Source organism: Corvus moneduloides, chromosome 3, assembly GCF_009650955.1.
Source record: "Corvus moneduloides isolate bCorMon1 chromosome 3, bCorMon1.pri, whole genome shotgun sequence".
Classification (NCBI taxonomy): domain Eukaryota; kingdom Metazoa; phylum Chordata; class Aves; order Passeriformes; family Corvidae; genus Corvus; species Corvus moneduloides.
The window spans coordinates 60,074,218-60,203,434 of record NC_045478.1 but is presented as its reverse complement, the minus strand read 5'-3'; the positions used below and the strand labels follow the sequence as shown (position 1 = coordinate 60,203,434).

General features: G+C 42.4%; 4 protein-coding genes across 6 annotated transcripts; 3 read left to right on the top strand and 1 right to left on the bottom strand.

Moving 5' to 3' along the window:
- Nucleotides 1-19,246: 19,246 nt before the first annotated feature.
- Nucleotides 19,247-22,366, top strand: MAS1 (MAS1 proto-oncogene, G protein-coupled receptor). Its single transcript, XM_032104302.1, has 2 exons — nt 19,247-19,433; nt 21,172-22,366. Exon 2 carries the CDS (start codon nt 21,209-21,211, stop codon nt 22,196-22,198), a length of 990 nt encoding a protein of 329 aa, XP_031960193.1. The 5' UTR covers nt 19,247-19,433; nt 21,172-21,208; the 3' UTR covers nt 22,199-22,366.
- A 12,448-nt stretch (nt 22,367-34,814) lies between these two features.
- IGF2R (insulin like growth factor 2 receptor) lies at nt 34,815-92,526 on the top strand. Of its 3 annotated transcripts, none has more exons than XM_032101805.1 (49): nt 34,815-34,954; nt 42,820-42,953; nt 48,222-48,346; nt 50,022-50,120; nt 50,520-50,649; nt 51,651-51,771; nt 53,764-53,881; nt 54,556-54,582; nt 55,387-55,549; nt 55,705-55,885; nt 56,620-56,723; nt 57,114-57,278; nt 57,965-58,105; nt 58,455-58,601; nt 59,495-59,626; nt 60,023-60,170; nt 61,574-61,751; nt 62,328-62,443; nt 62,840-63,002; nt 63,636-63,815; nt 64,833-64,934; nt 65,778-65,879; nt 66,550-66,724; nt 68,022-68,189; nt 68,742-68,885; nt 70,152-70,330; nt 70,701-70,788; nt 72,244-72,468; nt 72,830-72,960; nt 73,644-73,741; nt 74,549-74,685; nt 75,293-75,483; nt 76,028-76,154; nt 76,525-76,647; nt 77,655-77,917; nt 79,537-79,749; nt 80,683-80,832; nt 81,862-82,023; nt 82,528-82,729; nt 83,137-83,283; nt 83,415-83,649; nt 84,580-84,716; nt 85,715-85,829; nt 87,200-87,346; nt 87,813-87,997; nt 88,376-88,562; nt 89,589-89,753; nt 90,368-90,437; nt 90,844-92,526. In XM_032101805.1, exons 1-49 carry the CDS (start codon nt 34,851-34,853, stop codon nt 91,243-91,245), a joined length of 7,446 nt encoding a protein of 2,481 aa, XP_031957696.1. In that variant the 5' UTR covers nt 34,815-34,850; the 3' UTR covers nt 91,246-92,526. The 3 variants fall into 3 exon arrangements, with proteins under 3 accessions (XP_031957696.1, XP_031957699.1, XP_031957698.1); XM_032101808.1 differs by having other exon boundaries at nt 90,530-90,844; XM_032101807.1 differs by lacking the exon at nt 54,556-54,582.
- Nucleotides 92,527-94,821: 2,295 nt separating this feature from the next.
- Nucleotides 94,822-104,091, top strand: LOC116440727 (solute carrier family 22 member 2-like). The gene is made up of 11 exons (XM_032101811.1): nt 94,822-95,390; nt 96,718-96,821; nt 97,429-97,583; nt 99,692-99,860; nt 100,787-100,901; nt 101,009-101,115; nt 101,232-101,446; nt 101,702-101,810; nt 102,188-102,300; nt 103,348-103,447; nt 103,942-104,091. The coding sequence occupies exons 1-11, from the start codon at nt 94,980-94,982 to the stop codon at nt 104,006-104,008; spliced, it is 1,665 nt and encodes a 554-aa protein (XP_031957702.1). The 5' UTR covers nt 94,822-94,979; the 3' UTR covers nt 104,009-104,091.
- Nucleotides 104,092-106,632: 2,541 nt separating this feature from the next.
- On the bottom strand, nt 106,633-119,638 carry LOC116440729 (solute carrier family 22 member 2-like). The gene is given in 11 exon segments (XM_032101813.1): nt 106,633-107,663; nt 108,626-108,725; nt 109,692-109,804; nt 110,476-110,584; nt 111,999-112,213; nt 112,385-112,491; nt 112,944-113,058; nt 113,903-114,071; nt 114,864-115,018; nt 117,685-117,788; nt 119,228-119,638. Coding segments are annotated over 11 exon segments (1,665 nt in total). The 3' UTR covers nt 106,633-107,596.
- Nucleotides 119,639-129,217: the final 9,579 nt, after the last annotated feature.

Genomic DNA, 129,217 nt, shown 5'->3' with positions numbered 1-129,217 from the left:
TCTGTCACAGTGTTCCTTCAGGAACCAGTGTGCTCCTTGTTTATTCTGTAATGTTAATTTGTCTTTTAGCATCATTAGACACCCCCCCTGTGTCAAGGAGAGCGCAGGCTATTTGTGTTGTGTAGGTTTAGGAAGATTTTCACTGGGTGGTAGATACAGTAGCAGCATGTGTTTTCCCATAAAAACACTCTTCTTGGCTTGTGATCTGGGAAATGTAATACCCTTGTTCTCTGGGGTCTGGATTCAGCTAGCTATTTAAATGTGGGGAGACAAAGCCTCACTTGCATCTAGTCTTTACAGTCTGGGGATCATGAAGATACAGATGCTGTATGAGAAGCCCAGCAGTTTTTAAGGGACCATGCACTTTGAAGGAACAAAGGAATGGTTCTGTCTTTAAATTCTGTTCCCTTCCTCCCATTTTTTTTTCTCAGAGTGGCACACAAATAGTGAATCAGTTCCCTGCAGTGCTGTTCTCCCTCTTGGCTCACCCTCTAGAGAAGCACACTTCCCCATGAACAAAAGTAGAGACCCTCTCACCCTTTTTTGGAGAAAAAGCCTATGGGTCTGACCATGTTTTCCGTTTGAAAGAGACAGACACACCTCGTGGCAACGTGGTGCAGTGAATCAAGAGCTCTGGCTTTCCTGCTTTACAGCTGGGAGAAATAAGTAACAATTGCTGTAGAGCTACTAGATATTCCTAGTATAAATCAGTTAAGTTTACATGCAGAGTAAAAACATGAAGAAACCGGAGTGAGTTGAGTATGTTCTGATCTTCCAAGGAAAGACTTCACAGAAACAAGTTGCCTGTCTCTAATAATCAAGGGTCACTCGCTGCTCAGAGCCTCTTAAAGAGCTCATTGAGATGTAGTGGCAGTCAATTCTAATGAAATGTGTTTGCTGAGGGCTAGTCAAACAAATCAGAGGAGAAACATTTGGCTATGGGAACAGAACTGCAAGTTTTTCTGAGCAGCTGTTGATCACGACACAATTTTCCTGAACATGTCAATCTGGCCATTCTGACCTCAGCCGTTGCTTTGGCTCCAGACTAGGGAATTCTTACTAACTGAAGTTGGAAGTATCCAAAGTATTTCAGGTTATGCCTGTTCCTGCCTGTCTCCTGCAAGGAGTAGGAGATAATTTAGATTCTTGTGAGGCCAACTCATGATGGTGCAACCTGACTTCTAACTCTGGCCCTGAAGAGGTGCATGTCAGAGCTTCTGAGTTGTTCTGAGGGCTGGCAGCTCAGAAAATCAAACCTGTCTCCCTTAAACAGTGGTAAAACCCCAGCAGAGTCTGGAGCAGCAGTTGCAGCACACCTGCCTCTTGGCACTGTGAGAAAGTTGTGCTTTAGGTGCAAGGCTTGAAAGGGTAATTCCTACCCTCAACAAAAAAAATGTTAAAATTCAAGTTGTGAAGGTGTACGCTAAAAATATAGCCCTGCAGATGGAACACTGCAGATCAGAGTATATTTAGTTACAAGAACAATTTGATTTTTGATAGATTGACTTTTTCTCATGTGTTCAAGATTAAATATGTGGGTTTTTACATAACATCTCTACTCCAATGAGAAGGCATGGAAAAGGCAGAACTATCTCTCAATACTCCTCTGTTCTTGCTGCTGCTTATGGCTTCAGTGGTGATATGCCAGATTCCCACTGGCACTGGAGGACAGGAGAGCAGGATTTACGTCTCTGAAAAGACATTTCTTTCATATAGAAGAAAATTTTATATAGTTCTATGTTTTCAAATGGTGTGAATCAACAATTCTTCTTGACAATATGCTTTCATTCAAAAGACATCATAGCAGAAAACCTTGGAACAGCGAGGTTGCAGATGTCTTGCTTGATGAATGAAGTGCAACAGCCTGGTGCCAAGTGCCAGCGCTGCTCAGCCCCTTGGTAGGAGGTTCCCTCATGAGCCAGAGCAGCTTCGGCTGTGTTGCAGCACCACAGTTGGGTCAAAACTTTGTGTGCTGATGAAGCGACTGACAATGTTTCCATATGCCTTAGACATGGGAAAACCCTGCTGTGCAACTGCTCTGTTAACACATTTTTGTGGTGTTCTTTTATATGCAGCAGCAAATCTGACTTTTATTTTCTGGTTTTATCTCCCTTTTTCCCATGGCTTTTCCCAACAGCCCCTCTCCACTGGTTGCTGTAGTCTCCAGCACTGGAGAACCCTCCCAGGAAGGCTAAGTGAAGGGGCAGTGCATGAAATGTTGTGCGTGTATTTCAACAACCCTTATGCTCAAGGAAAAGGGGGTGATTGTACCCACAAAGGACCTTTGGAAGGGGAATGTTGCATCAGCCCAGTTGCCCTCTGAAAGACATCTCTGTAAAGGCCATACAGACCAGCGATGTTGGGGAGAGCCCAAATCTCTGATCCCTTGGTTTGCTGGAGGTGTGGCATGGCTGACACTCTGTCCTGCAGAGCTGTCACCACACATCCCTGGGAGCTCTGGTGGAGAGCGACCCACACAAGTATGTGTCAGTGCTGTGTTACAAAAGCTGTGGCTGAGCAGTGGGGAGGGAAGCAGGACCTGTGCCCCCAGAGACAGGTGGAGCTCATGGCACAGAAGATGGCCAAGGATTGCTGTGGTGCACAGACTGGAAGGAGAACGTATGCAGGCAGATGTGATGGAAAGATTTCTTTTCCAGAGGCTCCCGAGGAGCCATGAGTTTGTTGCAAGGCAGGAGGCCGTGAAAAGTGGAGAGGAGTTGTAGTTGTCACGATGGATGGGGGAGGAGGGAGAGTTGCCCAATGTCTCATCTCATGCTTTCTCTTTCTGCAGAAACTACCTTGTTCAAGCTTGTGGTTTTAACTGGTTTTAACAAAAACAGTGCTTAAGTATTATGGGAGTGCCTTTGGGCTTTTCTTCTGGGAAGGAGCTTGGCACAGTCCCAGCTCTGAAAGGTACCTGGGCTGGGGTTGCTCCCATTTAAGCACAGACACAATATGCAGAAACACTCCCACCTGACATTCAGACCCCTGCCCCGCAGCTTGGGCAGAGGAATGAGACCCATAGCCTCAGAGAAGGTGGATTCAAATCTCATCAGTGTCCTAACAAGCAGGTGAGTAGTTGAATCCTCTTGGAATTTCTCCTCAGCCAGATGAGCACATAAACGGACAGATGTTTCACCAAAGGAAAGCTGAAGATGGGGCCCCTGCAGTGCTTCCTCCCCGTGTAGGACAGCCAAGGACCCCCTCCAGACACAGAAGTGATTGACACTCATTCTCCTATTTCTGGAGATGGGTGTGTTAATCCATCGACCTTCCACAGCCAAGCTTTAAAAGACAATGGCAACAGCAAGTGTGTTGGCAAAGAGCCTCATGTCAGTGCTGTAGGTTAGGCTGGCTTTTAAAATACCTGTGGGATGGAAATCGGTGAAAGGTAATAGTTACTATGCAGGAGAAACACATGGTGCCCTGGCAGAAACACATCCAGTTAAAAAGGAAAATAAAAAAGAGTGCTATTTAAAACTTAAAGACAGCTTATTAAACATCACCCAGGCACACACAAATTGAGAAAGTCTTAAAGTACTTCTACGTTTGGACCTGGTCCACCCACTAACAGTCCTGAAGTTTACCTGGGTTTATAAGCAGTGGAGGAGTAATCTGCAATCCTCATTTTTAATTTTGAAGTAATACAAACTATTTTACTTGCCCTGTAAAACTTGGCACTAGTGTTTGGACAGATCTGTCACATGTTCTGACCTTGCTTGAAAAGGCGCTGCTAGAAATTCATGCTTTGCCTCCAGCTTCTGGTTAACAAAGGTTCAGCTGTCTTAATTTCTTGCCGTTTAGCAAGATGCTTGCTTGCAAGTGCAGCCAGCCTAACCAAAACAGGCAGTCATTCACTCACTCTCTGGAACTTATCTGTCCTGTGCATGAAACATGTACAACTGACTTTGCCATTCCTACATAAATGTGAGGATTTGCAAACCCACAGGCTCTCACAGCTGCCTGCAGTGCTCAAAATTTGCCCCCTCCCCTGGGATGCAGGACAGAAGCAGCTTGATGTAATTGTTCCACAGGGCCACTGGGTCATGGGAAGCAATGCCACAGGAGACATGCTGGGCTCCTGGGCCTCCCTTGGGGTCCTACAGCCTCCAGAAGCTGGGCAGTCTCCAGGGGATGGACTGGGTTTGGCTGCTCAGTGAGGGGTGTCTGGGGGCTCTCTGCAGCCAGAGGCACCCCTGTGAGGGAGGATGCTCTTGCTCCATGGCTTGCATTGATGAATGTCCTAAATTTACCATAACTTAACACAAGCATAGTGCATGGTGATGGGGGAACAGAACTGCAAACAGAGCTCTTCCCAATTCCACAGGCACCTGTCACCATCTTTAGACTCCCAAGTACTTCTATAGTCTGGCTGGCACCTCTGTTTTCACACCTGCTCCCTGCTGAGCTTATCCTCCTTTACCTGCCTGCTTCCACAGGTGTCACTGCTGGAGGCAGCACCTGGAGGAACAAATAGCGCCTGTCAGTGGCTGCTGGCTCGTGGTGGGCTTACAGCGAGCAGGAGGCAGGGCTGTGGCTTCACAAAGCCCTGCCCCATCCCCTTGCTGCAGGCAGTTCCCAATGAAGATGTGCTTGCCTGTCAGCCATTTCTACAAGTATTTATGCTAGAGCAGTGGCCACGAGCTCCTGGCACACATGCCAGGATTAGCAGCGTCACTGCTGGCGGGGCAAGAGGACCCTGACCCTGAGACTGGCTCAGCTGGCCAGAGCGTGGTGCTGATAACACCCAGGCTGTGGGCTCAATCCCTGTACGGGACATTTACTTGAGAGTGGGACTCGATGATCCTTGTGGGTCCCTTCCAACTCAGGATATTCTGTGAACCTGTGAGCCTGTGAACCTGTGAGCCCGTGAACCTTGGTCCCACCCTTTCTTCCCAGTTGTTGGCCCCCACCACATCCCAGGAGCAGCAAGCACAGGAGAGAGATGGGCTTTGCTCCTCAGCAAGGAAGAGGGACTGGGAGAAAAAGTTGGATTTGGAGAGACTGGGCAGGAATAGGTGATTAGGAACTGGAGGTGATGTGAAAGGGTTTGCTGATGATGATCTGCAGGGGGAAAGCAGTCTTTAGACAGGAGATTTTGGCACTTCAGCTGCACATGAGTTTCTCCTGGCTGAAGGTTACCACTTCTCTCAGGGTTTTGCACATTCACCCTGTAATCTGCCACATTGACCACAAATCCCACCAGACACAGGCAAGAGGGCTGGAGCAGTGGATGTGTGGACCTGGCAACCTACAGTAAGGGTCAGTGTTTCTTTCCTGCTACTCTCCTCCTGCAACTCTGAAGTTTAGGAATGAATGCAGCTTCCTCTGTAAGTATGGATTTCCCCAACACCAGCAATTTTTCTGGTGTGGGGATGGTGCTGGCTCTGTGTTCACAGGTCTTATTGTCAGGGAGGTGTCCCAGGAAGCTGAATACAGCCATGGTTGCCCTACTCTGCACCCAGCTTGCCACAGGCACAGGAACCAGCCCAGACTGGTGCCAGTGCCCTCTGTGCTGCAGCTGGCTCCTCTGCCCCTTTAATCTGCTCAGCTGGCTTGTTCAGCTGGGGCACAGACTGGGAGGAAGTTTTCCTTGAATCACTCTGGCAGGGACCCTATGTGATTTTAGTTTTCTAGCCAGGGGCAGGGTGCCTACCTGGTAGAGTGGATTGAGCATTCCTTCCTTCACTCCTTATTCCTGCAATACCCAAGCATCAGCTTCCTGTTCTGTAGCCACTTGCACTCCATTTTTTGAGATATGAAATGCTGTATCTCATTAAAGTTTTGACGATTTAGTGGGTTTTGGTGTTTTTCCAAGAAATCAAATGGAGTTTTCACCACAAAAACTGGGACAATTTTTGAAAACAAAAAAAAGTAAAGTTTACCTTTTTTTCCCTCAAAAACTGCTTTGCCTTGCCAATGGCTAAATGTTTTGGTTCTGTCACACTGCAAATCCAACACCAGCACCTGCCACTGATTTCACCTCCCCCTCAAATCCACTTGTGCTGAAGACTGTGACTCTTAGGTGATCTCATGTAGCAATTTGCTGTCTTTTCTAGTCTTCAAAAATCTGAAAAACTCATCCACCTGCAGAATGTGTAACTAAACTTGTGGGTTTCCAACCCATCCCTGGCTCTGTTTCTGCTCTCACCTTGCCCCCCATGTCCCATCCATTAAGGCTTTCTGGAGGGCTCTCTGAATGGTTTCTCCAAGTCTCATCTTTTCATCCTCTGACACAGAATGAGACCAGGGGGTTTGCACTGCTGGTGGTGATGTTGAGTGAAGCAGAAATGTACACGAGCCTGAGTGGCAGCCATGCAAGAAGCCTGCATTTCGCAGTGTTTGTGAGTCTGACAGCACAGCAAAGATGAGGAATGCCATGGCACTGACCACCATGAAAAGGTCAAGCCTCATTTGGAGGCCTCTTTTAGACAGTGATGAACAAGGTCAAACTGGAGAGAACTATGAGTGGGTTAAAAATTAGGTAATTAACGACTGAAGTGAAGATACTTATTGCATTGTTGCTCCCAGAGCCCGTAGCAAGCAGTCTGAGAGATCTTCATTTCTTGAAATCCTCCATCCCACTGAAACCAAAGCAATGAAAGATGCTTCTCCTCTTTTGATAAAGACCCAGGAAATATAATCATGTTGGCAAATCACCTGAATTACAATGTGCTTCATCAGCTACTAAGTACTTAACATGGAAACCAATCTGATAAAATCTTAACTACCATCAAAGAAAAAAATCAACATCTGGATAAAGTTTTGTTTATGTAACTGAACAGTTTGTAATTTTTTCAGAGAACACAAAGTCAGTGATCTGTGTCTGTGTTAAAATGGCAATTAATGCACTCTGTTAATAGATAAAGAATGTAAAGATAACTCACAGTATCATTCGATCTTGTGCCTTTTGCTATCTAGTGTAGTTTGCTCATATTTACATAGACTTGGAAAAGGGCAAAGTACCAAGCATCTTTTACCCTATTTATGGTAATAGCAGCTGATAATGTTCAAAGTTTGGGGAGAATAGGTCCTACATTTTCCACAAGTCATTAACTTTGTTGTAATTTGCCTCCAAGGACCCAGCTGGGGTGCAGCACTGATCCCTCCAGCTCCACTGTGTTGATTTCAATCAGTCCTCTATATCCATCAGAAGAGGGGAGAGCTTGGTTTTGTCCTAGGCTGGTGCTCCCTGAGGCTGTGTCTCAAGGCAAGAAGACACAGCCTCAATGCCTCTGTCGTGAGGAAGGGCTGAGTACTCGGCTCTGCTACTGTGACCTTGCCCAGTGTGTCCCGGGTTATCTCCTGTCAACAAAGGCGAAGCACCACTTTATCAGTCTGCTTTTAGAGAGCTAACAGGGAACGTGCAAGGGCATTTTTAGAGTATATAAATAAGAATAAAACCCTGCCATTGCTCTTTATAATGAGACTATTAAAAAATGAAGTTTCTGATGAAATCTTCATTTTTGTGCATTTGATCTCTGAGTTTTGAATGAGATGGCAGAAACCCCTTAGGCTGTTTAAATACTTATTTGTGTATTCTATTAATTAAAAAAGACTCAGGAAAAAAAAATGACTGCTAGGTGGCATTTATTTAAAACAATAAGCCAACCAGTATTATAATGCAAATTATTTCTCTTCTCTCATAAGCAAAGTAGCTCAGAGGCATTTGCTAAGACTCTTGCTTTATGCTTGTGGCGCCCATTCCCTTGTCATTCTTGCTGGGGCTGAATGTGAGCCCTGTGGCAGCCTCACGTGTTGTTTTATTTCCTGTGATGGAGGAACTGTGGGCACAAGGGTGTACTCTTGCTATTACAGTTGTCTAAGGCTGCTCTGGTCTCTAGGGAGAGAGGAGGAAGGAGGTGGAGGAGACAGGAGATGGCCACCTTCTTTCTCAGACAACTGTTGCCTGCAAGACCTGAAAAGCGAAGCAAATGAGATTCTGAAGGCATCTGGTCGTGCAGGAATGGAAAGTCACAGACATACTCATGAACTAGATTAAAGCCAAATAAGCAGACTTTATTAGTACCACTCCTGCACACAAAGCACTTGAATCCAGAATTCCCAAAGGCAGAACAGATGCAAAGGAGAATATACTGACTTTTTTTTTTTTTTGCACTACACCAAAGTAAGATCATTAATGTGCTAGGGAGGGAATGCAGGACTAGAAGGGAGCTCTTACTTTGCAAAGCTGAATTTCTTGTTATTGCAATTTAAAAAATCCCTTCTTTAAGCTGATCATATTCTTTCCTGAAAGTATTCAGGATTTTCTGCCTGTTCTCCTTCCACGCTGTCCAGAAGCCATGGTCCTCTGGTACCAGATCAGTTTCCAGCCCGGATGTACTGTCATGCTAGAGGTGATACAACCTTGTCAGCCAGGCCAAGGCACTCTGACACTTTCAGATAATGTCCAACAGAAGTAATCATATAATTTCCTAACTGGAGGGGGAAAGTGTGCTTCACAGGCAGTTTCCTCAGTTTTTCAGAACAAAAAGTGTAAGCCAACATTCAAGCATCAGGCTGGGTCCTGTTCCCAGTAAAGCCAAGGGGTGAGCTTTGCTGAAGGTTTCAGAGGGAGCTGCTGTGGTAATTAAAATGTTTAAGATATGTGTTAGACATAATTATCTTAAATAATGTCAGCACACTACTTTTTGCAGATAATAGGTAGTTGTGCATGTGAAGAACTGCACACATTCAGTGGCAGCCACCGTGTTTGTGGTGAGGGGACTCCCAGCTAATCCACCTCATTATGTTTTTGCCAAGCATGTTAGTGGTGTTCCAAGTCTGTGGATGAGCCATGAGGGAGGAAAGTGGAAGACAAAGCTGACGCAGGTCACCACATGCACTCGAACAAGCTCTGGGGTTGATGTTGTAACGGGAGGGACAGCATAACACCTCCAAAAAGGTAACATTTCTTCAAAGCTCAGTGTATCTAAAGGGTTAAGGTGACAGGGAAGGTTTTCTTTTCTGCCTAAATTAGGAAGAGGAAGAAAATTCTGAGGTTCCCTGATTTGTGTGTATGTCTGTGTCCTGGAAGACCTCTACCAAATAAAGACTTTACATAAACAATTGGACAAAAATAGATTATCTCCCTGAGGTAGACAGAGGGGATGAAGGCAGCCCCCTGGAGCCAGTGGGTGAGTTTGAAATGAGCATGTAGACAGAGAAGAACTTTTATTGCTGGTGGTGTGACAGGAGAAGGGTCTGAAGCAGGTTATGATCAGACTAGTGGCTTGCTGGGTAGAAATGCAAAGAGGATTTGGCAGGGAGATACTGAAGATGCCTGCACTCTCCACACTGTCATGTTGGTTTTACTCATGCTTTGACAGCTCTGCACTGAAGTAAAGGAAAAAGTACCATGCCTCTTTGCCTTAGAGTTTTTGTCCTTTGCATCATTCTTCTTTTCATTTTCCCAGTCTCTCAAGTCTTGTCTGGCACTTCAGGTGTTCAGAAGAAGAAAGTGAACATCTCAAGGGAGAGCTGCAGAACTGATGAGAGAAAGGACAGAAAAAAGAAAAAAAAAAGAGCATAAAGAAGGAAGGGGTAAATAGAAACATCCAAAGCTGTGGACATGGGAGTAATATGGTGGACAAAGGAGGCAGAAGAGTCATTTCAGCACTGCTTATTTTGTTCCTTTTGCTTGGTCCAATTCAACACAGGGCTGAAAGTTTGCAGCCAGTGCAACGGCAGAAATACTATTTAAAGGTCTGTTTGTTTTCAAATCAGCTGTCAAACAGACTATTTAGCAGCCCAGGCCTTTGCCTAGCCCCAGGAGGGGGCTATCTCAGAGGACATCTCTGACTTCTGCAGCCATCAGATTGTGCAGCTAACCAAGAGCAGAAAAGACTAGGGCAGAAGGCCAAAAAGGAAATGCTTCCCCTCCTTTCCCCAGAAGTGTTTCCAAATCCTCATCTGAGCTTGGCTTCTGCATATGAGAAAAAAATGACCCTAGAAGGGAGGGGCCACCTGTGCCTATTCCAAAAGAATTTTGACTCTCATGCAATACTTTCTATGGAAAGAAAGGCTTTGAAGTGCACAAACACATAATTTGCCTCGTGGTGCTACAACAGCCACGACCGAGAGCGATACAAGGGGGTGATGTGCCTGTGATATAATGGTGTATTTGAGATGTGTGAGGAACAAGTGAGAATGTGAGTATTGCCAGTTACAGATCGTGCCAGTTACTGCAGTGGGGAAGTGCTTTTGGCTGTGAATTAGGGCAGAGACTGTATCTCCTCTTGCATTAACATAAAGCCTGTTCTTGGAAGCCAGAAGGCATAATTAGGCTTAATCAATCACATGTTTCCCCACCAGGGAAGTCTGTTTCACCACTGACACAAGGAGATGAATGCTTGAAAAGCCTGGCCTTGTTTTGCCTGGCACAATGTTCTTTCAGGAATCACGTACCTACAGTTTAATTATCATCACGAGAAAGATTTACATTTGCAATAATGGAACAGGCAGTACCACCCCTCAGCTGTTTCTTCCCAGCTGATGAAAATGTGAAGACTGAAGAATTTAAGCCTTGATTGAATAAAGTGCCTGAACACAAGCTAGAATTTAGGTGGCATTTAGGCCACGTTCTCATGCCATCCTGACTTGACCTTGCCTTTCAGGAGAGTCTGTGGTTTATATACCATACAAAGCCTTTGTATTCAGAGCCTGCACCCTGATCCCATCCTGAGGTGCACATGGAAGCTTTCTTAAGTAGCTGAGAGGATGCAAGAAACCCCTGTAAAACTAGTTAGCTGGGATCAGGAGCACTTTATAGCCCAGGGCTCATTCCCCGGTTTTGGGCTCACATATTCTGTACTGTATTTTAACTCTGCCAAAACAGAATTAGTAGATGCCCACTGAGACTATCACAGGTGACAGGAACAAAAACCCCTACATGTTTACAGATTCTGGCCAGCATCTACTCATATTGCCTCCTGTGTCCCAGCAGAGTCATCACACCGACAGCCGTGGTGCAAGAGACACGGACTCCAGTGACTCATCTGCCACGTGAGGGATGAGCCCCACTGCCATGCCATCCTGACACGGTGCTGCATGTGGCTTTGCTTCAGGACTGTCACTGGAGTTACCTTCCAGCTCTGAATGCTGGCGCTCCATCTCTGTGCAGTGTCAAAAGACAGCTCTGATTTTGGTCTTCAGCCATCACAATGTCTCCAAAACTCTCCAGTGAAAAAAAGAGATACAGTTCATCAGGTTATTTTACTCTTAATCTCTTAATCTACTTTTTTTGCTCTGACTCATATGGCTTCTACACCAACTGTATTCTAGTCTCTCGCTGATTGTTCCTTCCCCCATCCCTGTCCCTCAAAAAAATACCCCAGCATCAGAAACCAAGCCTTTCTTCACCTGGGAGAATACTAAGTTTAATTTTGGCAAGATATGTGTATAAATATTATGCATATTGTATACTATACAGTCATCTGGGTGATTGGTACACTCGGCCTGATGAGGAGGAGCTGTATAGCTCTGTGACTGACACCTCTCTATCTCCTTCCATCAATCTATAGTTGGAGGAGGACTAGGAAACAGCTTTCGTGAGAATATGTCTCAGATTAGAGTCTGATTTCTTTGTACCACAGCAGAACAATCCACATAACAACGTAGTGGCAGAAAACTTATTAAGTGTATTTAAGTGTGCCCTGAGTCATGCTTGTAAACTCTGCTCCTCAATCTCACTGAAAATGTATATTCGTCATTGGGAATGTGGGTGCATGTAAACCACAACAAGGTATTAAAAGATTAAGCCAGGATCAGAGAGAGAGAAAAAAAATAAGATAATGAGAAACAGGATAGATGACACAGAGCTGCCAACCTTCAGTCTTTTCCATGTAGGTGCCTTGTGAGCAGTGAAAGCACTTCGTTGCCAGGGCTACATCCTATGGGTTTTACTGGGACTGTGTTGGCCTGGGGGCTGGTGGTAACCTGAGCATTTCTACTCTGCACAGCCGGCTCAGGCCCGCTCCATGCCACCATGGGTGCACGACTGCAGACACGACTGCCCACCTGGGACATGCCTTGGAGCCCTCCCTGCCTCTGGCTCCACTGTGATCAACAACACGTGTTGATGGCCAAGAGCCACACCAAAGATGCTGTTGTGTTGCTCATAGGGCAAGGAAAAGTATGTGTCCTTGTCATCAAAAGATAAAGGCAAAGTATGACGAGGAATAAAAAATGTAGTCCTGGGAAATGTGTTCAGCAGGAAATAGAGGCAGCAGTAGTCCCTGGAACACCTGAATTCTAAGGAAAATATTTTATATTAACTAAAGACTGAGACTTCAATTGACTCTGAGCATATTTTAGTTGTTGGGAGTCCCTTTTAAGGGGAGGGAAAAAGAAGTGATGTCTTTACCACCTCCAACTCAGAGGAAGAAGGAAACAAGTTTTGATGCAGGAAGAAGTGGAATTCCTAAAAAATGCAGAACGTCAGGTTCTTTATCTCCAGCTGCAATTTGGTTGGTTGTTGTCCACTACACAACTTATTTAGTGTTACCTCAACTCTGCAAGGCAAATACTTTGTTACCAAATCAAACTGTGAATAGAAGAGAACAAATCAGTACTGCTTCTGAGAGTAAACTGATGACACAGCCACTATAGATGTTTATGCTGGAACTTTGGCAAGATGCACCACTACATCACTGTAGGAGCTAAAAATCCTGAACCTGGAGTCCTCAAAAGCAGCCTTTGTTCACGTGCAGGGCCTGAATTATTTACCTGGTTAAATGACACGGATTTCCGTGTGATGACTACCACAGTTTAACATCTTGTCCCATTTCTGTCGAAGGTATAAAGGAGAAAGTTGAAAAAGGTGGAAATATATAAATAAAAAGCCAAGATCCCTTGTTTTTACTGTAATAGAATCAAACTAATTTCTTATTGTGTTTGTGAGGTTGAAGTAGTAGGTAAATTCCTTGTATTTTTAGTATTTACATTACTATATTAGATAAGTGTCTCACAGATTTGAAGTTGGCCTCCCAGTGCTCCCATGCTACTCCCATTTTGCAGAGGAGGAATTTTGATGATGTTGAGGCAGTCTGAAACAGAGTAAACTCAGGCCTCATGATTTCTACCCTCAGAGTCATTGTTCTGTACTCTTGCTACACTTTAACAATTTCCTTTTTCAGAAAATATCATGGCCTTTTTTACATTTTAGGACTCTAGATCCACTCCATATATAAATGTTTGATAGAAGAGACAGTTCAGTGGTTTCACTCAGTGACCTTCTGACTTCATGCAGTAAACCTACTGCATGAGCTTGTTTTGCACTTGTGTTCAAGCTGGGACACCTTGAAAGATAAAAATTATCTCTGAGTCTATGTTTTGTCTTTGGAAAGAGATGGGTATTAGAAGCAATTAAAAATAATAGAAGAACTTTTCTCAAAGGAAACAGTTCAGCTACTTAAGAGTCTTCATTTTAAAAATTCTGCGTTTGGGAAAAATCCTAAAGCAGGAGGAAATACTTCCCTTCTGCAATGATGTTTTGATGCACTGTGCTCTGGTTCATCTCTATCAGTCATGCTCCCAGCTGGACGCCAAGAGAAAAGAGGACTGTAATACCAAGTCATATTCCATGGTGCACTGTGAGAGGTTCAGTTCAAAAAGGAGAAATGAGACACGAGAAAACTGGGCTACAGTTTCCCTGCAGAACCACAATGTGATACACACACTGAAATTTTGATTTTTAAAATACTGAATTAATTCATGACCTTTCGACCATTTTTACTGCTCTGATGGAAATTCCTTCTTTAAACCCTGGCGTCACACAGTAATACACACCTCATTCAGACATGTCATTATAAAGCTCTTGTTGTTTACTGCTTATTATCTAACTACAATCATACACAGTAGTTACATTTTCAGCATGTCATTAGATGGCTTGTAAAGATGTTGCCCTAAGGAGTCACAGACCTGTCCTGGCTGAGTCTAAAGAGTGTCCAAAAAGGGCTGTTAACAATTCCCGTGTCATCTATATCTATTTTTTTTTTTAGCTACTGGTGCCTCTGTACAGCAATTATCATCCTTTTAAATAATTTAAATAATAATAATTGAAAAATTATTCCACTGCAAGGAATCTTCAGCAGTGTAGCTGTTTCTCTTGTGCAGAGGACAGGGAGACAGGTGAACCACCAGACTTCAGGTGAAAAATCCTGAGTGTTCAGTAAGCCCAACTAAAGAGATTCAGGTTTCACAGTAACGTGCATCAAGCATCTTACTTAACCACCTATTCCTGCAGTTCAGAGGGCAAATAAAGAATAATGGCTAATTTCTGTGATAGGTTGGAAATGCATGCAAATGATGAATATCTGATACAGAATAAAAGTAAACGGGGTAAAAGAAAGAAGACAGATTAGTACAATCAAGAGTAAAGATTATTTCAGGGCAATCTTTCTGATTAGGGCAGGCACTTGACAGACATAACAGTCTGACAAGCAACTCTGTTTCAAGAAGGATTTGGATAACTGTTGATGGGAACATCAGAAACAGTGCAGGTTGAGAGAGAGAGCAGCATGGTATCAGACCCTTCTTTCAGTAACTATCAGTAATAAAAAATGTCTTACTCTGTATGTATTACTGGATAATTGCCATTCAGAGCTTTTCTTCCAACATTTTATCATGGGGAACTCTGACTCATCTCTATCATGCCTCAGTCACATTTTCTAATGTGTAACTTCTGCTTTGCACAACTAAAGCTAGAGTGGTTTAAACCGCCTATTCTAATCATGTACGCCAAGTTATTACTGCCATTCTTACCCTATTGTCTCCCCAGTGGTTTCCCGTATTGTTTTACATACATGAAAAGAAAATGTAGAAAGAAAAGACTGTTTCCTGTATTGTCTTACACTACATAGCAGTGGTGGCCCTAACACCTGGTTGCTGTTGGGGCTGCCAGCAGACAGGTGCAGTGTATTTTCTCTTTTGATGCGTGATGATGCTGGGCTTGGTGCAAGCATTTGTGCCATCAGTGAGCCGACTGAGAAGGAAATAAGACTCAGAATGATTTTAGCAAGGGTAGATTTCCACTGGGGACAGACCCCACTGTCTTCAAGGTAAGAACAGCCACCTGCTACGCATGTTGTGACTGATGGTAGGTCTGCAGACAGCTGAGGAGCCTGAAAGCTCCTGGATACAGGGGATAAAGATGGGCATTAGGAAACCTTGTTATTTTATATTAGTTTTCCCAAGCTCACAGCAACACTAAGAGCTCCTTGCTTGCTGATACTCACTCTGATTTGGGAAACTCCCTGCAATTTACTCTGGCTGCTTCCTCACCAGCTGTGACACGACACGGAGGTATGAGCTCAGATCCAGAACACCACGTGTGCTGAGCCCAGGTGGGCAAACACGGCCAGCTGGTATTGTGTGAATATGTCTGTACAGCTTCTGTAGCCAAACTGGCCGATTCCCCCTCTGGCTGTGGGGAGTGGAGCCAGCTGTGACCCCCTGCAGCCCGGCAGACACGCGGGTGAGCAGCACACGCCTCGCCCCGGGGCTTCCGAGCTGGAGCTCTGCTCCGGCTGCTGCTGGCATCACGCCAGAGTGCTGAGCTCTGGCTTGCCACCCAGAGCCGTGCAGGTCAGAAAAAAGAAGGTGCGGCTCAAGTCAGAGCAGGAACATCTCCAAATCTTCCCCTGCTCACGCGACAGTCAGTCCATGAAGTTAACACGTAAACAAGTCCTCTAACCTTCCACCAGCCTGGGCAACACCACCAGAGTAATGGACCAGACTCCTTGCCTTGCTTCCAGAGATCTGCACACCAGCTTGGGGCTCACCTGCCCCTACCTTTCTGTCCGCTATTAATTACGCTTCTCTCATCAGCATTTTCAGAGCAGAACCAAAAATCCATGAATCATTCAAAAACATCTCTGACAAAGAACAGAAAATTAATCTGAAAACAGCCATACCAAACTATTTTAGGGGTCTGTATTGTCCCAACACCAACTATAAACTGCCCCATCTCTCACTGCCTGCCTTATTCTTTCCTCAGATAAAGTTCTTCCCTGTTTCCCATAGTACACTTGGCTTTCAGGCCCTAAATCCAGTTTCATCAGCAAAATGTGGTGGGTCTTAACCACCCACAAAATAATACAATTAATTCACCTCTACCAACTTTAGTTGTCAAAATTTCTCAGTAGGATTGCAGGATTAAGCAGTAATCCTTGATTTAGAGCCTGCTATTCCATACTGTTCTCATGAAAACACAATCCCATGATTGCCATTAATAGGATTTTACAACTGGCCTCACAACTGAGCAGCCACCAAGGAGTCTTTAGCCTTACACCAATTCTGGACTTAGTCGTCTCTGTCTGATGTCTTCTAGAATTTTAACTCCTACCATAACCTTACTTTTAGCTATGAACAGATGAGCCCTGTTGGTTTCAAAACTTGCTGGTGACATGTATTTTCACCTTGCTTTGCAGAAGCCAACAATAAATTCAGCTCTCACGCCTGTTGCCTATAAAACACAATCCATCAGTTACCACCCTTCCGGGAACTGACATATGCTGCGATCATGGCTGGTATGAGTAGGGTAAAAGATGTCCAACAAGTTCTGTGGTGGGTTTTGGGTTAGGGTAACCTTAACTCTTAAGTTTACCCTATGCCTAACTCCTACTTTAATGACACTCATATCACCTACTGAGGGATAGCATCCGTAAGTCATCATGGCTCTTCCACTCTCTGTGAGACTTAAGGGGTCTTAAGACCCTTAGGATCCATACATTTTGTAGAGTCATAGAATGGTTTGTGTTGGAAGGGACCTTAAAGATCATCCAGTTCCAACCTCCCTGCCATGGGCAGGGACACCTTCCACTAGATAAGATTTCTCAGAGCCCCAACCAACTTGGCCTGGTACACTTCCAGGCATGGCGCATCCACAGCGTCTCTGGGAAACTCATTCCACTGCCTCATCACCCCCACAATAAAGAATTTTTTCCTAGTATCTGATCTAAACCTACTCTCTTTCAGTTCAAAGCCATTTCCCTTTGTCCTATTGCTACATGCCCTTGTAAGAAGTCCCTCTCCAGCTTGTTCTCAGTGTGTCCCCATAGTATTCTCTTTGCTCTCCACAGTACTCTAAAGCCTCCTGTTTAGTCTTTGCCCCTCTTACAACCCCTGTTTTTCAGTGTGCCCTTTAGCTCTCTGTTAGTGGTTTGCATGCAGATGTCCAATCCACACTCTGAAACTTAAGCCCAACTCCAAACCTTTGTTAGAGCTGAGTAATCAAGGAATGAATTACAGCTGGAAAGTGGTGATGACTGAGTGACCATCAGGAAAAATTGCACTTCCTGAAAGTGCTACCAAAGCTCATCCCTGAGGGGTTTTTGTTATGGCTCATGTAAGTATATAGTGGGAGATCTGACTCCTGGGTACACAGAAGCTTTTTTATATCCTGGCACCTGTACCAACCACATAAACCCCTCTAATCTGGTTTACAAATCCTAGGTTGTTGGGTGGTGTTTAATGAATGAATTGCAAGTTCTTTACAGGTTGCCTTCTGCTTCCAGGAATTGGAGATAGAAGAACATGAAATTATTCAAAGACTCAAAGAAAAATGATAAAAGGTAACGCTACTAGCTTCCTACATACAGGATATTTGCAGGTGTTATTCCTTTCAGTTTACCTGTACTGCAAAGCTGCTCTGTCCCACCAAGTTAGTGTCAAAATTTCAGGATAAATTATCATTCATGTGACATCTTGCTGTATATTCCATTTAGATCAAAATTAAAAGAGTTTCCATATTGCCCATCATGTCTTTACTGTTAGTACTAATTTCTAGTCCCAAGGTCTATTCAAGTTCCACGTTTTGCTATTGTAGCCCCCTTGCTCATATCTGAATAGTTAAACTGATTCAGAAGCAGCTGCTCCAACTCTTGGCAGCATCTGATATAAACACTACTGTTCAACCTTCCTCTTACTCCCAAAACCACCAAGGACAAGGTGTATTTGTGACCTATTCCCCTCAAGACCAGGTTTCACTCTGGTGCCCTGGCCGTGTAGATGGTGAGTGATGGTGCTACAGGGATCAGTCATGAAGGAGGTGCTGTGTGCATGAGGGAGGTCTCACAAACCAACTGCCTCTTGGGGACAGGGAAGCCAGGGCATCCCTGATTTTGGATTGCAGTGGGCTGCAAATACAAGTTCCTGGTCAATCCTGACATATTAACAGATTCCTACAATGATTCTTCTCATTACTTGTATGCATATTTCCTTTTTGGGGAAAGGAACAGGTTTTTTCCTTTTTCAGAAGTAGCTTGAAATTTTTGGTCCCATTGGTGTTGAACGTAAGGTAGATTACAACTTAAGACAACAAAAAAACATTTAGAAGTTGTTTTATTTCACTCTGTTTCTTTCCTAACTTTATTCTGACCCTCCCTTTGGGGTCATTTATTTCTCACATTAGTTAGTTGCTCTTCTCGTTTGGGGATTTGGTAGTTTTAGTGAAACATTTAAAGGAGAAGACCAAGCAAACTCTCTCCTTATTTGGCTAAGAATGTTTGTTCTGCTAATATTTGAATATAAAAACAACCTAATACTTGGGGCAAAAGCAGGGGGCATCCTCAGGGGACTTTTCAAGTTCTTGGTCTTGTTTGAACTTTTCAGGGGAGACTGTTTAAATCTCATGAAAAGATTTCTGGGTTTGGGTTTTTGTTTTTTTGTAGATTAATCTCAAGATACAGATTTTACCTAGAGGAATGGATGTATGAGACTAACACAATGATGGGCTATTTTCTTTGCTCTGTGGTTTCTTTCCTTCTTTCCTTTTTTCTTTATTTTTCTTCCCTTCTCTTTCTTTTTTCCTTCATCTCCTATCTTTTTTCTATTTCTTTCCTTCTTTTTCATTCTCCCTCTGTCCTTCTCACTTTCTTGTTTTCTCATATAAAGAAATATAAAACAAATTTGCAAATCAACTTTTATTTTTTTAGATGGCATGTGGTGGCACAGTTCTAAATTGGGATTTTTTCTTTGGATCTTAACATCCCCAAATAGATTTTCTACTCCCTTCATGTTTGTTTGTTTAAACTAGGTCTCTTGGTATTGTAGCAGCTCAGGACAACTTTCCATATACTGCCATTCAGTTCCCACAAGAGTTAAATCCCAGGCTTTCAGCTAGATGAGTTGCCAGTTACTGAGTGATGCCATTTGAAGCTCAGCCTCAGATGATGAGCCTGGAACCCTTTATTTGGCATGCCTCAGACTTTTGGAGCAATGGGAGGACTGCACACTTCTTTTTGAGTCATGGTCAGAGTCACTATTTGCTCCCCCTTTTACCAAACGCATATGGTTGGAGAAGGTAACCTTCAGCTTCTTCAAGGAAGTTCTTCAACAGCTTCAAGGAAATCTGAACAAACCATGGATGTATCTGGAAGGAGAGGATTCTTTCCATCCTCATCTCTGAATGCTGTCATGTGGGAATGACCTTAGTAAGTCGAGAACTTTTTCCTCCTTGTTTTACTCTCCAGAGAGAAAACTCCTTTTCTACGGTGATACAAACTTGCTTGAGTATTTTCATACTCCAAGTCTTTTTTTTCACACTTGAGTATTTTCATTCTCCTTTTCCTTTCCTATTTGTTTTAACTCTTGAAGTAGTTTCTCCTCTCCTTTTTTCTGTGAAACTTTACTATGCTTCCAGCAGCACACTGTTTGCGCACCTTCCCTCTGCAGTTTTTGCAGAACACTGCTTGGGAGGCTCGCCACTCATTCTGGTCACTGCATTCACTTGTTGCACTCACTCTCAATTCTCTACCACATCTCCAGCTATGTTGTTTGTTGCCTTCAACTGTCTCAGGTGGTGGCATGGTCAGCATACAGGTGGCATCATCATTAACATTTTTGCACAGGTTTAAATGCCAGCAAACCCTGAGGCTTCCCAGGTTGTTTACAGAATGCTCATTCTTAAGACTGTGATTTCCTGTCTTAAGGAGCTGTTTTGAAACCAGGAAATGCAAGGCTTATGAGAGAACAACCGTGACGGGGGTGAATGGCTCTCTTCAAATAATCATTGCAAAAGTTGCCCCAGTAAAACTTCTTTACCTTGCATTCGATGTTCTTAACTACTTGAGGGTATGGGTAAATTCTCATTATGGCATGTTAATGAACAAGGTAGGTTATATGGATGAACCAAGTCAGCTAGGTAAGCTTATTGTCAACAATTAGTTCCTACAAACATCAGTAAATCCAAAAGTGTCCTGAATGTGACTGTGTATCATCACAGGGCAGCTGGGAAGTTAACAGGGAATGGGGTATGAAATATTTGTATGAAAATCAGCTGAAGCCAATGCTACTAACTGTCTGTTATGAGATAAAAGGAGACATACAAAAGGAGAATTTACCCCATAACTCAGCAAAACAACAGTTAAAACCATTAAAACAATGACAGGGAACCTAAACAGCTTCTGATGATGATGATGATGATGAAGATGAACATGATGTGATGAACAACATCTCCCTGTGATGGGTTAGATTTGTAATGTTTGCAAGATACCTACCATCGTGCTATGTGTAAACATGGTTAAATTATGTTATGCTGTGATAAATGACACCTAAAGCAGGTAAGAAATTGTTTCCTCAAAACAGTGGCATTTTGCCTTCCCTCCACCTCTGTACTTGGAGGGAATACAATGCTGAGAAACTACATATTATTTTTACTTACATAATTAAATCCCTTTCTGGAAAACTGATGTTGGTATCATTTTTTTTTTAAACCAAAAAACCTATGAGACAAATTCACTTGAAATGCATATGTTTAACTTAAAATTAATGCCATTAGCTTCAATAGGAACTGAAGAGTCCTGTCTGGGAACAATCCAGGGCTCTAACAAAAACCACCAGTGCCATTTGTCATGACTACATCATGAAACTGCAATGATTGTCCAAGAGCTCTTTAAGAGCATCTCTTTAGCTGTGGTGTAGCACTCACAGGCTGAGCCCCTTAGAGAAGGTGGCTCAGGATTTCTGCTAGCATGATGGACTTAGTGATCTTTAACATTGCCAAGAGTAGCTCCCAATGGGTTTTAGCTAGCATCAGTATATCAAAGCTGGTGTTCCTTTTGCAAACGCCTTCATGTATGATCAGAAATTGAGGGTCCACAAAACAGAAGGAAAAAGGGGGAGGGGAAGGAGCACACAATGCTCACAGTATATTTTTATACATATTTGCAGAAGGAAGAGCTGTGCTATCCAAACTTGAGCTTTCCCCATGGATGAGTCAAACATAACGTTTCATCCCAGCGAAGGCACAGAGAACATCTCAATGCACAGAAACATTTCTACACAGGAAAGGGTCTGGGAGATATTGACCCCACTTTGGGTAATTATGATCATCTCCTTCCTGGGTTTTTGTGAAAATGGAATTGTCCTCTGGTGCCTCTGCTTCCAGATCAAAAGAAACCCATTCACTGCGTACATCACACACTTGTCCATTGCTGATATCTCCTTACTGCTTTGTACATTTATTCTGTCAATTGAGTACATCGCTGGTTTTGGATTCGCATATGGTTTTTACTATTATGTAACCACCACACTATCAATTGTCTTCCTTCTTGGCTATAATACTGGTCTCTATCTCCTGACAGCCATCAGTATTGAGAGGTGTCTGTCTATTGTTTACCCCATCTGGTACCGATGCCACCGGTCACAGCACCAATCGGCAATTGTGTGTGCAATTCTGTGGACTCTGTCTTTTTTCATGACAGTAGCCGAATATTTAACATGCAAAGATGATTCAACCAAGGAACAATTCAACGATGGCAACCATTGCCAAGCACTGCTCATCTTCACATGGATCCTGACTTTCATGATCTTCATTCCTCTAATGATTCTATCCAGCCTGATCCTGGTTATCAGGATTCACCGTAACTCCCTGAGACCTCATTCGTCAAAGCTCTACATCATCATTGTGGCCACAGTCATTGTTTTCCTCATCTTTGCCATGCCTATGAGGCTGTTGTATCTTCTGAATTACCACCACTGGTCATCTTTGCTCAGCCAGCAGAACCACGTCACCATTGTTCTCTCCACCGTTAACAGTAGCATCAACCCCCTGGTTTACTTCTTTGTAGGAAGCAGCAAGAAGAAGAGGTTCAAGGAGAGCCTCAAAGTGGTCCTTAGCAGAGCACTCACTGATGGGTTGCGGCCAAGAAGCCAGGAAGTTGGCATGAGTTTGGATATAGCCGAAACAATTTTCTAAAGCTTAGGGGGGAAACTCTAGGGGCAAATAATTGGACTAAAAACATTTAATAAACCACTGCAAAACTAAAGTATTTTTCTTCCACAGAATGTAAAAAGCAGTGGTGAAATGGTATTGTTATCTTTGGTGGGTGAGCAGTGGAAAAATATGGACTAGAATAAAGATAACTTTTATTTGGGTTTTTTTTTTATTTTTATTTGTATTTTCTTAATTATTCAAACACATGCTACATCCTGATGTGACTATGCCAATCAAAGATACCACAGTGGAAAAGAGCTAGGCCAACAGAGAATATAAAAAAAGAACACAGAAATATTTTATAAATAGTGTGACATTTATAAAAGCACCGAGCACCCATAAATGCTATTGAAGTCATCAGGGCCTGTGTGCATTCACATTTTTAAAAGTCAAACCCACTAAACGCAGGATTCACGTTACATACTGGGATTCAGTTTCAACTGTTTCCAGCTTGTTTAAGTGCTCAAAAGAGCTGGTCCCTGGGGGAAACAGAGGAAGAAATCCACGTATGAGAGTAAGTCCCCACGCATAGCCAAGCACATAGGGCCTAACTTTGATCTAGCAAGACATTTAAGTATATATTAAATGGCCTAATTCATCTGTCATTAAGGGGCTACTTCAGAGTTTGTTTTCAAAGTATATGTTGCATAATTTCCACTGACATCAACTCGTCTCTGGGTCCTTGGATAATTCAGTACTTGACACATAGGAGTATCTGGCAACACAGGGGTGGTGTCAACTCACAGAGGGCTTTTGCCCTAATTATGAAGGGTGGGGCTGGCTTATCCCCAAAATGTCAGCATTCCTGTAGGTTTAGATATTCAAGGAGTCTATGAGAAAGTCAGTCCCAACATTTGCTGTCCCAGCCACTTAATATTTATCTCTTCTCTGGAGAATACATTCCCTGTGTGACCTCTCTGTTTTATAACAACCAGTTTTGGAAAAACAGAAAAAAGAAAGGTGCCTCACACAATGAATGACTGGAGCTACACACCAGCCACACTGTTCCAGCTGCCTGCCTCCCTCTGTTGTATGCCAGGGTACTGGGCCTGGTATTTTGTGCAGTTTAATTCCCAGGGCCACTGGCCCAACTATAGCCAATCTGCAGAGGACAACAGCAAAGAGAGGATGGGGCCAGATGAGCTTTATCACACCCAGCATGGGAGATCTCGGCAGTCAGAGCACTGTGGCACTTGCAAAGAGACAGACATTTGCTTCTGGCCCCCATGGAGCTCCTAATTCAGCAGGAACTGAGACCTCCCCTCACAAGCAAAAGCAGCATCTTCAGCTTCCCGCCAAGTTTCCATTGGAACACTTAATAGCTAACTGGGGAAAGAAAAATACAACCCACCCCTCCTTTGTTGAAAGACTGCCAGTCCTGGAATAAGGAAGATTGTAGGTTTAGACAGAGGACTGGATGGGAATTCATGTAGAGCAGAGATCTCAGAAGGATAAATATTCTTTTTACGCATGTGCCCCTTTCTCCTTACATTGAAGTGTTGCAATGCGTCTTGTAGAAAAGACTTGGGAGAAAGAAGAGGTTACCCTTATGTCTTCCTGAGTCCCTCACTCCATCAAAACCTTTATCTATGACAGCCCCTCCACTCGTTCCAGTTTTTGTCTTTGAAACTCTAGTCCCAGGCTTGTCACCTCTACTGGTTCGGGTGGTAGATGAGTGGAGTCTGCTTCTCTCTCAGCGCAGAGATCTACTGTGCTGCTGGAATGACACATCAGCTGAGCAGTGCCCCATTGCTGATGGGGAGGGCAGGATAGGGCAAGCAGGTCTATGGACACCTTGTGAGGGAGGGCCAGAGGGAAAGCGTGAGTATGATGTCCACATACATGTGTCATGTGTGTGCATGCAGCTGCTGGGGACTGGGGGACTGTGGGGAAATTTGTCAACACTGATAAATGCCATAAACTTCAATAGTAGAGTAGATCTAGCCCCCACCAAAAAAACCCCAGAGTTTCCTTTAAAGCCATTCCCTACCCTTACCTCCAGACCCTTTACAATAACTACACAGAGAACCAGAGAGAGGGGCAACTTTGCAGGAAGTATCTTCAAAACATGCTTCTGCTGTAACCCCACATGTAACCCAGTTCTCTCAGAGTGATTCAGGTGAGGCAAGGCATATGATTTACAGTGCTTAAACATATCCAGATTATTATGACAGGCTTGGGTTAAGGATCACTACGCATGCAGCCAGGGCAGTAGATCTGAAGAAGCAATAATATGCAGCAGGGCAATCTGGGTGCTTGTGAGCTGAATAGGTGCTCTAGGACTTTTAGCTTCTTGCCCCTTTCCACCTTGCCATGCCTCCAAATGTTTCAGATTTTGGACAACTGTCCATAGATCAGTTCACAGAGCAAAGAAGATTAACACTCAGCATGAGATGAACATCCAGAAGGACAAATGAGAATGAACATCTAACAGTTGAAAAATTATTAGTGTTTCCCAGTCAATAGACAAAAATAACTTAGGGATGTTCTTTCTTCTTTATCATAGCACCTGGTGACTGTTCTCTGTGCATACAGGCTGCATTACAAGGGAAACGAATAAGCACAGGATTCCATGATTAAAAAAAAAAAAACACAGGGAAAATGTGACAATTTGTTGCACAACAAGGATGTGATTCTCCACCAGCTTGCATTTTTAAAAATTATTGGCAACTGTGGGAGATATTGAAATACCATTGTGCAGATCAGATGGTGTAAGCACTCTGTAGTGGTGTAGAACAGGAAAGATCATCTAGTGGGTCAAGTACTAGCCATGGAGCTTAGAGATGTGGGTTCTGTTTTAATGCAGTATTAGCATCTAATTTTTCTGTGCCACTCTTTCCTGCCTATAAAATGAGGGTTATAATATTTTGCTTCCAGTGTTGTACTTTCACATTTGCACTACAGACACTTCAGAACAGCAATTATCTCTTGGTTATCTCTTGTAATGTCTGGGGTAATAAGGACTTAATTTTTCTGTGCAGTCAGGATAAGGAATTATTCAGGAAAGTAATGCCCAGTATAGAGCTTACTTTGTTAAAGCTCTTTTACCAGGCTTCTGATCAACTTGATACTAATGAATGTTGTAGGATGTAAAAATATGACTAGAAATACAGGGAGGGAAGTCACTCCCCTAGGCACAGAAGAGTTTTTGCTCTTGTAGCTACTGACTGGGTGGAGAGGATGATGTGGGGCAGGCTGCTGTGCAGTTTCAGGCCCAAAATGATGCAACGAGTTTATGCAGCAGCTTTCCTCTATAACTCACAGACTTTCTGAACGATCCTTGTGACAACAAGGGCAGAGAGGTGAGGAAGAAGATATTGCCCAGTTAAATTCTAGCCTGGAGTATAACATGGGAAATCCTCTAAAGGAAGCTGAAATGCTTCTCAGTTGTACTGTTCCCTGTACACAACAAACTTCCCTTTCCTAGTGTGAGAAGAATCCACGAGTCCACAGCATTCCCTGGTAAAATGCCTCAGGTCATTTCATGGGGTGAGTATAGGTAAGAGGGACAGTTCATTTGCAGGGTCCTCCAAAAAACCCTAGACAGATTGTCTGGCTCCTTATGCACCTCAGAAAGACTCCTTCTCAAGCCCTCCCACTGTGCCAGTCTCAGGGAGAGCATGATCCACACACTGGGTTTTATGAGCAGACATTGCAGTGATGATACTGGCCAGCAGAAGATACTCTCAGACGGTACGAGGTCAAGGGAAAGCAGAAAATCAGTGTGAGCTTGTTTGTAGCTCACACCATAATATGCTGCCTGCCATTTGTGTACCTGCTGCTTCTCTTCCCAACCCCATGCAGAAATAATTCATCAAAATCCACTACACACGGTTTCTAGCTACCCATCCAAGAGGAAAGCCAGTTTGCTTTCTATTTGGTTGCCCAGGCACTTGTGTGATGTCCACATGGAATTGTTTTCTTTTCCAGTTGACTCACACAAGCCTGAAAGATGAAGCACCAGGATCCACATTCAAACGAAAGTATTGTAGGTGCAAAACTTTGAATTCAAAGAAGAGGTACTGAGATAGCCTGCATGACTCTAATACTTCTCCCTTGCATATAACCATTCCATTTTTAATTATATGATTGCAACCTATTTTTTTCTCCAAACTGGACTCTTGCCTCATTAGATACACAAGACTGGACCTGCTGCTGGTTTAGTTAAGTATTTCTAGAGTCCTTGCTTCAGTTGTTTCAGAAATACAAAGGGTAGGAAAGGGGAGGGAGTGGCTGCCACTGTATCCATCTGGCCCCAAATCCTGTCTCCAGCAGTGTTCAGAAGCAGATGCCTACAGAGGAGAAGGAACAGAGCAACCACGTATCACGCTTCTTTCTCATCCTCTCCAAGCCTTCAACAGTTATGAGCTCAGAAAGACTTTGGTCTAGAAGTCTTTATACTTGGTAACTTTCAATGGATTTCTCTTCAACAAAAATGTCTGACCTCCATGGAAGCCACATGGGTTTTTTTACGTCCTCAACACTTTCACAGTAGTATTTCATGGTTACCATGAATGATTGTCTTCAGGAACAGAAGAACGAAATTCTTACTTGGATTGCATCATTCTAACACCACTAAGCAAGATGCAGCACAAAGCAACTAATTTTTTTCTCTCAGAGCTGGGCAAAAAGTATCTCTAGAATTGGAGTAACTTCTAACTATTTATTTCTTCTGTTAAGAATTTACTTTATAAAACACATGAGTCTTGAAAATTGGACATTATAGCAAATAAACAGCAATTTTAATGATAAAAGTTAACAGACTTTTGAGGTAACAAATAAATTAAAATATATTTATAGAATCAGTATTTTTAGGTATAGTCTACAAAGAGATGTAAAACTTTTAACAGCTAAGTGCAGGAGAGGGAGTGAACACTTTGGTGTCACTGTTCTATCTTAGAACAAAAACCCCATTTGCTTAAATGCATTAGGGGAGGGTGTTTTACATTTTATGTTGTCTTTGGTCTATCTGGATTTATTTTTTAACTCAAAGGGTGACATGTTTCAGATACAACTTTTTTATATTATTTATAGGAAAAAAGTTCTCTTTGTTACAAGTGAAGTATTTCAGATGAACGCATATGCTAAGCTCAATGATAATACTACAGTTACATACTTCAGCAAAATGTACTTATTTTGTGAAAATAAATATATACAACCAGTACTTTTTGTTTTGGCTAATTTTGATTATTTTTCTTTCCCTGGGCTTGGCCTGGAATGGACCTGCCCTTAGCCAAGGGACAGGCTGAGCCTGTCAGACCAGTGTCTGAACAGTAAACAACATCTCTATTGCTAACCTTGGCCTGGCTGAAGTCCTCTGTAAATATAGCTCTGCTTACTAACTATATTCTCTATATTATCACCTCTCTTTTGGTTCATTTATCTGTTAGCATATATAGCATTTCAGTACAACACTGGCCTCTGTTTCTTAGCAGCATTCAGTGTGGAGACACTTTTCTCTGTACTTTTCTCTGTCCAGATTTGATGCCACCTCCCAAAGCATCATTCAGCCACTGCATGTGCCATCCTGTGGGTTCTCCATTGTTTATTCCCTGTGGCAGAAGACTTCAAGCCTACAGCACAGCTACTTTAACTCCTTGGGCAGACAGAGTGAAATATATGCCATGCATGTCTCAGCTTTCTATCCATCTGAGTTTCCTACTGTGTACTCCACTCCCCTTCAGTTTCATAATTCACATGAGGCCTGTAAAATTTTGCAGAGATTTGATGCCTCCTACCCTGTCTATTCAGAGTCACTCCAGCCATCATGTTCTTCTCTTGGCCATGCTCATGACACCATGTCCCTCCTGTAGTACTAACAAAATGCTGCCAAAAGGACTGAACAAGCTTTCAGCATCACTGCCCATCATCAAACAGCATCAGTCTCCTCATTATCGCTTTGTGTGGAGCAGCAAGAAAGAAAAGACACAGAAAATCCCTCCAAGTAGTTTTATTGAGTGCTTCAAAGACAAATTACTGCTAGCTCATGAGAAAGCTCCAACACCTGTTTCAGAGAGCAGGCTCTGAGGCTTGAGCACACATTAAACATTGAGAAGGTAGAAGTTAAGACAAATAATATACAGAGAATACTATTTTCTCTCTTGTGTGGGGCAAACCTTCTATCCTATTTTGGATGAGAACATACATGGTATTTCCTAATATTACTTTATTTCAGCTGCTAAGGCAATAACTGTCTGATAATATCAATATTTATTACTAGCAATTTTTCCACCAAGGTATTTATTCACTTCAGTAAGGGTGAACTGTAAGATTTCCTTCCCCATTATAATAACAGCTATCATATCTTTAAATGTCACATCAATACATGAAAAAATGCCAGAAAACTCTTCAAGACAGTTGTCATTCCATGTCTACCTGACGCATGTTTCTTAGCACATTCACTATCATATTTATACATGTTCTGTTCATTTTACTCTGGCTCTGACTGAAAAAAGGCAAGGAAAATCTGGATTACTGCACTGATTCAGATGGCAATATTACAGATCCAAAACTGTGCAGTATGGAGATCTCCTTCTGGTCCTGTGATCCACGTGTGCAACCTGTTTTTATGATCTAATGTGAATCTCTAATTGAACCATTTATTCAATACTGTAATGGCTTACCTGGGCCTTCATGTATACACTGATACTTATTTTTCTCTACCCTATCTCCTTCAGCAACTTGTGAATATAAAACATCCAGGGCAATGTGGTATCTATTATGAAAAAAACGATTGTTACTTTTCTTCTAAGTAAATTAATATGTAACCTTCTTTCTCCTACTTCAGATATCTTAAAATATTTTACAGACAAATGCAATGGAAATAAAATGCATGTCTAGAAGAAGTTTAATACTGGCCTAAACATATTTATGAAGGAGGCTATAAAAACAAATATATATGCATGGACAGAATATATAATCAGAATACATCAATAAATTCTAGCAAGGCAGGGTGATAGAAGAACCACCTGAATAAAGTATACTACATATTTTAGTTCTCCACAAATAGCGCATTATACAAGAAATTTCTTGTTCAGTTCTTTTCCCTTGAGAGGACTATGAAGAAAAAAAATGTAGGTTGAGCCTTAATGCTTTAAGCAAAACCAATTTGGTAATTTCTCTGCTGTGTATGAAGCTTGTTAATTTTTAAGTGTGATCCTGAAAATAGCATTGTGATTTTAGTGCCCTTCAGCTACATGGGAAAGAAATCCCATTACAAAGAAGCAGGAAAAATACAGCAAACCAGAAATTTATCAGCTACCTTGTAACAATCAAGAAGGAACAGATGACAACTTATTTCCTTACATAATACTACTGAATTAGGTGAAATAACTACTGAATTAGAAAAAGAAATGTTGCTCATTGTCTTAGAATAAAAATACAACATGATAGAGCAGTAAGACTTCCAGATGATTCATTTATTCACTTCCGCACGAGATACCTGCAGGTTTTTGCCATGGTGATAAAGTGGTCTTTACATATCTTGTACCAGCTTGCACTTCTTCCAGCCAAGGATCCACAGTTGTTTTCAGCTACTCTAGGCTAGTGCTGTGGTTTAGACCCAGCTGGAAACTAAGCCCCATGAGCCACTTGCTCACTCCCCTCCAGTGGGATGTAGGAGAGAACTGGACGGGTAAAAGTGAGAAAACCTGTGGGTTGAGATAAAGACAATTTAATACAGAAAGCAAAAGCCACGCCACAAGCAAAGCAAACAAGGCATACATTCACTGCTGCCCATAGGCAGGCAGGTGTTCAGCCATCCCCAGGAAAGCTGGGCTTCATCATGTTTAACAGTGACTTGGGAAGACAAACATTGTCACTCCAAACGTCCCCCCCTTCCTCCTTCTTCCCCCAGCCCTATATGCTGAGCATGATGCTGTATGGTGTGGGATGCCCCTGTTGTCAGTTGGGGGTGGCTGTCCTGGCTGTGCCCCCTCCCAACACCTTTTGCACCCCCAGCCCTCTCGCTGGTGCGGTGGGGTGAGAGGCAGAAAAGACCTTGATGCTGTGTAAGCCCTGCTCAGCAATAACCAAAACATCTCTAGATTATCAACACTAATCTTCTAAGCCACAGCATGAAACAGTGCCCTTTTCAGTGCAAACACCAAGTATGAGTACAGCACATAAGGACTTTCTCAACAAGACAAAGATTTCACATAACGTCAAAGTGTTCAGACAAAGCTGATGTTCTTTTACAGTATCATTGAACAGTATCAGCTAGATTAGGAAATGTCATTAATTATCTCTCTAACTGCACTGGGAAGCCTAAACCTAAGTCTGCAAAACAAGGTCATCAGGGACAATTTTCCTCAACAGGCTTATTTTAAATTGTTATAAAGCAGGATAACTCCTCACAACAAACCAGAAGGTAACTCTTATCAACAGCTTGCCTTTAAAAATGCTAAGGACAGTAGACATAGAACAGAAAGAAGTAGAAAGCTTTGGAGAAAGGGTGAAAGACTGAACAGGCAGCAAAAAGAATAAAGTAATTCAGAAGTAATGGCAAGGGGCGTAATCTTAGGAAGACTTAACTATAGTATGGCAAGCAAGAGAACAGGAAAGAAAAAGTAACTACCCAGTGAGTGGCACATCTGTATTTTGGGAAAACTGCGCAGCTCCACGGAAGAGCCTTATGAAGTTTTCATGAAGCATAAAAGCAATTACTTTAACATACTGTAGCTTACAGATAGATAGAAATAAACTGTCCAGACCTCACTGGAGAAGGAACTTCCCACAATCAAATTTAAAACAGCTCTGGATGCTGAAAACTTTTTTGTTCCTATTATTGAAAAAAATAGAGATCACATATGAGTGTTAAAGGGAACTGAGACAGTGACAGTAAAAGTGTGCTGCCTCTCAGCCAGCCTGAACTGCACAGCTGATAGTGACCACATGAAGCAAGACTGTGAGTCAGAAGAACAAGAAATGATGCAACATTTGACACCTGGCAAGATGAAAAGAAGAATCCTAGAGGACTTATGTATCCATCACTTATTCATGACACTGTGCCTACTGAAAACCATCCATAACATGGATATTGCAGCATTACTTTCAGGTGTACTGGGATTTACTCCACATAACTAGCAGCCATCGTGCTGAGCTTCTCCTGAGGGAAAGGAAAAGGTAAGATTAAGACATTTACATAATTTCAGAATATTTTAACACTGTGCCATGGTACATGGTTAGCTGAGATGCCAGTATTATTAAGCATGGGAGGTAAATATTTACGTTATTATTTATAAATTATATTCAGAATGGCATATTTCTATGGCCTATTGGCAAAACATAGTTTAGGATACAAAAATGACTGACACATAGCTCCTGCCCATTTCTATGCATGTAGCTAGTTTTAAACATGGGAGAAATTCCATGAATCTTGAGAGAACTGCTGCATCCACCAGATTATAAAAGCTAAGGAAAATATGTAGTAAATGGAAGTAGTCACGATTGAAATATGCAAATTTTTACTTCATATTTTTATTTTAAAGGTATTTGCACTTACACTGTGTATTTCAGTATTTCTGCAGCATCCTTGCTGTGTTGCAACATTGGTTCTTTGTTAGGTTGATGCTTATGTACTAGCACAGCAGATGGAAGGAGAATTTCTGGTCTGTTTCTTTTCCTTTCTAACTGGGATTTTTCCCCAGGTATTTCAATTTCTTTCCTTCTTGCTAGGTAGCTGTTCACTTATACAAACTTTTCTCTGTATGCAAAGAAACTTATACAAACTTTTCTCTGTATGCTCTGAAGTCTTGTGCAAATACAGAGGCCTACGCACACACAGCAGTACAGAGTGAAGAATGCCACTCTAAACTTCTTCATTCTTTTGTCAGTAAACAACTTTGAGTTAGCTCTTACCAGGTAACTGAAATTAACTGTTTCTACACTGCCAGGCCCTGACACTGCAATATTTATATGTATTCTTAAAGTTACCAAGGTGAGCTGTCACATCGTCTTCAGTGGAGTCACTCATCCACTTAAATCTACACAAAGAAAATTTCAGGGATAAAGCCCTACTTGCAGAAACCCGGGCAGCTAATAAGATCAGCAACTACAGCCTGTCTGCCTGCTCTGCTGTCTGCAGTGAATTTCCTGGCTGATAAATTTTTAATTCAAGTTGGTAAGCAGAGACATGATTTCCACCGAGTCTTTTCTATTTGCACTGCTCTGTGTAGAGTGAGTGATACCAGTCCTGCCGGCAGAGCAGCAAAGTTTAAGAAACATAACCACAGAAATAACAGACTTGGTATTCTTTTTGTCAACTGCTTTTGTCTTTTTGAGCCTTTGAATTGGTGTAATCAAGGCTGTCTTTAAACTATACATACTAGAGTCTTAAAAGCAGACAACAGGGATTCTTGGGTAATCAGATTTGGAGCTTTCAGGAATCCACTGAAGGTTAAAACAAAAGAGCAAGAATTGACAATAATCCATTATATTGTAGTAGAAAACTGTAGAGGACAATAGCATTTACTCAGTCCCTTTCATTATTTCTTTTTCTTAGTTCCTCTCCCCCATCTGAAGCTGCTGGTGGTGTTTGTGCAGATATGCAGTGAGCCAAGTAAGTCAGGTGACAGGTACAGCTGCAAAAAACACAGCTTGCACAAAACAATCAGAATAGCATGTTAACTTTCAGCCAAAGCAGCATCTTTAGCCAGCTGACTGCCCTGCTGCAGAACTAATGCTACCATAAAGGTGGGTCATATCTGAGGAAAAAAGAGAGGAAAAGGAGATCACAGCAGTCTGGAATCAGGCTGAACTGCCAGAGAGGCAAATCTTCAGTGCTGTCTTAGTCTCATGGATGCCAGGGAATGGGGCAAGAAAAACTATTTCAGTTGTAGGCCTTTTTTGCTTTTTTGTGCAAATGGCTTTTGGAAAGCATTCATAATTAGAGAACAGGATTTCTTCACACAAGACAGCTGTCTGTTTAATGAGTGTAATTTTTAGTTTTCTTTCATTCTCTCATCCTTATGCCTCTTACCACTCTCAAAGATACTTTTCTTCTTAACTGCCCTTTCACAAAAATTTACTGCTAATTAATTATCTCTTTTAAATCTTAATGTTGCAGTTATAATTGGCTAAGTCCTGGAAATAACTATGCAAGCTCCAGGCTGGATCGCTTTTCTCTGTAGTCCAGGAGGCAGTGGAGGTAGGACAGTGTGTGCTCCACTTCCTCCTGACAAAGCTGCTGCCTTGTGCAAGCCTCCTCTCCTGCCCTCTGTTTGAAATGGGGATAATTTCTACACCACACCAGCTTCCCTGCTGCAGTAATAACTCTTACAGCCAGAACCAACCACATCACTGTCTTTGCCTCCTCAGTCTTCATCCCTAACGGGTTTAGTTTCCTGATTTCACTGCACATTTCGAATAACTTTTTTAAAGCCCCATTTAACTTTTTCCAAACAGCATTTCTTTGACCCAACCACCACACCACAGAATCACAGAATGGGTCAGGTCAGAAGGGACCACAGTGGGTCATCTGGTCCAACCTCCCTGCTCCAACAGGGTTGTCCCAGAACATACGGCACAGGATTGTGTCCAGATCATTCCTGAGTGTCTCCAGTGAGGGAGGCTCCACAGCCTTTCTGGACAACGTGTTCCAGTGTGTGGTCACCCGCACGGTAAAGAAGTTCTTCCTCATGTTCAGGTGATGCCATGATGATTTTTTTTGCCTTTTCTTTTATACCCGTTATACCTTTTTACAACTTCTGTATTCTTTAGTGCTTTTTGCCTACATTCTTGGGCTTGTTTGTCAAGCTAGGAGACTAAACATTCTAGAAGCTTCATAGTTAGGGATCAGTGTGCCCCAGACCCCAAGGTCCTCTCCAGAACACATTCTGTAAATTAAGATAGAACCATCCAGGGGAAAGTTCCTTGGAGAGGGGGGGGGCCCTCACTCAAGCCCCTCATTGGGGAATTTTTGATAGATACGCTAATTAGTAAAACCTATAATGTTATACCAGATCTTTTGGGGGTGTGCATTGCGGGGTGCATTTCGATACATTTGACCTGGACGTGTGCACCTAAGGATCCTTAAAATAAATACCAAGGTAACATCCCTTTTCCTTCTTCTAATCGCGTCTGACTCTTGATTTTAGGACCAGGAAAAGGCATCACAGGTGGAACTTCCTGTGCATCAGTTTCTACCCATTGCCTCCTGTCCTATTGCTGGGCATCACCAGAAGAGCCTGGAAACATCCTCTCGGCACTCGCCCTTAAGATACTTAAAGACACCGATGAGGTCTCTTCTCGTGGCTGACCAGGCCCAGCTCCCTCAACCTGTCCTTGCTAAGAGTTGCTCCGGCCCCTTAATCTTTGTTGCCCTCCGCAGGACACGCTCCGGGACACTCCAACCCACTGGCACTGCGTCCCAGGGGCCGAGCCGCCGCGCACCTCAGCCGGCCGGGCAGCAGCCACAGGCGCAGCCCGGGGACCGCGGGTGTCCCGTGCGCGGGCGGCGGTGCCGCGGTGTCACCGCAGGGGCTGCGGGGGAGGCGGCGCGGCCCGGCCGGGGGGGCGGCGCGGCCCCTCAGCGCCCGGCCCGCACATGGCGGCGGTCACATGACCGGGGCGGGGGCGCGCGACGGTCACATGACGCGCCGCCGGCGCCGCCTGACGTCCCGGGGCAGCTCTGCCCATGGCGCCCATGGCCTCGCTGCTCCTCGGCGCCCTCCTGGCGCTGCTCTTGGCGTCCGGGCCGGCCGCCGAGGCACTCCCCGGCTCCTACCAGGACTTGTGCAGGTGGACGGCCGCTGGGACGCGATGGGACGGCTGGAGAAGGGCTGTAATTGGGGGGGGGGGGGAGGGCGCGGGGAGGGCGGGGGGGTCGGGATGTCTCTTGGTGCCCGTGCCGCTCCTGCCCTCCGCGGGAGCGCAGCACCGGGACTCCGCAGCGCGGGCCTGGTCGCCCCGGCTATTGGTCGCCCCTTCCGGGAAGGGTCAGGCCGGGGATCTCCGGGGGAAGCGGTGGCCGTGTCCCCGGGCGTGAGGCCGAGGCTGGTCCATGGCGAACGCGCAGTAGGACTGGGAGCCTGAGGGGCGGCTGCGGGGCCGGTCCCCTCCGGGACCTCTCTGCGTGGATCTCTGCAAATACAGGAAATCTGCGGGTGAGAGGATGAGTAGACTTGCTCTGTGTAAGTCGCCTGTGGTCAGGACTGCGCCTGTGTTCAGTGTAGTCTGAAAAACACGAAGTGGTGTTGGTTTGGAAGGGATGTCACTTGAGAGTTGGCTTCTTGCTGAGGACATCACCATGTGCCATTCAGTTACTTACAGGCGAGGTAGGAAAGCTTTCAGAAACTGCCATGTCGAGGTGTCATCATTATTCATGTCTTGACATTTTTCTGCTCTAACTTCAGCCGTGAATTTAGTCTAGCACCAATATCTTGCTGGTCTTAATTTCTCAATTATTTAGCCGGACTATGCAGGGTACATACAACAACACATTATTTCATTCAGTGTCACTGTGAAGGCACCAATGTAGCAGACTGAATGTAACACTAAGGGCAGAGGTTGGATCTCTGGAGGGAATGGGCTGTCCACCTGGCAGAGTCTGGGATATGATATTGTTAAATGTTGAAAAAGCGGGAAAAAAAAGTAGATTGGCTTGCAAGAATAACCCATGAGGGTGGCAAAAATTGGTTTTGTGGTTTTGTCAGATGACCACCCTAATTGCAGAATTGAGACAGAAATGAGAAACTATCATGTAGCTTCTGGAGGGAATTTAGCTACCCTGATGAGTGATTTTTGTTGTTGGTTTGGTTTTTTGTTTGGTTTGGTTTGGTTGGTTTTTTTTTTAAACCCACCCTAAATTATTTGATTGTCAAGCAGTTCCTACTCTGAGAGTAGTGTTAAGTCCTGTCAATGTCTGTCTTTGCTTTGTTGTGGGTCTGTGACAAGTGGAATATTTGAGAGTGCTATGGAGGGACATGCAGTCTCATTTTGGAGGCAAATTACTTAAGCTAGTTTCATTTTGTTACTGGCAAGTGAAAATAATTTGCACATAATTTGCACAATCAGCAGGTTTCCTTTTAAGATGAACTGCTTCAAAAACATGCATTTGCTGTTGTGCCATGGCAGGGTAAAAACTGCTTGGAAGGACTTATGTCCAGTAATCTCTAATGGGTAAAAGAAGAAACAAGAACTTGTTGTCTGTTAGGTGGGAAGTCCCCAAGGAGTTCAGTGGTGAAGTGTTTTCTTGGGTATAGTTGCCAAAAAACTATACCAAGTGAGGAATGATGCAGGTAATGCAAACACGCTACTGGTGGAATTTTCAGCCAAAAGTTATGATGCCAGTGTGCAGGAGAAGTCCCTGACCGACCTATTTTTGTACTGGCTTAAGACAAGGTTTTTATTTGTTTTACAGCCGTTAAGAAAACAGTGTCCTGGGTTTTGTGTGCTGTGATAGGGCTGGTGAAACTGCAGCAGCTCCTGTGTGTGGTGTGTGAATGTCAAAAGGTGGGCAAAGAAGGAAACTGCTGGGGATTAGAAGAGGCACTGGCTTTCCTTTAAGTAAGAATAGGAAAGTTGTTTTGCCAGAAGGAGGAAAGGTGTCAAAACTGCTTTGCGCAAGAACTGTGGCATGAGGCTACTTAAACTCGAGTTGGAGGTTTTCATTGTTTTGTGTAGCCTTACTGCTGGTATGCTTGGATGGTCTGGGGAAGGAAGAAAAGCTTTCATTCTCTGAAACTTTGTCTAATGACATGGCTTCAGTCTCTGATTTTGTTATGCTTTGTTCTTGTTTGCTCCGACAGCTGACTGTGCTGTCATGTGACTTGCAGTTGGAATTCTTTTTTTATCTTCTGTGTAGAGGTTTCTCCTGGATTGGTGCAATATGAGCACCTGGGAAAGAACACAGGGAACTGGTTGGATATAAGAAGTTACTAGCCAGTTTGGTCTCTCTCTGAATTTTTCTTCTTCCCCTTATATCTTTTGTGTTACAATGCAGGAAAAATTCTGGAATTAGAGTTAATTTTGTGACCTGTTATTCAAGTCCATCTACTTCAAATCTTGAGAGTTTGGGTTCACTTTCCACATAACACTGCAAAAGTTGCTATGTAACTTTCCTTTATTTCTTAAAAAAAAAAAAAAAAAAAGCAGAATATGTTTCGAGTGTGATGGTAGAGCAGCAGACAGAAACTGCCTCCTCTGTGGGCTGTGCCTGAAAATCTGTACTAGATGAGAGGTGATGTAATGACAGGTGATGTTTTTGCCCCCTTGCAAGGATAGGAACTGGTGCATAACTTCAATGATTTTTAGACTTGTGGATGTAAGGGAATCTCAAGCTGCTGTACAACACAGGATTGCTATTACGCAGACTTCAAATTTTGGGGTTGTAAGTCAATTCTGTTTTATGTTAAATGCATAGTTTTTAATAACACAACTCCTACAGCTGACTGTACCTACACTTCTGTTCATTCAAACACTGTCTTTTCAGCCCTTGTTGTGAAACCACAACTGTCCTCATCTGTGCTGCTTGAAACCGTGGAGTTAGCGTTCAGCTTGGCCTTGGTAAAGAAGCACATGCTGAGTACAGAGAGGTGACCTTTAGGTGCACTCATTCCGCTCTATTAAGCGCTTTGACATATTTAAGTGGGAGATGTCATAAATAAGATATTACTGGACCTATATACCGATGTGAATGGTTGTGTCATGTCCCTGGGAAGCTGCCATTGTAATGTCTGAATGTGATTTCTCAGCACATGAGCTGCCTTCTGTAGCTCTTGTGTACTTAAACTTCAAATTGCTACCCCTTTTCTTAAACACTCTGTAAAATGGTGTAGTAGGTGTGGTTTAGAGTGCAGCATGAAAGACCAAATGTCTTCTGGATGCAAAAAGCTGAAGAGCTTGTGGTGTAGCTGTAAGTCTGTCATGCATGATGCACACGCAAGAAAACTTGCCTGAAGACAAACAGTGTGCGTGGTAGTTGGAAAAGGGAACGGGTGAGCTAGGGCAGAATTAAGCATGGGTAGGGATGCATTAAAAAGCTCTTGAGGCATAGTGACAGCTGTACTTTGTGCCATTCAAGCTTGCATTTTCTGTAAGGAGAGCTTGCTTTGACATAGAGATTTCTTTACCATACATATTTATGTGAAAATGGTAGTCACATCTAATAGTGATTTCTGTGGCAAGTGAGCTGCAAGCGTCAAATTTGCAGTGGCCATCCTGGAAATTGTTCCTGAGCTTGTCTGCCTGAGATTGTGGTGGTTGAAACTGCTCATAAAGAGCTTTGGATACTCGTTTAATCTCTGCAATGTTCTGACAGCTGAGAAGCATCTGGGCACAAAATTGTGTGGATGCATAATCACATGTGGATCTGCTTTCCAACTCTGTGGTTGTAGGTTGCCTTGTCTCTCTGCCAGGTCATCTGTGTAACACCCCCTCAGCAGAATGAGCTATTTCAGTGCATTCCCCAGAGAGAAAATGCATGATTCTTTGCATCTATGCTTTACAGCTGTTTGGAGCAGGGTGTACTGTTCTTGCCAGCAGTCATTCCTCGGGTAACAGTTTGAGAACCAAAAAGCTTGAACTATTGTTAGGAGAATGGTGGCAGTAGTCTCTCTGGTGCTCTGCTGATTTGAAGTGGTTCACTAGTGCTCAGACCTCAAAGTGGCTCTGGCATTGGGATGCACATGATATGACAAGTGTTAGCCTTCTGAACCTTGCTTGACTTCAGTGCCTCAGCTTCTGATTACAAAGTAAACTAGGCTTGCTTTCCCCTTTCTTATGTTATTTTTTTCATATTCTTCTTTGATTAGTTAAAAAAAAAAAAAAGCAGAGCTCTCATTTGATGTTGCAGCTTGCTGAAAAGTAGATTAATTTACTTTTTTATGCGATTGCTTCAGTGTCTCAAAAACAAAGCTAGGTAACTGGAAAGGCTGACCTGCAGGCAAGGTTATTCTCAACAGCTCGTTTGGACCTTGCTTGCGCAACTGCTTTTGACAGTGGCCTGAGCTGGCACTGCCTCCTTCTGTGCCTCCCACTGCTGGTGCATGGCCATAGGGGGAGCTGGCCAGGCTCAGTCCCCCCTCCACACACATGCACATGCACCTGTTGTTTTTGCTGAGTTAATTTTGAGAGAGGACAGTCCCTGGGCCCAGCTTGTGTCAGGTGCTTGGGCCAGCAACGCTGGCAGGAGACAGGAGCGCCTGCCCAGGGCAGGGGGTGGGGGGTGGTTGACGTGAGTGTATGTTTCATCCCTCTAATTGTGGGATAGCTCACAGTTGGGTTTATCAGAAAACAAGTGTCATGTTGTGGTTTCAGCAAAAATAACTGTTTGACAGTTTTAAACAGGGCAGACATTTTGTTTGAGCCCCAACCTTGAATTGCTCCAGAAACGGCTGTTTGAATGGTTTAATCTGTGAGGTATCATTTTACTGAGCTCCCTTTATCAGAGACTGCATCACACCCCACCCTGTGATCATGGCTGTTGCTTTTAAAAGCTGTTGGTATAACAGCTCCCTAAACTAGCTCAACTGCATTGAACCAGGATAGCTTAAGCCCTTCAAACAAGATAACTTCGTCTGGCCCTGGCAAGGAGGTAATTACATCAGGCTTCACCACTGGTGGAGGTGAATGCTGAGCTAGCTGGAGGAAGCCAGTCCATGTGACTCACATGGTCAGGATGGGCAATGTGATTGCCAAGAGATTGTTTCCCTTATGGATTGTAGTGGAGAGGTCAGCTTGTATCTTATTGAAAAGTAGAGCACATGCAACTTGAAACTGTTCCCAGGTACTGATTTAGTGCCAGGAATCTTACTTGTGTGAGAAATAATTCTTGCTTTTACTGCGAAAGTATTTTTCATCTCTCTGAGAACAGCTGCTTAGGCTACATCCAGGGTGCTGTTACTCGCAATGAATAAATCCCACCTTGCTCTTCCCACAGATAAAAAAAAAAAATAGAAGTCTCTGTAACATCCATGAAAGTAATACTACTCTGGAACTGCACTAGATTTCCACTTCTATGGGCCCCTGAAGTTGTGGTTTGGAACATGATTGAACATTGGATTTCATACTCCTTTTGTGCGGACTGTTTTGAAGAATTCCTCAACCTTCCCTGTCCAGGGGCCTGTGACAGGGCAGAGGGAAGGATCTGGCTTCAGTGGCTGCTTTGCTTCTGTTCTGTAAACTGCTTGTCTTGTTTCTGTTTTGCCTGTGGGTGAACTGACTTGAAGATGCTGATTTCCTCTGTTTCATAACATGTTAACATGGACTGGGGAAGCAAAACCTTAATCTCTGAATGATAATTCAGTTGTGTGAAGGATTTAAATTCTTGTTCCATTCACAAACAGATTTTAACTTGCAAGTTCCCTATAAAAACCAACAACACACTGAAGAACACCCCAGCTTGATTAAAAGCTTTGTGCCTTAATATTATATGTTACCTTTTTGTCATCTTCAGAGACCAGTCAAAAAAAAGAGTACCGGAGCCCTTGAGAAATTTTCAGTTCTCAATTTGAGAAATGCTAACTTTCTGAGGCTTCATTGTGAAGAAATTGGGTTTGGATTGAAATGCATTTTCTCCTGGATGTAAAACCAGCTTTGGTTTTAATCTCTTGATGTTTTCAGAGCCCTTGAAGATAGTCAGGTTCTTCTAACTTCTTTTTTTGTGTGTTGAAAAGCTTTATTCCACTGCTGAACTTTGGTTATTCTGTAGTGTAGCTAAATTCTCATCATCCTTCTGCATCGATACTGCCTTTATCCACTTCAGAAATGCAACAGACTAGCTGAGAGAGCTCATCAGTATGATTGTAAAAGGTCAGGTCTGCCTGCTTATGAGGAAAGAATAGTGGCAGGTATTTGTCTAGGATTGAGACACGGTCCTTGAATACATAATTTTATTGGTGTTTTGGGTATGACTCAATACCTGGCAAGTTATTTTTGACCCTTATATTAGGATATAAAGCCTCAAATATAATAATACACTAATATATAAAGATTTTCTTTGTTTTTTCAGTTCACAGAGAATTCTCTTGTATTTGTCCCTAACTTGTTCCAGCCATTAGCAATCTGAAATGAACATGGCTGCTGTAGTACAGGGAATCCAAGAGCCCCGTAGTCAGTAACTAAAATGGAAAAGTATGTGATATCTTACTGCTGGCTCTTTGATTAGATCTGGGATGCACTGGGTGTGAGAGGAGTTCTCAGAAGATTTAAAATTTAAAATAAAGTAGCTGAACTGTTGTTGCCCCTTTCTCATCCAAAAACTGGACTTCAGAGCTGAACAGGAATGGTTTCTCCTCCTGGGGAATCTGGAGTATGATAATGCTGAGTGGTGCAACACATATGACCTAGAGATTAAGGCAAACAAACCTGATGCGTGAAGCTTCTTATCAACTGAGATTTGTACATTAAGACAAATGCTTCTGTGGGTCAGATAGGTGCACTAAATTTTGTGTGAGTTGTAAATAACAGGAATGCCTAATAAGTCACTGTGCTGACCTCAGTTTTCTGATGTGATGATGAGTCTTTATTAATCCTACTGAAGTTTCCACTTGGGATAGAAGGGAAGCTGTGGAATCTGTTATCGTGCAAAAATCAAGTGTCCAGAGGATGCAGGCTGCTGCCAGTGCCAGAAGAGGGGTAGCTGAGCCAAGGTGACTGCAGATGTTTATTGAGCTGTGCTTTTTTAACAGAGCTTGGCCAGAGCACCCTGATAGTAAGCCAGGCTGTCTAAAGAGTTCCTGGCTCTAAACTAAGTGACCTGGGCCTGCCTCAAAACTGAGCAGTACTGTGTCATGTGACTGACCACATTTTGCTGCAGTCCTAGTGCCTGCTGTGAGGGGAAGGAATTCTTGCTCTGCCTCTGAACTGTGCTGCATTTGATATTTTTCTGCTGTTACTTGGATTTATTCCCAGTTATATTTAACCTGAGCTTCATGTTCCTTTCCCAGTTTTTAGACAGCTGGCTTTCTGATATGTCTGTAGCTAGGTACTGTGGTCTTTCACTGAGTGTCTTGTGGATAGCTTTGCTTGGTTTGCAGCTTTTTACATCATCCTTTAGGAACTGTTCTATTGAGATACTGAGATACTGAGGTGTACATATATATATATATAAAATACCTTAAGGTGCAGCTAGGCCCTAATATGTACTGTTAGCATCTTTTGGTCTGAATACTGTAAGACTCTCAACCCCAGTTTTGACCCTGAAGCTGGGTGGCTCCACTGCAGGATGAGACTGGCTGCTCTATTCCACTTAGACTTAGCACTTCTGCCACTGTTGTTGGGCAGAATACTAAGGTGCAGTAGTGTCCAGCCTGCCAAAGACATCTGAGAAATGTATCAGGTTGTCAAGGATAATATATCACAGGTAATGATCCTTAGTCAGAGTGGCCTTCACAGAGGTTTGATGGGGAAGAATGGATGATTGGATGTTCAAGAAAGGGGGAAAAATGGATTTGATATTACATTCCACAAGTGGTTAAATCTGTTTTGCTCTTAGTCCCAACAAAATAGAAATTATTTCTGGTATTTACAAATATAGAACAGAATGGGAATTTAAGTTAGTGGTGCTCTTAGCCTTCAACTTGGCTATTTCAGGGACTTGTATCTAGGTGATATGCAATTCAGACAACTTGAATACCAATTGACAGGCATTTTTGTCTTTTCAGTTACACTTGGGAAGCAATTGATGCAGACAAAGAGGTGCTTTATAAAATAAATTTCTGTTCTGGTGTTGAAGAGTGTGGAAGGACAAGTGCAGTCTGTGCATATGACATCAAAAAGAAGACCTATCTTTCTGTAGGTAAGTAAACAAGTGTATTGTAGGTAGTTTAGAGCAATGTTAGTGGGTGGTCTTATAACTATTAGAAACTTTGATGTGTTAGCAAAGATTACTTTTTTTTCCCCTTCTTGGAACAGTGTAAAACTTTGTTTTGTTGCAGATTTACTGGGGAGATTTGGTGAAACATGATCTGATTGTAGATAATCGCTTTATGGGACTGTGAAATCTTATGGTCTAGTTAACTGTAATCTAGTGTGAAAGTATGCAAGGCTATCTCAAGTAGCATAAGTGCATCTACCTGTGGCAGGATATGGACTGTGTACAACTTTGTAAATACTAACACAGGATAGAGCTTAAGTTACAGCTCTAAAGTATACTCAGCCTGGCCTGATGTAATATCTGGTCTTTGTTCAGAGGCAGGTTACTCTCTGTAATGCAATCTTGGGAGTACTGCTAAGTGTCCTGGGTGTCGTCTTCAAGTTGTTCCACACAGAAAGGAAGTTAATTACATGCAGTTCCCTGGTTTTGGTTACACTAGTCAAATCTGGTCACGACTTCGGTAGTTCACAGCTGTTCTTGGTATTTTGAGGAGAGGTGGACTTGTGCATACTGATCTAAATACGAAACTGGCATATTCCTATACACATGCACTTGATTTCATCAGTCAGAAGCACCTTGTGTTCTGAACAGTATTTTTTCATGAGTTCATGTTACATATTTTCATGGATGTTTGTTGCTTTGAAGGTTGCTTTTGTGTTTTGGCTAACAATAATATATGAGTACTGTTCAAGAGGCGGCTGATTGTTGACTGTTACTTCTCATAGAATAAAGCAGTAGCTTTCTGAAGAGCAATATATCTTCAGACTGCTTCATAGTATCTGCAGATCTGAAGTCTGATTTAGCATGTTTGCCAGTCTTGTCAGCCATTAGCAGATAGCTCTTACAAGAAGCTGTGAGTCTTCATTGAATTGCTTGAGCTTGAGCTGCTGGAATATGGTGAGGACGAAGGTGTTTCTCATCTGTCAAATGTCATTTGTCAATGTCAAATACCAATGTACAGCAGCTGGTCAGCTTCTATTCTCCCCACACCTCTCTATTAACAGTAGAGATACTTTGGTTGCAGTCTGTGATTAATTGGTGCTTTTCAAACAAACTGTTAATGTTGGGACCCAGGCTTACAGAATCACTGAGTGCATGAATAAAGGTATATTCAGGCTCCAGAGTTTTCTGGGATGACTGGTTAGATTGCATTTATATTGAAACTGCAACTGCATGTAGTGTAGCATCTGCTCTGAGGAGCGTGGCATCTTAGAGCACTGGATGCTGTTATTCTTGTTGTATGTTTTAGGAATGAAACACATTTTTATCTCCTGCTGATGGGGGTCTCAGCTCATATGCCATTGAGGCTTCAGTTGCCTGTGGATTAGAAAAGAAAGCAGCATCTAAGCTTCTGTTTTAACATGCTGCTTTGGGTGAGACTGGAATGTGGCAGGTGGAGTGAGATGGAGGAAGTCTGTTCTTGCCAGGGAAGTGTGAGAACTAGAGGCTTGTGTAGGTTTTGTTCCACACTTCTTGTGGAAAGAGGAAGGGAGAACAGAGCTGGGTGATGACTGAGCAGTATCAAATATTCCTCTGTATGCAAACCTTGAGTTCCTGAGTGCCTCAGTGGTACTGAGTGGAAGAGGATTTAGCAGCAGATGTACTGTGGTCTTGCTGAGGCAGTTTGAAGTGACTTTCAAAGGCTAAGCCACAAATCTTGTTCAAGTAGGATAGGTTTTTAACTACCCTGCAATAAAGTGAGAAATCAAGGCAGTGCATTTAACATCGTCATTGAATTTTGCTTTGTTCTATTGGTCAGATTGTCCAGGGTTTGTTCTTGCTCATGCCTCTAGATGCCTTGGAGCTTCATTACCATCACACTGAGTTTAGATCATGCTAATGGGTTTTCAAGCTTGTTTGTTAAAAAATAAAAAAAATCACTCCTAGTGAGAAGAGAGGAATCTCTTTGATCCAGGTCTAGGCAGGTATAGATTCCCAGTTACCTAAACCAGCTAAACCACATACTTGTCTTCAAGCAATCCAGATGACATGAGGTTACATGTATGCCAAAGATGAGGGCAGCTGAAGGACCTTTATATGGGGGAAGAAGGGCAATTTGTCAGCTGATAAATTTTGTTGAGTTGTAAGCTTTCTTCAAATATGGGCTTAATCAGTGCTCTTCATTCTTTCAGAAAAAAAAAATCAGTGTAAACAATTTATTTGTTTTTTAAATACCAGCTGTGCGGGGATGGCAGCTGTAGGACTGTTCGTTGCTCCCAGCTTTAAGAGGTGTTAAGGCCATATGCTCCATGGCAGTAATCAGTCTGTATCCCAGGGAAGCCTTGTGGCTAATGTTAACTGTGTGTCAGTGTGATGTACCAGGGTTTTCTCCTCTGCACTTCTATTAATCCTAGAAGTTTTCAAGGGTAGGCAAATATTTAGTTCATGAACATCAGTGAGGATGGAAATAACATGGTAGTTATTTAATTTTTTAACTTACCATGACACCTAGTGACTCATGTGCCATGTAGTTGGACTACTCCTAGAAAATGGAGATATTACTTTAAGTGTTTGTTAACCTGATGGTGAAATGTGCACTTTGTCCAGCTGCAGTAGGATGAGTGGACATGAAATGATAGCTGCCACCTAAATGCCCCTTTCTTCTGGACAACTGATTGGATGTCTTCCATGATTGCTTTTTTCCTGATAAGTAGCTAAACAGATGGAGTCAATGAGCAGGAGGTGTTGTGGACAGTGCCTTTAATACTGATTTAGCACACCTGTGCTATATGAAGTATTTGCTGCTAAATTTTGTGAACAGTACTAGCTGATTAGTAGTGTGTTGCTTTGTGGAGGGAACACATCTCTGAAGTCATGAAGAAACATGAGTGATTGTTGTAGAGAGAGCTTGATGTTGCAGTAAAAGTGGTTGCAGCTCTGGAAGGAAGCTGATCATGTAAGGGGTTGATATCCCTTGCTCTGTGAGCAAGGGTGTGATGAGGCATGTGCCACTGAAGAGACTTGTTAAAACGTTTAGCAAGTTCCCAAACTAATCGTAAGCATGCAAGGGGGAAGAGAGCGTGCCTGTTGGCCTGTAGTAAACAAGATATGCTGGCTGAACTTGTTTTTTCTTGAATATTGCATTAACTGAGAAAATTGCAATCAGTTCACAAGTGCCTTTAAAGCCATGTACTGTGTTTTTAGCACTGAGAGAAACTAGTGCTTACAGAGTGCTACGTCCTCAGATGGTGCTGCCATAAGTTCCCTGCTAAATGGAGGCTTGTAGCTGTGTACACTTATAACTGGAGAGGTTTTAAGTCATGTGCATATGGTTACTATATACATCTCTTGCCTAGAAAGTTGTGTTGGCTTCCTTCTGCTAATCTGTGGAAGTAAAGAGGATACCTTGACAGTATCTTCTAAGCAATGATGTGATAAGTAAAACTCTTGCTCTCAAAGCAGTATGTAGCTCTTAGGTTTGAGAGAGTTGCATGGCAACTTGGCTAGCATCAGTTCTGGAAGCTGTAAAAAACCTGAAGACGGCCTTTTGATAACACAGGAAATATAAAAGGCACAAACCAGTTGTATCATCTTTCTGCCCAGTTTTTTTGACTTCTGCTCCTCTTGGTCTCTAGACTATATTACTTGGGTGCAGTGTAGTTTTGCTTGCCTTGAGTGAGGTGATAACAGGCTGGGCGAAGTTCCAACAAGTTTTTAAAATGAAACAACATTTGGTGTAGGTGCAAAGCTAGCTATCTGCAATGATTACAGATTTGACTTGCTTTCTCCCTAGTGTAGACATGAACTAAAATGGAAAGGGGGAAGCTGATCAATACTCACACTTTATGGCTTTTTCTATAGTTCAAACCAAACTTGTTGCAGGATTAAAATCTACTTATCAAAAAAAAAAAAAAACAAAACAGGCTGAAGTTAGCATGTAAGATCTAAAAAGGGTTGGTGTTTAATATTAACCAAAATGGGCTTTAGCAGGAACATTTCAGTGACCTGAGCTGGTGCTCATTATGACTTGAAATGTGCTCCACCTTTCCCCTTCATGTCAAGTGCTGGGAAGGAGAGCAATGTGCAGTGACAAAGCACTGACCTTACTCTTCGTGCAGCATGTGACCTGTGCTAAAGGGGATGGGAGATGTGGAGGATTTGCACTGAGGCAGTGGATCTGTGCTGGGTTTGTCTGCAGACAGTGCCAGTGCACAGGCACCAGTGTGTTCTTCATTAAGCACATTAAAGATTAAGTGGAGCCAGCAATGTGCACCTGCAGCCCAGAAAGCCAGCTGTATCAAAAGCAATGTGGCCAGTAGGTCGAGGGAGGTGATTCTGCCCCTCCTTTCTCTCTGGTGAGACCCCACCTGGGCTACTGCATCCAGTTCTGGAGTCCTCAGCACAGGAAGTACATGGACTGTTGGAGCAGGTCCAGAAGAGGGTCACAAAAATGCTCACAGGGCTGGAGCGCCTCTCCTGTGAAGACAGTGAGAGAGTTGAGGTTGGTTAGCTTGGAGAAGACTCCAGGGAGACCTTATTGCAGCAGTCCAGTGCTTATAGGAGGCTTATAAGAAAACGAGGACGGACTTAGAGGGCCTGTAGTTACAGGACAAGAGGTAATAATTTTAAACAAAAGGAGAGTAGATTCAGACCAGATATAAGGAATAAATTTCTTTATGATGCAGTTGGTGAGATACTGGAACAAGTTGTCCAGAGAGGTTGCAGATGCCCCACCCTAAAAATGTTCAAGGTCAGGCTGAACAGGGCTCTGAGCAATTGATCTAGTTGATTATGTCCGTTCTAAACAAAACCATTCTATGATAGACTCTCTCTCATCTTGTGCTGATGCTATTATTATAAATGGTATAGAGGCTGAGAAACCAATAAATAGAAGCCAGTAGGAGGAAGGGGTGAATTGTGATTGAAACTAGTTGGTAGCAGCTTTCCTTGTTCCTAAGGAGGCGACTAGTTTGTAGTAGCACCTGCTGTTGTACTTTTATTTTAAAAAATGTTTGCTAAAAACCTTTAAGAAATTAGAAGTGTGATTAGAGATGTCAAACACTATCTTAACTTGGATCTGGTCTTCCAAATCAGAAGATCCACAAAGATCTTCAGTTGTACTGTCTTCAAGTGGACTGGTGTGTCTTGTGCTGCTCAGTGGTTGAAACTAGACCCTGTCTGTTGAGCTTCTGTGAAGGCGTTGTGTTATAACACCCTTTTTTCCCCCCCCCTCTCATTTTTAAACCTTAGGTGACTTAGCCTTGCTAAAAGTTTCTGAAAGTCTTCTGGAGCTCAACACTACACATAGCTGCTTGCAGCAAGGCAGTGAACACCAAATTCAAAGCAATATTAACTTCCTGTGTGGGAAAACACTGGTAAGTCTAAATAATGTGCTCTTATCTTCAGTGGAAATGACAAGTAGTTCTGACTTACTTTTTAAGGAGACTTGCTGTACTTTTGGATGCACTGATTGCTGAACTTCGTAGCTTAAAGAAGAGCCAGTTATGTTTTACTGTTAAGGGCTTGATTTATTGTGGCTTTCAAAATTCAATCCCAGTAGAAAATAGTTGCAGGTCTGCAGCTTAGCTCTGGTTATAGGCTCTTCTTTGTCTTTAATGATTTTACGTGGTTTGCACTGTAGTATTTTATTAGTTTAATATGGAGGAATGAGTCAACATTGTACAGGGTGCCATAACAATGCAAGCTGTTGTTTAATTGTTGGCTGTGCCTGAGCTGTGGACCTGGCATGACTGTTTAATAGAACAGTATTGAAAAAAATGACTGACCTCTGTTGTGGGGCAGCATAGTTGACAACAGTAAGCCTTAGGCTTGGTCTGCACATTGTTGAACTAACAGTGCTCATGCAGCCGTCTGGGCTTCTGAGGAAATAGTTGTTTTTGAGACTCTGTTTGAAGTGTGATTAGAGATCTCTGAAAAGTTTCTAGGGGCTTGTGTGCATGCAGTTCACTCCAAAGTGCTTTTGAAGTTACACCCTCCACACACTGAATAGATATGACAGATTGGTACAGACTGTGATCAGTTCACATATTTGTGTATCTGGGAGAAGTATTTATTGGCGTTCCTGTTGGCACTGACACTGCTATGCACAAGCCCTCTTGGAAATCCAGCCAGCTCAAACAAAGTGCCAGTGCAACAGGGACTTAAATGCTTCTTGTTCTGTTTCAGCAGATGACTCGTTAAACTAAATTAAAAATTATTGCTCAACTTCAGCTGTAACACCAGATCATACTGATCTTCAGACTTCTTCTAGTTAGCTCAGTTCTGATACCTGTTCATCACATGACGTAGTAAAAGGATTTTGTAATAGTGTCTGGAAAAACTAGTTTCCTCCCCTTTTATGGCAGGGTTAAATGAGAGAGGGAATCAGTTTATGTATGCTAAAGTACTTCTAGCTCAGGTGATGGAGGGCAAAGTGAAAAATTGTTGTCTTTTCACTGAGAGACATTCAGTTGAACACCCAGTTCTGAACCATGGTAGAACCCCCATCTTGAAATATATACAAATGTGTATAACATGAGCCTATAAAAATACACAGCTAATGTCAGGGATATTCTTTCTGTGTAGCAGAAGAGGCTGCTAATCAGTTGTTATTATAGGGTAAAAGACAGGGAACTGATACACCATGCATTGCCTCGCTGTGTTAACCTATTCATATGCATTTCTATTGGTGTCTTCCTTTCTAGTAAGCAGATAAGGCTGGTGCTTCTGTCATTTTCAGTTGGCATAGTGAGCACTTCTAAAAGATGGAATACAGTTACTGTGTATTAGGACTGGCACATGATAATTGGAGTATTGGTGCACATGCAGACTAAGGATTTGGCATCCTGCATCTTCCCGAGTTGCCCAACAAAGCTGTTATGTAACAATCTTGCTGTTAACAAGTGCCATTAAGAAGCTGTATGCCCTTGTTTTGTGATGTGCTATATTGTTTTTTTTTTTTTAATCTCTTGAATAAACTTCTTAATGTCTACAGGTGTAAAATAAAACCAGTCTGTTTTTCAAAGAATAATTTTTTTCCCATTTAAATAGGGTACCCCTGAATTTGTAACAGCAACAGAGTGTGTGCACTATTTTGAATGGAGGACCTTTATGGCTTGCAAGAAGGACTTGTTTAAACCTGTGAAAGAGGTAATCTATGTACTATCCATGCAGAAGTTACTCTTCACATACATGACAGTTTTACTCTAATTACTTGCCCCCACCCCAAATTAATCTGAACAACCTCCATGAACCTATGTTTTCCATAGGTGTGTAAAGCTTATATGTTGGAAGTTGGTGGAGATGAGAATTTTGAATAACTTTTCAACCTTTTCTGTGCATTGGATGGATATTTATAGTAAAACTCTTCTAAAAGCTGGAGCAGAAGAGTCTAACTTTGAATGCCTCCTTTTAATCAGCATGTCTAGCTTTGAGCTTCCAGAAGTAAAAAAACTTTTCCACATACTAACTGGGCTTCATATATGCCTGTTCATAACTTCCTCCTACTTGTGCACGGTTTGCATGTAATTTTTTTTGGTGTTGTTCTAGGTCCCTTGCTATGTGTTCGATGAAGATCTCAAGAAACATGACTTGAATCCTCTCATCCAAGTTTCAGGATACTACTTGGTGGATGATTCTGATGATGATTCCTTGTTCATAAATGTCTGCAGGGACTTAGGTTTGAATGGTTGCTTATGTCACCTGTCAGTGTGTAAATTCCTTGTAGTGTGATTCTTTGCTATTGTCTCCATTAAGGTTGTCCTATGTCCAAAGATCAGTATTTCAAGACTTAGATAATTATTTCAAACTCCCTACCCTCCAAGTATTGAGGTGTTCAGAGTTATGCCCCTTCTGGAGGGGCAAGTACTGTTAGTACAGTCTAAGTTGCTTTTTCTAAGTGGGAGAGTGCAGTTTGTCTTGTATCTGCATTTGTTTGCTGCCAAATAGGACGAATATTTTTCATAGGGCTTCATGTGCTCTAAATTTATTCCTTTAGACACCAGGTTGTTGCCCAGTTCCTGATGAATGTCCTGAGGTGCATCTAAAATACTGTTAGGTGCTTGCCTAAGTACTGGTGCACCTTCTTCTCAGTTTAGACCTATATGCATAAGGAATTAAACCAGCAAAATCACATATTTGAAACTTGCTGAAAAGCTTTGTTTAGCTGTATATTCCCACTGTGTTTTTTACTCTGCAGTTAAATATGTGTTTTGTGCCCCTGTTAAGGGTTTAATACTTCCAATTCTAGTGAGAGGTCTATTCTTTTAAACATCCCGCTAGTGTGAAACTTTTTGCTGACAGCTTTGAATCAGATGGTTAATAAGAAACAAGGGGGTAAAACCTTCCCTGTAAGGAGGGGTTACCCATTACTTGGTTATGGGAAAAAAAAGAAATACTTGGCACAATTTTAGAACTTTTCAAAGCCCTGTGTATCCAGCAGCTGTACTAGCAACTAACTGCATCTACTTTGGCAGGAAGGCTGAATTAGCTGTCCCCAACCAGGGCAGCATGAATTGCCACAAGCACTCCAGGTTTTGTCTTGTCAGTTTCACATTCTAATGTAGCCCGTTTTTTAGAAGTATTTCTAGAAGAACCCACAGATAAAATGGCAAGATACTTCAGGTAGAGCAGGGCTTAGAAACAGAGTCCTATAACTTCTTTTCTGTGTGCTATAACCAGGAACTTCAAGTGGAGAGACCAGAAGGTGCCCCACTGGCAGTGCTGCTTGTTTGTTGCATGAAGGTGTGGCATATGATGTTGGCCATCCAAAGGAGCAGCTGAAGCTTCAAGGCAAAGACAGGTATGTAATTCTTGTGGTAATACTTCTCTGGACACTTCAGTCGTCTGGCCTGGAAACAACACTCTTGGTAACAGATGAGTCTCCTAAAATTTAACATTAATACCTCTTCAATGTTTAAGCATTAGCAGAAAAAATATTCAAATACTGTGAGAGCAGTCTGTCAGGCATTCTGTGGTACTGCCATAACAGATCAAATTTTCTCCTTTTTGTGAGAGACTCCTTTTTACAGAGTTGCAGAACTCTCAGAAGCAAGGGGTGATTGGTGCTCTCTGCCCATAAGCAGTAGGGTAAGATTTAGTCCTGTCTGCCTACTGTCTGAGGGCCCACAGGGTAAATGCATTTGGCTCACTGTGGATTTATGCACTGTATTTGGCTCACTCTACTCTTCAGAAGTACTTTAAAAGTTGAGAATAGGACCAGATGTTGCCTTTCTGGGTTTTTTTTTTTCTGCCTTAATGAATTCTTAACAGAAGAAGTAGGTAAGCAATGCAAGACTTAGTGTTCCTTGTGGTGGTAGAGCTGGAATTTCAAGAAACTTTTCTTGATGATGCTTCTATTTACTGCCTTTTGTACTGTAAGTATAGGTTGAAGTAAAAAAAAACCCCAAGCCAACAAAACAACAAAAAACCCTCTAAACAAATAAAAAAAAAGAATGAACCAACCAAAAAGACCCCCAAAAACCACCCCACCACAAAAAACTCCCACCACCAGCAGAAGCAAACCATAATCAAACAAAAAACCGTGTTAAAACGCCACCCAAACAATCTCATGGGGCTTAGGGAACTTACTTAACATGTTGATGTTTCTGATCAGGTCATCTGAGCCTGCTTGCCTTGTCTGTAGGGTCAATAGTACCCTTGTTGACTTCTGCAGTACTCTCTTTGTTTCAGATGCCAGCTGAAGAAAGCAAGCAGAATAAATTAGTAACAGGGAGGTTCTGACCTATCTGTGGTACAGCTGAGGGTTTTATTTTAGTTTACAAATGAAATTGTTAGTTCTTTGTTGCAGGGCTTTTTCCCCCAGCATGAATAAAGTGACTGAGCTGTTCTGTACCAAGGCAGTAGCTTACATCTGAGGAAGCACAAGCTTGTTCTCATACTGAAGTGCAACTAGGAGTGCTCTAGAAAAGTGCTAGGCAAGCAAGCTTACCCCTGCTAGGGTTGGAGAGCTCTTCATTGCTTCAGGAATATTCACTGTATGTGTTCTATCAGACTAGGGTGGCCTGGGAAGGAGTAAGGTGATTGGATATCTGTGTCCTGAGGTACAGAAGGGCCAGCTAGAGGTGTGGCTAATCTGAAGCCAGAATGTCACTGCTCTGGGAGCTGTTGTCTTCTGCCTGTTAAACTGTATAGAATAATAATGCATAGCTGGGAAGTTGTGGTGATCCTCCTGTTCTCTCATCCAAGTCATCTTGCTATTTGTCTCTCCCTGTCAGATAATTACCATGTGTTATTCTCCTACTCCTGCCTCACCTGATCTGACCCAGTTGCCTTGCTCCTGTCAAATTTCCTGATGAGTTCGTCTTGCTGTTAATTCTGGGGGCAGAATGGGAAGAGTTTATACATAGAGAGATGGTAAAGTATAGGAATCTGGCAAAACCTGAGTGGATATTACTTTCAAAACTCACAAGAACTTTTGCCACATCTGCTCTCCAGCAGCAGTTTTGAGAGCAAAGCTGCGAGTGTTCCTGTGACTGTAGCTAAATTCTTGGTACAATATGGGTTACAAGGCAATCAGCATAGTCTTAGGTAGGGTACCAGAAGATACTGTATTAAGTAATTTTGCTGGGACTATTTTAGTCTTTATTTTTAATTAATTTTAAGATTAAAGGAATGAGTACCTTACAAAAGTTAAAAGTTGCTTTCAGGAGCAGGGGTACGTTGGTATATTCTGCCTGAGAGTCTGGCAAATATTGAGTGTTTCAAGAATGTCTTCCTTCTGTACAGTGCAGTGTCTTAATTCTCTTTTTGGTTTGTTATTTTCTATTTCTAGGCTTGTATTGAGTTATGAGAGACAATACATGCATGATGAAGAAAGGCCAGCCTTCTGCCTAGGCCATAATCCAGCAGTGACAATCACTTTTGTTTGCCCATCAAAGAGGGGAGAAGAGGTAACTTCAGTGTTTTACTCTGTGTTAACTGGTTGGTACTAACTTTTTTGTGCATTATCTTTAATTTTTATTCAGGCCTGAAGAAAGCATAAATATTCTTGGCTTGTAGCTTGTGAAGAGTGTGAGATTCTAGATATGGTCTTTAAAGTCTTCTAGAACTTAAGAAGTAACAAGAACTTGAAAAAAATTTCCCCAGGAGTGTGTTGTCTCTTGTATCGGTGAATTTGGTTGTCCATTTAAAGGTTCAAGGCTTTTTTCTAAGCATAGGATGGGCTTAGTGTAGAGTTAATCCTTGGCACAGAGCTTTGCTTGCTAATGAGCACTCTTCCTCTTCAGTCAGGATGGCCATGCTTATAGCTGTTGTGTGGTACTTGGTCTCTTTATTAATCTGTTCTTCCTCAGGGGAAAAATAGTAGCAAGTAAGTGTCATTGAATGGCAAGAGTCTGTCTTTTACTAAGCAGGCTCCTGAATTATTTTTAACTTCAAATAAAATCTATGGTGTTAAGCAACAGCTCAGTTTATGTAGGACAGTGTCTTAGCCTAACTTGAATGCAGTGTGACAGTCACTTCGATGTGATGCTGGGTAATTTCAGCAACCTATGCACCTTGAATTGGGCTGAAGTGACAAATGCTAATGCTCTACCATTTCAAATAGTGATGCTTTTCATTGCAGGTTAATGAGGAGGGAACTCTTGTCTGGGTAATTCTTGGTTTAATGTTTAGTCCATCATCTGTCCTAGATCGGTACCATACTTAACTCTCATTGCTGCAGAAACAAACCCGGCTCTTGTCTACTGTCACTTTGTACTACCTTGCTATAGCTATGCACTCTTGTAGCACGGGAAATATTACTGGTGATACTTGTGCCTGTAACTGACCTGATACCTGTGTATCTGCCAATTGTTCCAGTGGATGGCAGAAATACAGATTTATGAAACAATTTGAATTTCTAACGTTTCACTTTGAAGTGAGGAAAACCAAGACTGCTGCTTCTCCCGGATGTGCAAAAGTATTTCACTACAGAAAACTCATCTGACAGAAATGTTGGCTTAAAGAGTTCTCAAATGTCTGTGTCTTGATTTGGACCAAGGGAATTAAAGTTGCTAAAACACCAGTGCCTAAAAGTCTACTTTGCCTTCGGAGAACATTTGATCTCTATTCCCTGCATTGAGAACTTCTCTGAGGCAAACACAATCCAAGCTTAGGCCATTTGGATTTTTGCATCTTTACTTTTCCCAACACATTAAGGAAAAGTACTTTTTAGAGTACTGTTGCTTCTCCTGTCCTGCTGCTAATGTCTCATGCTTTACTTCTGCTTAGACTTGTAATAGTTTGCCACATCACTGATAACACCTGTTTCTGAAAGGCCAGAAACAATGTTTGCACATCTTACGTAATTTAGTGGTGAAGTAGTTGTTACTCATCTTAAAGGAATGTGATACTGTTGCTTGCATATTTCAAGTAACTCTACTTACAACTTAAATTCTGTTCACTTCTGTATCAGAGTGCAGGTCCCAAACTTACAGCAAAAACAAATTGTCGCTATGAAATTGAGTGGGTTACTGAATATGCCTGTCACAGGGATTACCTGGAGAGTAAGAGCTGTCTTCTGACTAATGAGCAACATGATATTTCCATTGATTTAAGTCCACTTAAGCAATTTTCAGGTAAGCTCAATATTTTTCTTTTGTGTTTGTGGTTGTTACTAGCCAGTTTTGTATTTCCATATTTAGGGACAGAAAAAGTGTCCTCTGTAGATATATGGAGTTTCATGTCTGTCCTGATGTGTGTTAAAACACTTTTTTGTTTGTTATTCATTCAGAGTATGTCTCACCCTATTTTGCCAAAGATGACAAAGAGGAGTATTTCTATTACTTGAATGTATGTGGGAAAACCACTGCAGGTAACTGCAAGGACGGTACACAATATATTTCATCTTGCCAAGTAAAACGTTCTAATAACCAGAAAAAAGTGGCAGGAAGATTTGCGAACCAAACCCTAAGGTGTGTAAGTGCTCTTTAGCCCTGCTAACTGGTCTGACTGGTCTTTGTTTTCTGCTTTGATGCTTACTTACTTATCACGTAACCAATAGTTGATACAAAATGCAAGCATTTTTGCTCACTTTTTTGTTAGAAAAACTGTAACAGTATACCAGGATAGCATTAACAGAGGCGCCAGTGGGGTTGGCAGAGGCCATTGTGTAGACGGGAAGACTTCCACTGACCTGGTTGTCCCAATTGCAGATTGTGCTGTACTGCCTATTGTCCTCCTTTTTTCATGTTTTACATGTAAAGTAGTATCAGAAGAAGCTGATTCCCAAGTGGTACATAGGGACAATAGTTTGCATGAGATTGTAAAACAGAGATTAATTCATGTCGATACAATCTTCCATTTTGTCTGTGACAGATTTGTTGCAGTGATCTTCCAGGAAGTATGACTTCCTCCACTTGCAAAAACAGCCATACAATAAACTGATGGGAAAAGATATTCTACCATATCTAGAGGAGCTTTAGAGCATTCTTTAAACTCTATAGAAATTAATGAAAAGTGATCAGAAAAATCAGGGGATGCAAGCCGTCGTTGCTGTAGAAATGCCAGTATTGATGTTGAACTAGCATTTGTTTTCCCATGGAGTGAGACAATTAATAAATGAACCAGAATGTGACTTCTGTTATGTGAAGAACACTGTGTGGTTGTCTGACCCCACATTTCTATCTAAAACTGACTTCTTACCCAGATACTCTGATGGGGATCTCACTTTAATTTATCCGAACGGGGATGCGTGTAGTTCCGGCTTTCAGAGAATGACCATCATTAACTTCGAGTGCAATGAAACAGCAGGTGAGTTTACCAAGCTGTGACAGCTCTGCTCAGGGTTTGACTTTTGTGCTTGCGCGTAGACCTTATGCCCAAATGAATGCTTGCTTTGAGCCATAGCTAACACAAGAAATTAATATTGTTACAGTAAGCAGTAATTTCAATGTCTAGCAGGATGTGCTGTGTAGTAGCACTGCTAGTCTAAATTTACACTGATGATTGAGAAGATGGAAGTATAAAAGAACCTTTTTTTTTTCTTAGCCAGCGGTAAAAAAAAAAATCCAGAAACGCAAGTCCTCTGCAGCAAAGGGATTTTTTGTCTTCCTTGCTCATTGCTAGTCCTCAAGTCTCCTTGCTTTTTTCCCCTTCCCCCACTAGAAACCTAATATCTGTTCATCTGCTTTCCATGTTAAGGTAATGATGGTAAAGGAATGCCAGTATTCACCGGTGAAGTTGACTGCACCTATTTTTTTACTTGGGATACAAAATATGCATGTGTTAAAGAGAAAAAAGATCTCCTTTGCAGAGTTACTGATAAGAGAAAACACTATGACTTGTCACCTCTTATCCGCAGTTCAGGTATGGCAATAAAAACCAGTTTTCAGTTACTTTTGTCCTGAGTTTACATGCCATCTCTAGTGCTATTCTTTAGCTGAATATTAGTCAGCTTTTGCTGTTCTTAGTGAATTTCTGGGATGCTGGTGTTTGCTTCCCTCATTCCGAACAGACTGAGTGCCTTATGAAAGTAGCCATGTCAGTGACTGCCTTGGTTGCTGCCATCTTAAGTGGTTTTAAGTCACAGAATCACAGTTTGGGCTGGAAGGGACCATTAAAGATCATCTAGCCCAACACCTCTGTCATGGGCAGGCACACCTTCCACTAGACAGTTTGCTCAAAGCCCCATCCAACCTGAGCTTGAACACTTCCAGAGATGGGGCATCCACCATCTCTCTGGGCAACCAGTGCTAGTCAGAACCCACCATGGCTCAGCAGCTTCCACCCAGTGGTTTGTGCAAAGGGAATACCTTTGGACCCATCCAGAAATGGCAGGATTTGGCAGCTGTGGCTTCATGGGACAGATGCAGGTATAATCTCAGCTGGTGGGGGAATGGAGCTGAGATTAGGGCTTCTGTGTGCTGGGGGATGCTCTGAAGGAGAGGTCATCACAGAAATGTGGGGTCCTCTATAATAAAAGGCATTTTGGCATGGAGATGCTGGAACAATTTAGCCAGATGACTTGTTCTTGACAACCCTCTGTATTTCAGAGTCAGCCCAGAACTGGGAAGCTGTGGACAGTAGCTTTTCAGAGGTAGAAAGGAAACGTTACTACATCAATGTCTGCCATAAAGTGTGGAAGAGAGGAGGAGCTTCCAGCTGTTCAGATGGTGCTGCTATTTGCTCTGTAGGTGAGTCAGGGGTTGTTCATGGTGTTTCTGGAGTTTTTTTGGTTCATTGCTTTTTTTAAGCCTCTGAAGGCTTGTCACTTTCTCTGCAAATGGGGTTGGTTGTCCTGAGTGCCTTCATTTATTCAAGGAAACAGAAGTTAGGAGCATGTTTCTCTTCTGATCTCAAAGATGCTTGAAGAAATAATGCAAGTAGCTTTTTCTAACTAAAGAGCCGTAGGCTTTGTAGCATGGTTTGGCAAGGTAAAATCAATGTTTTCTCGTTAACTAGACAAATGGAAAGTCTTAGAATCTAACAGAAGCTTCACTTCTTTTCAGAGAAGCAAAAGTTCTGTATTTACTGTCTTTACAGATAAGCAAAACAACAGTAAGAATCTTGGAACATTTGTATCTTCTCCTAAAAAGGTTGGAGAAAATATTCAACTTATCTATTCAAATGGAGACAGCTGTGGTTCTAAAGAAAAAATCCAAACAGTACTCACTCTAATATGCAGACCAGGTGAGAACATCCACACCCTGTTCATTGATCCAGTTAAAAACTGAAGGTCATCTAATAAGCCCAGACATGAGTGCTAAATATTAGCATGTGATTTTGTCTTTTATCTCTTTCTATGAAAAAGCTTGAAGCATCGTGGTTTGTTTGAATGATGGCAATGTAATTGTAGGTATTTAGTTCTGTTTACCTGTTATTCAAGTACTCTTTAAAAACCCTTGAGTAGGTCTCTTGAAATAAGATTCTTCCAAACATGACTGAAGTATGTTTAAGTGTTTAAAACTCCACAAATATCTGGAAGCTATACGAAGCACTTTCTTTCCCTAGATTGTCTTGATGGGAGTCGTTCTCAACTGAGATCAGATACTTTAGCCTTCTTTTCCAATAAGTATGGTTTGTACCTAAACTGCTGGCAGTTTATGAAAAACAGAAACATTTGCAGAGGTTAATATTGTTCATGTTGATTACAATAGTCTGATAGTTAACTATCTCTCAGGGAAATAGAAAACCTGTGTTCTTCTACCTCAGCCTTAAGAAGTTGAAACTTCCAAGTGTGCTGGCTTTTAGGATCAGATTATGCATTATTTCCTAATACAGCTATTGCTTTGTTATAAACACACCAATTTAGTGTGTCAAAGTAGACATTTTTTCAAATATTGTGATAGTTCTCAGGAGCAGATTGAGCCCTCCACCTTTACTTCTGGGCTAAAATTTTATTTTGGGGAGGAGGATGCAAAGACTTAAAGTACCTCTTCTTTGAAAATGGAATCAAAATTATTTTTCATTAACAGTTATCTTGGTCTGCTTTTCTGGGGAAATTAATGTTCTTAGGTAGATTCCTAGTTCCTGTTGGCAGCCTGGCTGTCTGTATGCATAACACATTGCTCTTGTGATACCAGGTGATCTAGAAAGTGCTCCAATCTTGATGGCTGAGCGTGAGTGTTCATATGCATTTGACTGGTATACTGCTGCTGCCTGTGTCCTGTCTAAAACTGAAGGAGATGACTGTCAAGTCTCTGATCCTCAGGCAGGTATGTATTTCTGTTCAGCAAGTTGAAAGGTCATTAGGGATAGAACTTGTGCCACAACAAGTAAGTCCTTTTGATGCTCAAGAGTAAAGTGAGTTCAGCCTAATGCTATAAGCACCCACAGTTTTAAGTACGTGCATATGGAAGATCAGAACAGCATGAGCTTAATACTCCGCTAGTGAATGTAGGAAAATAGATGAAATGCACATTTTACTGAAGTAAATCTCTCTCTATAAGAAATCATGCTTTTAGTTTGTCCATTTTGTTTCTGGAACAGTAATTACGTAGAAGGAGACTTACTCAGGGGGAGGTGAACTAGCCATGTGACTGACTGAATCAAAACCTGTGAGAGACATCGGAACAAAATCGAACTGATAAAGTTTATTCCTTCCTGATTAGGCTTCTCTTTTGATTTATCACCTCTGGCCAAGGCAAAAAGTTCCTATACGGTTGACACGGTGGAGTACTTGTTTTACATAAGCGTCTGTGGCAGCCTGCCTGATGACCTGTGTCACACAAAGTCAGCAGCTTGCCAAGTAACGAAAAGGTGAGTAACTAATTCTGTTGTCTCTAAGAGATCTCTCGTTGCGTGATGTGTTGTTGTCTGTGTGCAACAATGAACAATTTGCATGTAAAGTAATTACTGGGCTACCTGTAGTAGACTCAGGTAATTTGCATATAATTTGAAGTAATTACACTGCTAGCTGTTTCAAGCCAAATGCACATACATGTAATCTTACTTACAGCTAACTTGTGGGATGGAATGTGCCCATTGCTCTCCCTTTTGTTATCCAAAAGCACTGTAAACTCTAGATTAACTACTGCAGCTGTGTTAAGGCAACCTACAATCCAGAGATTGGGAGTCAGCTGTATTCCAGGAGCTGGCCTAAAGAATGTGAGCTTGCTGCCCTTGGGATGAGCAGTGGCTGCCTTAGGCAGAGGTGAAGCCCAGAGTTTAGGTGTTGCACCATATGGGCTTAGGTTGTGCCAGTGGAGGTTTAGATTAGATACTAGGAAAAATTTCTTCATGGGAAGGGTTGTCAAGCATTGCAACAGGCTGCCCAAGGAAGTGGTGGAATTGCCATCCATGGAAATGTTCAAAAAATGTGTGGATATGGACTTGAGGACATGGTTTAGTGGTAAAGATTTGGTGGTGGTGCTAAGTTGATGGTGATTGGACTTGATGATTTGGGAGGTCTTTTCCAACCTTAACAATTTTATGATCTCCATTACTAAATGTGCTGCGCAGGCATGGTCCCAGTGTGTACTGCTACTCCGACAGCATCATTGCTTTTGCCTCCTACAAACTATGTCTGAGGTAGTATCTCTGCATTTCAGGTTGCAGGTCAGAGATGGGGTACAGGGCAAACACTTGCAGCTGTATATTAGCTGGCTCTATCTGAGTTACTTCCAGCCAAGGAGAGTTCACTGCAGACCCTTAAAATGTTCTTCAGGGGAAAATGGTCAAGCTAGGTCTGATAGAGTCAGTGTTAAGTCAGAGTGAAGAAACACTCCTGAACCAAAGCTGATACCTAGCAAAGAGCTGTTGTGCAGTGCTAGGTCTTCACTGCCCATATATAATTGGATGAGGCCAGTTTGACCCCAAGTTGAGGGTGTCTGCAGTTGAGGGTGTCTGCAGTTTGACTTCTGCCTTGGAGAATGAGAACTTGATGGTATTGTCACTCTTTTAGAGAAGGGAGTATTAAAGTTTTCTAGATATCTAAGCAATATGTAACTTCCTTTCCTTTTTCTGTTCATGTTTTAAGTTTCCTTTTGGCAGCATTCTTTTTATCCCAGCTCACGGAGGTCTAATCAACCTTATTTTATTATTATATCTTGCTGTGGTGTCTTGTATAAACTTACTTGTGTGGTTACTATTTGTAAGACTTCTCTTAGAGACAATTAATTTTGCATTCTGTTCACTCTCAAAACTCACTTCTTCTTTTCTAGTAAGGATCAGTCTTGGAGTCTTGGACTGCCCAGTTCCAAACTTTCATATTATGATGGCCTGATTCAGTTGACCTACAAAAATGGTACAGCATACAACAATGAGAATAAAATACAGCGATCTACCCTTATAACTTTCCTGTGTGACCGTGATGCTGGAATAGGTCAGCCTGAATATCAGGTAAGAAGCTCTGTATGAAGAAAGCAAGGGTCTCCATCCTAAAATACTGACAAGAATAACTACTAGGTCAGTACAAGCAGAGTGTTATGTGTGGAAATATCCAGTACCTATAAAGCAGACTAAAAGAAATAGTTACTTCTCTTGGTCTATTTAACTCTTGTTGTAGCCATAAAGCTTACCTTGGCCAGTGAACACTAAGCTGTTTACCTGGATTCAGATTCTTACCTCACTCTCCTCTAGTCCCTGGGCCATGTAATTATTAGTGCTTTTGATTGTCTTTTATTTCTAGCTGGGAAAAAGCCAGACTGGCTGAGAAGTAACAAACGGTAGGACTGTGTGTCCTGTAACATAGCAGAGAGCAGTTTAACAGAACCAGAGCAGATTTTTTTGGCAAGAGCATTTTTGATGACACAAGGAATGACAAGATCTATAACAGAACAGACCAACACAAATCAGTCTGAGAAAGTATATCCCAAAACCAAGGGGAGATGGCAAGCTTGACATATAATGGAGTAGCTATGAGTCGCAAAGTCATCTGTGTGGAAACCCTCTCTGACCTATTCTGCTCATTTGTAGAAAGAAGATAGCTATACCTACAACTTCAGGTGGTACACTGAACATGCTTGTCCAGAAATTCCACTGGAATGTGTTGTGACTGATCGCAACACCATGGACCAGTATGACTTGTCAAGGTAGGAAAGTGACACATGCAGTGTAACTTAGCTATTCTAGTTTGGTGTTCTGGCTGATAGTTCTGGCTGAAGTTGGTTTCCTGTGTAGACAGCACCAGAAGCTTCACCTGTTGTAACAGTCTTGACTGCAAGTGTGTTGAAATCCCTCTAGTATGTTGAATTGCCTCCTAGGATGTAAACTGACTTTTTGGGATGGTTTTGCTTATAAAGACTTACTACCTTGTCAACTGTGCTCTGTGTCCCAGGAGTATTCTTTCTTAATTGTAGCACTTAAAAATGAGGGGGAAAAGTTACTCTGGAATGCCTTCAGGTTGCTCTGTTTCTTGAGATTGAGAAGGGTAGAGAGAGTCTATGAGGAATGTGTGTTCTTAGAGTAGAACTTCTCTTTCTGCTCAGATTAGCAAAATCTGAGAAGAGAGGTGAAAACTGGTATGCCATGGATAACTCAAGACCAAGTGAGCGCAAGAAGTACTACATAAATGTCTGTCGACCCCTGATTGCTGTCCCAGGATGTGACCGGCGAGCATCTGTCTGTCAGAGGGAATACAGGCTTGTTTCTGTGAGTACCCTTTACATCCCAGCTCAGAGCTGGTTTGCCACAAGTGAGATTGAAACAGACACAAGTGAGATTGAAACAGACACAAGTGAGATTAAGACACCCTTGTGAATTCTGACTCCTTGTGCAAAGGAATATTCTGTGTACCCATACCGTTGCATATCCATAGCAGAATGATAGACCTCCTGTTCACCTCTTCAGAGACCAAAGCTTTAATTTTTACAAGTGTACCAATGTCATGTTTGACATTCATGATTTTTTGCCCTGTGTTTCAAAGACAGACAGACTGCATCTCTTCTGTATGAGTTGCTGGAGTCTCAGAGACTGCTAGGAATACACATTTCTTTAGGAACAGGCTGTCATCCTGGATATTTTGTCCTGCTTCTAGCTTGTTTTAGAATCAGCTGTGGAAAAAATTTGTTTTAAGATTCTTTGTTGCCCCCCCCATCCTGGTTGTGGAGGTTGTCTGTTACATATGTGAAACAGAATGGGAGAGAAATGTAGAGATATCTCTATACCTTTGTTACCTTCAAAACTCTCAAGATACCTACTACAATACTCTTGTATACAGGTTATTTTCTTTTTGGTTGTATCTATTTTTTTAAATGTTGCTGACATGCTTTTCTTTATTTCTAGGCTTCTTATTCTGAAGTCACTTCTATTAGTAATCTTGGTGTTGCCAGCAAAGAACTAGTAATTGAAAGACCTGGACATGTTTCTCTAACCTATGCAAATGGCTCTGTGTGCATCAATGCTGATGGAAAGACAACTACTTATACCACCACCATCCACTTTGTCTGTTCCAGGGGCACTCTTGTAAGGACAAATGATCTTCCAGTTGTTATTTCATCATAGTAGGTTTTTCATGAAACCACATGAAGACGTGTAGTGTATAGCAGATTTGTGACAAGGCAGACTTCTTGAGGTGTTAAAACAGAGATATAAAAACAAAGCTGATTTAGATGATAGAGAAGCACATGTCTCAGTATTTTACATAAATAAGAACTAGATAAAAACTAACAGCTTTGATGGACAATACTATTTCAGACTGGTCCAATTAGCATGAAAAATACATGAGGACTTAAAACTGCAAACATTATGGACCCTCTTAAGAGGAAGAATATTGTAAAGTGTATCTTCAGGCTTAGGTTCTGCATCCTCCTTAGATTATTAGTTCTAGAATTCTTAAATCTGTAGAGTTTTCAGTGATAGAACTCCACATATTGAAGTTTAGACTGAGGGGATTGTTAGACTTAAGCTTGCTTGGTTTTGTGAATCTGCAGGTCTTACTCTCATCACCCACATGTTCTTTAGTCTAAGAGATGTGGTGAAAAATCTGTGACATGGAGCAGTTATGAACTGCAGACATGAACTGCTTTGCTTTTGTCTGAAAACTGACATGAAGTGTATATAATTAATATTCCTGATATCTTGGTACCTCACCTAACAGGCTTATGTTGCTTTACTTTTGCTTTTTTTTTTTTTTTTTTTAATTATGGACTATGTATTATACCCCAAAACTCTTCAAAGCTTAGACTGAGACAAGATCTAGTTACACATGTCTAGATTAAATATCGAATTTAATCTGAGTATTTGGATGTCAGATTCAGTTCTTGGCTAATGCTTGGTGACATGGTAAGTGTTTAACTAGACAAAATTTTCGATGATGACCTTCAAGGTAAATCGGGGAGAGGGAATTTGGGTGAGAATTGTATGCCTTTGTAGTGAAGTCTTTTAGAAGAACCTGACAGTTTCTTGCAAGGTGGAATCTCAAACATGAGAAAGTGATAGCTATTACACTTACTCTGGTCTTCCTCTGCAATCTGTTTCCAGAGTAGCAGCCCACGGTTTATAGCTATTCTGGATTGTGTGGCCACTTTCTTATGGGAAACTGAGGCTGCTTGCCCAATCAAAGAAACAAAAGATGATTCTCAGGTGAGAAAGGAGAATGTAAATTGTATTTGTAGTCCCAATGTACTATTTTTTTTTCTAGCACTCTTGGTTGCTGTGTTTAAATGGCCCTTGAAGATAACTAACTAAAGTGAAATCTTAAGTTGATCATGATGGAGTCATGTGATATCTTATTGCTTTATTTTTGAAGTGTTTCTGAAATGTCTAATTTCTGACCAAAGTATTATTCAGGTGATTTCTCTTGAGAACAGTTTACTTGCTCTTGTAATTGAATGTTTCATTCCCTTGCTACGTTGCTTGTAAAACTGAGTTTATATGTAAGGATATGTATTGTCCTTGTTTTGTGCAGATCATCAAATGAGACTTTTCTTTTTTCACACTAAACCCTCAGATTAGCTCGGTTGGAGCACGGTGCTAATAACACCAAGGTTGAGGGTTTGATCCCTGTTTGATCCCCATACGAGCCATACATTAAAGAGTTGGACTTAGTGATCCTTGACGGTCCCTTCCAGTGCAAAATATTCTGTGAAATCTACTCAGTTGCTTCTACTTTACAGGTCTCAACACATAAGTGTGAAGACAGCCCTCAGTTAAAATTTCCTTGCTCTTACTAATATATGATGGATGCCATCTGTTAAATTCCACTTTGATATGTTGGTGTGGCTGATGTCAGTGAACAAAAATAATTGAATAAATGTACAAAAGAATTGAATGAAGCTACTGCCAGAGCTGTATTCTGGTGTTCTGGTATGCAGGCTAGGAATATGTCTAAATCACTACTTTGGTTCTTGAAACAAGTTAGAGGTAAAACCTAAACAGAAGAAATGCAGAAGGAGAAAGTAATTCTGTTGTAATTTTTTTTTCCAGTCCTGCTCTGTGCGAGATCCAAACACTGGCTTTCTGTTCAACCTGCAGCCATTGGCTTCTGATGAGGGCTATTCGGCTACTGGTAATGGGAAGAATTTCTCGGTAAGGATTTCGACTGTGCAGTCTGTTGTTTATGAGCGCTGTTGTTGCATTTTTTTGTCTTGCTTAATGATCTAGTGGAGCTTTCACTCAGTCCTCTTAGGAAATATGAGTTGGCAGGAAAGCACTGTGATTGAGAGAAGGAATGAAAGATAACTTCATTCATCTGAGATGGTCTTAAAAGCGTTAAACTTCTGGTTCTTGGTGAACATAAGGTTGCCACACTTTTGAGGCTACCTTTCTGAGATGATTTTCCCCTTATGGACTCTGTTGTGTACTACCAATTTACCTGCTGATTCTGAAGAAATCGACAGGGAAAGCCTAGAAAGGGATTAATCTGTCCATATCAGTGTTTTTAATGTAATCTGCACGTGTCAGTAGTCCTAGGCTGTCACAGATAAAACTGTAGTGGTATCTTAGGCCAAGAATGAACTTGCTGAACCACACCCTGTACTTCTAGTGGGGAGAATTTGTGGACCCTGTAATCTGAAGATTGAGGATACTGTTACTGTATTATAGTTGAAATGTCTGTCGTTTCCAGACTGTAAGACAACCATGTTGTTTGAAATAGTTCTTGGCAAGGGAGTTTTACTGATGTAGAAATGGCTACGTGGACCTTGTTTTTCTGATGCAGTTAATATTCTGTATATCTACATGTTTTCAAACCTTCTAGCTAAACATTTGTGGACACTTGCCATATTGTGGTAAAATCAATGGCAAAACAGCTGCTGGGTGTGAAAGAGAAAATCTGACACCTGTGAGGTGGGTGGAATTGGACAAAACCCTCTCTCTATCCAGTGAAGGGTTTCTCACTCTTACCTACAGAGGTCCTCTTCATGTGGAATCAGGTGAGTTCTGGAAATACACAGTGGAAATGGATGCTTGTATTGTAAAAACTTAGTGTGACTGGTCTTCATTCTTTCTTTTGTTCATGTACTGAAGTCTGTTTGGCTTGGTATTAATTACTTAAACAAACTGGCTCATATGGAAATTTCAGGAAGAAAAAAAGCTACACAGAATGGTAAAGGCTCAGTTTTCAGTAATACATGTGCATTTCAAAACTCTAGGAAGGTGACTCAATACAGTATAGGGCTTTTTCCTTAGCAGATGAAAAATAGTGGTCCTTGCATAGAGAAATGGATAGTCAAATAAAATTAACTCTGGCTCTTTTTCTAAGTGAAGTAATAGCTTTTATCTTCAGTTTCATGGATAGTGCTCTCTAAAGTTGTTTCATATCTGAAAGGTCAGTTTTCAGTAAGCTTATACTCTCCTGTATGGAATTTTTTGAATTAGTGCTCTAATACTTCATGTACACCTACTTCATTAATTTAAGTCTCTTTTGCAGATAAAATGAATGAAAAATGTGTATCTAGTTTTTTGATATTACATGTTCTCCAATTATACTGAAACTGAGCTTCATAGAAAGAAATATGACATTATAGCAATAAGAGACTTTGGGAAAACTGGGTTTTGAATTCAGGACCCTCAGATGCTTCTGTGTGCTTGTCCTCTGTACAAATTGCTGGGGTGATATCTCTTATTTTCTCAGTTGTGACATTTTTGTACATAATATGTAGCAATGATTGAGCTCTTACGTATTTTGCTTTGAGAGGTTCTACAGTTTTTATAACACTACTAAGCATTTTGATGACACATAATACTCCCTTACATAATTCTGTCACTTCTTGAGAACTAAACAGAGCTTAAAATATAGTGCTTTGATAGGATCAGTATTATTTGTTCTGCAGTCATTACACTGAACTTCTTACAAACAAACAAAACCCCCAAACCCAGAACTTCGTGTGATGTAATTTAAAAGCAGTAATTTAAAGCTTTTTTGTTTCTTCATATATGTCAAAGAACATAGGGAACACAGGTCAGTGAAGGTAATTATGTTCTTGAAATGTGTCAAGGCATTTTGGTCTCTTATTTGTAGAGGTAGTTGGGGCTCCTAGGCAATTTTTCATAGCTTTCTAAAGAATGTTTGCATATTTATAGCTAAGACCCATAAGGAGTAAGGTAGTGTTATCCTTGAAGCAGCTAGTAATAAGAAACTGTTAGAAAATTGTGATGTCATGTATTAGTTCGAACTTAAATTCAGATGTTCCGAACAGAACTATCAGCAGATAAATGTTTGTTTTACAGGAACATCAGACATGTTCAGAGTGACTTTCATTTGTAATGATTCATATCCTGGAGAGCTTAAGTTTGTGCGTGAGGAGATAAACACAGTGCTGGATGTCCATGATACTTTTTTTGAGTTTCACACAGCTCTTGCTTGTGCTCCTGCTCCTGTAGATTGCCAGGTTACAGGTAAGTACCTGGAATTTGAGTGGGCTCTGTCCTGTGTTGGAAGGACTAACTGAAAAGCAAACTTCTGGTCAGTGGAGGGCTTTAAGAATACCTATTGTGAAGACATTTGTAAGACTTAAAATCTTTATAGAAGTTGTAGGGTAGGAGAGGAGGCAAATTGAAGCAGGTTTAACTTACACAAACAGGGAAAGAAGCTAATTTAAAATGTTGTGGTATACACAAGAAAGCTGATAATTACTTTGAAAACTAAATAATCCTTATTGTGACTGATGCTGCTTCAGCCCAACTCTGAAGCAAATGAGTTAATTTAGTATTGACATCTGTAAAAATGCACCTGTGAATTGTGGAGAAGTTACATTTGGGAAGTAACTGTCAGGGGAACTATGATTTGCATTTGGCATAGTGATGTTCTGGTGGCAACAGTACATTCTCATAATATGTATCTAATGGGATTCTGAAAATTATTTTGAATTGTATATTTGTCAGTGAAACCGGTATCATTTCAAACCCAGTTCTGCTGTAAGTTCTCTCAGTTTACTGCATTTCTTCCAGATGCTGCTGGCAATGAGTATGACTTAAGTGACTTGAGCAAAGAGGGTGAGCCATGGGTTGCTATAGACACTTCAAAGGAAGCAAAAAAGCGAACGTTTTTCTTGAATGTCTGCAAGCCCTTGCCCTATGTGACTGGATGTCCTGGTAAGCCAAGTGGCGAGCACTTCTTGACTTGTGGCTTCTGATGCAAGACGTTATAGTCAGAATGATGTTCCTGCGTATTTTAGTAGGGTTTATTGACTCTGTCTATTTAATCATGGAAATAGCTTAGACCTGGGTGACATGTGTCAGGAGTATTAATAAACAGACTTTTGCAAACTGAGAGCAGTCTTAATGCTTATCAGGATTCTCGCATTGAGATGTATGTGAGTGCATTTGGGAAAATTGCATGGAGGGCAGTATTGCTGGGTTCTGTGATTTTATTATTATTTTTTAAAGAAGATAGGAAAGTGTCATAGTTTAACCCCAGCCAGCAATCAAGCCCCATGCAGCTGCTTGCTCACTTCCTCACTCGTAGGATCGGGGAGAAAATCAGAAAGGGTGAAAGTGAGCAGTTTCAGGTGAAGACAGTTTAATGGGCAAAACATAAGCTGTGTGTACAAGCAAAGCAAAACAAGGCATTAATTCCCTGCTTCCCATGGGCAGGCAGGTGTTCAGCCATGTCCAGGAGGGCAGGGCTGCATCATGTGTAACAGTCACTTGGGAAGAAAAACACCATTATTCCAAATGGTCCCCCCTTCCTTTTTCTTCCCCCCACTCTATATACTAAACATGATATCATATGGTCTGGAATATCCCTTTGGTCAGTTTGGGTCACCTGTCCTGTCTATGTCTCCTCCCAGCCTCCTGTGCACCCCCACCCCCTTGCCAGTGTGGCAGTATGAAAGCAGAAAAGGCCTTGGCTCTGTGTAAGCCCTGCTCAGCAGTAAGAAAAACATCTCTGTTATCAGCCCTGTGTTCAGCACAAATCCAAAACACAGCCCCATACTCACCACTGTGAAGAAAATTAACTCTACCCAGCTGAAACTAGTACAGAAAGTCAAGTGTTGTTGAAGTCTCCTAACTGAATGAGGCCAGAATGAGAAGCTTATACCCTGTCTTACTGCATTTCTAGCCAGTTCAATGTATTTAACACTACTGTAGTCTTTTACAAGTCTGTGGAACCAGATAAATCAGTGGAGTTTGAAAGATTTCAGTGTTTGCAGGACAGTAACTTGTTCTATTCCTCAAAGGCTTTAGGTACACAATGTCTCTATCTGTATTTATGAATATGTGTGTGTTGTGTTCTGCTTCAGGAGTTTGAGACAGTTTACTTCGAAGCTCTCTTAAGCTACCCTGTTATATTATTTTGCAATAAATTTAACTCTGGTTGTCAAAGCTTTGAGCTAAAATCCAGTTCTTTTCCTGTAGGTGGTGCCATAGGATCTTGTGTGAAATACGCCGATAAAAGCAAGAACCTTGGAGTCATTCAGATAAACCCCCAGGCTGCTACCGATGGGTCATTAAGCATTATCTACTTGAATGGTGACACATGCAAAGAGAATCAGCATTACTCTACACGTATAATCTTCCAGTGTGATCAAACAACGGTAATTTTCTGTTCTACTTGTTGTTAATGAGAATTTTAGTGCTGGTAACAGAATAGACCGTGCTTGCTCCTCTTAAAATGGAGAGACTGGTTCTAAAAAGTAAAAACTTACATACCAGGTTTTTCCTTGTCTCTTCTTAATAAAGCTCTGTCTGCCTTACTGAACCTGTAGAACACAACAGTGAACTATCAGAATCCTGTGAGCCACCAAAAGCAGCTCTTTGCTGAACATGAGTACTGGAATTTGATAGTGGAGATCTTAGACTGTGAAACTGCAGTAAAAAAAAAAGCCATGCATGTATGTTTTGAGACTTGCAGTGTAAGTAAGGTTTACTTGTAGTAAGCCTCCTTCATATGGCTCTTTTCTGCAGGGATCACCAGTGTTGGAGCAAGAGACTGACTGTGAATTTGTCTTTGTTTGGAGGACCTTGGCAGCATGTCCTGTTCACAAAGCAGAAGGTAAGTGTAGTTAGTTGAGCTTTAAATTCTCAATCAAACTGTACAAGTAGTAAATACTTAGGAAGCTATGTTGGTTTCTTGCCCTGTGAATCTTTCTGTAAAAAGTGTTGGCTTGTGGAGGGATGCCTGTTCTGAGCTTTAAACTAACTACAAATCCTATCTAACGATGACAGGCAAATGTACTTGCCTATCTAGGGAAAGAAGGTAGTATAATAATGCTGGTTTAAGAAAGCATTGTACTACCTTATTAAATCACAGACAGACTTGCTAGTAAATATTAAAGCATCAGGTTTCATGAGAACAGAGTTGATTCTATGCCTGGCAAGTCATTCCCTTGTCCCTCACTGTAGACTGGAAGCAAGGCTTTAAACTTGGCCCTTGTTAAACAATGGGGGAGAGACCAGTGAGAGAGTCTCGGTTTGCATTTGACTCCAGGATGTACAACAAGGAATCACAAGTTCTAGTTCTGGTACTTGATTATCATCTCTTAGATGGAAGGTTAAGTGTGTAGGCATCTTCTTTGCCTTTGCAGGCTTTTTTTTGCAGCTTGTAGATAATTCCTTATAAAACATCTGGACTTCCTGTAAAGGATCTATCACAACAGTCCTAGACATTATTGAAACTGCCAGTGATCTCACGTGGCATGAGGAATGTTCACAAACTACTGCTCTGTAGCACATAATTACTGTGCAGGACACTGGTGACTGAATTGTGGTTTTGAAGGGAGGGAAACTGATGTCTTTAGCTTGTTACCAACTTGTATGATTGAGAAGAGCATAATGTTCCTGTGATACAATCTGATGATTTTTTTTAAAAAGCTGCAGAATATTTAGTAAAGAGTCACTTTAAAACTGAGGAGTTGATCAACAGCAAAGTCACTGACATATATCAGCTAACGAGACTCATGAAACAAGAATTTTCCTAAATCTTCTTTTATATACATCTTTGTAGATTTGTTAGCTGGAGTAAATATTTCCTATGACCGATTTTTTTTCTTAAATCAGCAAACTTCAGAGCTGTTAAAAGAAGATACAAGACTGACATCTCAGACACCTTTTGCTTTGATTTTGTGACCTTGCTGTTCTTTCTAGATAATTAAGCAAGTTCTGGACTTAGTGTCTCTGATTCTGTACTTAACCTTCAGCACAGCTGAAGGAAGCACTTGAGACCACTCTGAGGTAGTTTTTGAATTACAGTGTGACTTCTGCATCTTGCCTTAGTGACAGTTATAAAAGAAATGTGCCATTTATACATAGTCACATAGTTCTAGATATTGGTGACTTCATGAAATGAGTTCCTTAGCTGAACTAAGATGGTTCTTCAGTGTTAAGGCACTAAAGTAGCTACTCATTTTTGTGGCCTTATTTGTCTTAGTAAGCCTTAATTATCCCCACTGTTTTTGGCAAGGCTAGTAGATCTTAAGTTGTATTTTAAATTCTTAACTTCTCTTTAAAGGAAAGGATTGCCAGGTGAAAGATCCAAGGTATGGTCACGTTTTTAACCTGAAGCCACTTTCCAATGATGACATAAAAGTGAGCACAGATGAGTATGACTACTACTTCAGAGTTTGTGGAGAAATAACACAACCTTGCGGCGTGGAGGGTCACAGTGTTGCGGAGGGTCACAGTGTTGCATCCTGTCAAGTAAAGAAGATGGACAGTACTTTCAGAAAAGTAGCAGGTACTGCACTTACCGAAACAAACCTAGGGAACGGGAAGATTAGCCAGGGTGTAATAGAAGAAGGGTTCTTGCTAATCTTGTACATCTAATGAGATAAAGCGCCTCGCTGCTTCTGCTCAATGTGCAGATAAAATGTCATACATGTAGTTACCTTGACACTCAGTTACAAATGAGCTCAACCTTACTGTACTGGAGTAGTCACTCAATAACTAGATTGCAAGTTTTAGAGGAAGATTGAAGTCTGTCTATCAGTTCTTTAATTGTGCATGTTATTGCTGTTTGTGTGACCCTGTTGTCAGAAGCATTACTGCAGTTGTGTGTTTACTGTAGCTGTTGACTTTTCTCAACTCTTTGCTTCTAGGCTTACGTACAGACAAACTGACTTTCAAAAATGGTTTAATAATGATTAATTACACCAGTGGAGAAAAATGTCATAAAATATATGAAAGATCAACTGCCATATTATTCTATTGTGACAAGACTACATCTGAGGTTAGTTTCAAAACATGCTTCCTGTACATACTGTCTTCCAGAGTTGCCCTCTTTTTTTAAAGTATGGAAGGGTAGGGTGAAGAACATGAACATGCCTGATCATTTACAGGTTAGACAGGCGATTCAATGGTCCTGGTAGGGGACAAAAAAAAGAAGAATGTTTTGAATTTCCTATTTATGGATGGTACCTTTATCATTGCCCAGGAAAATCAGGGCATGTTGTTCCTTTAAGGGACGTCTATCATTACCAAAGCTCTTGGAGAAGTTAGGAAGGGATGTTCTTCCGTAAATAACAGCTGTTTCTTTGTAAGAAATAAAAGGTAGAAGGCCTAATGTGCAGCAAAGCAGGTATTACATGGCCAGACTAAGCTGGTTAATTGCTTTTAGTATCTGTCTGTATTTGTGCATCTCTTCCTGTTCTTAAACAATGGTGTCTAGAATTACTTTTCCTCTTCTTATTTCATGGGGGAGGCAACAATTCCTAATGGCTACCCTTTTATCAGAAGTGTGCACGTGGATAAACTCAGGTTTGGGAGAAGCCATGCTTTTCAGCTGGTCAGAGGCATAGTGTGGCTCTAAGATAATATGTATGTTCCTGGATCTTCCTGTAGCATGACTGAGACATTTCAGTTTCAATGTGTCTAATTGAGAAAGCAAATTACTTTTGTCTTGTGTTCTTTCAGCCTGTATTTTTGAAGGAAACTCCAGACTGCACCTACATGTTTGAATGGCATACTCAGTATGCTTGCCCACCTCTTAAATCTACTGAGTGCTCCTACAAGTAAGTTGTTTCCACAAAACTAAAATGGAGCTGTATGTTGAGAGAGACAAATACGGCCTTCTTGCAATTCAGTGCACCACTGCTCCTTTAGCTGTTGTGTTTTGACCAGCTAATGTAGCATTCAATGCCAATGCATATTTTAAATAACGTTTGCAACCTGTGCTTCCGAAAACTAATTTCATTGGAAAAAAAATACTTTGATGTTCTTCTGGAGAGTAATAAAAGGGTACTGTTTGGTATGTATTTATTGATGGTTGAATGCTGAGTATGTTAGGTTGTTGGAAGTGTCTAGTTATTATTTAACAATATCTAATTTGAGTAAGACTACAACTGTCGGTTTGAAACTTCCACCAAAGAATGCTTCAGGAAAAATGTCGTTTAAATCTGTCACAACCAAGTATTAGCTCATTAAGATTGCGTTAGTGGGATCAAATGTGGCTAGTAATTGGCCCAGAGTTTGAACATCTGGCCTCATTATAGGTCACTACCCTAAGGTGAAACAGTGCACTGTAACTGTGTGTGTGCATGCCATGCACTGAAAGCCAGCATGCTTGAATTAAAAGTTGGAATTACTCTTGCATGGGCTGAGAGCTGTTTGCATGTGCACAGTTTCCGTGGGGATAGCTGGTGCAGTGATATATCTCTCTACTGAATTTGAAGTTTCTGGGGAGCACTGAGTTCAATGCAGACTTCTTTTCCCAGCGTAATTCCCTGCTTAGAGTTATCAGGTTAAAATTACTGTAGTAACTTAAGAATTGCAACTTTAAAACACTTAATTATTTTGCATGCCTTTAATCTTTTGTACAGGGATGACGAAGGAAACTTCTATGACTTTTCATCCCTGACGCGACATAGAGAGAACTGGGAGGCAATTGCTGTATCTGCTACTACCCAGAAATACTATATTAATGTCTGCAAGCCCTTAGTACCATATAGTCCTACACGTAAGTGCAAAATAAAGATATATTCTTCCTATAGCTAGGGAAGGCAAGTGGTAGGACAGTACTGCTGATGGCTGTTCTGGGTGAGAAAAATCACAAAGGAAAGTATGTGGAGACAGTGGTGTGGTTTCAGCACCAGAGGGAAAGGTAGATTGTGGGCCTGATTTCCGTCTTAGTGGGTGAGATTCACTAGCAGCTCTTACCTTCTCTTGATAACTTTGTCACTCTGGCTCTTCTGTCCTTATCCAAAGTATGCTGTAGCTCTTAAAGATTAAAATAATCAGTTCAGAATTTCTCTATGGCATCTTCTGATTGACTCTATGTTTTGTGCAATGCAAGGCCAGACTGTAGCTTTCCAGTCTGTAGCAATCTACTTCCACTGTGGTAGCTGCCACTACTTGTTGCATGACCTTAAGTGAAGTGAGACAATTGCTGCTAGTTGTGATTTTTGGGGAAAATACTCCCCAATGAGTATGGTTTGGACAATGGCCTGGAGATAGATCCATAGAAGCCATAATATACCTGAAAGTCGAGTAGTGGAGTTTTATTCCAGGCAAGTACACCTTACTAACATTTGGAGTGATAATGCAGTTTTTGTTTATTTGTATAGGTTCCTGCCCTTCTGATGCTGCTGCCTCCCTCATTGAGGGTACAAAATGTACCAGTCTTGGGGAAGTTGCTGATGGTCCTCATTGGGAAAATGTCACTTCTGTCCTGAAATACATTAATGGAGATCAGTGTCCAGATAAAATTCGGAAGAAAACAACAGTATTGCGCCTCAAGTGTGATGAAAGCAAAATTGTAAGTGGGTTCCTTCTGCTGGGATTTTGTGTTCATGTATTTTAGAAGCTGAGCAATTTTAAAGAGGTCATTTTGTAGTCTGTTGGCACAAATTTTGTCATCTGTAATAGTGTCAGATCATCTGCTTCCATCTTGAAGATGAATGTAGTGCAGGTTGGGAAGTGTGTTTCAGTTAGTAAATAATGCTCTTGGCTGCGTAGTTCTTAATGCTTGCGCATCTGTATGCCTTGCCATTAAGTACTCTTCTATTTGATGAGATTTGAATCGCCTTTTGGATTTTCTGTTGGCCTAGGCTGTCTTTAGCTCTCCTCTCATTAATTTTATTTCTCCTGACAGTGATTCTGTACTGTTGTGTATTTGAAATAATCACAGTAAAATACTCGGACTTTGGATAAATTCACTGGACCATGATGATGTGTTGGTTTCTAGGACTGGTGTGCTTGAATTGAGCTCAGCTGCAGGCTGCAGGGATGAACCTGTTGGCATGGAATCTTAACACTATCACTCTATAGAGATGTCACTCTCTCCACTGTTCTGTGTTTAGGAATCAAAGCCAGAACTTATAACTGCCATTGAAGATTGTGAATATACCTTCTTATGGTTCACTGCTGCTGCATGTCCTCTTAAAAGCAATGTGCAAAATGACTGTCGGGTAACCAATCCTGCAACAGGTAAGGAGGAGGCTTCAGGATTTTGTATGTGGAAGAGGCTGCTGGAAGCAACACTACTGTGTTTGTGTTCTTGAGGGACTTCGTTAGAAAAGGGCAGTGTGACACATCCTCTGGAGGGTGACTAACAAGCTTACTGACAGCAGAAATATCTTGTGCTGCAATATCCCTTGGAAACATAAATAGTCTATAGTTCAAAACTAGTTTTTCCTCTGTTAATGTGAGTAAGTAACTGTTTGCCTTTCTAAGCTAGCAGGCAAAAAGGGTCCGGTTAGCCTTTCTACTGAATTAAGTTCCCGAAAGTTTATAATACAAAGAAATGTCTTGATTTTGAGTCTGAAAGAGATTAAGCTGTTCCCTGATCTCTCTATAGGCCACCTCTTTGATTTGACATCATTAAAGCGAGAGTCTGGCTATACCATCAGTGATTCACACAACAGAATAATTGACTTGAATGTTTGTGCTGAAGCTAAAAGTTCATGTGCTAATGGAGCTGGTAAGCATCTTATCCTCTCTGGTACTGTAATCATTGACTATAGGGTAACCAAAAGAAATGCTTATGCTCAAGTTTACGGTAAAATGTGATGTTTTACTTCAAATGCAAAAGGAGTGAAGGGAACAGCTGTGTGGCTGTAATGACTAGCAAAAGAACCTAAAACTGTTTTAGGAAATGAGGCCATGTATTTCTACCAAACACCATTTGCATGGACTCGCTTCAAGTCCCTGTCCCTTTAGTTCCTAATGAATGGGTATTTTTTTGGACATGAGGGCAGGAATGTAGGTGCTTCTATTGCACGTCTTTAATCCTCTGAAAATGGAGCCATTACAAGCTTCCAGCTAGAGTGAACTCTGTGGTGGTGCATTACTGTAATGCATCCGCACTGGGCTTTGTGTCTGCACTTCAAACCTTTGCCAGTCTTCTTTCTAGCTTTCTGTTCTGATGTGGGTGCTTCTGAAACATCAGTAGAAGTCAACTTTCTGCTTAATTAACTGGTTTTTAAGCTGCTTAATTGCAGGTTGAATTACTAGCTCTTCTGTCAAAGTGAATATGAAATAATACTTGAGCATCTTAGATGCTAAAATAGGAATATTGCTCGTTGTGAAAATTATTTTTGTGTAGTTAGAAGAAAATACTGGATTGATTTGGTTTTTAATAGGCATCTTAATAAAATTACATAAAATCTGTCTGACATTTTGTGTTAATTGCTTGGTTTTCAGAGAAGCAATAACCAAACACTGCTCTGTGGTTGCTTAAGCATGTATAGATGCAGTACATTCAGCTGGTTGATGAAGTATTAAAGGCAACATTTGGTCTTTGTATCAGTGCAGTTCAGCTCAGTTTAATGGCAACTCTGGATAGTGTGGCAAAGCCTATTCTTCTTAGGAAAATTAAAGTGACCTTAAAATCTTAAGTTTCCTGCTGCTTATGTTGTATGGTGCAATTTTTCAGGGCAGTTGCATCAGACTTGATCTGTTTTCTTTATTTTTCTCTCTTTACTTTAGCTGTCTGCATCACAGGTGGCCGAAAACCAGTTAATGCTGGAAAACAGAGTAAAACTTTAAGTTATGAAGATCAAGTGTTAAAGCTTGTCTATGAAGATGGAGATCCTTGCCCTGCAGACCCTGTGCTGAGGCATAAAAGCTATTTTAGCTTTGTATGCAAGTCTGAAGCTGGAGATGAGAGCCGGCCTGTTCTTGTGTCTTTTGACGAGCAGACATGCAGTAGTTACTTCTCTTGGCATACTTTCTTGGCTTGTGAAGAAGAGGTGAGAATCACTTTTTCAGAAAACACTTGTGGGACTTAAAATTTCTGGGGGGGATTAGATATAATAGCAGTATATTTTAAATTCTTTGGGGGAAAGGTTTCTTCCTGTAGTACAGAAGCCAAATTCATACAGGAGTTCTTGTATGCTTTCCATACTGACATTTTCAACAGGGATGAGCAATACTTGACAAACTCCTGTTTCTGTGTTGAGCCAAGTTAAAACTTCTAACACTTGAGAGTAACCCCTTTGTGGAACCTACTTAGCTGCTTTTCTGTACAGTTCAAATAGAAGCCATAGAGTGTCATGTTGGGAAGTGATGGTTAAGGTACTTCAGTGCTTGAGGATGGATACCATCTCTGTGCATGGGGATAGTCTTTGTTTCTAGGCAGGTGACTAGAGGCCAGGCAAGTACATGATCAGTTTGCTCAGTGCAAAACCTGATAAACTTCGATAGCATGAATTTAGAATCTGCTTCTGATGTACAACACATGCTGTAACAACATCATTTGGTCAGTTTAGTTGAACTGGTGCTCCAGACAATGCTCTGAGATAGTCTGTAGTTAATTTTAGCTAATTAAAAATGACCAGTAGTGGTGGGTGCATGGACTAAAAGGCAGCACTAGGAATAGAAGAAGGCTAAATGAGCTATTGGATGAATTTAGATCCTTTCTTAATACCTGAATATTTCTTTTTGTGAATCTGCCTAATCATTCTTTTTGCTGTTTTGATTACCTCCAGCATGACCATCATTCCCTGCAATAAATTGTTTTTCCTCCTCATCACTGTTTCTTTACTACAATAGCTCTGGCTTCCATTTAGGAAAACACCTTCCAGTTTTTCTTTACCCAGCAGGAACTTTCACATGTCCCCTCTTTCAGCTACACACAGTTCTGGTTTCCCCTTCAGTAATGTGTACCATGCTGCAATAGAAATCAACAGTACCCAATCCCACTGTGTTTTCTAGCCTGTTAGTTCCATGTGGTGATCCTTAGTGCACTTCTGATCACTTTTTTCACAGTGACCCAAGCTATTTCAGTATGATGATATCTGGGTAGCAACAGTGATTATTTGTTCTTAAATTAAATGGTAATTTTGTTAGTTGCTCCTTATCCAATATCTAAACAAGAATAGATTTCTCAAATTCCACATAGACTGTCAGTAGGTTTATGCATGTTAAGAGTGTATGAAATTGGTTCTGAGGAAATCTAGTACTCAAGCCATCAACTTGCAGTACACTAACTTTACATTGTTATAACCAGGCTTGTTTGTTGGAGGTGGTCCAATGATGTGTGGGAGATGAGGAGAGGAAGGGACAGGGCCCGATCTTAAAACCTCATAGTGACTACATTTGCTGGAGTATGTGTGCCAGAGCTTTGTCTTGGTATTGTTCTGATAGGGACTCCAGTCCATAAGAATGTTTAAATTATTAAGGTTTTTCATATGTTGCTTGTAGGTGTTTAGTATCTGTAGACAAGCGAAAATTGTAATGAATGCTGCTTTACTTATATTTGAAACTTTTGAATGGAGCCATGCTTCTGGCCCCAAGAAGGATAAGATGTTTGTCAATTAATCAAAGCAAGTAGTAAAAGAATAAGAGCAATAAATGTACCTTCTTGTAGGTGAAGTGCTCAGTAATGAATGGCAGTTCCCTTATTGACCTGTCTCCTCTGATCCATCGCACTGGGTATTATGAGGCATTTGTGGATGAAGATAGTACAGATGTTTCTCCAGACTTCTACATCAACATTTGTGAGCCTCTCAATCCTATCAAAGATGTCAGCTGCCCACCTGGAGCAGCTGTTTGCATGGTTCCTGTTAATGGATTGCCAATAGTAAGTACCATGCCAGGAATCACTGAAATGTGCATTTCTCTAATAGCTTAATATAGTATCCCTATGTAGAGACCCTGTTTGAGCCAGAGGCTTGACAATGGATTAAGGAAATGGAATGCAGAATTAAAATCTCCTCTGCAAAGTTCCCTTTTATTGCTTTTCCCTATGAAGAAGTATTTTTCTATTCTGAACCCCATTGATTTTTTTTGGATGTCAGAAGATTCAATACAGTGATAAATACGAAAAATTGCTACAGAGAATTTTTTTCATGAAGTGAAAAATAAATTCTGTGGCCCAAAGTGCTGTGTGCCAAATATGGACACTGGGAAGCAGAATGTCTTAGCCATTCTGTGGCTTAATTGATATTGTGATAGCCTGTTGCAACTGGAGCAGTCTAGACCCTAGCATGCTTCAAAATGCACTTAGATCTTTCATGGAAGAACTTGACAGCTGCATAAATAGTGAGCCTGTTACAGAGGATTGATTAACTTGTCTATGTTACTACCTTAAAGATCTAGGCTTTCGCTTTTGAGGACTCGTTTGCAAGCTCTAGAAGATAGACATAAAAAGCTCAGATTGTTTTCCATGAATTTCCATATTAATCTAGGGACCTTACTTCATTCTTAATGCTATTTTTAAGTGATGTGTTGGTAATTTGGCACATTGATGTAAAGAAGAATCTACCTCTAAGATGCAGAACCTCCCTGGCTTTTGTCAAGTTTTGTCAAAATCTGTTTTGAGTTGCTCAACTTGTGTTTTGTTAGGATTGAAATGTAATGACTGTTCTTTGAGTATAGAATGCAGTTTTCAAAAGAGCAATAGTAGTGCTCCTGTGTAAACCAAACAGATGAATCCGAGCTGATCTAATCTCTGGGCTGATCTGGAATCTAGATGTGTCCTGTACTTCTACTAATAACATTTTTGCTTGTGTAGGATATTGGTCGTGTTACTGAACCTCCCCAGTTCAATAAGGCAGCAAATGAAGTTTACATCACTTACAACAGCACTACTCCTTGTCAGATAAGCAACAGATTGAACTATACTTCTGTTATTGTATTTCACTGCAGCCAAGGAACTAGTCTGGTGAGATATCCATTAAAGTTATGTTGATATTGGAGTGTAATGGAAAGTGGGTAGTAACCAGTGTTAGCTGTGTTTAAAACTAAGTCAAGGATTTGTTTCTAGAATGTATGGATGGACTTGTTTCAAGAAGTACCATATTTGTATTCTTAACTGGCCAAAATTTTACTGACTGCCTGAACTTTAAGCTTGAGAGTAACAGGTTCTAATGATTCCAAGGATCAGATTCCATGGAAGTAATGTAATGATAACTTATCGCTGACATTAAACTTTATGCTGTATTGCACCTTGTTTAGATCCTAAAGTTTGTACTTGTACCTCAAGCTAACACAAGAACCAGTGTAACTGTACAGGTATTACTGTGAAGTGTTCTCCCTATGCTGTAACATTTTCCATAATCACACACAACTTTAAAAATTTGCATTTAGTTGCTTATGTTTTTATTTTGTGTCAACACCTGAACACTAAATTGAGTTTGCATGGTGATGTGAATCTAGCACTTCTTGAATTTTTTTAATACTTCAGCAAACTGTAGAGAAGCACTTAGATATGATGTTTGTCAAACTAGAGCTTGCTGAAGATCATGAAACCATTTTCTGTCAACATAGGGCATGAGCTGAAACTTGAGGCAGCTCTGAATATTACACAGACCATACTAATACTTCAGTTTAAAACATGATAAAGTAAACAATATTCTCTTTAAACCCTAACTCAGTGAAATTTCTTAATGCTCTCTGCCATCAAGAAGCACAGCTCTCACACTTTTGCTGCTTGCAACTGAGCTGAACATCAAAATCTCAACCCTAATTATGAAGAAAGCTTGTGTACCTTGATTGTTTTCTGGAGCTAGGTAGAATGCACTTCCCTTTTAAGTTTTTTTAGGTACTGATTATAATATGGTGTTTGTCCTACAATCAGTGAAGTCTAGCCACGGTAGTAACTGAGGTTAACTATTGGGGAGGGGGGGAAATGCAGAGACAACAACAAATTCTCCAAAAATTAAATGTGTCTTCCCGTGTTCTTTGGTAACAGGGTAAGCCGAAGATGATAAGGAAAGTTGATTGCACTTTTGTGTTTGAGTGGGAAACTCCAGTTGTGTGTCCTGATAAAGTGAAAACTTTAGGCTGCTCTGTGATTGATGAACAGCTACACTATACTTTTAACCTGACCAGCCTTTCTGGAAGATCATTCGAGGTAATGCCTTCTGGTAGCGTGACATTTATTTGTTTGTTTTTTTATTTACTTATTTATTTATAATTCCCTATTGCTATGAACACTTTAAAACTGCAGGAAGGGTTTCTTTTAAGCATTCTGGGGTGTGAGAAAAGGCTGAAATGTGCTGTGGTCAGTATCAATACTTGTTTGGCTTCTGGCAGAGGAAATAATATTAGAGGGTATAACATTTTAATATTTTTGAGAGTAAATTTAATGGACACAGTGATGGGTAAAGGAATGAGAAATCTTCACCTTTGATAGAGTCTTGAATGAGAGAGCAGGTCTGCTGAGCAGATTTTATCTGTGGTCCTGTGTGCTTTATCTGCAGTTTTGTCATATTAAGAAAGGCCAGACTTGCAAAATTAGTTATCTTCTCCTCCTGCATTATGCTAGTGCTGCCTAAGACTTGTTTTATGAAGCACTTGTGTGATTTTGTAAGTATTAACTCTAGACTTGCTGTGATGGTTCTGATTTTCTACACAGGTATTTTCTGGGTCCAACAATTACCACGTTGGTGTGTGCAGTGTAGGCTTGCCCCAGGGAAAATGCAGAGATGGGGCAGTGTGTCTGACATCTAAAAGTGGCATGTCGTCTTTTGGAAACCTAAAGGAAATGAGAATGGACTACAGCCACCAGGATGAAAAAGTCATCTTGCAATATACAGGAGGTGATCGGTGCCCTCCAGGTGAGATCGGAGCAGACCCATTCTTTATGTTCAAAACTTGTCAGGATATTTTTCCCTTAACACATGAGGTTTTGTTGAGACAGGAGGAAGCAACATAGATTTTACATATAGCAAAAGAAACATGTAGTTTTGCTAAATCACAAGCATCATACATGTTGATCTTGCAGATTAGTATCTCCCTAGAAGAGACAGTGCAACTTTTCTGCAGGGATGATTGTAGCTAACTGTGTGCTACATCTAGTTCTCCAATTGGGTTTAAATTCAATGTTTCAGTATTTCTGTTGTCTGTCACTGACCTTTCTTTAAGAAGAAATATATTGAAGTACAGGCTTTGAATAAGGTTCCAAATGTGGATACGCCTCCTGTTCTATTGTGTGTAGCTAAGAGATTATATCTTTCCTTCTCAGTGACTGAAAAGGGAGAGCTCTGTGTGTTCCCCTTCAAGTACAAAGGGAAGACCTATGAGGAATGTATTACTGAAGGGAAGAACAGGCCGTGGTGTGCTACAACTGAAAACTACCAGGGAGATGAAAAGTGGGGATTCTGTAGTAGCAGTAAGTACTTCCTATACTTCATGTACAAGGGTCTTAGCTAACACAGAGATTTAGCTGCACTAAAATCCATACATGCCTGAAAGCCTCATGTAAAATACACTTTTTCTTTTTTCCAACCTTTCCCCTTATAGCAACTGCAAGAAAGGAATCTACCATTATCTTTACATGTGATGAAAATGCTGGTGTTGGGAGCCCATACCTTCTCAGTGAGACTCTTGGTTGTGCTGTGACATTTGAATGGAAGACTCAGGCTGTTTGTCCTCCCAAGAAAATGGAGTGCAAATTTGTCCAAAAACACAGAACTTACGATTTGAGAATGCTCTCGTCCCTGACAGGATCATGGATCTTTTTCCACAATGGGAACTCGTGAGTAATGAGCAACTCAGAGGGAGCAGCTTGCTTATCAGTACAGTTGTAATGTGGCATAGTATTTCTGTTTGGTCCCTGCTCAGTGTCTTAAAGCTGTCAATGCTTAACACTTCATATAAATAAAAAATCTGAAGGGACTGAGTAATCACATTCTTCATTCTCACCCTTTCCCTCTATTGGTAACCCTTTTAAAAGGATGAATATGTCTAAACTAAAAGCTACTTAAAAGCTTTCTATTTAAACTTCTATCTTAAAAATGTAATTTTGTTGTTTAAATGCTATTTTTTTTTGATTCTTAATAGTGTTGAAGAAAAATCTTAATTACTTAGTTGCTTTCTTTTGACTCAAATGTGTAAGTTGTTGTCTAAAGTTTAACCGGGACTTTTTACCCATATTTCTCGATGTGTTAGCATAGTGGAAAATATGGATGTCAGGAAGACATCAACCTCTCCAGCCTCCCTCCTCCAGTGAGGAAGTAGAAATGAACTGGCAAGGATGACAGCATCTAATTCTAAACTTATGATAGACTGTGGGGTAACAAAACACTTCATTCACCACCTCGCTAGCAGTTCTCTGCCCTAGCATATCTGAGCTTGTATAGCTCCGAGGAGATGCTGAATTTAGGGTAGTACTATAATCTTTATAAATGAAAAAACTTTTGGATATTTCTTGACTCTGTTCCAATTTCTAGTTTGGACTTAATCTGGTAAATGATCAATTTTTTTTTTTGCATAGTCTTTTACTTGAAAATGACAGTTAGAAGTAATCTGCCAAACCTCAGTACATGCTTTATTCTGTCGGCTAATTGGAGATTTAGTTTCTTGCAACCTGTCTAGCTTCCTATGAAGATTCTAAAGTTTGCATATCACTTCTTCAGTTTAGCCTAAATGAATTTTAAAGAAGTTTTGTCTACCATGTTCTGTATAGGTACTATGTGAACCTCTGTCAGAGGGTACACGAGGGACCCACAGGCTGCCCTGAAAGAGCCAGTATTTGCAGGAAAAGCTACAATGGAGATGTTCAAGTTCTTGGACTTGTTCATACACAGAAGCTGAATGTGACAGGTAGAGAGTTCTGTTTTGTTCCTGTGGAGGGCTAGAGATTAAAGGATTAAATCTTATGTCCTGGCTATAGTAGTTCTTAAATTATGCTGAAGCCTTTATTTTGAAATATTTTTATCAGTGAATCTTCTGTTTAAAAATGAAAACAGAATGTGATGCTTAAGCCATGAGAAAATATTGAAGCAAATAAACAGTGTTGTCATTAAAGCTGTAAGAAATGAATTACCTATCTGAACATCAAGAGACCCTTTTATTACAGTGAGGATATCCAAACACTGGCACAGGTTGTCTAAAGAGGTTGTGGAGTTTCCTACCTTGGAGGTATTCAGAGACTGTCTGGACATAGTCCTGGACAGCTGGCTCCAAGTGACCCCACTTGAGCAGGGAGTTTGGACCAGACGACCTCCAGGGGTCCCTTTCAGCCTCAGCCAATCTGTGATTCTATAATTGTGAGAGGGGAAGTAATTTTTGTTCATCCAGTTTGAAAAGACTTACTCTGCATCTACTAACTTCTTCAATTAAAGCAGCATGTGAAGGATGATTAACTGGCTTCACTCTTAGGAAAACAAATACAAACCAATAATGTCAACTTTATTCAAGCTTCTAGTTTAAGGAATGTTTTTCAAATTGGTGCTCAGGGAAATTTTCCATCCATTTACAAAAGCAGTGACATGTATTGCCTGTGTTTATTGCCTGAGTTCCTTTATAAATGGGTATCTTCATTTATTTGTATGTTTAAAAAAATGATACTTTAAATGTAAACTTTTGTTACGGCCATACTGGGGACCTGAACACAGGGTACAATGTAAAGGCAAAGGTGTTTGAGGAGTGATTTTTAAATGATCACAAGTGTGAATGCCTCGAATTACTGAAGTACTGTAATTGATATATGGTCTATGCAGGGGAAAAGAATGCTAGAAGTAAGGAAGTCTAGGGAATGAGCAAAGGAAACTTCTGACAGCTGCTTACAAAAACCTTTTATCACCATTTTTTTCTTCTAGGTGATACAGTGTATATTAGTTATTCCAGTGGGCAAGAATGTAGGAAAAATAAGAAAGTAAGAACAATTATAGAACTGAAATGTGCAAGAACAGTTGGCATGCCCATGCTGCAGAGGTGAGTAATAAACTTACACACCACTGATCTTCATGGCCAATTCCTTTGTACCTGTCTAGTAAACCCTTAAATCTCAGGACAGGGACTGTCTGCTCTGTTGGACAGTCCTTAAAATGATCCATGGTCTGTACTTGCGAGGCATGGGGTCTTCTGGAGTTTGTGCAATTGTTCATTTCCATAAACATTGTATTTTGTATTTATCTTAAAATTTCTGGGAAAAAACTTAAACATTCTGATTTCAAATTAGATCTGACAGTGGCTTGGATGCTGTTGTTTCAATGTGCCTAGCCAATGTCATTGTACAACCACTCTTAACTCTGTTCAAAATCTGTTTATTGAAGGACATTTACTGTCGATAAGTGAGCTACTAAAGCATGGTTTATTTCTGCCTCAATACAGTGTATTTAACCAGAATCTGTCTAAAGTGAGGTATATGTGCATGATCACAAATACTTAGAAAGCTTGAGGACTTTTTTCTTAGTCTCTATATTAACTCCATATTGCTTGTAGAATTGGAAGACTGAACAAAATGCTCTGTGTGAGTCAAAGAACTAGGCAGCAAAGTTTGACTAGCTGTCAGGGTTTAGGAATGATATTCTCTGATTCAGGGCTCCCACTGAAACTATATGCTGCTTGTTCCCCCTTTCCCCTTCTGAGGGCTGGAGAGGAGAAATGGAGGCACAGAAGATAAATATCATGGGTTGAGATAAGACCAATTTACTGAAACAGAAATAAGATAAGAAAAGAAACGGTAACAACATTAATACCAGTGACAGAGGATACAAGAAGGAGCTGAATGGTTCAAATGAGACAACGATACATGACTGGGGTCCCTCTGCCGTGCTGTGCTGGCCCAGGAGGGACCCCTTCTCCCTAGAGAAGATGTCCTTCCCCCTGTTCCTAGCAATGATGTGAGGTGGTATAGAATAACCTCTGGGTCCTGGCCATGGGCTTTCCTGGCTACTGCAAAAATTAACGCTGTCCTGGCCAGAACCAGGACACTAGCTTATACCTATTGTTCTGCTTAAATAAAAGGCGGGTTTAGCATGCTGCAAAAAAGCAGCCTGATATGTTCGCTAGCTAAAATATATCAATAAAACCCTTTGATACACTATGGGAATTCTGGAATTTTCAGTAGGAAGCTGAGGTACAGCCAGGTCTTCTAAAATCATGAAAGTGCAGAAAAATCCATTGCAATTCTTCAGGTAGCTTTTTTTGAGTGCTACTTGACTATTTTAGCTTACTCTCGGTGTGATGCTTAGGCAGGATGTTGTCACATGTGGGTTAGCAGTTGTCCTTTCCTTTGGTCAGGATGCTAAAAACTTGTTACTCTTTCCTGATATCCTCAGCTCTATCTTTCATTTTGGTAGGTTTGATGAAGAAAACTGTGCCTACTACATCACATGGGATACACGTGCAGCTTGTGCTGTGAAGCAGCAGGAGGTAGAGGTGGTGAACGGAACAGTCATTAATCCTGCAACTGGGAAAAACTTTTCTTTAGGGGATGTTTATTACAAGTGAGTAAAAAAGCCCCAAACAAACCCCAAACCAACAGAATGGTAGAGCTAGTTACCTTTCTGGAGAAGATTGCTAAGCTGTGCCATTTACCGTCGCTGCAGATCACACCATATGGTTCTCAGTCAGGAGTGTGTATGAGCCACTGAATCGTGCTTTTGTCTTCAGTTTATCTTAAACCTTTGGAGTTATTTACATGTTCACTCACACACTTGAGGGCAGTATAGCTAGAAAAGTTTGCTTTCTGTGCTTGCTAAGGATTATACTTATGCTAAATATAATCCTTACTTCTACTGTTCAGGGAGGAAGCCACAGTCCTGCATCTTTTCTGGTTGCTGAATTGGTCACTCAGCTTGCTCTGGTATCACCCAGTGATAGCATCTACCACTGTTGCCAGTTTTATGTCTTAGGAATAACCCCAGCCTGTGTGTTTAGACTTAAGAACAGACTTGTCCTCTGTTTCCTCAGGTTGTACACAGCTTCTGGTGATGAACGGACAAATGGTGATAAATATGTATATCAAATTCAACTTTCTGGTATAATAAACTCAAGTTTCACAGAATGCGTTGGAGCAAACATCTGCCAGGTGAAAACTAATGAACAGCGTGTTCGGAGAGTTGGTTCTGCCAGAAATGCCAAATATTACGTTGACGGTAAGTACCTGCTCACCACAGAGAATTGCTTGATGTTCTGTGAATTGCTTCATCAGAAAATGGTTCTTGATTAACAACATCTGTGCTCATCTGTTTCTGTAAAGCTATCCAAAGTCTGTCTAGCATAATTTAGATTGCTTTTTTTTGCTGTGTAAGCTCAGTTGCAAATACAGCCTTAATATGGGTTAGGGCTGGACACTTGAAGACTGAAAGACTTTGTTAAAAACAATGCGAGGTAGAAGACTTTGGTCTCCTGTTTCCCTCTGTGCTGCTGCATAAGCAATGATTTCCTTTAGCTAGCTACTTTTCTTTTCAGGGTCTAATGTTAACATTGTTCTCAAGGAAGTAGTAAACTACAAGGTTTTCTTCTCATTGTAGATGATGATTTGGATGTCATATTTTCATCTGACTCCAGATGTGGTAAAGATAAATCAAAGTTTGTGTCTTCAACCATTTTCTTTCACTGCAATCCACAAGCAAAGGAAGGCATCCCTGAATTCCTTCATGAGACAGCAGATTGCCAGTATTTATTTACCTGGTACACAGCTGCTGTGTGTCCATTAATGTGAGTAGTTAACCATTTTCTGAAAGCAGCTTTTGTCAGCACTTCTCAGCCAAAGGCTTCTTTGTATTTGTTCATCACAGTGATTGGTAAAAGGGGAAAAGCTAAAAAAGCAGTAGATAAATTGATGATCGTGTATGCAGTGTTTGGCACATGACCACTAAATTAAAGCTTGCTAAACTGATCTGGACCTAAAGCTGGAGAGGCACAGTGGAATTAGTATCATTGTTTTCACTAAGTAAAACCCACTGCAGCTGACAGAACATGCTGGTTTGTGTTACTGAGAGGAGCAAACAGTTCGTGGGTGAGGTCTTTGGTCCCCCTTGTCTTACTGTCTGGAAAACTTTGAAGCTGTGACAAAGACTGTCCTTTCCCTCTATCTGCCCACTTCTTTAGCCTGGAATGGAAAATCATTACAGGCCTTAAAGGAATAATGAAGTATTTCTGCAATTAAATATGATCAGCTAATCTCCTGATTAGTGAGGGGACAGTGTTAAAAGCAGAGTGTCTGTATCTAAGTGCTTACAGCATTCTTGACAGGTAGGCAGCCTCACTGTGAAAAATGGAGTGACTACTTCTGGGAGTGTTTACTTTCTGGCTGCTAGCTTGAAAGCACAGGGAAACTCTTGATTCTGATTTAAACCCATTGAGGGAGTTTGGTCTGTGCCATAGTCAGATGAAAGATAATTTCTGTAGCTGTTGCAGCTTATGCAAGTGCAGATTTGGTTCTAAAACAGCAGCTTTGTGTGGACAACTGCTGCTGTATAAACTCTGGAGTGCTTAATTGTGGTCTGCAGTCTTGACTGTAGTTTCGTGCACTATTTGATAGCATACTGGGATGTAGGCACAGTACATCTATTTGTGTTTTTCAAGTTGTTTTTTACTTAGATGAAATCCCCTAAATCTGTTTGTGCAGCTCTTAGGTTGGACTGACAGGATGGTGTGGCATGTTGTCTTTTAATCTGCTGTTTCTAATCCAGTTTAACAGAATTTATCAATAGATCCTATCTTTTCAATTTACATTGCTAGATTAACCAATGATCCAGGAAACAATCAGCACCAGACAGATGAGGAGACCCAAATACATAAAGGTCTTTCAAGGAGAAGCCAGGCTGTTGGTGCTGTGCTGAGTGTCCTTCTGGTTGTTCTCACTGCGTGTCTCATAATCTTGCTGTTCTACAAAAAAGAGAGGAGGTAAGAAATTATTAAGAGGCTTTAGAAGTTTCTTTGTCAGGACTTGGTTTTCTGCCAAAAGTGAAAGGGAAATAGTAAACTTTAGAGATTTGAGTTCTGTTTTTTAGTTGGCAGCATCGACTGTCAAACTGCTGGTTCCTTCAAATTCTCCATTACTGTCTGAAGGCCCATATAAAAGAGGGCTGGGATGTACAACTGAGTTGGTCTAGCCTATGTTGTGGGCAACTGCTAATTAAGGAGCATAAAACAGCATGACAACATTGTTAGCATTTGATATCCCTCTCCTTTCATGAAGTCAGGCCATATCCATACAGCAGTGTCAAGGAACAAGTGCAAGTCCTGCTGTTCCTCTGCTTTCCAGACAACTTTTGGGGTGTTTTTCCCTTAGACATGAAAGCCAGAGGGGTTTCAGAACAGTCAGCCTGAAGCTTTAGCAAGGGGGAAGATGTACATCTTCCCAGAGTGAATTTTGTTAGAGTGGTTCAGGGTCAGTGTGATAGTTTGCAGCTCATTTGTTGATATGCTTTATGTTGATGGTAGAAATCCAGTGAAGAAAAGTGAGGGCTAGTAAGTGGATATAGTCTTTCTAATGTAGTATTCTTCCTTTTCCTTAGGGAAATTGTAATAAGCAAGATAACAAACTGCTGCAGAAGATCATCTGGTGTTTCCTACAAATACACAAAGGTAATACAGTGACAAAATCAAATCTGTTTCTTGTAAAGTTTTTTTTAAATTAAGCTTTTTTTAAATAAATAAATAACCCCCTTAATTTCTAGTTCCTTTACTGCATGGATACCGTACTGTGTGGCATCAGGAAAGCCACATAGCTGAGATATGTATATATTTATACTGTGAAATGGGAAAGGAAGATAAAGAATTGAAGAGCGGTCTATAAATCACCAAGTAACGTGCAAACGTACAAGAAGAGAACAAAGTCTGTTTCAGCGCAGTGAAAAGTGATCTCTTGCAGTGTTACTGTCACAGCTACATTAAACCAAGGTCGTGTGTGCTGTGGGGTCTGACGATTGGGGAGATCAGTGTGTGTCAGTCTGGAGTGGCAGATACAGTCTGGTCTTTTCTTTTCTTGCAGATAAACAGCGAAGAAGAAGCTAATGAGAATGAGACCGAGTGGCTTATGGAGGAAGTCGCAGCACCAAATCCAAGAATGGCCAAAGGAGGGCAGGAGAATGGTCACATTGCTACCAAGTCTGTTACATCTGAAGCCCTTACCTCTCTCCATGTGGATGACCTGGACAGTGAGGATGAAGTGTTAACCATTCCAGATGTAAAGATTCAAACAGGAAGAGGACTAGACAAGAGCAAGCACCCACAAAAGAAGCCACACAGTCTTGGCAGTGATAACAAGTCTTATTTACTGAATGGAGGAAAGGAAAGGAAAGCAATAGCCAAGCCAGGCCAGCAGAAGGCACAGAACTCTACAAATACAGTATCATTTCATGATGATAGTGATGAGGACTTGTTGAATATTTAATAACCCCTCTTGTGCCTAATCAAATATATATAGAGAGATTATATATAACGGGACAACATTTCCAACCAAATATGAGGACTTCAGCCTGAAAGATTTTTCTGAATTTTGCCTTTAACAAGAAACCATTGAAAAGGGAAGAAGAGAAAGATTTTGTGATTGTTTACAATGATCTGTTCAGTAATGACTGGATTTCTGACATCCAGTTGGCTGAGTTAGTTGACTCTCTCTAGCCAGGACACTTTTTTTTTTTTTGAAGTCTCAGCATAGATGTTAAATGCTTGCTTAAAAAAGAGAAACCTTTGAAAGGAAAGGATTAAGGCTCAATGAAGCCCCTGGCTTCTGAGATTCAAGTTATCTGACTACTATCGTTTTAACTCCTTGTATTTATTGATCCTCACTACTCAGGTTTGCTTGATAGTAACATGTTCTTCCTGCCGGCAGGGTATTATTCTATGGGTTCACCCATTGTGAGACAAGGAAAAGTATAACTTTTGTGTGTTGGGATGATTTGATGTAAATTTTGGAACTGGTCTAATTTATCCTGTAAATTTGAATATCCATTCTAATTTAAACAGATAATTGGTTCAAAGGTGTGGATGGAAAGGTACAATTCTGTATAGCTTTAGCCTGAAATGGTTGCTGTTCTTCGCATGGTATTTTTTTTTTGGTACTGGTCGTATGACTGACTTTATCAGTATTTGCCTAAGCAGCTGACAAGCACCCAAAGATTTTTTTTTCCTTGATTATGGCTGGACTAGGCCAACTGCACAGACAACCAGAGTTTTCAAGAATGTAGAGGCAGAGTTCCTGTAATACAATCTGTGCTACCCAGTTTGTCATCACCAAGAAAAGCCCAAGGACTAGAGGAGCCCTAGTCTGCATAATGCTTCTCTCTGGTATTAATATCAAGAAAATAAATTTGGGCCAATGTTTTCTGATAGCCTGATTTCTAGTCCATATGCTATGATCCTGGCCATGGTCATTGATTTGAAATGTTGCTGGTAATGAATGCAAGTCAATTTTTCTGTAGCAGTCTTGCTCTTCTCCAGGTATTTCCTAAATAAAATTATGGACAATGATAGGGTTTCAAAGCATTGTACAAGAACATGCATTGGTCAGAATTTTTTGAAACTTTTTGTTGTTCCTTTTGGCTGGCTTATTCAGTTTCAACAATGGTTTCTTTTTATAAAAACTCCATTTTGAATCAAAATAGTGTAATATAAAGTATTCAGCAATTTCAATAAAAGATACGAAGTGGGTATTCCAAATCCCACATCTCAAGTCTGGAATCCTTCTTACACTATTCCGTATGCTGCTCACCAGCCTAGCGGGACCCTTTCCTGCTGGGATGGTTTATACCTCAATTGTGTCACTCAAAATGAGAACCAGCGTTTGATGACAAAGATCAGAATAGATAGGTAGGCTCTGGTGGTATGTTCTTTCTTTTATCAGACTTGGGTTTTCTTCTTGTATTGTTACCAGTGGAGCTGTAAATCAGTTTGGCTTAAGCTTCATCTTTTCAAACTTAAATCAGCATTTTTCATATTTAGAATTAGGTGAGCTGGGGGAAATCAGAGGCTTGATGGTGTATTTTTAATACTGTCAGTTATCATTACACAGTTTTCTCAATGCATGTTGGAGAATTCTGTTTCCCTTCCTCAAGTCATCAAGGCTGGCATTTTGGAGTTGTTTGATCCATGAACCCACTGCATGAAATTATTTCTCCTGTGTGAAGTCACATGGTCTCTTTGTTTGGGCTATGCCTAATGAGGCTTAGGTAGAACAGAGCTGCCCTGTCTGGGGGTGCTTATTTGAGCAATATCAATGATAGAATTTGTATCTGACAGCAGTGGGAGGTAGGTAGGCTGGCTGAATCTTACCTCATAGAGAGCTGGATGCAAACCAGCTTCACCAGACTATTTTTCCCAGAAGAATACTCTACTTACCTGTAGGGAGGGAAGGGTTATGAGGATAGCAGGGCCCAGATGAGTATGTACAAATGGATGGGCCAGGAGGAGAAAGTTTGCCAGTCAGCAACATGACTCCTTGGGAAGTGTCCCTTAGAAACCCACCTGCCTGGCACACTCCCACCCAGCCTCCTTTGGGCTGGCTGCAGAGAGAATGGTGGGAGATGGGGAAAACTGGCCCACTGTTCCTTGAACTTTCATGGTTCAAGGGAAACTTTTACACACCATTACCAACTGTTTAAATCATACTGCTTGGAAAAGATGTGAGGGTTTTTTGGGTGTGTTTTTAAGATGCAGCCTAATGCCTTAGCTTCACCCACTTCCCAGGCAAGCTTTGGCTTCAGTTCCCTTGGCCCCAGCTGACTGCGCACATTCTCCTGCTGAGGAAGGCTTGCAGGGACTGGCTCTCAGTGTGGTGACAGCTGTGCGCTTTTGCATCCGTGTTTCCCTCGCCAGCTCCACACGGAACACCTGCAGCCAGAGAGGCAAAGGTCTGTTGTGGGGTGGTGCTGTGCTAGGCTGAGGGTGACACAGCTGTGAGTGGCCAGGAGAGGAGTTCTTGTTAACTTGGTGTAGATGTTCCTGATGGAGAAGAGGATGAAGCAGGAGAGGAGAAATTACATCTGTGTGATGTGGGGAATGATCTTGAAGCGTTGGCCTGCAAAGCAGCTTTCGCAGCTGCTCAGGCCACTGTTGGTCTGTAGATGATGAGCAGCAAGATCAAGTTCTGGTTTTTCGGGAGTTTTTTTGAGTGTATTGTGTCTTTAAATATTTTTCATTGTTGCCTAAGCTATTCAAATTGCTTTCTGGGCAGTTTTTCACTTTTTTAATGTCTTTTAAATGTTACCTTCACTTATGCTTTTCTTTCTGATGGAAGGCTGCTGTTGTCAGCAAAAGATACGGGAGTAGTTGGTATCTATCCATAGGCAGGACAATGTACCACTAGAGCCTGATATAACTGCATTTATTTGGGGTGCCTGCAATAAAGTCTACCTAAAGTCTTCTAGGTCTTCTATGGTAAAAAAATAGGTGTTTTGGCCATAGATACTGTATATTGTGGCTTCCCACAGCTCTTCCCAGTGCATAATTCTGTAGTGAATGCTTTTTCTCTTTTGTATCACTACAAAAATATGGTCAGGTGAAAATTGTGTTCCCTGATACAGGTGGGGAGAGGTTTTCCATGGGAATGGAAGAGTGTGGAGGGTGAGGGATGAGACACACATGATACAGGAATTTTCAGGAAAGCTCTTCCTTTACTGCTATGTGGCTCAACGTAGAGACACTTCTTTTTCAGAGTGTACCCACCTATTTTTTACAGATTCTGGTTAAGAAGCTTTGCTCACATGTGGTGCCCAGCCATTCTGCACTAAACCCATGTGTTGCTTGTATGTTGGTAGAATTTTCCATCTATGTTTGCTCTTTAAACATACCTATTATTTGAGGAGCTGACTTGCCTAATTAAACAAATAATCCCAAAACCCCCAACAAAACTGAAGGCCTGTGGCCCATAGGGGCTTTTCCAGAGAACAGGAACATATAAGCGCTCTGATTAGGGGTTAAATGCAAATTCTCCCTGGGTGAATTAAGGTCTGATTTCAGATGAAACAGAAAAAATAAAGCTTGCAACATGTAGTTTAATAATTTATAGAGTTAATCTTGACTTTTGGTCAAATATCTTTGTTACTTAAGTAGCTTTGCTGCCAACTAAATATATCAGTTCTGTAGAGAGGACCTAGTTGAGGTTTTTTGTGTGGTTTTGAAGCCAAAATGCCAACCCTAGATGACATTTTAGAGCACGTTGGAGAGTTTGACAGGTTCCAGAAGCAAACTTTTTTGGTCCTGTGTTTGTTATCTGCTTCCTTCACCCCAGTGTACGTGGGGGTCTTCTTCTTTGGGTTCATTCCTGAGCATCGCTGCTTCAGCCCCGGGGTGGCTGAGCTGAGCCAGCGGTGTGGCTGGAGCCTGGAGGAGCAGCTGAATCACACGGTTCCCGAGTGGGATGGCCACGGGGCCAGCTTTGACAGCCGCTGCAGGAGGTACGAGGTGGACTGGAACGCAACAGGCATCAGCTGCACTGACCCCCTCGGCAGCCTGGTGGGCAGTGGGAGCACCGTCCCCCTCGGTCCCTGCCGGGATGGCTGGGTCTACAACTCCCCGGGGAGCTCTCTCGTCACCGAGGTAAAAACAGCCCCCTTTGTCCTGTCCCCTCTGTTACAGACAAGGTGAGAGGTGTGGGAGAGGGTTGGTAGAGCCTTGGCTGTGTTAGAATATCGCCTACTTACCTGGAGAAAGGATTGTCTCTCACTGTGAACTTGCGCTGGGGGCTTTACAAGTCATCTTCCCTCTGTCCTTGCTGTGAAGTGTTGCTTTGGCTGCTCGGGAGGCTTATATCTCCAGCTGGGGAGCAAAGCATGTTTCAGCAAATAAATCCCCAGGTAGATAAAGTCCAGTTCTGAATGAAATTCCTGTCACATGAGTGGTCCAATTTGTGAAGGTGTGTAAACAGTGCAGCTTGCAGGGCTGCAAACAAAACTGGCCAATGCAAAGATCTTTATTTCTTTCCCCCATCCTCTTCTTTTTTCTCTTTTTTTTCCTTTTTTTTTTTAAGGAAAAAAGTCTTTCGAAGTTGGTTTCAAATAAAAATGAATGTCAGTCAGTGTGGGGGAAAGGTAAATGTTTCCCACAATTAAACAGCATTAGTCAGGAATAAACTGTAGAAAAGCCAATGACTTTTATGTTCTCAGGAGGAGTGAATAAACTGAAAATTGTACTTAAGCTACTTAGTGTACTTTAGCAGTTTAGGTGCTTTAAGAATAAACCAGTAACTGTGATGACAATCTTGATTTCATCATAGAAAGTTCCACCAAATGTTTCCACCAATGCTGCAGAGGTGGTGGTAGTCAGGATTCTTTCCCCTGTATGTATAACGAACACAGAAACAAAAAAAAAAAATCCGTGCCTCAGGGCAGATGTAGATACTTCCACCCTCCTCCAGGAGACCAGTGCTCCATGGGAAGCTGGAAAAGGCAGGCTTCTGAAGGCATCTAGGATACTTTTAGTGAAGGCATCTAGGATACTTTTAGTAAAGGCATCACACCTAGTCCTGAGTGGTGTGCGGGTACTTCTGTGTCATGCCAAGGTATGAGGCAACAAGAACTGCTTAGAAAGGTTCACCATCAGCCACAAAAAAAGTCTGTTTGAAAAACTCAGGGTGATGATGCTTATTTGATCAATGAGGGCCAACACAGGTTAGGGTGCCAGTTTTGACAGACAGTAACTCATGTTCTTTCCAGAAAAGAGAGATGAGACATGAATAGGAAATGCCAGTAAACTGCTTAAGGGCTTGTTCCAGTTTTTAATGTTGGACAATTAGTTAAGTTAGTAGGATTTCTGTGTGCTGACAAAACAGGCATTGACCCAGAAACAAGTTTAAATCTTTAACTGAAGTGAAGGAAACTTGTGGATGTGAGCCATTTCACTTTTTTGTCTCTGTGTGCTCCTTTAGTTTGACCTGGTGTGTGAGGACTCTTGGAAATTGGATCTCTTTCAGTCATCTGTGAACGCTGGGTTTTTTATTGGCTCCATAAACATTGGCTACATTGCAGACAGGTATGTGTGGGCTGACAATAAAACTCTCTGACCTCCCTTATCCATGTTCAGCAGCCAAACTTAGGTAAAGGTTGTGCAACTGATACCATCTCTGCTCTTCTGAAAAGAAGGTCATCCCCGTGGATATTCAGTTGCAGCATGAGCCAGTATCCTGCCTTTTAGGTTATACCTGGTGCTGAGCACAGATCTGCTCAGCAAGTCCTGCAGAGCCCACGAGGATTATTTTAGAACTGCACACCCCAAACTTCCTACTGTGCCACATCAGAACCCTTAGGTGTTAACCAAAGCCAGGAAATGCTGGTTTGGAGCTCCCACTTTATATATATATATATAACTCATACTTATTTTTCATTCCCAATGTAATAGATGTCAATGTGGGACTATTCTTTTTTTCTGAAAGTTTTTGTGGAATTGCAGAGCAACTGGCACAGTAACTTTTCATGGAATAGAAAAGCAGAATAATGAGTAGTGGGCGAGGAATAAAAAGCATGTCTCTATTTTGCATAGCAAAATTGGATTTTTTCCCCAAAGATACACAAAGCTCTTACTGGTTTAAAATGCTTCCATGACTAGTGGTTTGCTTCATGCCTATTATTTTCCAATCCAGGTTTGGCCGTAAATTTTGCCTTTTAACGACAATCCTTGCAAACATTGTGTGTGGAATCCTTCTGGTCTTCGTGCCCACCTACCTGTGGATAGTCATCATCCGGTTCTTGCAAGGGCTGGTCAGCAAGGGCTGCTGGACTGCGGGCTACATCCTGGGTGAGTTCAGGACCTTCTCCCAGGAGCAAGACTAGCTGCAGAAGATGGAGGAAACAAACTCGACTCCAAAAAACTTGAAAAAAAGCCATTTAAAAAAAATGCCTCCCATAGTGTTTTATTAAGGAGTTTTCTCCCTCTTTGGCTTCTCAGGATGTTTTCAAGCACTGTCATTAGGGAGAAATAGCAGTAGCCTTCAAAGCTGGAGCAAATGGTGGTATATTAGGGCTCTTATGTAGAGATAGGCTTTCCCCTATGGCACAGCTCACCTTTGCAGATCTATCTGGGCCCCATGGCTCCTCTTCCTCTCGTCAGGCTCTGGCTGGGGAAGGTGACTTGGCAGACCACAGCCCCTCTAGCCCGGGCAGCGACAGGATGGTGACAGAGGAGGCCATTAAAGAAGCAGGCAGAGGGTGGGGAAAACTTGCGGCATTTTTATGACATGAAGAGCATTAAAGGGCAAACAGAGGCTTCAGCATCTAAAAATATCTGAAGAACAGCATGTACTTGCTGATAAAAAGACAAGGTGTTTGTGTACCTGTGTGTATCCACTAGTCTGAGGGGAGGCCAAGCAGTGGAAGACCCAGCCTGTGTGGGTGCCTCTCCCAGAGCCCTGCACCAGCTGTGTCTGCTGCTGAGGCACGGTCGGTTGCCCATCTCAGGACAATTTTCTGGTGCAGAGTAGAGCTTCGTGGGACTTCTCTGATTTTTCTGGAGTGATGTTCAGTCTCCTGTCCAAAATACCCAACTGCAAGCAATCACTGAAGCAGCAGATTAAGTATTTTAAAAGCTGACTGATAGAACATTAACTGGGTTAGGATGTCAGAAGGCTCTACCAAATGTCTCTGAGAAATGCAGTTCATTGTCATAGTGGTAAAAATGTAAAAGTCAGTGCCCTAAACTTCCATTAAGTCTTTCAGTGGGGGCATCTTGCTAATGCAGTTATCCAGATGTCTCATATGATTAAAATAAAATAAAAGTACCTATTCCACAGTCCAGACTGTCTTCTGCTAGGACATGATTATTCCTTCCTGTGCATTTCTGGATGCTCGCTTGGCCTCTTAAATCTTTTCCTGGCACATATGAAATCTTCATCCCTTCTTCTGGGGAACTTTAAGCCATTTTAGAAAACGAAGTCCTTTTCAGGACAATGATTTGCCCTATCCTGATATTTTCTCTGTTACATCTTGTTACTCCTGAATTCTCTTGAAACTCTCTCCTGAAAAAATGCTACCCGGAAGCAGCCCCAAAGCTCTGTTAAACTTTCATCTTTTCCCTAAGGGTGGCCAATACTGAATGTCCAGGGAAGGATACAAGGACAGAACAACCTTGCTGTCCTGCTCTGCTGGGGCACTTGTCTGCCCTTCAGCTGCTTCCGGCTCAGTTCTACTGAGCCTGAGGAGATGTCTTTGTGCATCGTTTAGCTGAGCAGCATTAGCTAATCTGTGGTTCCAAAACTCAGCAGTTCCTTTGGCTGCTAATTATTTCCTTACTGTTCTTTTTCTAAAGAGTTTTCTTTCTTGGAATCACACAACTGCATGCAAAATGTTGAGTGTGCTTGTGCCTGCTGGCTGGAATAGTTACTTTTAAGTCTTGTTAATAGAGAGTTAATGTGTGATGTGATACTGTGATGCTGACTTGCAAAGTGCAAATGCATCCTGATGCCACCCCGGCCTGGGAGCTCTGTGCCATCCTGTGAAATTGGTTTTCCTTCTGTCCTCGGAGTGAGATGCAAGCCAAACTGCTGCACTTAGGAAACCAAATGTTCAGCTTTGTTGTTGGGTTGGAGACATTATGTATGTTGGCATTAGATTTCACAACAAAATCCACCTGTATGAATGCTTGATTTATGCAGAGATCTCCGCAGCAGATGTTCCAGGATGTCTCAGGCCAGTGTACTACCAGCAGCAGTGTTTTCTTCCCTACTGGACTTTGGGTGCCAGAAGAGCAAACCAGGGGATTTTGTCTGGAAGCATTATGCTGGGATGCCCATGATTACCAATGTTTCTCCAAGATGTTACTGTAGTGCTGGTCTTCCAGTGTCCCCTCGAAGCAGGTTTCTCCTGCGTGGAGCAGCCACGGCGCTCACCTGTCCGTGTGTGCCTTTGCAGTGACAGAAGTGGTGGGCCCGCAGTACCGGAGGACGGTGGGGATCCTCTACCAGGCGGCCTTTTCTGTCGGGCTCCTGGTCTTCGATGCCATCGCTTACGCCGTCCCTCACTGGCGGTGGCTGCAGCTCGCTGTCACCCTGCCCACCTGCTTCTTCCTGCTCTACTACTGGTAAGGGCCCTTTTGTTGTAGCTCTGCCCACGACCCAAAAAACCCGAGCTTCTCCTGCTTCCCAAGGCTTGATACTGAGAGAGAGTGGGCGCTCCTTTTTGGTTGTGCACATCTCTTGGTGCAAAGAGGAGGTTCACGGCAAAAAGGAGAGGGAAATAGGACCCCTCAGCAACTGAGATCTTGTTGAATCCTAGCCTGTGCACCTCACCTGACATTGTGTTTAAAAAGCAGACCACTTTGAAAAAACACTGGAGGAAAAGTGGATTCATATAATTTATTATTTTCTTTAAGCATTTCATAAAAGAAAATACATGCCTTGGCATAATTTAGTTGGCCTTACATTGTTAGCATGTTCTTTTAAGGAAAAAAGTCGCAGATTTTTGCCATCCAACCAAAAAAAAGCACTTGGGTACTCCTTCATTTTAGTTTCTCTCTTCTCTTTTTAATTGACATTTTTTGGTTTGAGTGCTTTGGATTTGAGAAATTGTCTGGATGGGTTAGGACTAGTAGAAAGAAATTTGTTGCCTTCCTTCTTCCATATTTTTGAATTGGTAAGCCAGTTCTATCTTGTTTACTACTTCTTAACCTGTAATAGCAGAAGTGAAAAATGGCTCCCTAAGAGGAGCTGGTTTGTGGTGAATGGGCTGCATAAGATGAGCACCACTCTCACTCAAAGCCCCTCCCTGACTTATCTTTAGTAAACTCCTCTTTGACCAAAGCCACTATCTCAACTGTTCCTCTTCCAGTCTCAGCCATGGGATACAGTACTTTTCCCCATACTGCAGGAGTGGGAAGTAGCTCATAAAACCCACCCAAACAAAAAAAAAAATCCATCTGCCTCTATTTAGTCCCTCCAAAGTCTCCATGCATGGGAGAACAGGTAGGCTTTATGTTTTGTCATGTAATAGCATCTACTCACATTGTAGGTGCCTCCCAGAGTCTCCCAGGTGGCTGATATCTCAACGAAAAAATGAAAAAGCTATGAAAATTGTCAGTGATATGGCAAAAAAAAACGGGAAAAAGATGCCTTCCCATTTTAAGGTGAGCTCAGGGTTTGCTTGTGCATGTAAGTAAGCAGCATGTGATAGTACCTTCCATCAGTTCCTCCCAGAAGAAATTTAATGTACTATATACTGGCTCTTCCATAGGATATTCAATTTGAAGAAGATGATTGTGGAAAGCAGAATCCCTCACTGATGGACCTTTTCAGGACACCACAGATAAGAAAAAACACACTCATTTTGATGTTCAACTGGTAAGAATATAACGCTAGAGAGCTGGTTTTGGAGTTCTGGATTTGCAAACTCCATCAGGACGCAGACCTCTGTTCTCCGACCGACTAACAAATCCAGGATGCTCTTCTCTGCCCAGGTTCACAAGCTCTGTCCTCTACCAGGGGCTCATCATGCACATGGGAATGGATGCTGAGAACATGTATCTGGATTTCCTCTATTCTGCACTTGTTGAATTCCCAGCCGCCTTCATCATCATTGTCACTATTGACCGTCTCGGGCGGCGCTACCCCTGGGCTGTGTCGAATGTGGTGGCTGGGGCTGCCTGCCTTGCCACAGCCCTCATCCCAGAGGGTAAGTCCCCTGAGTGAAGCCCTCTGGGGGCTTCCCACCCTGTCATCTGGAACCCCCATGCTTCTTTGTGAGGGTCCCTGTGCCACTGCTCATGTGGTGCTGACTGTTCCCTCACTCACACGGGTGAAACAAAGTCCCTTGAGAAGATCAACTGACATGGGATCAGAAGTCCCACAAAATAACACTGCTGTATTAATTGACACCTGCTAAATCACTGGGATACTTTTAAATGTGTTGAATGTATTTTCTCTGCAGACATGCATTCATTAAAAGTGGTTGCTGCTTGCATTGGGAGAATGGGAATTACAATGGCTTTTGAAATGGTTTGCTTTGTAAGCACTGAACTGTATCCAACTTATATCAGGTAGGTGTATCCTCTTCCCAGCTGGCATTTGGCCTGGAAACAAATAATTGAGGCTGATGTGTATGTTATGTTTTATGCTAAATTTAGTTATCCTCAAATGTGTCAGAACTACACAGGTACTGTTGAACATAAAGTAGGTGAAGCACAGCTAAAATGCTTTAAAAACATAGCTTAATAAAGAAAAGAAATGTACATTTACACAAGGGGAAACTCACATGAACAAAATAAAAGGAAACCTTGGGAGAACTAGGGTGGGTGAAGGATCTGAAGTCCCACAGAGTGCCTGGATCTTTCCTGTGCATGGGTGAGAGTTGTGATCCATCCCTTTCCAGCTGCAGTACTCTGACACTAACATGATCCCTTTGCTGCCAAACCAGGAATCTTGGGGTGATGGTTTGCTCCTCTTTGTGCGATATTGGTGGAGTCCTCGTCCCCTTCATTGTCTACAGACTGGTGGAAGTCTGGTACGATCTGCCACTGATTGTCTTCAGTAAGTGCCACCGCACCTCCTTGCCCAGGGTGCAGCAGGGGGACCCAAGTTCCAAAGGGAGGGAAAAACCACCAAGGCAGCTGCTGTAAATTCAGCAGAAGCCCATTGCTCTCTACAAGGCCTTAGCCTTCAGTTTATGACAAGCTGGAACTTGTTTATGCATTCCATGTCTTCCTTGCCCCTATGATTTCTCCTTGTATTTTAAAGGAAGTTAGAGCCAAATACACACTTGACAGATGGCAAAGGGCTCAGAAAAATTTTGATGAGATGAATATTTGATGGCTTCCATGCTGATCTACTGCTCTTCTGTGTATTATATTGTCTGTCCAGCAGTGAACCCCTAGAATTTCACATAATTGCCTATTTAATGGAGTACAAGTATGGCTGTTACGCTTCAGCTTTTCTGACACTTTAACTGGCTCTTCTCCAGCTATTTGGAAAGCAGCTGGTAAATAAATGCAAGATAAGTTTTGCAGACTAGTGACCTGAACTTTCAGGTCAGGGCCTGCAACATTTTTATGAATCTTAGGTCAGCACATTATTTATAGAAAAGTACCTTGAATGGCAATATGCAGATTTTAACAGACAGGACATCTAGAAGGGTGCTTAGTACATTAAAAATATTTATACCAAACATGTATGACCTGGATAAAAGAAATTATCAGTGGAGAAGTTGATCACGTTTTTTAGGAGATAATACATTCCGTACACGTTTTCTAATCTTATGTGAATAGCATAAAAATGGAATATGTTTCCTGGCATGCTCTATCACTAAAAAGACTTCTTTCCTCTACAAAGGAAGGATTGTCTGCCCTGTTAGAGGTGTCCTAGCTCAGTGCATAACACACAAGAGGACTTGGCTTGGCACTGTCTCCACAGGGCAGCCACAGCTTCCATTTTTGTACCAGCACAGCAGTTCTGCATATAGAGGCTTGAGGTGCACATCTTGCATGAGGAACAAAATAAAGTGCCATTGACAAGTCCTTTCTGTCTGGCAGTAGAAAGTGCTTGATAAATGCTTACAAGCTTTGTGCCTCTGTTTTGAAGCTGTTCTTGGTTTGACTGCGGGTGGATTGGTGCTGCTTCTGCCTGAAACCAAAGGAAGAGTTTTGCCTGAGACTGTGGAGGATGTTGAAAACTTTCACAGGTAAGTCATGATGATGAACTTTTAGCAGCTTTCACTTGGAATTGGGCAAAATCCTTGTCCAGAGGGAAGCCCAGGGATTACTTGGCTGCCTTCTTTGATTCCAAGAAGTTGCTGAGTAATTTCCAGACTCTAACTGGACAGATTCTGGACTCCTTTTACCACACATTTACCTAGGCATCTTGAAAACAAGTAGCCTAGGCCTTTACTGGCCTGTGAATAGCTGCACTTGCCTCTCCAACGTGCTGCAACACCATTATAAATGGCATTTGTGTTAAAAAAAACCCCTTAACAATTGAACAGAAAAAGGATAGTCTTGATAGCAGCTTCACAAGTGGTGCGTGGAGCACCAGTATCTGCTGAGGAGCCAGAACAAACTTAAAGGAATATATGATCATTTTCCTGGGCCCAAGGCAGAGCAGGTAAAGAACTTGAAGTTAGGTGCTCACTTAACACCTTCATTCCTGGCTGATGTTCATGTCTTGTTACCCTTGCAGGCAAAGTGCTCCAAAGGCCAAAAAAATCTATCTCCATGTCCAAGGATCAGAAGTAACACGTGGCTGAAGAAGGTGTAACTCTTGCTAGGTAGTCTTCTTTAGGGCAGTAGCACAGAAATGCCACTTAGAATAAATACCCCCTCAAAAGTCTTGCCTGTCTTATTTCAATTTCTCTGCATATCCTTTATTTACAATGTTTAGGGTTTTCTGATGGAATTGTCCCTATTGCTGCATAGCTGTACACCAAGAGAAACATATTTTAGGGCTGGGGAATTTTTGTATCACCTGTGTGGACTTCAACGTGGACTTCAAGAGATCTTAACTTGAAGGTGGTGGGATCCATCCCGACAAAACTTTGTAAGCCTCCATGAAGTCTGACTTGGTTTTTCTTACAAAGGGGCAGCACAATATAACAGAGATTTATCTCCATTGTAGAATCAAGGTAACTACAAACCTGGGTCAGTCGTGTGACGACTTGCACAGAGTTTTTTAAAAACTGATTTTATTTTCTCCTATTTTATTGGCTACTCACAAGGGTGGGCATGTGGCAACTCCAGAGCACAAAAAAGAATGCACAGGAGAAAGACTAATTTCCTTCATAAAGTAATATCATTATATGCGTGTCCTGTTGGGGCATTCTTTGGAATGAGCTGGGATCAGGCTTGGGGACTTGGAGGACCCTGACCAAGGGTCCTGTGCCTCAGGGAGCATCAGGGGCAGCACTGGGTCTTCCAGGAAATATCCAGCACCTTCACAAATTTCCTAGTCCCTCCGACTGAGTGGCTGTAACAGACCTGTGGTTGCAGATCAAAACAGAAACAATCCTTCTGTGGCTCCCCTTTCCTGTTAGTGTTGCTGGTCCCTGTCACTGCTGGGAAACACTGGTTTTCCATAAGGCTACTGTGAGCAGGGTATGAGATACCTCCGCCCAGTGATAATCAGCTGCAGGGAGAGAACTCCCAGCTGAGCAAGGCACTGCTGGACTCTAGCAGGCAGGGTGAAATTCCCCCAGGATTGCATCCCAGTGACCTTGCACCAGCTTTCAGCTGACCTGAGCCTCAGTTAATGTTCAGTGTTGCTGTGAGGGCCTCCAAGGCAGGGAAGCATGTTGTTCGGTGAGGCAGGGCCATGGCAAGGTTGCCCTGAGAAGGGTACAGACAGATCAGGAATGACATGACTTTGGTCTGGGCAGTTGCAAAACTAATATTTGCTTCAGGATCAGGGGGGAACAAGCTTGTGCTGAGAGGGCAAGAGGGACTGGGTGGGTGCAATTACCTGTCTGGTAGAGCAGGTGTCCTGCTGCAGCTGCAGACATGTCTCTGCTCTGCACTAATAGAAATCTATCAGAACTTCTGACTTACAGTTCTTTAATATAAAACCTGTTGAAAACTCTGCAGATAGAAAACAGGGGAGGTAGCAACAAGTCAAGCAAAGCAAATACTGAGATGAATAAATGAGTAACTAAAAAAGCTGCGTCCCAAGACCCTTACCCATCCCACTGGTATTTATTTCCATAAGCACTGCTACTGCCACAGCAGGAGCTACAGAGGTGGCAGGCTCTGGTGTGCCTTTGCTTTGCAGTCACCTACAAGTGATAGTGGCATCTGCTTCTGGTGGCAGCTTAATAAACACTAGGGCAAATGTCCTTCACTGATTTCCTTGCTGGTGACCTTTGTCCATTCATGGATTACTTCCTGGAGTTGGGAAGTCAAAGAGATGTGAAAGCTGGTCCAGCTGCAAATGGCTGCTCTCAAAATGTGGAGCAGCAGCATTGCGTCCTGGTGGGGTGGCAGGAGTGTGTCTCCCCCAGACTGTGACTGAAGCTCACATCCTGCCTCAAGTCACACAGTTTGAGCTTCCCTTCCCCTTAAGAGCAGCTGAAGCCTGTCTGCTCCTGGGGCTGCTGGCGCATAACCAGCCCAGTGGCAGGGCTGTCCTTGGAGCTTGGGAAGGAGTGCTTCAGGACCAAGCACCATCTGACTCTGTCAAGGAGCCTGGGAGCATGTAAACAGGGCAGGTAAATGAAAGTGGGACTGGCCTCTTAAGAAGACCCTGTCCCTCACCTAATTACTTAAATCTGGACTTTATATCAACCGTGCCCGAAGAGAACATAAAAGCTCTGTGTTTTGGGGTACCCACCCACCAGCTGGGTTTTGGGAAGAATTGCTCTTTACTTTTACAAAGTTTCTGGTGTTCTCCATGGCAGCCTCTGATGGGCAGATGATCTTGTGGCCAAGGGCTGCACCTTTCTAAGCGCTGTTCTTTTCCTCTGCTGTTGCTGTCAACACCTAAATCCAAACGCCAACATGCAAGGATAGCTGTTGTTCAGACACTTCGGTGCTCCTCTCCCATCCCTACCCTACACCACTGGGTTTCTTAATATTTTAAAATATTAAGAAACTGGGCCATTTCCCACAACTAGAACTGGTCAGGAGGCAAACTCAGATCCAGAGAATGTATACAAGTTGATGACTATGCTGTGAATCACAGCTTCCCAAAAGCTGTGGAGAGGACTCTTCAACCTTCAGAGGCACTAGCGCAGTGATTCTCCAGCATGGTATGGAGGGAGATCAACTTTAAAAGCCATATCCTTTTTTTGACTTATCTTTCCCCCTGCCTCAGTCCTTTTTTCTGACAGATATTTGGGAGTTTGGCCATGTAAATAATCAAGCTCTGAGCATTAGGAAAACGTTCATGCATAAACACAAACTTTAATATGTTTTAATATGCGGGGCACAGTGTCCTGTTACTGTTTGTGCTGGTCCCAGGGGGTGACGGTGGTGGGGCTTCCTGCCCCTTCCCTGTCACTGATCCCGAATGCTGATGCAGTTGTACGCAGCCCACCGCATCCTGAGGCTTCACTGCCTCCAATTCCTCATTTTCTTCCTTTTAATTTTCCAGCTTGCCTAATATCCAGTCAAATTATGGAATACCAAATCTTAAAAGTCAGCTTGGACTTAGAAGTGCTTTTTTTTTTGTACTTATTTCTCTGGAAGAAGAAGAGCGAAACTAGGAAGGAAAAGGAGCTTGTGGATGCCTCAGGCTCCCACAGTGGTCTCTACAGTGGCAGTGCTCGCTGCCTGGGTGGCAGGAGCTGAATCACAGAGCTGATCTGGGAAGCAGGAGCCATAGACCAACCAACAGCACCAAGATTTTAAGGGATGTAGAGGGAATTGCAGCAGTAAATCAGATACTGTGTTACTTTTGTGCAGAGTCAGGTGTAGCTTGAAGGAAGTGAATTGGGCTCATGACTGCACTCCTGCTTGCTATAGAAATGAGCTGTGAGTGAGCAGCCCAAAGAGATTTTTAGTTTTATAAGAAGCAGAAGGAAGTGTTCCTTTATGAATTTCCCACTCATGTCATATGAGGTGCTGCTGCCAGATGGCCTGAGACACCAGAGACATGAAAGTGTTCAGGAGGCAAATAGAAAAAATTTGCAACATGGTCCATGAGGGAGTGAAGCAGAAATGCTTCTGGCTCCAGAAGTCCCCAAGTGTCAGAGTGCTGGCAGCTGGGGGAGTGCAACAGGGAAAGATCATCACAGTGGGATGGCTCATCCTCTGGATGTGGGATGAGGTCCGGGCTTGTGGCTGCTCTGCTGGCCCTCTTCTGCCTCCCTGCCCCAACAAAGGCAGATCCAGGGCAAAATGAGCCCTTACTTTGGGGCAACTTCGGAAGTCAGAACGTGGAGATAAATGGTTTTTTCTTTACTTCTCTCCTGCCTGTGGAAGGAAAGGGGAAAAAACAGATGATGTTCCTGGTGTTTAACAGCATGATCTGCCACATAATCCATATTCTTGCATTCATTCAACAAAACTAGGTTTAAGTGTTATCTTGGCACTGGCAATTGCTCAAACGAGGTTAGGCTACTTTGAAGAGCAGCAGAGTAAGGAGCAAATTTGAGACTTTCTGTGGCCTCATTGCAACTGTGCTGCTGTCTGGAAATCATATCCCAACGGTACCTTTAGAAACTTCAACTCCAGCATTTCCTACTGTAAAAACTCTTATTCTAAGTGGATTCTAAAGTGACATCTGGGTGTGTGGTTGCATGTATGATTTTCCTAATGTTTCCTAGAGGCATGTTGTCCCTGCTCTATGCTGTGCTACATTGCCATCTCTTTCTGGCCACGTTAGGTCCCTTTTTTCCCACACCCAGTTTTTTACCAGGCCAAGTATTTTTTGGCTTCACAGGAGCTTCAGTAAATTTAAGCAACCCTTCCAGTGTTTGTGGAGCTCTACCCCCAACCCTGGGAGGTGCTCCAGAAGCTGCAGGTTGAGCCAAAAGGCAAGAGCACTGAAACCACAGGACAGTCACTGAATTGCTTCCCAGATTTAAAACCACATCTCAGCCAGCTTTGTCCTTGCTGTGAGAGCATCTTTGGGGATATCAACAGTCCCCTCACTGATCAATGCTTTTCAGGTGGCCCATGGCACTACCTTCCACACCTTTTCCCAATGTCTGGCTCATATGTAAGGTGTTTATGGATTCCAGTCAGATCATACAGGAGAGCCCAGAGCCCAATATTGCAATCAGGGATGTGTCACCCACCAGCCACCAACTGTATTTATATGGATACAACAAAACCCAACAAATCTCCAGATATGTACAATAAATGGAGATTCTAAAGCAGATTTTGCAGATGTGAAGGTGGGTTGCTTTAGAGGACATTGTTTAACACCATACCTGTGCAGATTTTCAGCGTCTTCAATGGTCTCAGGCAGAGCTTTTCCCTTCATTTCAGGTAGGAGCAAAACTAAGCCACTGTTGATTAGAACAATCACAGCTGCAAGCACAGAACAAGGATCACAAAGGCAGTGCAATTGTCATGCCTATGTTTAATTTCAAGTCACTAATTAATGCCCCAATGGACAGACAATGTCTGCCCCAATGGCAGAATAAGGGTGCCTCAAAGTAATAATAACACTTGGATTTTTATCTGCATGATTCTTATTTGTCAGAGTAATTGCTGACATTTCTGAGGTACATCTGAGCCCTGGAAAGCTGTCCTGAGGCACAGACCCAGGAGGGAGCCTGGCTTCCTTGCTTCAGGCACACAGTGCAGAGGAAGCAGGTTTTGCTTATGATTGTCCAGCTGGCATGGGATTGAGGTGACACTGGCTAGCTGTCATCACTACTTTTGGCTTGATTAGGACATGCATGAAAGGTTACTACCAGTCCACCTGGCCAGTTTCACCTTCTGATTAGTTTTAGACCTTCTGTGACCCTACTGAAGGCAGATGGTTCATGCAGGCGCACAGGTTTGAGTATGTGCAGCAGCTGGCATTCAAGGCAGCCCTTTTCTTGGGATAGAAACCTTAACATTAGGGCTGACATGCTCCTTTGCCATCCTAAATTGCCAGGGCATCCTTGATAGACTGGCCACCCTGAGATGGAGTATAACTTTTCTGCAGGGAGACAAGGCCATGTTGCTGGGACCTCAGTTCAGGTAACCATGCTGCCTGTGAGAGGGACAGAACCCAAAGTTTTTCCTCCCTTGGAAAGGGCTCAGCAGGAGAAAGTCAAAGCTTGAAAGGGCTATCCCAAAAGCATGGGGTCCCCTTCAGCACAGAAGAGGCTAAGAGGTGACTTTGCTACCACTTCCAAACACCCAGGTGAACAGACTCACCAAGCTGTATCTTAAACGTATGTGTATGCATCTCTCCGTGTTTTTTTTTTTTAAAGACAGAAAATAAACCACCAAACTAATTCATCTCAGCTTTGGCCAACCAACCCCTCTTGCAGCTCTTACCAAAGATGACCAGGGGCAGTTCATGCCAGAGGTCTGCCAGTCTGTACACAAGGAAGGGTGTTATGATCCCACCGAGGTCACACAGGGAGGAGCAGACGAGGACTCCCAGGTTCCTGCAGTGCACATGCAATACACACACACATCACCAGCTCTGCCTGGGGCTGCTCTGCACCCCACAGGACACACAAGGGTTCACTCAGCCCTGCTGCCAGATGAGCAGGCCAGCACCCTGTCCAGGATTTGCAGCTGATGGGAAAAGAGATGGGCCATGAGCCCTGGAAAGAGAAGAGAGTTAACACCCTGGGGCTTAGGAAGAGACTTGGAAAGACCTGGCCCCTGTAGTGGTGAGTATAATCAGAAGAGAGCACAGGCAGAGCATTCTCACAGGGAGACATACCACGAGATGAATTGGGTGAGGGGAGGAGGGTTAGACAAGGTAAGACATTAAGACTAGCCCTGTAGTGGAGAGGTCAATGAGCCTTTGACTTCTGCTGGTACACTGAGGTGCACTGGATAGGGAGCATGAAGGCTGTCTGGGAAGGTTTCTTACACATTCCCCCAGAAAACTGCCCAGTGCTAGGCTTGGAAGTGGGGAAGGGGCTTTGGCCACGGAAGGAGGTGGGTTTCTGCTATATCACTCAGTATCCCTCCTCCCCCATTTCAAGGTGTGCTTTATACAAGCAAATTCCTCTTCCATGACATCCTTAGCTGTAAGCCAGTCTCTTGGTCTGTCACAGAGAAACACCCAGTGCTTTTACCTGCTGACAGAAGGTGGTGCACTTACCTGAGAAATGTTGGATACAGCTCAGGATTTGCCACACATATAATTTCATAGCACATGGTAATTCCCATCCTGCCCAAGCAAGCTGCAGTCATTTTAAGCCAATAAAGACCTGGAAAGACATTGTGCACATTGAGGTTTGAATACAAAACTATGGTTTTCTTCTGCTCTTGACATAAAACAGCATTAAATATTTAATTTAATGAAACAGTAAAGCATGATGCTGTTGTTTCACTCAACAAAGAATTTAGAATGTAATTGTCTTTTGATTCAAGCAAATAACCAAGACGTGAGACTTTGCTAGGCTGCTGTCACAGAGAGGAGAAATTCACGACACAAAGTAGTTTGGGTTATCTAGTGTGTTAAACAAAAGCTTACACAGGACACCACTTGTTGCTTGCAATAAAACTTAACAGAGGGCATTGTTTGGTAGTTGAAATCTGCTTAGCAGGAAGGTACTCTGTACCTTTGCACAGAGGCTTGTGATGGCTTTCAAGCTGGGACAAGTTTGTGTTTGCCTCCCCACCTCAGAGGGTGATCTATAAATGCTTTCACACCGGCAGATGTCTGCTGCAAATAAACGAATGTCCTAGCCCTACACAGAGAATCAGCCCAGGACACCTCTGTCTGCCACGTGGGGTTTTAGGTCCCAAGTCATCCACACCTCTGTCCCCAGAGTGAGGTGCTCTCTCAGGCACTACTGCGCCCCATGCCCTGGCACAGGCAGCAGCTGTGGGGCCACAGGACTCCCACTCCTGCACTCCCTCAGCAGGGCTCTTGCACCTTGCACAGCAACTGCGCTCCCCAGTTGCTTCCTAAAATGGTTTTTCATTGTCTGGGTGCTCTGGGGTTTATGCATATAACATTTTACTATAACATTTTGTGTGTTTGTTCTTGTCTCCCCAATGAACTCACAGTTGTGTGGCGCTGTAGTGGCTGTAGTTTCAGTCTACTTATATTCCATAAAACAAAAGGAATGGAATTTCATTTGGTGGCCCTTAAGTGATGCACTGCTTTGAGACAATGATCATGGAGCAGGCGCTCAGCTAAACCAAAGCCGAGTGTCGGTCACCGTGGTTGTTTGACATCCTACATTCATGGCAGCAGCACTGATGGCAGAAAGCACTTACTGTACCCAGACATTGTTTAAGTGTGTGCATGTGCCTATACATTTTTCCTTTTTAGGAACAGAAAGTGTGGGGATTTTTGGATGAAACCCCTGAATCGTGCATTAAAATACAAACTTCTGGTCAGATAAAAATTGTGGACGTGTGAACATGGCATTCTTCATGACCTAGCACCTGCAGACTTATGATCTGATTTGATGCCATTTTGGAAATCTGATTTGCCCCATTTGTCCAGCCTCTCATTAGCAGGTATAAATACTGCTCCTTTTATGGTATTTGACTGGACTGGATCACAGTACCGACACGGGCCAGGTTATCAAGGATCTTTTTCTATTTTTCAGGGCAACAAGCAAGAGATGGGGAGAGAATTCCTTGACAGAGGAAGTTTGCAGAACTCACTGTCTGGCAGGAATGCTGCAATGAGGCAAGCAGCCCCTGTCATCACACTGGCTGCAGCCCAGGTGTGGCGACGGCCGAGTCGATCCAGCGTCAGCAGGAGGATGAAGGCGGCTGGGAACTCGACGAGAGCAGAATAAAGGAAATCCAGATACATGTTCCCAGCAGCTATTCCCATGTGCATGATGAGCCCCTGGTAGAGGACAGAACTCGTGAACCTGGGAAGAGAAGAGGGTGCAAATGAAGCCAACCCCCCTGGGAGACATTTTATGCAAAGAACTGAGATTTGCAGCTGGTCAGGAGCAAAACAGGCTCAAATCAATGACAATGATTTAATGACCCCAAATCACACACCTCCATTTGGGCTGCAAAAGCCTTCCCATCCTTACCAACTGTACATCAAAATGAATGTGTATTTTCTGATCTGAGGTGTCCTGACCAGGTCTAAGAATGAAGGTTTCAACTTTTCTCCGTCTTCCTCTTCGGAGCTGAGATTCTGGGAACAGAAGTGACAGGACAAGAGGTTACAGTGGGAGGGCGAGAAGGTGGTGAGAAGTACAGTGAATATTTTCCTTTAGGCTGATGGGAGAATGAGGGTTTTCATTTGCCAGTTAAGTAACTGAGGGCAAAATGACTTCTCCAGAGTACTTTGGGTAAAGGAAATATGAAAATTTATACAGACAATCTTCATATCTGTTGTAGTTGTGTATGGCATGAAGCAACATTTAAAAAAAAGTAATGAATAAGGATGTTCTGGAATTTAAAGTCATGAAATCTTCCAAATACTCTCTGTGAGGCTCCTAGGCAGTAAATGGGAACTCACTTGCCTTTGCTTTTGGAAGCTGCAATGATTTCGACTGCTCCCTGCTCTAAACCCAACACAATCCTAAACTCATAACATTATTTGTCTTGAAGCAGGCACACATGCAGCAAATGCAGTGCAGTCACCTGGAAAGAAAGAGGTGGCTTCTTCCTGTTTCCCTTGGCGATGCGCTTAATAACTTCCATAGCTTCATCATTCTGCTTTTGAGCTATGAGCCACCTGGGAGACTCAGGCAGACACCTGCAACACATATAAGCATGACAGCTACACGGAAGGAAAATGCACTTTACTGGTACCTGGAAAATGAACATGGAACTGAGTTGCTCAGGCTAGGATCCTACAGTGCTTTGAGGATTCACAGGGGGAATTGAACTCAGTGGTAGCTGTGGCTGCCAGTGATTGCACTCTGATTCGTGCTCCATTTGAGTGGCAAGGTAGCCTTGCCTGAATTTATTCTCTTTTTTTTTAAATCTAAACCCAGTTTATTATAGTTTGGAAACATTACTCTGAGATAAATTCTCTTGACAAGTTTTAGAAATAGCTAATAGTCTATGGATATAAAAAAGAATAGCTCAAAATCTGATTCTTAATTTCTACCATGTTAAAAATAACCTTTCAAAAAAAAAAAAAAAAAATCACATCCCAATTCTTTTCCCTGATCTAGTTATATTCTAAGAAGCATTTTTAATCAATTAAAAAAACCACAAACAACCCTGTGCTGATTGCATTAAAAAACCCAAACATCCAAAACCAATTATGATAGATGATTAGAAAACTCCCTTCCCACAGTAGCTCAAGGACTGGTCAAGAAATAATGACATATTATTTTGTGATGTGTGGCAAGGACTCCAAACACAGAAGCATTACACCATGTTGCAGGTAGCCCCTTGCTGTTAGGTGAGTCAGAGTAAACCCTTGGGCAGAGGGAACAGAAAAAGGCCAAATCTCTTCTAATATAATCTTGGAAATCCTATTTGTAGCACTGCAGCTGTTCTCTAAGGAGAACCTTCAGCTCTCAGCCACTGTCCCCTGATCCTGTCAGTGTGGTGTGGCATTACTGGGAGCTGCAACAGCAGGCACTTACCAATAGTAGAGCAGGAGAAAGAAACTGGGCAGCGTGACCGCAAGCTGGAGCCACCTCCAGTGTGGAAGTGCATAAGCCAGGGCGGTGAGGATGAGGAGTCCCAGGGTGAAGGCAAGCTGGTAAATGATGCCTGCTGCCCTCCGGTAGTCTGAACCAACAAATTCTGCAACTGCAAAGACAAGTCATATGAGCAAACATACGGGTTTGGAGAGCCAGGGGAGCATAACTCCTGCCAGCTGAGACCACGTGTAGCCCCTGTGCTGAGCTGTGTCCTTGGGTCATGGCACACGGCCATGGGTTTGGGTGGGAGAGCAAAGCTGGTCTCGGTCACAGGGCAAGCCCCAGCCCTGGTCAGCTGCGGACTTTGCCCCCTCCTTTGAGTGTCAGGCGCTCACCCATCAACACAGGGCAAAGGCTGCTCTCTTCAACCCACTCCTTCAAGCTGTGAAATAAATGGCAAAATAAAATCGACTGATGTGACTTGTTTACCTCCATCTCCCTCCTCCCATATGGCTTGGGAACAGAACCTCCCTACCCACCAAGCAGCTGAATCAGCACAGCAAAAGTCATTTTGGCACCAAGGCTGTGAAACATGAGTGTTGTCTTACATCACTGCTTGTTGCCATTCCCAGAAAGGTGCTACACATCTTCACAGTATTTTCAATTTGTTTGTGCCTCTAGACCTTGCCCATCATTTTGGCACGTGCTCTCCAAGCATGAACGTTTCTTAGTTTTCAGAGCTGTCTCTTAATTATTCCATTTATGTCTATGAGCTGGTGCAAGCTCGGGTCACAAGCACCTGCATTTAAGCAAAGAGGAGCAGTTTGGCAGTAAGTAGCACAGTGTCACTCTCTGCTCTCGTTACACACAGGGCTCAGGAAATCAGATGGCGTCAGTGGGGGTCAGCCCTGCTGCTAAACAAGGGTCCCAGCCCAGAAGGTGCAATTGCAAACTGTGTAACTGAGGACGTAGCCTGTGAGCTAGCCTCCCTTGCTGACCAGTCCCTGGATCAGGCGGAACGTCACCGTCCAGGTGTAGCTTGGTGCAAAGGCCATCAGAACCCCTGAAACCGCGTTGATGAGGACTGTGACCAGAAGGCAGAGTTTGCGCCCAAACCTGCAGAGGGAAAAAACGAAAAGAAAGAGGCTCATCTCCTGGGAGGGTAGGGTGGCAGACCAAAGGGTTTGAAGAGGCTGGAGAGGGTCTCTGCTCATTTTGAATAGGAGCCTATATCTGTTATTCCCCTTGCCACATTTTCAATCCCAATCTCCCTGGTTTTGTGTTTTCAGGTCATTGCTCACTTTTGGTTAATGACTAAGGCAATTAATTCAAGATTGCCCTGATATGGCTCCCCAACCCATCTTTCAAAGCTGCCAGCGCTTTTTAATGGGGATTTGTTTGCTAACTGTGATCTTTACATGTTTTATCAACCTTGGCTGACTACTGAGCTCTTCTTGAATAGGGTTTTGTACATCCCTGTTATTTGTCATTCCCTCCATCGCCGTGACTCCCTGATGGCTAGAAGTAGAGGGTTTCCAAAAGAAACAAGTGGGCTGGAACACTAGAAAAGCATTTGTTTTCTAGCTGAAAAGAGATGCATATTCTGTTAGAAGTATGAACTATAAAAACCATTGAATTAGTCAATATCCACTAACAAAAATAGCGCAATAATAAGTGCCAGCCAAAATACGTCTTTTGTTCTCCACAGTAACATCAGCAGATCCCATCACTCGAATTTCCTCCTCTCATGAGCCTGACAAACAGATATGTTTTACTTGCCTGAAAGTTCTACCCAAGGAAGCCTCATCAGACCACATTTGAGAGTTCTGGTTTTGTTTTCACCCTGAGCACAATACATTTTGTTATGGTATTTTGTGTTGCTCCCAGTGCAGGAGCAGCAGTGAGCTGGGACAGAGTGGTATGAGCAGAGTGAAGACCCCTTAACACTCTGACATATATGTGTTTTATCTTAGGAGAAATTATATCCTACTTCCTCATGTATTTTCCTACTTCTGCTTCAAAAAAAGCCTTTGTAAAAAGATCCTTCAGTATTTTGACACAGAGGGAGAGCATTTCGGATATAAGTGGCTATGAATTTGGAAGCTCTGGCTTTTGTTGGCTCTCAGCATCACATGGTGGCAAGAAATGCCTTTGCTAGTGAACATGATGGCATGGAAAGGTGATCTGAAATGTGGTGCTTCTGATGCTCATGGAATCTGCTCACTGCTATTTCATGTCCTGTTATGCCTGTAGGAGTGTGCATCACCATCCAAGCCTCAGTTCTGGGCAAAAGGAGGGAATGCTTTCAAATTTACTAGGAGATTAGTTAGAAAACAAGAATTTGGATTTAAGGGAAAGAAAGGATGAGGGGGGTGACAAACGTTTCTGATTAAAAAGAAGAAAAAAGAAACAAAGATCTTCCAAAATGCATGCAAAGAAAAGCCAAAATTGTCATAAATTTGTCCACTTTTGTCCTTGAAATCAGAGAGAGGACTCCACCCCAGGACTGAAGACTGGATGTAGTATTTTTGTAGTACTGCTGTAGCCATTTGATGTCTTTCACCTGAGAATCTCTTTTGCCAGAGGGGTAGCCACACAAGATGTGGCCACAAAAGGTTACTTTAGTAAATCACTATCTACTGATGAAAAATCCATTTAAGCAGAAAGCTTATAAAAAAGCTGGTCTGGCTCACTGGCAGCGAGGTAATGGTTTAATGAAGATGAGAAAGCAGTCTGTCCAATCTGTGCATAGATGGGCTTCTTCACAAGCAGATTTGTCTGCACAACCTAACTGATGGTGTGTTTGCCTGCACTGAAACTTGGGAGCAGGGACCAATGAGACAAACACAAGCCTATCCTAATTTTGTGACACTGCAGAACTACTACAGGGGATGGCTGTGGCCCTTCCCCCTTGAAGTGGGACAGTGAAAAGAAGGGAACAATAGCAGTATCTGTTCAACAGAGACAGTTTTGGGGCCAGTCTTGGAAGGAAAAGGCTATTGAGAATACAAAGTAAAAAAAAAAATTCAGGACAGACTGGATCTCCAGAAGGATTGTTCACTCCCTGTTACCTCCATTTCTTCAAGTTCCAGTCCCATTCTCTCTTGTTATTTTACTGAAAATTTTGGTAAATATGCAGAGGAAGATCAGCTACAAAGCACTAAATTTGTTCACAGTCTAACCTAAAAAAAAAAAATCCACTGGGCAGATATACAGCACAATGACAATTGTGATAGAAAAGAGGAAATGAGGGACAATAAGGTCTAGAACTGGCTAAACACAGACTCAGCTGAAAAAAAGGACAATCAAATAAAATTTAGGAAGAAACAACTACTTCTATTTCTGTATCTGAGAAAAACTCCTATTTTGAAACTGATTTATGGCCATCTGGATACTGTTAAAATTAATGTGGAACAAAATTATCACAAAGATGAGCAAATAGTTCTTGGTACAAGAGTTAAAATTTCATCTTTGACTCTGAGTTTGTGTTGCAGTTTGTACCTGTGAGAGAAAACAAAATCTCTTCACTTGTGTGAATTCCTCAGGGCTGTAAAAGTGGAGGGATACCTTGGCATTTCTGTGGATTCTTGGGGCAAAACAGCCTTTGAAAGCAGGACCTTAGAAACCACCACCCACCTCCCTTTTATGTGACACACAGACCTTCTCAAACAGGTTTTGGTTGCATTCATTTTCCTTCTAAATTGTGAATGCTGTTCAACAACATCAGAAAGCAAATAACCAGAGTAAAGGGTTCATCCCATACCTGTCTACACACCACCCACCTGTCTGCTATGTAGCCAATGCTCATGGAGCCAATAAAAAACCCAGCATTCACACACGACTGGAAGAGGTCCAGCTTCCAGGAGTCCTCACACACCAGGTTAAACTGTAAGGGCAAACACAGTTAGAAGCACAGGGACATTCCCTACAAACCATGCCTGTTTGAGAAGGAGGGAAACCAATGGCATCAGCGAGAAAATAGACTCCGGGAAAGAAACCCTCTAACCTCTTAAGCTGACATCTGCGATGCATCTTGTTTGGATTTTCCCAAACCTTGTGAAAAAGTTACATCCCGGAAAATTATTGCATAATGACACATATGGAGAGTGAGAAAGGAAGAAAACTCTGAAAGAACAAATAAAAAAGTTCAGAAAAATCTCATCCTCTTGTCCCCACCCATCTGCTTGAAATTTGGACGACACTTGGAGCATTGTCAGCTTCCCAGATGCCAAGACTATTTCAAACCATGTGTTTCCATGAACTCTGCTGGGATGGAGCCAGGAGCTGGGGTATCCCTCACCTCATTAGTACTGGCAAATGGCCCAGGATTGGGCTGACTTTTTTCTGCAGGGAAGGGGCACTTGCTTTTGATTTACAATTAACAGGTTGTCAGGGCACACCCAACAAAGGGAGGAGGGCAAATTGGTAATAACTTTTCTACAGCTGGAAATATTCACTCCAGTGTAATTAGCCTTCAGCCCAGAAAGAAGCATGAATGTATTTGGCTGCTTATTTAATCTTTTTCTAACCCAGACAAGTTTGCTGGGGCCACACCAAACAGCTCAGCTCAGTTTCCCGGGTGTGGAGGACAGCTGGAGTGCTCTTCTCTGCCCCAGCCCATCTGTCCCAAGAGAAAATGGAATGGACTTGCTTTGTAACAGTGATTATAGTGAAGCAAGGAAATATGAATGCCCTGCTCATGGAAGCTGTGAAGCATCCAGCGATGCACTGTTTTAAGATCAAGTTACACAAACATCTGCTAGGCATGGTTTAGGTATAGCTAATACAGATTTGGCAGTGGAGGGGAAGTAGAAGAGATCTCTTTGGAGATCATTCCTATACTTCAGGTCTCTACGTGGCTTTAAGACTATTAGTACTGGTTTGCATAGTTTTTATATTCTAGATCATCTGGTTTAGATACTGTAAATTGAGATAAAGCAGCACTGCTGTTGCTAAAGCATTATGTGAGAAATGTAGACCTGTCCTCTGCTTCTTGTTCATTATGGATGAGTATCTGGATTGTCACTCAAAAGTGCAGTTCCTCAGTCTGGGCTAAGGGGGTGCTACCCTCAGTTTGGTAATGGAAATAATTGTGAGAATAGCCACTGATGACAAGATTGCAGTATTATGCTGCCAAGAAAAGCGATAATTTCCCCTTGTTATGTATATGAATCTTTGATCTAAGTGCCTAGCAGGTTCTGATATTGAGTGTTTATTAGCAGTCAGACTCAGACAGTACACCAAAAGCAAACTTTATTAATCAAGCATATTGTATCTTTAAGCTGTGCAGACAGGAGTGATTTCTCTGGACAAGCTATGTCTTACCTCGGTGACGAGAGAGCTCCCCGGGGAGTTGTAGACCCAGCCATCCCGGCAGGGACCGAGGGGGATGGTGCTCCCACTGCCCACCAGGCTGCCGAGGGGGTCAGTGCAGCTGATGCCTGTTGCGTTCCAGTCCACCTCGTACCTCCTGCAGCGGCTGTCAAAGCTGGCCCCGTGGCCATCCCACTCGGGAACCGTGTGATTCAGCTGCTCCTCCAGGCTCCAGCCACACCGCTGGCTCAGCTCAGCCACCCCGGGGCTGAAGCAGCGATGCTCAGGGGTGAATCCCAGGAAAAAAATCCCCACATAAATGGGAGCAAAAGTAGCAGAAAGCAAGCATAAGACAAAGAGGACTTTCTTCTGAAAGAAGTCGAATTCTCCGACCTGCTCTAAAATGTCATCCAAGGCTGGCATCTTTGTGTGTCACAGATCATGAAAGTATCTAACTCGGTTGCTTCCAGGGCTTTGGACTTCACTGCATGCTTAAATAATAGCTGAAGTGTTTGCTTAAACTCACAAACAAATAATTAACTTTGTCAATTGTCAAGCCATGCATCTCAACCTTTGTTTCCTAAATGCCATTTCTAAACACACTTTGGCTCTTCTTTTTGACTTCTGTTGTTAATTTGTTTTATATATGACATACTTGAAATGCAGGATCTGGAGTCTTAGCTTATGGCCATTTCAGTCTGTCACTGAGAATCTGTCAGTGCACAGCGTTGGGCAGGTGGTAATTCCTCTGTCCAGTATTTTCAGAGGCCTTAAGTACTATGAAAGCAGTATGATCCTCTTCCTCATATACATATAAACTGAAGAACCTTAAAATTACAAGGGACATAGATGACTGCTTGTATGCTCTGTTGAGGGAATAGAAGAAAACAGTACAGCAAAAACACAACAGGGCAGATTTCTTTGAGGCACTTAGTGGTTAAAGAATAGTGTTGTGCCTCAAATGGGAGGCAGACCAGTCACTGCAGTGTGAGTTGGGACTTCTGAGTCAGAGGTGATCAAATGGAACTTGCAGGGGTTCACCTGCAGCTGCCTCACACTCAGGGAACTGAGAGTGGCCCTGAGACCGGTCACCAGCCCTTGCATGCCCATCCTGCCCTCTGCCTCCTGACCTGCCTTGCACCCTGGGGAGGCAGATGGCAGAGGCTGCTGCAAGCTGCAGCTCCATCTCATAAATGCTTAACAGCTATTTAATGAGAATTTATTAGACAATGCTAACATGTGTGATTAAGCAATGGAGACATCTTCAGCCTTCTTTACTTGAGGGGGTGATTAATGCTGTGTTCCCATGGCCATGGTTGCATAAGGTCCTTGCATGTCATTCCCCATTTCCTTCAATGATGGAGCACTGGAAGAATGATGCAGCTGAACATCAAAAGTGTGGATGTGGACGAAAAACATCTATGGGCAACAATTTCTGCCTGAATATGTTCTGCCATCTTTCTGTCATCTGCAAATCTTTCTAAGCCAGACAAAGACTCTGTAGCTTGGTTAGTGCTTCTGAAGGGAACCTCTGAGCAGGCTGCTGTCCCTGGGTTAATTTTTCCCTTAATTTTTCCCTGAGGAGCACTCAGGGAGCTCTCTGAGTTTTATGAAGCACAAAACTAAATAATGAGGAAAACAGAGGTGATAAGTAATGTAATATTTTAAAGGGCTATTAAAAACAAGTGCCCTTGAGTTACAGTGACCAGCATTCCTAGGAAATTTCATGAATCACAAACAGGACTGCTCCTTTGCAATAAATATCTTTTGCAGCTAAGAAAAGACCAGCCATTTGACTGTGTACAACTGAAGAGTTTACATATCTCTGTTCAATCTGGTTTCATTAGAAGCAAGAACAGACTATTCCCCCTGTTAATGCTCAAGGAGCTCACTGCACCAGCAGTTTTTAAACCTTGCACCCTTCTGCACACAGACTACTCAGCAGTGCACATAATTGATGCAGTGGTTACCATCTAAAGCCTATCTCAGCCAAAACTGAATTAAGTGAAACAAGAAGTGCATGAACTCTAGAAATCTGCTTTACTCCCTTTCCTGATTCTGCCTACTGTAATTTCATGCTGGTGAAAGCAAGAAGAAAGCAGCCAGTATGGGGTTCACATGCCAGTTATGCTGGTAGAAGGTTGTATCTCTGATTATGATTAATGTTATTTCTTCTGGAAAACCTCCACTGTCACTCGAGTATCCTCTTTTATCGTCAGGAAGGAAAGTGCTGTCCTACAGTGGGAGTGACCACTAGTAGCTTTACATATTGCATAAAGTCCAGAGGTTTTCCCTACTGTCATCCAAGCTGCCCTCAAATAATCCTAACCAGACTCTCTCCTGTGTATGGTCTCACCAGTCTTCGAGGAACTGAGTGGTCCATCCCACCAATATAAAGGCAGGTGACTCTTGAGTAAGACGTCTTTAAGATGTTTTTAGCATGTTTTTTTCCACTTTGTGGGGGACAGAGCAAGCAGTGAGCATGTATGCAGTTCTTCTGGTGGATCTGACTGCATGTGAATGGAGGCAGCATGAGAGCTTGCCAGGGTGACCCCTGTACTGAAAAACTGAACATGACTGTGTATGGGCTCAAGTATTGTCCCATGCCCACGGTGCTTAATCTTTACCACCGTCCCCAGTACTGTTTTGCCTGATTCCTGCTAGCACCACACAACACCCAGGCAGGTTTGGGGAGGTGATGACAGGCAGGCTGTTTCTGGTAGTCAGGAGGGAAAAGATCACCTTGACTGGGGATGGTGTATACAGATGTGAGCCATTGCCTCCAGCCTACCCATTTATCAGCACAGATGCAGCACAGCATCAATCAGCATGTAACAGGTAATTCAGCCAGACGAGCAAAGTGAAAAAAAGCCAGAGCAGCTCTGTTAGCAGAGGGCATCTGTGCCCTTGACAGAAGACCCATATCACTCTGCAGTGGCAGGTTCATGCAATAGTGTCAAGTGTGACAGGTTTGCTGGATATAATCAGTAATCCCTTCACCTGCAGTAGTGAAGCATTACCATGACTGCTTTAAAACGCGTCAGTGTTCAAAAGATAAATGTTCCTGTACTCTGACCTTCCTGAGCTTTAGATGTAGGCTCGAAACGTTGGTGAAATGTGAACAAAGCCAAACCTACTCCTGTAAAAAAATTACAGATAAAAGGCATACTGATAATGATTGTATAAATAGCTGTTGGCTGCCAAACAACAGCCCCAATGCAAAGATCTGAAAGCATCTTCTCATTAAATCACTCATGAAGACTGAGAAACTGAGGCAGAGAGATCTAGCAGGTTAGATCTTCAGAGAAAATGGTTTTCAGATCTTTGAGAATTTAGGCTAAAACAGTTTGCTAGAGGTGCCTTAGACGAACTTTTCCATTCAGGTGCTTCCTGACATGTTGTCCTACAAACCTTCTTGCACAACTAAACACTTCTGCATTGATTTCTTTCTACTGAGTCATTCTTTCATCCTTGCCATTTAGTGATTATTTTGGTTCAGTACTTAGCTGTGTATTTGGACCTTCTCTTAACTCTGTTTCCTGTGAATGTATTAAGCACACAGATTTTTAACAGGGAGCTCTGAGCATACTGTCTGTCATAATCCCATACTACCATGTACCCAAGCAGGACATGCTTGATTCAGAGGAATGTGATGGAGAGTCACTGGTCACATCCATAAAAACAGCAAATCATGCACCACTGAGATGCACTGCCTGTTCAGTGGGGTGCAGGTATTTCAGCCAGGCTTTGCCAGTCTGGTTTCTTGGTGCAAGGGCCTCATCCCCTTTCCTACGGCCTGTCGTGGCACTTGTTGGTCCTGTACACCATGAATGAGTCAACTTGCTAAGTAGACAGAGGCTGATGCTGTCTGCAGTAGTCAGTTGCAGGGGCTCAGTGAAGGGTTATGGAAAATTCAGCACAAAGGAAAGCACAGGACCACATGGCTCAAGCTGCTGGGAGAGGGAAGCTAGGAAGAAGCAGGGTGTCCCTGTGGTGATGGAAAGATCATCTGTCTTGTAGTTTTGCGTACCGTTTCACCTGGGCTGATGTCAGCCATGTAAAAGCTGAACATGTAACATCTAGTTACCTCTGGATATATATCCACCTGTGGAGCAGGAGCCTACAGCGGTGCTTAATGGCAGATCTATACACCCAGAGCTGCTAATAGCAGCTGGAGCTTGTGTCAGCACCGAGACCTGGATCTCTAAGAACTGACTGTAGAGGGAGCCTATGCACCTTGTTTTTAGTCTGCTCAAGTTCTTTCAAAAAGCTCATGTTTGCACCTGATATTTATTTGCACCATGAGAACTTATTTTATAACTGAGAGAAACAAAGTGTACTTTACGGTTGGCTCACATACTACTAACACATTTTTCTTAGATGATAACCACACTATATTTGGCAAAGCCCTCTAGTTTAAGATTATTTGCATCTAGATCCAAAAGTCACAGCTTGAACTCATTTCTTCCTTGAACATTAATTACCACCTAGTATTGTGCAACCTAGGAATATCTCCCTTGGTGACAAAGACAGCTCAGTCCACAGTTCTTACTCCTCAGCTTTTGCCATGGCACAGGGCATGACGTGTTTCTGGAGTTTGTCCTCTGAAGGTTTCATTTCTGCAGTCATGAGGTGGCATGACTTTTGCCAAGAGCAAGAACATGCCGAGCTCCTGTACCACTGGCATTTGGCCTCATGGGCTGCTGGGGCGCTGTGTGAGCACTGTTTGGGCCAGGATGAGGATGCTTGAGCTACCCAGGGAGAAGGAGCTGGTCCTTGGGCAGCTTGGCTTGTTGTGAACCTGTGCCGTGGTCCCTCGGGTCCTGTTACTTTGATCTGACTTCCCAAGGAGATGGCAAGGTCACCCCACAGTGTGCTTGGGGTTTGTAGAGCCCCTCTTATCAAAGGGTGCACTGATAACAGGTTACTGAAGTGAGCAAAGGAGTCCAGGCAGCCCTGTAACTACTGGCACAGAGCCTGGAGGGTGTGCTAGGCACTTCAGGAAAAACACACAGGTTTTCTTAAATGCTGATCAGAGAATTTTCCTGAGCCCACCCATCCAACCACTTTATAAAATTCCTCCAAGAGGTGTCTGGAAGGATAACTACGTCTATCAGCAGAGCCAGGGATGGAGCTGGCCAGACCAGCCTTGCCAGCTCTGGGATGTCACAGCACAGGTACAGCACATGCCATCTGCAGTCATCCCTGTGTCTCTACCCAGCCTGACACCTCAGCCACCCAGACTGGGAAGCCCATGGCTCCCAGGGCTTCAGCTTCCTGTTGAGCAGCCCTGTGTGACTGCAAAGAACAAGCCCCATCCCAAACGGGTTTGCAGCCTAAGCCTTAGGTTTGTTACTTCCTTTGCATAGTTGAACTACTGATACCTGCTGTAAAGGTAGCAGGACCTACCTGAGACAAGCTGTGCAAACAGTATAGGTATTACAAGGCTAGATCCTATTCAGAGGACTTGATAAACAACTGAGGATGGGGTGAACTGGGGACTGAGGCTGCGTCATAACATGCATTTCTGCTGGTGGTGAAGGTGGGCTTTGCTGTCACAACATACTGGGTAACTGCACCCAAAGCCACCTGTCAGGGGCTGAGGTGGTACCTATTTTGCTGTTCTCAGCCTGGGCATGGCCACTTCTGAGTTGGTTTAAACACACTGACTCCTTCTGTCCCATGTGTAGAAGCTTTTTTTGGACCAGCAGCTCTTCAGGAATGGGAGCTGCTTCATGCCTGGATAAGAAGGAAGAGGCAAGTTAAGTAGGTTTCATGTGAAGTACAGCTCAAAAAAAGCTTGTGAATTTGAAAGGGAAGAAAGAAAAAAACATAGGAGAAAGCAAACTGGCAAGTAGCAAGCAGGTTTGCAGTTTGGAACTGGCCCTATTTCAAGACTTTAATATGTAGTTAATTACAAGCATTTAATTTTGCAGTAAAGTCTTGGGAGTGTGATTGCTTAATAAGTTCCTAGATTACACATATCAATCACGTACTTACTGCTGTGCTCAGACAGGGTATCACAGCTGCACAGCATGGTGTGGGGCATGGGGCCATCCCTGGCACCTCACCAGGCTCAGTGAAGGAGCAAAAGAGGTGGCAGGGGCAGAGGCTGTCCTGCCTGCAGGGATCAGAGCAGGGATGTCTCCTTCCCACCTCCATAGGTCTCTGCTCCCAGTGCTGCTGCTGTGAGCAGCCTGGGAGGAGAGTGAAGGTGACAAGGGAGCAGCACATCTCATAACTATTTCCATCATCAGGGGGCTCCAGATTCCTGCTTTCTGGAGCTCTGTCCTGGCCCATGCCTTTCTCCACCTCCACAGTGGGAATGGCAGCTACTCAGAGGTGTCCCAACGGGAGGGGGAGAAAGGGATGCTTCCCTGAGGGGTGGATGGTTGTGTGAAGAAGATGGTGACCCTGTGTCTCATCAGACAAGGCTGCTCTGGGACAAAGTGTTCTGGACATGGGAAGATGGACAGGAACAGGAGGGCATGAGGAGAGATTGCTCTTGTCCTTTGAGACCAGTTGCTCCCTATTGAAGTTCCCTAACTCACCTCTCTGCCCTGACTCAAACCCCTGTGACAGTCCCCTGTGACTCCTCCTGCTACCCCTGTTTTTGGCCCAACCCCTTCAGAAATCCTGTTTGATCCTTGAGGCAGTAAAATACCATTACCCAGAGGACTGGGTTTTCTAAACCCAGCCCTAATAGAGTAACAGTTGGTATAACATTATGAGAACTGCTTTTTCTGAATTTCTGACAGCCTTGCTTCTTGCACATCACCATGCAGCTGTTAGGATCACTGGTGTGACTGTGGTCTAATGAGAGACAGGCAATTACAGAATTCCCCCAGCTACACCATGCCAGAAGTCTTCAACTTCAGTGTCATTATGAACAATATTCTTGGATTTTCCATATGGTCCTCAGCTAAAGCATCATTCTAGCACTTCTGTGAAATAAGTAAACACACCTATATCTCCTGGCATCATAAATTGCTTTTTAAATGACAGAAGACTTGGAATCAAACACACAATACTTATTAAAAAGAACACTAAAGCAGTTAATACTGACCTAGGAAAATTGTAATTGGGGATCAACCCAAATTAAGCAATAGATTTAAGGAAAGGCTTCTTGACTCTGGGTTTGAATATTTTTTTTCTGAATGCAAAAGGAGTTCAATTATATTTCGCAAGCTTGAATCTTTGGGGAATTAAGTATCATAAACACACAGCTGTGATGCAGTTTGTCAGTGTTTGTTTACACAATTGTTATTAGTCTGCACATTTATGTTTCTAAAAGAGCTTTCTGCTCAGCATGAAATGAAGCTATTTCTTCTGCTCAAATTGCTTGAAAAAACAGTCCTTTTGTAGCTGAGAAATGGCACATTGGTCTGTGAGATGTCATGTTCAAGCCTGCTGCCTCTGACATCCCAGGTACTTGGAAGTAGAGGAGCTCCCAGTAGAGGAGCAGGTATCCAACACTTTTTGTTATGGCAGGTGGTCCAAAGTTTTCCCTTCGGGACAAGCTAAAAGTTCCTGCTCTCAAGTTTTATTTCCATTTCTTAGCTTGTGTTGTAAATGTTTGGGTTTTGATATCTTGTAAGTTGGCTTTGTGAACATTTGGGCATCTCTCTACACTTCTGAGAGACAATGAAATATACTGATGACACAAATCCACTTGCAGCTGCAAATGAGATAATACAAACACAATAAACACAGTTTCTCAGGGTCTGCAAGAGTAAAGAAAACCATCAAGAAGCGATGGCAAGAAGGCGTCAGTAGTTTAAGTCCAAAGGGAACATATAGACCCAACATTCATAGACAGGCCATCAGCCTTTGGTAGGGAATTCGGACTGAACTCCACCAATCCAACATGAATGCAGACAGCCCTGCTTCACTTCAGCCCCAGGACTGCTGAAATTTCAGTGGGACTAGCTAGAAGTACACTAAAGAGGCTGGTCAGAGAAGTGAGGGGAGTCAAGGATAAGGACACTAGCTAGCATGCAAATTTGAAGCCAAATGCGTACCACATGAAATAGGAAATAGAGAGCAATGTTTTCTGGTCGAGTCTTCCCATGCTAATTGTCCATCTGTGCTGCCCAGTGGGCTTCAGTGCTCCCTTCCCTGCTGCCATAAGTGCCTCCATAATGGCCTCCACAGTAAGAAATGAGGCAGTAGGTGGACATTGGTGGTGGAAGAAGCAACGAGACGGTGATAGTCACCATCAGATATCCTGTTTGGGGAGTGGTAGGTGAGTCACATGCTTCAGTGAAATGTGACCCTTGAGCACCGTAGGGTTGATTGGCTCTTCAACAAGCATCTTTTGAAGTGAAATATCCATGGGAAAACTGAGCCACTTTACAGCTAAGGGAGTGGGTGGAATGAGATCATTGAACTTGGCACTTTGTACGGGTGAAAGATAAACCCAGCATGGGGACGCTGCTCAGCCAGAGCAGGTCCACTTTTGATTTGGGAAGAATTGGCTAAGTGAAGGCAGGGGAGCTCCCTGTGAAAGAGCCATTCTCAGTGGACTGAAACTAAGACATGAATTCAAGCAAGTTAAGTGACTGCTGAAGCTCAGCTTGTTAATCAGATCAAGATAAAAGCAAGGACAAAGTGTAGGAAGCATTTACAGAAGGAGCCACAGTTTCAAACAGTAGAACAGCAGCATGTCCCTGTGTGTGTGTACATGGGGGCAGTGTGTGTGCAGGCAGGGTCTGGCACTACTCAGCAGGTGATGGCGAGACAGACTGCCCATGCCCTGCATGGCCAGCCATGCCGGCACCACTGGTCCCACTCTGCTTTCCCGAGACTGAGGCAGCAGAGCCGGCAGCACTGGCAGTTTTACAATGCACAGACAGCTCTCAAGGGAGGTATTTTGGACTAAGTGAACTTATAAAATGCATGTCCTTACTCTCCTATGGAGCAAGCTGTCCATTCAGTACAAGAGATTACTGATAACTTCTGAATTATTGGGCTGCTCCCATAAATACAAGAGTAAGTGGCCTATGAGTATACCAGGAAATTGTGAGCCTAACTTGTCATTAAATTATCTCTGAGTCCCTAAGGTTGGAAGTGGGTGGGAGGGGTGGTTAGTCATACCTGTGGAGATAGCCAGGTGAGTGGCTATTCTCAGACACACATTCAACAAAGTATGTAATGCACAATGCCTGTAATACTGTTGGGCCAGGTCACAGCTATATCACAGAGATGTTAATTTTTAACTGCATCTGCCCCTTGGTAAGAGCAGAAGATACTGTGATCTCAGCTTTCCCTCCTAATTTCAGGGTATGTTTCCTCTGCGACTTGCAGCCAAATTGTCCCACACCGGTGACACCAGTGCTGGTTCCCGGTTCAGGCAGCATTCAAAACTGGCCCGGAGCCGAGCTCATGTTCCTGTCAAATGAGTGCACGTGACATAGGATCTATGCCAGCTCTGCTTTTACATTAGTTTCAAGGCCAGCCCTGGCATGACAGTTCATACCCAACCTGCAGATAGGGAGGGACCTCAGCCAGCACGGATACTGTTATGTCTCTTCAATACTTTCTGGCTAAACCATAATCAGCTGAGCACGTTTATGCATCATCTTTACCCAGCACTAGCAGCCTTACAGCCACACTGACCACAGACTCTGTGCCTGACGTTGCTCCTGGTAGCGCATGGGCACTCCTGTGCATCAGGCACTTCTGGTGTGTGGGACATGTGTGGCTTCACTTCTTGTTTTCTTGAATGCCACAGGCCAAAGGGAGTAGCAGATAGAAATACAGCCATCAAGGACAACACCCAGCAGGAGTTTCAGTCAGTTTGGGAAGGTAGAGCTCAGCAGAGACTCCTTTCCCAGGGTGGATGTACTTTGTGGTGGTTCACACACAGGTGCTCTGTTGGGCTGATCTGTGCTTCCAACAGGCCGCAGAGCCATGCCCAATGAAAAATAAATCTGACAGATACTGAGCAGGGAGAAATACACTGCAGACTTCCAAACTCTGACATTATCAAGAACATCCTGT

What these genes read in the sequence shown, in the direction of transcription:
- MAS1 (XM_032104302.1), top strand. Translation starts at nt 21,209, where the DNA reads ATGGATGAGTCAAACATAACGTTTCATCCCAGCGAAGGCACAGAGAAC.
- IGF2R (XM_032101805.1), top strand. Translation starts at nt 34,851, where the DNA reads ATGGCGCCCATGGCCTCGCTGCTCCTCGGCGCCCTCCTGGCGCTGCTC. An exon ending in TCCTGTGTGGGAAAACACTG is followed by an intron (nt 48,347 to 50,021) that starts GTAAGTCTAAAT and finishes CCATTTAAATAG; the next exon opens with GGTACCCCTGAATTTGTAAC. An exon ending in AGTACCATATAGTCCTACAC is followed by an intron (nt 74,686 to 75,292) that starts GTAAGTGCAAAA and finishes TTATTTGTATAG; the next exon opens with GTTCCTGCCCTTCTGATGCT.
- LOC116440727 (XM_032101811.1), top strand. Translation starts at nt 94,980, where the DNA reads ATGCCAACCCTAGATGACATTTTAGAGCACGTTGGAGAGTTTGACAGG. An exon ending in TCTGCCACTGATTGTCTTCA is followed by an intron (nt 102,301 to 103,347) that starts GTAAGTGCCACC and finishes TCTGTTTTGAAG; the next exon opens with CTGTTCTTGGTTTGACTGCG. An exon ending in GATGTTGAAAACTTTCACAG is followed by an intron (nt 103,448 to 103,941) that starts GTAAGTCATGAT and finishes TTACCCTTGCAG; the next exon opens with GCAAAGTGCTCCAAAGGCCA.